General features: G+C 47.8%; 3 protein-coding genes and 1 long non-coding RNA gene across 5 annotated transcripts in view; 3 read left to right on the forward strand and 1 right to left on the reverse strand.

Annotated features, from left to right (window-relative positions):
- The window catches only part of LOC144121702 (degenerin mec-4-like), a 22,069-nt gene extending 20,722 nt beyond the window's left edge, over nt 1-1,347 (forward strand). The window contains exon 12 of the mRNA XM_077655054.1: nt 1,293-1,347. Within this exon, the coding sequence (XP_077511180.1) occupies nt 1,293-1,347 (55 nt within the window). The remainder of the gene's footprint in view (nt 1-1,292) is intronic.
- Nucleotides 1,348-10,488: 9,141 nt separating this feature from the next.
- On the forward strand, nt 10,489-71,181 carry LOC144115584 (uncharacterized). Its single transcript, XM_077650007.1, has 8 exons — nt 10,489-10,719; nt 13,370-13,539; nt 17,865-17,959; nt 22,757-22,819; nt 26,363-26,464; nt 67,259-67,616; nt 69,569-69,710; nt 70,698-71,181. The coding sequence occupies exons 1-8, from the start codon at nt 10,685-10,687 to the stop codon at nt 71,005-71,007; spliced, it is 1,275 nt and encodes a 424-aa protein (XP_077506133.1). The 5' UTR covers nt 10,489-10,684; the 3' UTR covers nt 71,008-71,181.
- Nucleotides 38,548-44,018, reverse strand: LOC144115585 (uncharacterized). 2 transcript variants are annotated; one of them, XR_013311463.1, is made up of 4 exons: nt 42,988-44,018; nt 42,509-42,579; nt 38,852-38,958; nt 38,548-38,722 (listed from the first exon to the last, which is right to left on the reverse strand). It is a non-coding gene; the product is annotated as an uncharacterized LOC144115585 (long non-coding RNA). The 2 variants fall into 2 exon arrangements; XR_013311462.1 differs by lacking the exon at nt 42,988-44,018 and having other exon boundaries at nt 42,509-42,726.
- Nucleotides 71,182-76,332: 5,151 nt separating the features above from the next.
- On the forward strand, nt 76,333-85,725 carry LOC144100534 (uncharacterized). The gene is made up of 3 exons (XM_077633460.1): nt 76,333-77,009; nt 84,113-84,254; nt 85,242-85,725. The coding sequence occupies exons 1-3, from the start codon at nt 76,700-76,702 to the stop codon at nt 85,594-85,596; spliced, it is 807 nt and encodes a 268-aa protein (XP_077489586.1). The 5' UTR covers nt 76,333-76,699; the 3' UTR covers nt 85,597-85,725.
- The last annotated feature ends 58,454 nt before the right edge of the window (nt 85,726-144,179 follow it).

The following is a 144,179-nucleotide window of genomic DNA, read 5'->3' on the forward strand; positions in this document are numbered from 1 at the left end:
TGATCTGGATATTCCCAGCAGACTTAGTGCACCTTGCTTGTGTGGCCAGAGCCAATACAGTAAAAATATTGTCTTAGTGCGATAGCAGCGGTAGTGTCGCTTCCAAAAAAATGCCGGCGAGTGTCTTGGCTCGAGCGTGAAGCTTCCACCCTCGAGAAGCATCACCACCAGCCACTCCCCTCCCACCCCCGATCCACATCCCTATCCAGTAAAAGCATTCATTAGAGTAAAAGCATCAAATTAATCATCGAGTGTAATTCCAACTGTAGCTTTCTTGCGTCAGGTTCCATGGTCGTCTTGTCAATGTTTTTCTTTGATTCCATTCCACTCTTGTCGACCGCCGCGGTAACTGGCACATAGCGGAGGCGTGGCGTGGCGTCTCTGTGGGAAGCGAAGAAGAGCGGAAGCATTAGAACGAAATTGCAATGGAATCCCTGTACTATTTCGGCCATTGAAATACCGCAGTTCCATTGCAGGCTACCTTGGAACGTGTGGTGGCGTAGCAGCCGGTAGAATGAAGGATGCTGCGACGGTAATGCGAATAATAGTTTAACGAACACTTTACGCCATTCCATGCAAATCAGCCAGTCCTTGACTGTCAGCCCTGTGGTAAACAATTAAGAGACTTTGCTGAATGCTCGCTTTACCAACGAGACTAATTTGAGCGCGATCTTGTTTTGGGAATCTTTTTTTTGCTTTCATTTTACACGGGGCGGCTGGCGCGTTTCACAGACCTTTTCATCGGGCGAAGAGGATCTCGAAACGCCTCCTCTCCGGGCTGTCGCACACCGGCTCCGCTGCCGTTTCCACCGCACTAACGCGGGGTGCACACAACAGCCCGGAGATCAATGTGGCGACGCCCAGGAAGCCCTCATTGGAAAAGTCTACATCCACATGTATGCATCCTAGTATTGTTCTGGGCAATGCAGCAAATCTTCAAAGCTCCAGATTAATATTGTCCACCAGGATGGTTCTTAAACTTCAGAACACGTACGTGATGAAGCAGTTGCCCATTATCTTGCTGCATATCCCGCAAAAAAAAAATGCTGTTTACTTTAGACCATTATTTTCCTTCCTATGTGTGCAGTATGTGATGCCACTTGTTAAAGCACCGTTAGTTGCCACTTAGTGCTTTAATTTAAAACGCGGTAAAATTTTAAACTCAGTAATAGCGGATGGAAAGGGAGACTGAAGCAGGCAGAAAAACACCACGTGGAGCCTCTGCGACCCCGCGGCAGCTTCAAGTGCGCTCTGCCCGCAGGTGCGATTATTTGCCCGTCTTCCTGTCGCAGAGTCAAGACAGCCGATGAAGCCGTGGTGGTGTTCCGGCTGAAGCAGCGGTTCTGAGGCCTTCGTCCCGCGCTGACGCGAGGCGGCTGCGTGGACTGCTGCTCGCGAGGCTGTTTTCTCGGTGCAGCGAAACAGTACACCTACGGATGCATCGATCCCGCCCCGCGCTCAGAAACTTGGCCTCCAAAGGCGGCAGCCGTTTCGTCGCGGATTGTGAACGGATGATTGATTCACACACCACTACGTGTCGATGTTAGATAAGTAGCGAAAGGAAACCCGACTCCAATTTGAAAGAAAGAAAGAAAGGAAGAAAGAAGGAAAGAAAGAAAGAAAGAAAGAGAGAGAGAAAGAAAGAAAGAAAGAAAGAAAGAAAGAAAGAAAGAAAGAAAGAAAGAAAGAAAGAAAGAAAGAAAGAAAGAAAGAAAGAAAGAAAGAAAGAAAGAAAGAAAGAAGCGCACATTACTTCCGTCTCCATTGCATGACGTAGCCTTAGCCCGACGTAGACGTAGTCTTTATAGCACTGGAATGTCTGAAGCGCCCACCGAGAGGAGGAAATGAGCGAGGTGGCGCGCTGCGCCCGATTCGAGGCGAGGTTTGCTTTCAACGAGTATTGCTTCCGCGCCCGGCTGTATGCGCAATCTCTCCGAGTATTTCTTGGTTATTTTTTCTCATCTCGTTGTTTTATTTCTGTCTCCCGTCGGATGCGCTGTAGAGAAGATAAATCACCGCCTGTGCGTCTTACACAGCGCCACTGGATTTTATTTCCCCCGCTTGCTGTCGCAGCACGAAGCGCCCAGCGCAAGCGCAGCGAACAAACTCGAGTGATCCGGATTACAATAGCAAAAAAAGCCTGATGTATGTCCTCTCATTTTTTTTTTGTTTCCTGCGTCGCATAATGCGCGTATCCTCACTGGCCGCTGCAAGTGGGCAAACACCACGAGCAGCAGGAACTGCTGAAGAGCCGGCACAATTTCCTCGAGCACTGCCCTGCGGTGGTAGAGTGCTGACTTGTCCCGCTTTCAGTTTATGCTGCGCGTGCCCACTACCTACATTGACTGCCGCCTTTGCACGGATAGTGATGCGTGGCATATTATATTAACACAAAAGCTGGCCATGTGCACATGCGCTCTAATGCGGTGTTCTGGAACCCATCCGTGTTCGCTAACGACAATAGCTAATAAGCGCACTGCTCCACATTCAGTACTTAAAGTCTGACTCCACGAAAGGCGGTCTCTAGTTATTCAAGCGCAGGTGGAGAGGGAAATGGAGACAGAGAGAGAGAGAGAAAGCGGCTTGCGGCCTGTTTTACACATATAGCTTTATACAAAGGGGAGAAATCATTTTTAAAGGTTGTTGTTTCCTCATTTTATGACACAGACCTGAAACAAACGATCCCCACGCTCTGCCATCACTCTTAAAAAAACAATGGTTGTAAGAAGGAGCAAGTGCAGCAGTTACTAACTCTCACAGCATTTTACTACTTTTATTACTAAATATTTACTATTTCTTCTAGGTAGTTTAAAAGCGTGCTCGTTGTTGTTGTGTGTTGTTGCGCACAGCATTAGAGATGAGTGGCTTGCTCTGGACTGAGTCGCGATGTGAGGGCATGGGTTTCCTTTCTATTCCAGGGTTTGTATAGTGCTGCAGACCTTTTCTTTTTCTCCGTTTCAGGTTTTAGAAAACATGTTACTGGTTCTTATTAAAAATCACAGGAAAATTTTCGAAACGATAGAGAAGAAATTTTCCGACCATCACTGAAAGAATAAAAAATGCTTGCCTGCTTCGGATTCATGCAGTCGCTATACATTCTAACACGGGGATTTCAGATCTCTTGTCAATACTGGTGGGGGGTGGGGGGGAGTCCGATACCCTCGAGACCCCCTGCCTTTAAGCCCTGATCATATGTTGCTAATAAGAATTCAAAAGTTTTAACGTTAGTCAGGGACCTTTATGAACAAGGATTTATTTCTGTCCTGGTCACTATGGAATTCGGTTTTTACCACGCGCAGGTAAGGCTTCTACCATTGCTTATGCGTTATCACGTTAATATAGTCACGTTCAGGACTTGGAACGGCGAAAAGCTTCTCGGAAGATGTTTCACGAACACGATGTATAGGTGAACGCAGGGCAAAAGGAGGCGGGACGAAACACACGCGAGCGGAGAGGCGGTGAAATTCTGGCTAAACCTTCATTGAATGAGCGACGAAACTTACATGCCAACTGTACGGGTGCAGAATCGCGACCATGGTAAGGGACAGCGCACTGATTATTGAGACAAATGGATCGGTGAAAGGGGAAAAAAATACAATGTATACACAACACAGCAACAAGCATTAATACCGAGACGACGTCGAAAAAAAAAAAGATAAACGGCTGTTACACCTGCAACAGCAGAAAAAAAGTTAGAAATACGAGGCGAAACTAGCAATTATAATCAAATAAAACAACAAGCCACTGATCAGAAAAGTAGGCAGCGGGAAACAAGGTGATTACAAACATTTATCCGCAAACAAAGCTGCTTGGCTTTAAGTTTTGTTGGAATCCTAATTTTTCTTTTGCTTAATTGTATATGCTTGTTATTTTCTAACTCTCTTCCAGGTAAAAACGCAGTCTGATATCCATATGCAGATGTGTGTGCTTCGTAGTGTCTCTTCTGCGCCGCGTTTACTTGTTCAACAGAAACAGCCTAGCCCCCCAAAAATGTTGATCCACTTAGGCCTCTGATCTTACGCGCCTGCACTGCACTGTGGACAAGCCTTGCGATATGATACTGCCGGCACCATCGCTTTGGAAATGTGAAGCACGAGCCGTTTGCTGAAGCTCACGAATGTTAATGCACATGCGTTTGATGCAGACGAAGCCTATTTAATAGTGCATAAGCGGTCATGAGCACCGATCACAATCGCAGCGCGGTCCATCCAGTCTCGCGCTGTCCCCGAGCTGGTGACCCACGCTGTCGAAAAATAAATTCGCTTTCTCTGTTTGCGTTCTGTCCACTCAGTGATATCGAACACAGCATAGCCGCTTTCATCCCCCCGAGAAAGGGCAAAAGCATCAAAAGCAAGAAGCGTTTTCGCCTTCGCGTATACAACAAAACGGTAATGTGCCCGGCAGTGCTGCAATATTTTAATCCGGTTTTTAACGGGGAGTGCCCGCATTGTGTTTGCGCGTTATCGGACACGTGCCGCATGGTGTGGGCATGTCCCCCTAACCCTGCTTGCCCCCGTTTACCCTCACCTACTCGAGAGATCTGGGAGGCTGCCCTGCTCGGCAGCTCTACGTTATGCAACCAAAGAGCTCTCGTCGCTAGGGCCCGAGCTGCCGCAGAAGCCACAGTGGTCCCGGACTAGGGACCCCTCCTATTATTTGTAAGTGGCTGGCCCTTAAGGCCAGTTACCACTCTCTCTTGTAAACAATCATCAATAAATGTTTTTCACCACCACCACTGGTGGGCTTTACGCTTCCCGCTTCCTCTGCGGCTGAGATCACAGATGTGGCGCCGAAGATCTGTGGGTACACTCGAAACATAAATGTAGCCGCCGCACTGGCTCAGCGGTTATGGCGCTCGGCTGCTGACCCGAAAGACGCGGGTACGATCCCGGCCGCTGCGGTCGCATTTTGATGGAGGCGAAATGCTAGAGGTCCGTGTACTGTGCGATATCAGTGCGCGTTGAAGAACACCAGCTGGTCGAAATTATCCGGAGTCCTCCCCAGGCATCCCTCATAGCATGAGTCGCTTTGGGGCGGCAGACACCCTTAAAACAAACCTAGACATAAATGAGTAAAAAGAGACTAAACTGTCCTCTACAGCACACCTTTTTTTTTTTTAAGTGAGTGCGCTATAGGGCAGCTTACTCCCTGTTTACTTCCACATATAGGCCTACTAGAGCTCGTGTTCAGAGTGTAGCGCTGCTGCTTCACGGTGTTCCAGTCTACAGCGACTAGACGTGCAGGGTCCTTAGAGATACTGTTACGGACACTTTAGCATCATGCACGAAGGCCGAGGGCCCTGCTCTGCGTTTCTATGCGAAGCATGCTTCGCGCATTGGCGAAAAATAAAATAGCTTACAGTTTGAAATAATTTTTGATAAGCTCTCTACCGAGGTCCTCTGAAAGCATGACTGAAAGACTATTTTGCAGGTCACGAAATTTCACTCCAAGTTTTATATATGGACAGAACCAGCCACGAGAGGCGTTAGCGTCGACTAGGATCGAAGTCGAAGCTGCGTGGCGCCTCTCCCGAAAGGAATTCAAGTAAAGGAGCGGCTTCCCGCACACTAAAGTTATTTTATAGAGCAGGAAGCCGTCGCAGAACCTTGGCATATGGAGAGGAATTGCTGCTTAAGTGCACCAGGAAAACCTGAATAAGGCCTCTTAATTACTGCGACACCACGATTTTTTTTGTTCATTTTTTTGCGGTTCATTAAACAGTAAGAAACGTGTTCAACAGCACTGACCAGCAAGCGACTCGCTGGGGAGGAAGCAGTGTAAGGAGAACCTGCACCACGTATGTATATATCGCCATTGGCGTTAGGGTAGGCGAATAAATAGCAAGATAGTAAAAAAAATGCAGAAGCTGGCTGCGTTTCGTCATGACGGAATCCAAGTTTCCACTTCGAACTTGTGAGAGGCCGGTCTTTATAAGGCAGTGTTTCTGACCGGCTGCACAATACTGGCCTGTGTTACGTTACAACAGCATCGAAACGGCCCTAGCTGAATTGGAAATGTTAGGGTCACCGGAAAATATGCCCTCTCTGCGCTCCCCTTGTTCGGTCCCGCATGCTTGAGCTACAGAGATGTGTTTTGGAAGTGAAAACCGCGTTCCTGCTGGAGCGCGCAGCGGCACATTGCCTGCGCCGCTTCTGACGTACGTAGTTCGCGAAAATAAGCATTGCTATTTCCGACTCCCACCGCTGCAGATAAAACTTAGTGCTGAGCTGGTTGGTGACGTCTTCGAAAGTGAAGGTAGCGCTATTAGGAAGACCACGGGGCAAAAGGACGACACAACAAAGCAGAACTCTTCTTCACTCCGCAGTAGACGTTTAAATTATTGCATTTTGTTTTAAGGTGGACATATCCGTTTGGAAGAAGTAGATTTTCAGGCGAACGATATTGTACGGCACTTGCTACCAGTTCTGGCGAGCATGCCGCGTCCAATGCACAGATTTTTTTTTCAAGCAGAAATTTTTTTTTGAACTGTTATCCCATGAGCGAACAAAATCGGAATAGTCTCTATTTCGAGAGAGATATATGAGACTGTTATGAACCACCCGCTGCAGTGGCTCGATGGCTTTAGCGTTCGGCTGATAAGGCGAAGGCAGAGGGATCGAATCATGGTCGTGGCGGCCGCACTTTGATGGAGGCTAAATGCAAAAACGCCCGTGTGCTGTTCGACGTCAGGCGCATAAAATCCACAGGAAGTAGAAATTAATCCTGAACCATCCATTAAGGCGTTCCTCACAGCATATATATCATCGGAACGTTAAATTCCCGGCCCATGCCATACCATACCATACCATGCCATACCATACCACACAAGGTTGTTGTAAACGGGAGGGACTCAATGATTAGCAAGTTGAAGAATCGAGAAGCGAGGTTATGGGAGAGAGAAAGTACGTGAAAGGCACTCTAGTATGTTTTGGTGTCTGATACGTTGTTACTGGTTGCAAGAATGAAATAAACAAAGGCGTGAGAAAATGACAGAAAGCACACAAGACGGAAAGAAAGGAGCACCGACAATGGCAGCTTGCACTAAGCGGGGCCAGCTTGCGCAGCTTGGAAGCAAAAGATGCATTTTTATCGCAGGCAGTTTCATCAGTGCATTTCCATGTACTAAAACAACTTCGGGGGCGCCGTGCACGTAATGATATATCATTATAAGCTCATAAGCTCCAGATTAATTTCGACCACCTCGGGTTATTTAACGTGCACTGGGATCTAAGTACGGTTTTCAGTTTGCCTCCACTGAAATACAGCCGACGAGCTGACCAACCCATGAACTCGTTCTCAACAGCCGAACCCCACGGTGGCTCGCAGGCAATTTCTTAAACAAGGTTTCGCCCTGTATTTTTTTTAAATGCATTATAGCATTAGTATTGCCATCTTCGCAAAAAGTGACCGTCGATATTGGTGTCAGTTTGAAGCCTCGGGATCAGAGTGGTGAGAAGGAAAGGAAAGGAGCAGTGACTGTCCCCCTTCTGGGTGGACGCCTAAACTGCGCCATTAGGGAAGGGATAAAAGAGGGAATGACGTACGGAAGAGAAAATGAAAATCGGTTTTTAGCAAAGGAAAGGAACGATGGTGATCTCATTTCTCGGTGGAGACATCAAGCGCGCCGTGGAGAGGAGGGTACAGCTTTAACGCGCTGGCATTACTAGGTTCATAACGGTCAAAACCCGGTGTCGTTGGTGGTTTGTAGACCCGATGTAAGAGTGTGAAAAGCTCAAAACCACCACCGAGGAGGAAAATTAATGGCTAGGGATATCTGATCTGAGCTCCAATCGAACCTGGATATATCTAGCTCGAAAAAGATCGCGAAACAGTATGATACATCAGTACATAAAAATGGCAATAGATAAGCCTCTCTGTAGCCTAGAAGCAAGAATACTCTGCACCCACACTAGTGCATCGAAGCCGCAGCGGCCTGTTCTTTGCAACAATAGCCACTGCCCATCACAAAATGTTTACTCCTGCTACCAGTATGCCGTAATTACAATAATAATTCACATGAATTAAGGTGCAGTTGGTTTTTGCAACTTCTTCGTCAGCGAAACACGTCCGGTAAACGCCGCCGCTATATACCGGCTTTATAGTTAGGTTGGCTTCACCGCATGACAGCTCTGTGGCGTGGGTGCAAGAGATCGACGACCACCCTTCAAGCACACCCCACGTTACCTCGACACAAGGTGTCACAGCGCTAGCGCTGACAGCAGATGACCAAGGCCGCGCAGCCGACCCGTCTCGATCTGCGCGCGTATAGTGATCGAAGAGGGCCGTAAGGAAAAGCGCCATTGCAGGAGCGCGGATACTGCGCTACAATCAGGGTTCGATATATCCGGGCTCGACTAAATAATGAATTGTAAGATCAAAACTTTAATTGTCGTTGGAGTGAGGTAATTCAGTTCGTCAACATAAATCGGTCACACAATCGGAGTCGCAATGCAAATGCCCCTTGGCATTAATCACATTGCAATTGGTCGTCTGTTAATTACTTACTTTTTCTAAGTACCGCTAATCAGTTCGACCGTAATGAGTACATTACGGTTATGTTCTTGCCGTAGCACGCAGGCCGAGGCGTTCTGTTGGGAAGAGAGCTCGATCGGAGCAAACACCAGCTGCTTTCTCATATGAAAAAAAAAACAAAAAAATTGCTGGTGGTTTAGCTCTGGTTAACCCTGGTCGAAAGCGAAAAGCTGCATCTCCCTGGCTACGTTTGTGGTCGAGCGACTGGCGGTTTCCATAGATAGCCATACTGACACACACCCATTGGTAGGGATTTTTTTATTTGTTAAACATCTTGCTTTCTTCGAAACGACATTAAAGGCGCTCACACAAGACATATATTGTTGGACACCTCAACCGCGCCGTAAGGAAAGATATAGAGGGAGTGAGAGAAGAAAGGAACAGAGAGGTGCCGTAGTGGAGGGCTCCGGAATAATTTCGACCACGTGGGGATCTTTAACGTGCACTGACATCGTACAGCACACGGGCGCCTTGGCGTTTTTCCTCCATAAAAACGCAGCCTCCGCGGTCGGGTTCGAACCCGTCAACTCCGGATCATCTCGGCGGACACCTGAACCACTCCGTAAAGGAAGGGATAAAGAAGGGGGTGAAAGAAAAAAAGGAAGAAAGAGGCGCCGTAGTGGAGGGCACCGGAATAATTTCGACCACCTGTGAGACAGGCGTCATTTCCTTTCCTCAATTTCCTACCCTTTTTTAATTGGTTTTTGGGGAAAGGAAATGGCGCAGTATCTGTCTCATATATCGTTGGACACCTGAACCGCGCCGTAAGGGAAGGGATAAAGGAGGGAGTGAAAGAAGAAAGGAAGAAAGAGGTGCCGTAGTGGAGGGCTCCGGAATAATTTCGACCACGTGGGGATCTTTAAAGTGCATTGACATCGCACAGCACACGGGCGCCTTAGCGTTTTGCCTCCATCAAAACGCAGCCGCCGCCGCAGACAGCGCGATGCGGTTTTCCACCGAGATGTGTGAGACGGGCTTAATTTCCTTTCCTTAAAATCAATTTTCATTTCATTTTTCTTCCCTTACGGGCGCGGTTCGGGTGTTAACAGAGATATGCGAGACAGGCGTCACCCCCGCCGCGGTGGCTCAGTGGTTAGGGCGCTCGACTACTGATCCGGAGTTCCCGGGTTCGAACCCGACCGCGGCGGCTGCGTTTTTATGGAGGAAAAACGCTAAGGCGCCCGTGTGCTGTGCGATGTCAGTGCACGTTAAAGATCCCCAGGTGGTCGAAATTATTTCGGAGCCCTCCACTACGGCACCTCTTCCTTTCTCCTTTCACTCCCTCCTTCATCCCTTCCCTTACGGCGCGGTTCAGGTGTCCAACGATATATGAGACAGATACTGCGCCATTTCCTTTCCCCCAAAACCAATTATTATTATTATTATTAGACAGGCGTCATTTCTCATGGTTTGACCTCTACCTACATTCAAGGTGAAACTTGCGGCCACACTGACCTCTACTTACATTCAAAGTCAAACTTGCGGCCCGCTGACGGCTCGAAAAGCTGGCGTAGTGAAGCTTTTCGCTTCAATACAAAACAGAGCGGTTGCCATCGGCTGCGGCAGAGCTTTGGCGACCCGCCGCGGTGGCTCAATGGTTAGGGCGGCTGGCTACTGATCCGGAGTTCCCGTGTTTGAACCCGACCGCGCGACTGCGTTTTGATGGAGGCGAAACCCTAAGGCGTCCGTTGGCTTTGTGATGTCAGTGCGCGTTAAAGATCTCCTGGTGGTCGAAATTATTCCGGATTCCTTCACAACGGCATCCCTTTCTGGCTTTCTTCTTGCACTCCATCGTTTATCCCTTCCCTTGCGGTGCGGTTGAGATGTCGCGAAAATGCGAGACAGATACTGCGCCATTTCTTATTTTCAGAGCTTTAGTGCTTTTGCAACGTTTAGAGGATTGAACTAGCAACAATGCCTTAGCGACGGTAGGCAACACTGCGATTCGCGTCATATGATTTGTTTTTTGCTTCAGCGCGGACGTCATAGCGTTCATCGCGTATTGCCGAGGAATCTGAGCTGGAGGTTGATAACTGCGTGCGCCGCTCCCACGGTGCGGTATCTGTTGTTCTTTCGATAGCACCGAGCTTGTCACAAGAGCCCCACATGCCACTACGGACGCCACGACTGTTATGAGTGGATCGCAAAGGCCATGAGTCTTGAGGATCCATTTTTTGTCGTTAAAGAGTAAGTTCCCTGTATGCTCACTACCTCTAACATTTTGCCGATTGAATTTGATGTGACTTTCATGTTTCATGTATTATGAAGAGAGGTTAGCCGGCCAGCTGTATTTCGATCACATTTATTTTTGATTTCTAGCCACCTTGCGTGTGAACCGGACGATTAGGATTGGGAAGTAATCCGACAGCAAATTTTCGGTGCAAAGGAATTCCGTTCCGTACATCTGCTGCGCAGGCTGTTTTATGTTTCTTGTCGTCTAGCGATGCTTTATTCTTGATTCATCGCGGAGCGCTGCAGCTGCTATGATTCGCATTGTGTGCCGCGAGCAAGGATGTCTCAGTACGTGATATGGACTCGAGAAAGCAAAAAATCAAAAGCAGGAAGCATTTGATTTCAGCACTGAAAATTGTCTGCTACAGGTCTGAACTTTCAGTGCCGCTATTTTTGCGGGTAGGGAGGCCTGTTCACTGCCATGTTTCAACGTGGAAATAAGCTAGGAGGAGTCTATACTGTTATCGTTCAGCTTTTGTTTTCGAGCACCTGTGTTTCAAGAAGGTGCGATAACTGGGAAAGGCCCACAAAGGCATTCTATGGGGCGTGAGATTAGGCAGCGCTTGTCCCCACTGCTGTAACCGTGCGCCCTGCTTTCGTCAGGCGTTGTCCGACTTTTGCTTGTTGGACGAATACAAATGCCACTTGAAGGTTTGAATGTTTGTCTAATAGAGGAAACTAAACATTTGTTGCAGCTGGCCACTTGTGTATGGTGAACTAGTATTGTTAGCGTTACTTAAGTGGCTTTCATTAGCAATATGGATAAGATAGTTAACGTAGCCGAAGAGTTCTACACAGACCTGTACAGTAGCCAATGTAATCAGAACGCTAATGAGAAAGACAGCAGTGCACAGCAATGCGTCATCCCGCCAGTAACGAAAGATGAAGTAAAGAAAGCCTTAGAAGCAATGAAAAGGGGAAAAACAGCTGGGGAGGATCAGGTAACAGCAGATCTGTTGAAGGATGGAGGGGACATCGTGCTAGAAAAACTAGCCACCCTGTATACGCAATGCCTTATGACCTCGACTGTACCAGAAGCTTGGAAGAATGCAAACATTATCTTAATTCATAAGAAGGGAGACGCCAAGGACTTGAAAAATTACAGGCCGATCAGCTTACTGTCCGTTGCCTACAAAGTATTTACTAAGGTAATCGCTAATAGAGTCAGGGCAACGTTAGACTTTAATCAACCAAATGATCAGGCAGGCTTTCGTAAAGGATATTCTACAATAGATCATATTCACACCATCAATCAGGTGATAGAGAAATGCGCAGAATATAACCAACCTCTATATATAGCTTTCATTGATTACGAGAAAGCATTCGACTCAGTGGAAACCTCAGCAGTCATACAGGCATTGCGTAATCAGGGGGTAGAAGAGCCTTATGTCAAAATACTGGAAGATATATATAGCAACTGCACAGCTACTATAGTCCTCCATAAAGTCAGCAATAAAATTCCAATAAGGAAGGGCGTCAGGCAAGGAGACACGATCTCGCCAATGCTGTTCACCGCATGTTTGCAGGAGGTATTTCGAGGCCTGAATTGGGAACAGTTGGGAATAAGAATAAATGGAGAATACCTAAATAATCTGAGATTTGCTGATGACATTGCCTTGCTGAGTCACTCAGGAGGTGAACTGCAAATCATGATCAACGAGTTAGACAGGCAGAGCAGATCGTTGGGTCTAAAAATTAACATGCAGAAAACCAAGGTAATGTTCAACAGCCTAGCAAGGGAACAACAGTTCACAATTGGCAGCGAGAGCCTAGAAATTGTGCCAGAATACGTCTACTTAGGGCAGGTAGTGACAGCTGATCCGGATCATGAGAGGGAGATAACTAGAAGGATAAGAATGGGGTGGAGCGCATATGGCAAATTCTCGCAGATCATGAGTGGCAGTTTACCAATTTCCCTCAAGAGGAAAGTGTACAACAGCATAATCTTACCGGTACTCACCTATGGGGCAGAAACGTGGAGGCTAACGAAAAGAGTTCAGCTTAAGTTAAGGACAACGCAGCGAGCCATGGAAAGAAGAATGATAGGTGTAACGTTAAGAGATCGGAAGCGGGCAGAGTGGGTGAGGGAACAAACACGGGTTAATGACATCCTAGTCGAAATCAAGAGAAAGAAATGGGCTTGGGCAGGGCATGTAATGCGAAGGCAAGATAACCGCTGGTCTTTAAGGGTAACGGAGTGGGTTCCAAGAGAAAGTAAACGTAGCAGGGGGCGGCAGAAGGTTAGATGGGCGGATGAGATTAAGAAGTTTGCAGGCAAAGGGTGGATGCAGCTGGCAAAGGATAGGGTTAATTGGAGAGACATGGGAGAGGCCTTTGCCCTGCAGTGGGTGTAGTAGGGCTGATGATGATGATGAAGTGGCTTTCAGGCTGAGGATAGTTTTACTGCTATTTTGATTGACTTTTGTAAGTATATCGATGTAGGAGCTATACATGTGTCACCTTACTACCCTCTCATGCTTGATTCCTGAAGTGTATGTATGACTATATTTTCAGTTTTTGTTTTTTTAGGCAACAGCAAAATGCATTGCAAATCTTAAGTGTGGTTGGGGTACTTGCTCTGATGCATGTTACACCTTGTCTTCAGTGAAATCGTCAAGGCCATAGCCAACAACAAAACACTGTTTGAGAGGTGGAACCAATACCAAGACCCATCGAGCTTACCAAGTAAAGAAGATATTGACTGGACCACAAGTGAGCTCCGGAAAGGACTACGCAGCATAGAATGGGACCTAGAAGATCTTGAGGAGACTGTTGGTATCCTTTTATTTTATTATGGCATTCCTCATGATGTGCTAAAGCAAAGTAGTCATTTAGGTTACTGTTGGCTTCCCTTATTTGTGTGTTGTTCATGTTTTGTGTACACATGCCTGTATTAAAGTATTGTGTATGTTTATGGCATGTGCTTTTATTTTAATGTAATGCTTAAAAGCTGAAAAAGCATTGTCAGGTGGGCTGAGTTTGCATATATTAGTCATAGATTGCATGGCTCATGCCAGGCATGTTTTGCAAATTTGTTGTGATGCACTTATTTATGCTAGTTACAAAATTTGTAATCTCTGCAGGCCAGAAGGTACACCCGAATTGTGAGGCATGATGTAGCATTGGGATCTGAATTGATATTGGCTATCTGGGGCTCTTTAAGGTGCACCAAAATCTTGTTACCAGGTGGCTTTGCGTTCTGCTTTTATTGTAGCATGGCTTCCATTGCCAGGATGAAACCTGTAATAAGAGCTTTGCTTTAGAGCACCTTAGTTGCCGAAGTGGGTTTTGTTCCCACAACTGAAACATAGCTCCAAACATAGGCTGCCTTGTTCTGCACTGATTTTTATGGCATTGCTTGGTATGCTTATTTTATTAGTGATGTTGATGTAGATTTTCCTGTAACTTGTCATAGTTGGTAGGAAGTTGTAGGAATTGTCAATGAATAATTGCATATTCTGGAGCATTCAGTGCTGCAGTGTCTTAATTTTATTATTTACAAATACTGCCAATTTTTTAACATGTGCTTGCAAGAAGGGCTTTACAGTAAATAGCTCTTGACAATGCAGCACCAATAGTGCCAGTTTGGGTTTTGTTATGAGCTCTTTGTGAGAGGTGCAGAAAGGGTGCAATGCATTGCATGTATTTGTCTCAGCCACTTATTAGCATTGCAACATACATGACTGAGCATTTCCTGGGAGTGGCAAGTTCACATTTCTGTGACATGTTATTTGAGATGTTAAATCTGTCAAAATGAACTGTTTGAATATCTCGCTTTCTTCAAAACTTACAGGCAATAATGCCAATCATGGAGTCATTATTATGAGCAGTCAGATTAGCTATCTTCTTAAGTCATATAATGTGCCGACTTTTATTTTAAAATTACTGCAAGTTAAAAGTTGCTAAATTAGTTTTAAAACAATTTGTGAGCATCTGATTATGCTGTCAACTTTTAAAATATGGCACCAAGAAAATAGCATGAAATTGTGAGAAGTTTCTCAGTCTTCAATTTTAATGCATGATCCCTTGGAAATTACCATTGCAACTAATAGGATGAAACATATAGGCACTGTTGTCTTCACTTCTGTTTTGTCATGTCTTCTACGCTCTTCCAGCCCTGATATGTACCATGGTTCCCTGTGTTTCTATGTAATATTGTTATTGATCACTTGACGCTGGCAAATTCTTTTTGCAATTTCCACTGGTGGCAACACTGTTAACTGCTCATTAAGTTTAAGTAGGTGAGCAGTAGCATTAATTGTGAGTATTCAAGCAGTTTTGTTGATTTCATACTTGATTCTAATGACAAGATTACGGCTGAATGATGCGAAGAAAGAATGCTTATAATTGTTTATGGCACTTTTTGCTTTGCAAAGGTGCACTAATACCTTGCAGCATTCTGAAAGCTGATGCTGGTATTGGCTAGTTTGGAGCATGGTATATGATGCCGCTTGCAGTTCAGAACAGCTGTTGAATGACTGGTGCAGGGGGAACTGGTCTATTATTGGGCAGTGGTGCAATATTCAGAAGTGAATGCCAATGACAAGTTGTTTCTTTGGTCATTTAGCTTTGTTTGCTCTGTCCATAATTAATTACCACAGGCTCTACCTTTCTGAACTCTTCATGGTCTAAGTCAGACGGAGTATGGTCATTTGTCTGTTGGGGAGGCTAAAGTTGATTGCTCGTTTATTCTCGGTTATTTACCCACCGTGATGACTCGGTTGCTTTGGCATTCAGATCCTGATCCCAAGGTCTCTGGATTGAACCCTGCCCCAGTGGTCGCACTTTAATGGAGGCGAAATGCAACACGCCTATGTGCTGTGTGATGTCAGCGCACATTAAAGAACGCCATGTGGTCTGAAATGAGTCCAGAGCCCTCCGGTACGGTGTCCCTCATAGCATACATGTGTCACTTCGTGACATTAAACCCTGCATACTAATACCAACTGCCATATACACTTGACTAAGGGCTGCGCTCGTGCGTGGGCTGCTCCCCCAACTTGGGAGCCAATAATTTGAAAATATGAATGGCAAAGAGCTGCTGCATTTCACATGTATACATTTCCTTGTGTGGCAGCCAAGGAGGTGTTAAATGACAAGAGCTGCCCACTGATATCATTGTCATCTAGCATGCACTGCCGTGCAGGTTTGTGCTATTTAAAGCAAAATTCAGGCACCTGTACTCAGGAGTGGATGGTAACGGTCAACCTAGAAGTGATGCTGACTGAGTCTCTAAGAAAAGCACCACTTAAGCTCGTCTGCACATGGATTTTGAATGCGTAAATTTATGGAGTGTGATGTGCATGGACATAGTTGTTAAATGTTATAAGTGGATGTAATTGATGTAACCGACCATGACTTCATTTACATGAAGGTTGAAGAGCTGTGTCTGTGCAGTGGAGACAGCAATAACAAAGAAGAAACTTAAAGGTATCTGCAGCTAGGTGCCAGATATAGTATCAGACTATATGGTACAATAAAGTAGTTTTCTTGGAATAAAGTTGCAAAATTGAACTGAAATGTGTCGCTTTTGTGCAAGGCGCACAGCTCGCCCAAATCGCGAAGGATGAACATGAGAGAAAGCACACAGGATAGTGCTGGTTCTGGATTTCTCCTGCTTTCTTGCTTGTGCTTTTTGCTTTCCTTCATTCATGTGCAGATTTTCCTGCTTCTTGATTTTATGCAAGCAGCCCATGGTTTAGGTGTTCGGGAGCACTAGATGCTTTGTATGCCTTTGCAATGCATGCAGTGTGTGAGCTCACTGGAAGGGCTGTAGAGAACTCCGAAGTGGCTGGGGCTAGTTGGCGATGACCGTCATGCATCTGCTGTTCTTCCTTCAACTGAGTATTCTGAGCATTGGTGTGTTGTGCTCACTTTGTATTGCAAGCTGCACTTCCTAGTGCAACCCCACTGTGTGAAAGAGTCATGCTTTACCAAAGAGCTGCGTTCTGCATGCCATTTTCACATCAGTTGGCATACTAATGAGCTAGGTGTCAATAATTATTTAAATATTTGCTAAAGCAAGATCATGACATGGAAGTACAGTGGTGCCTCATTAAAATGGACATGGTGTCTGACTAAAATTTGCTGTAAGACAAGAGGAACGAATTATTTATTAGGAAAAAAATTTGTCATTAAGTCTGCTTCTTTGCACAGCTGTATTCAATGAAGTTAAAAATTGGGCAAAATCCTGAGAACTTGAAGTCCATTATCCTGGTTACCTTTATTTTTAAAAAATGCACTTTGAAGCACCTTGCTGGCCATGACACATGTGACGGAGTCTCTGTTACTAAGACTGTGTACTACTTACAAATGACTAGCACATATCTCTTCCCAGACAGACTGGAGGTGTTGGATGCATTGAAGTAGCAGAAGGTGATGAATGACCTCTCTTCACCGGCGTTCATACAATACCTCAGCAAATGAAAAGGGTTTTTGACTGGGCAGATGAAGGGTAAAGAATGAACTCACAAAAAAAAAGCCACCACTAAGGCTTTTCAGCTCTTACCTGTCTTGGCACTTGTTCATTGCAAAAAAAAAACAAAAAAAACAGGAAAAGAAATATCTGATTGAGAAGTCGAGGTCTTGTTCACATAGCCGTCGGTATTAGCACTACAAAAATACATAGGCCTCTGTATGCACTGTGCGTTCTCACCGTGCCGATTTTCTATACGGTAAAAAAAGCTTCAATATCAACAAGGCGCAAGTGTATTGAAAAAGTTACATGTCCAGAAAAATTTCAGGTCATCTGTATTATTGGGGCACGATTGTATATGGTTCTTGATACCAAATCTTTTTCAGCTAGTGGGTGGAATGTAGGGCAGTGTTTTTCTGCTCATGACGTCAGTGGGGGCAGTTACTTCTGTATGTGTAAATGTGGTTATTTTTATTTTCCTGTAGTTTTTCACAGTACTTCAGGCATATTGTGTTAGGTAGCATGGACACACAGCTGCTTCAGCATTGCTGCTACAGTCAGTCTGTTAAAAGAAGATTCAGGGCTGGCAGCTGCTGCACAATAAAAAAACAGTGAGGATTTGAAGCTGGGTGCTCACTTTTTTTTTCTACCTTTTGCCATACATCCTTAACTGCTGTGCTTCCAGCTATTGTTGAAAAAAATCCAAAGAAGTTCAAGATTGATGAAAAGGAAATCAAAAGCCGGAAAGCATTCATTGAGCAATCCAGGAATGAAGTAAAGGTTGGTTGTGCAGTTCTGTTTCATTGATCATGACACCTTTTCTGCATGCACGGATCCAGGAATCTGGATGGATCCAACGTTGGATCCATGTTGATTCCAGGTATCTGGCAACCCAGCTTGGTATGATGCATGGTTAAACCAACAAGCTGTAAACAAAATTACATAGTATTTACGAACGTTCATTTCTGAAATCCTGCTTTCTTTTGTGAGAAGGTTAACCTAGAAGTTCCACATTCCACAATAGACCTAAGTGCTTTTCTCTGTACATCTTTACCCTTAAAAACGACACAGTAGTACTGGGCAGTGGAAGTGAAAATGCCGAAAATAATACCTTTAACAGCTGTGTGGTGGCATGGAGTTTTGATGCAGCGTTTCAGTTTTGCTTTATGCATTTATTCCTGCTGTCGTTATCAATTGCAGATTGCATGTAAAGGCCTTACATTATCATGACATTTTGTAATCTGCTTGAGATTAGATTCATATTGCCCTCTTGAGCAGTGTAGCAAAGCGCATGGCACTCTTTGAATGCACAGTTATGAAAGTGAGTCATTTTGTAGGCAGTCACGTGAAATGCACTTGTTAAGGGCATTTTTAAATGCACTGGAGGAATGCACTCTGCTAAAGTGTGCACTTGTAATGGGGCAGAGAGAAGTTACGTATAAGAGACCCCCCTCACCCTTTTTTGGTAAAATGTAATTTTTTTTTTCATATCGAAAAGAAGAATTTCTATGAAAATTAGCCAATCTCTCCCTGCAATGTCACCTTCCTGAAAATGCAGTAATCAAGTACCAGAGTTGCAAATGTCAGTGGAAATCTGATGCTGTACCAAAACCATTTCAGGACGCCCTTGTGATTGCGAACTTCTGTTCACATTCAGAACTCTAAGCATGGCTTCTCATCTCTTTAAGCTTGATCGGCAAATGTTAGTAGTGAGCTTAGCGCACATACCAGTGTCGCAGGTAACTTTGGCCAAAGATTAAAAATATACCAGGGCACAATAGGTGAATGCAACTTCTACCATTTTGTTGACTACTGTATATGGCGAGTGTTTTAATATTTTGTTCAGATGAGTAATGAAATAAATTGGCAAAACTAACTTTTTAGCTATTGCTTTTCAGTCGAAAATTTCAGTACTGAATTGTGGAGTATCCTAGAAATACCTCTATTTCATCAGCTTTTATTTTTATATATGCTTCAGATCAGTTTTTTTTTTACATTGAAAAGGAAGCCCATCAAATAAGGGAAAAAAAACCGACGGGACATTCGGCTTGTGTGCCATTATACCAGTGCTTTCAAACGTGGAAGCCATCAGCTTAGCTGCGCATAGTGGTGCTACGAATAAAACAAAAGCAACGACAGTGCTTTGCAAAATTGAAAGTGACACCTGCTACCTACCTGGCGGTGTTCGTGCCGAAAACAGCAGGTGCAGTGGTTTGTGGTACCAATATGTGGGCCAATATACTAGGTAGTGTTCCTAGCCATTGGCCGGGCATCTCTCCTGTTGGAATTGCATGGAAATCACCAACTTCTTTAGCAAAGCATGACCTCTAGATGTAAATATGCCAGATGCGAAATGCTGGCCGATGGCTAGGAATGTGGCTTAGTGCTTCGGCCGCTAACGTAAAGCACCGCTAAGTAAACCACCGTGCCGGCTATTTTTCACACTGAACACGGCCAGGTTGCGGCTTTTACTTTCAATTTGGCCACCAGTGCTCACGTCAGTTTTTGCCCTGTCATATTTGCAGCACCATCTCACACGGCTACATTCACGAGTCCCACGTTTGAGAGCACTCTGGTGGCACTTTGCAAGCAGATTGCCGCATGCTTTTTTTCTTTTCTTCATATTTCGAGGACTTTCTCTTGGACGTGGAAAAAAACTAATCTAAAGAAGCGCATATCAAAATAAAAACTGATAAATTGGAGGTTTTCTGGGGATCCTCTACAATTTGGCATTAGAAATTTTGCCTCCCGGGATCTTAATATCTTAAAAGTTAATTTTTTTCAATTTATTAAATTGCTCAATTCAACAAAATTTAAATATATGTACTCTGACTTATTATTATATATAATGGTCAACAACATGGCTGAAGTTGCGTCCACCTATTGCACTGCGTTATATTTCTAGACCTTAGCTTAAGTTAGCTGGAATACCTGGGATATTGGCCCAATGTTATCTTGGCTTAATTGTGCCACACACTACTATGCACTAGACAGAGGCTGCCTTGTTGCTGTTGTGCATTCCGTGTTGCATTTGTAATGCAAGAATGTTCTCTGAGTTTACTGTGCAAAGGCCTGGCAGGTTTAGTATGTATGTGGCAGTGCTTCGAATGCAGATGGTAATATACGACATGTCAGGAAGAACTGAGAAAAAAACGCACATAGATGCTCTAGAAGGGGTGAGTGTTTCTTTTTAACTGCTTTGGTTGGTGAAATTAAAGATACCTTAGTGTTGAAATGTTCCAATGAAAACTTGATTTCTTTCTAGCCAGCAGCTCAAAAGAAAGAACACTAAATTTTTGCTCCCAAAATTTTAAATATCTTGAACCTAAAGAGCCCAACTTGTGCATGCACTTGACAGTCCCTAAGTGTGGTATGTGCAAGTCTGCAGTTTTCGTGCCTTGTAATCGTATTGTGGCTTTTTGTGCAGCTCTGAAATCTCCGATGATCTTTGTGTGGGTGGTTTGTTGGGCGACAGGTTTAGGTTTAATCTGATCACATCATAAAGGCCCTGTTCACATTTTTGGCTTGTGATAGTTCTGGTGAATTATTTTTTTTAATGGTTGTGTGCTCAATTTTTCCTTTGTTCAGGCAGCAATGGTAACTAATCTGAGGCTTTGGCACGTGTTGTTCCGTAGCGCTTTGTATCTACCGTAAAAACCAGGATATAGGTCGGACTTTTTTCGAAAAACCATGGTGGAAAGTTGACCCCTGTCTTATATACTGGTCATTTGCGGAAGAACTACGGAAGTCTTGCAACAATGGGCAGCTGAACTCAACAGTGTGCCTCTATCACCATCGCCATCAGCAGCAGTGCCGCCATTTTGCGTTTCCTTAGTTGCAAAGCTGTTTTGGTTAAAGGCTGCTTTTTCACATTTTGTTTCAAAATGAGCGGAAGCTGACGGTAATTCACCGTCGCCTTCAAGAAAAACGCGATTGAGTATGCAGAAGCTCATGGCAACCTGGCGGCACAGCGCGAATTCGGTGTATCCGAAAAGAGCATTCAGTACTAGCGGAGGGAGAAGCTGCGTATTACAACTTGCAGCAACCAGAAAAAAACATCAATTTGTGGGCGGACCGCAGCGTGTCCAGAATTGGAAGGAAAGGTCGTGCTGCATGCAAGATGGCTGCCTGTGACTGCTGAATGCATCCGCGTGAAAGCGGTAGAGATGCGGACCGCAGCGTATCCAGAATTGGAAGGGCTTTGCTCTACGGCGCTGTACTTCTGTGTGCCAAAAACAAACACGCGGGTCGATGGGCGTGCGATACTGTTAAAAAATTGGTTGGTTGTACATACGGGCAGCATTTAAATGAAAATAATTTAATAAATACTGTCACCATTGTGCAACCTGTTGAGTCGCACTTGTTTCAAGGTAAGGGTGTCTTTCGGTACTTTTTTCATTGAAAAAGATTTTTGTTCATTTTTAGAATTGGTTAGTTGGGGGGTCAACCTATATTCGGGTTTTTACGGTAACTCGGTGAAGTTCAGACAAATCAAACATTGGTGGAACCAGTATGACTTGCTAGTTTGTTTTGAATTGTAGCCAGAGCCAGTGGCTAATGCATGTGTGTCTTGGAATTAGCCAGAGGCTTCTTGCACAGCTCTGCTGTCTCATGAAAGCACTTGCAGGTTTTGAGATGCACATACTCTTCGCTTCTGTGGTGGGCGAAGAGGGTCAGAAGCAAGCCGAGCTGTCACTTTGATCCTCATTTGGTTTGCAAAGGAAATTCTTTTCTATTCCTTCAGTCTCATTTCTTTTTTGTGTCTGCGTGCATGTGCAAGAGAGGGATAGCCACATGCATCGTTAGAAAGGCAAGCTTAACATACTTTTATGCGTGGTCAGGTAGGCAATATGAAGTGACTGCTACATAGAGTGCATTTTACTGTGATTTTAAGGGAATATATTGGCATATTTATAATGCAAACTGGAAACTGTGGGATGCCAAATAAAGGTTACTAAATACTGAGCCTGTCGACACTAAACCTGGGCACAGGCTCTTGTGTGTTGTGGACTTGTTCTACCAGTTGCCTTGAAAGCAGGAGAGTTGCATCTTTTGCTGAGCTCGTATGTGCAGAAAATCGTGAAGCTATTTGTTTGGCAGGTTATTTGAGAATGAGGTGAAAGCTTCCATTGGAATTATTTGTTCAATGATGCATTAGTTAACAGTTCTATAATCTGAGGCAGTTTTTGGCTGCAAGCAGCTGGCTTTTGCTTTAGGGGGTGGTGCCATGCTTTCTCCAAGCGTAAGCCACTTAGCATGCCTTGCAAAGAATATAGTCTCTGCCCCCACACAATACCTATGCCGAAATTACAGCTGAAATATCTGAAGTTACTGCTTTGGGGGCCAAACGATGCTGTTAGCTTTCATGGTTCTGACCTCGCCATGCAAGTTACAGCAAGTCTTGTGCTTATTGTGGTACGCAGATGACTGTGTATGAAGCTTGTATCCTGCTTTGTGCATCGTTTGCCATTAAAAAGTAATGCAGAAATAAAACTTAAACTAAAAATTAAGCATTGCAATTAAGTTAAGAATTTATTATTTGAGATTGGAGCTCACCTGTTATTTTCATTTGTGCAGTGTATGAAAGAAGCAATCCTTGAAAGCAAGGCAAAAAATAAGAGGATGAGACCATCCAGTATGGTAAGAAACCTTTCTTATCACTTCGCGTTTGCATCCTGCAAAGGCTTTTATGATGTTGTGTGCCTTAACAAGCCATGTAATAACTTTTTCTTTCACCTCATTTTGCTTATTGTACATATGGAGAGTTAGGGGAGGAGTTGCTTGGAGCAGCTTGATGTATCCAGCGCCATGAGTGAGCAAAAGCAGTAGATATTCTGTGGGGTTGGTTTGAGTCGTTCCCCCTCCTTTTTTCTTTTTTTTTTCTCGATATTCACTCAGCATTTTGTGCAGCATGGCCGACAGCCTTAATAAAGGGGTTGTGAAGAAGCTTTGACACCATGAGTGAACAAGTTCGAATTGTGATCTGCACATGACCATTTTCATTGGAATGAAGTTTTACAGCTCTGTGCTTTGCAGGAAATTGAACTGTTTTCGTAAAATATTGTGGGCTCATTTGGTGTTTATTTTCCTTTCTGCTGCCTGTAACAACATGGATTTGCTGCGATACAATTCTTGAAAGTGCTCTGTTACTGGCTGTGAGGGACTGAGAAAGCTATTTATTCCTATGAGTACCGTATTTTCTGGTGTTTAAGTCGTGCTTTTCTTTCTGAATTTTTCGTCGTGTGTGTCTTATTCAGTGTTGCAGCTTATATATGACAAAAATGACGCACCACTGCGCAATTTCTTTTGCTGCGCCCAGTAACTATGTTTTAAAGAAAATCAATGCGTGAAAGAGAAAAAAATGAAGTTACTTTTTAAATGTTGTCTTGTGAATAGAATTGCATAATCTCACAACCAAATTGATTGTGGCGGTGCACTCTGCATGCTGTCGCCATCGCATCAAGTTTAGCTGGTCCAGCCATATTCTTGATTGACAGTTACGATTTCAGCTGCGTATCCGTTTGGCTATGGTTTGGCTTAGTGCACATAGTGTGTTCTTGCTCAACGTGACACCACTTGCGAGGCGAAGGAGCTATGATTCAAAATTCAGATTGCATGCCATTGAATATGTACTGGAGATTGGGAACCAGGCAGCAAGTAGACAGTTCAATGTGAGTGAAAAAATTATCTGGAACTTGTGCAAAGCCACAAAAGCACTCCAGTCGATGAAGCCAACAAAAAAGGCAGGCCACAGAAAGATGGTATGGTGGTCAGAGCTTGTGAGTCATCTATGCTCAGCAGCTGCCACAACTGAGTATTTTCGTCTTCTATCTGACATAGAGATCCTCACCGGGTTTTTATAGTGCTTGCTGAATGGTGCGATTTATAGACCGGAAAACATGGTACGTACGGAATAAAACATTGGCTGCTGATAGTGTAGGTTTGCTGCAAAGTAGAACAAAAAAACAGTGAGGTGCTACCATGACATGGTGCTTCAATACAGCCTGAAACCACTCAAATGCCTGCAGAAGCAAAGTGTGTGGGCAAGGGTGACTGTCAGGGAAGGGGCCACGGCAGTGAGCAGGAAACAAAGTTAACTTCCTCAAAGGTCTGTGAGTAATGACTTAATTTGTTAAAAAATTCAGGTATGGGAATTCATTTTACAGTGCAGTAGAACAGCCAGGCAACAAATTTAAGAACTTGATGTTGTGCATAGGCCTGCCAGTACATCTGTCACACAGGTGCTCTCAATTCTGCTTGAGGCGATGCAGGTTGATCAGATATTGCGTGGTGTGCATTGCTACAAAGACATTTTCTAGCATGCTCAGCTCTTATCTATAATAAGGGATTAATTACTCATTGGCATACACCCAAGCACAGCCATACGGCTACAAGGAAAGCTTTACAGCTTCCTCAGAAACTTTGTAGTTAAAGAAAAATTCGTCCTGGTCGGGGTTTGAACCCGGGACCAGCGCTTTACCAGAGCAGTCGCTCTACTAACTGAGCTAGCCGGGACGGCAAGCTTATGGTAGGGCGAGAGCGAATCGATCAAAAACTCGAAGCGGGAACAGTGTTGGTCAAACATTGGGTGGATGCCACCCAACATTTGGCTTGGGTGGATGCCAGTGAGTAATCACTCCCTTATTACAAATCTACTCCACCTTGGTGGTTCCCCTAAACATTTTACCAACTCTTATCTGTGGAACACCTTAGCAGTAATTGATGGAAACAGTCTGTGTGGTGCTGTGTTGCACTGCTTGCATAGTTAGTGCGTGGAAAGCCATGAAAGTGGGGTCGTTGCCGGTGCGTACTCATGTGCAGTTCAAAATGGCTAACATGGGAGCAGCAATTACAGCAATATGATGAGGTGTGACATGGCAGGAAAATGCTGTTGCGAGCAGTATCCCTGTTGCTGAGGGAGCCACTTCCATGTTGGCAATGCTACTAGGGTAGCAGACATGACACCAGGTCGACAGCAAGGTGTACTGTTCATTGTTGCCATTCAGCGCTTCAGTGCTCTGAAAAAGTGAACAGCCTTTTATAATGGAAGTTGCTACATAGAGTCACTGATAAATGAGCAAGCTAATGCTGTGACCAACTTTGCATCAACTGTTTAAATGCAGCATTATATTATGGATTGAGCAGCCATGCACTGTACAATAAGCATTGGTGAACAGGATGTTGGTTGTATTTCTTAGTTTTCCTGTAATGTATAGATACAGAATGTGGGCTGTGAAATACTGCCTGCGTTATCAGTGAACGAAGGCACTATAAGTCAGTGTGCCTTGATTTCTCTGTATTGTATGTCCAGGGGAGAGCCCTAAAATGTTGTCTCATTTCAGAAAGAGTGAAAAGTGTGATATTAGCAGCAATTCACTCCCTTTTTCTATCTCCTTGTCATTGAGAGGTCTAGGGTTCTGACAAGGCAGTCACATTGTGGACATGGGTAACTTTTCATGTTGCTCGCCTGACTTTCATTGTTAGTCATTATTTGTATTTGGGTCTTCATTCTGTTTCCAAAGTAGTTTCATCGTGTACCCGTATCAAACATCCAGCTGCCAGTGAGCACCTTTAGTCGTTCTCTCTGCCTAGCTTTTTCTTTCTGCCTGGACTCTGGTATCACGTCTTGCATGATGCACCCTTTGTCATCAGCTACACTGCCATCTGTTGTCTTTCTCGTGAATCCCAGCTGGTGGGAGCACAGGCATATGCGAAAGGCAGATTGCGATTTATACTTTCAAGCCTGATTGAGGGCTGCTGTTAGATGCCTTGGGCCCATTGAGCGACTAAGTACCTTTATGCACTCCACTTCCTGTCCCATTTGCACCTTTTTTTTAATGTACATGCCCATGTACACGGGTTGAACCCACCATAAGAAAATGTAAAGAACTCTGGCCCGCCCAGACCCTCCCTAGTTCTGCTTCCTTTCTTGTCTGTACAAAAATATATCTGTAAGCTGCGGCATACTGCTTTGAATACGGGTTGCACTACATGGCTGGGTAAGTAGTAAACACGTCTGTTAGCATAGAATTGAACATGTATGGTGGCAGCTTGCTTCATTTGCACTTGAAGAGTTTGATGCAGGGGAAGTTCATTGTGAATTGAAGGTTCCTGTGTGACAAGGGTACAATATTTTGCATGTCTGTGGCAGTGTTTAACTGATAGTATGCTATGTGCCTGCAGGAACTGTTCAACTCATCACGGACAGCCAAGTACACAAGTCTAAGAAATGAGGTTGAGAGCCCTGTGCATCGACTTCTGGATCATACCCAGCAGCAGCAGCAGGTTTGTAAATGGTGGTGTATTTCACATTTTTAGAAAGCTGTGATGTGCTGCTTGTCTAGGGGCCATGAAAGTTTGTTGTACTTGTTGCACACAAGCACTGGCAATAAACACTCATGATCCTGCTCTAGCCAACCCTTTTTCTGTTTGGTTTTAAATTTAGTTTTTGTTCTTAGTACGGAATGGCTTTTGTACTGAAGTTCCGTAATGTTCGTTTTTTTTTTCTTCAAAGGGGCCATGAAATGGTATTTACTAAGTTAGGAATAGCGCATGAGGAATTGGTGTTCCATCGCTCATCAGCGCACCATAAAAAGTTTTAAGCTAGCTTCTTTAACACCGAAGATATTGGTGATTAGAAATGGGGCTCCTCCTCTCCCCCTGAAATCATACATGATGATGTGCCAGAAAAAAAAAGATAAAGAACAGGTCGGGACTGCACCCAGCCAAGCACCATTTGGGCACATCCTATGAGAAGGCTTGGCCAGATTGACCATTCACGTCATTGGGGTTGGGGCAGCTAAGCAAGCACAGTGTTGTGTTGCCCTAATCAATTATGAGCAGCTTTTAAATTTGACTTGAATGTTCACAAAGACCACCTGTAAAATTTGTTGCTTTAGAATATGGCCATCAAAATCATTTCAGAGTCCCTTTAATTTCACACAGAGTTGTGTGTGTGCGTGCGCACACGCGTGCTCGGAAAGCTGTTAAAATGAGATGTTGCGGCAGCCTGTTATTTTTTCTGGACATGGGCCATATTGATAGGTTGAAAGAACTAGTTGCTATGATTAGTAAGCTGGTGTGAGTGGCATAACCAGATAATAGTGCAGTTACCGTATTTACTTGTGTAATGAATCCACTCGCATAATAAGCTCACCCACCAATTTTGTCGTTGAGAATTTTCTTTTTTCTTTAAGCGTCACCTTTTCCTAGTGCAATCCACGATTTCATGCCATCCGTAGTGCAGACCTTGACAGCGCTCCAGGTGATGCGCGCCAATAACATCAGAGCGTGTTTATCTTTTGATGACAGCTCCTGTGGAGATGACCCACTTGGATAACATGGCAGAGCGCCAAGACGCTGTGTGCTCTTGTCAGGAGCGCCAGTGGTGGTGGCTTGCTCGGCGCACTATTGTGCTCCTGGCTGCTCCGGTGTATGGTTAGAAAGTCGGCTAATGCTCGAGCATTAGAGGGAACATAGCGGTTTAAGCCATAATGCTATAAAACATCCTCTACACTGAAATGCTATGGAGGAAGCAGAACCTTCAGACCCTGAAGCGATTTGGCAAGCTCGAAATCATGAGCGAAAATGTCTAACTCCTCTCACACTACAGCTAACACTTATACATTTGCATTACACTCTCGTAACCGTCCCGCAAGTTTTTTAACCTTGTGTAAAAAACGCACATCTGACCTTCAGGGCCAGTGTTCAGTATGTGCACTTTTTATTTCACTGCGCCGACTATCACAAAATCGTTGCATCGCGTCATGATGCAGCAAACAGCTTTCTAAGTGAACAGTGCTTAACACCGGCAACATGAGCATGGCCTACTGCGTGCTTTGTTCATGATTGCTGGATGGACAGATGGGTGAGCTGGTGGGTGGCCGGGCAGGCAGGTGTATGATGTGAAATTTCTACTCTTGCAAAAATATCTGTCAAATTCTTTCCTCACGTATTGAACCCTCCCCCCAAAGTGATGTCAACTTTTCTGGAAAAAAAGTGGGTTAGTAATGCAAGGAAATATGGTAGTAACTGGATATTTGGTTGGATTGAAATGGGAAAGTTCACACTGCATTTTCACTGATGCCAACCTGGAAGCTGCAGGACAAGATTAGGGCTAGCATTTCTTGCTGGGGAGCAGTTCAAGAAACAATGCTTGGTTATGAAACAAAGGGGATAATAAATCGATAGTCAACGCCTTTTCTTCTTTTTTTCTTTACTTTTCAATTTCCACATCTAACTGCTCCATACAAAGAGGTGTGACTGTGCCTAACTGCTGAAAGCTTGTACAGATGGCTTATTTGCTGTGTGCGAATGCCAAACGCTTACCGTGGGCTAAACACTGTGAACATTGAATAGTTTAACCCTGACACACCTTAATACAAATTATTTGAGTGCTTGAATTAGGAAATGGCTGCATGATGTTGGTGGTTAGGGCTTCTTATGCCAATGAATGGTAGGAAATATACGGTTTACGGTGCCTTCTTCAGGGACAAGGAATGCAGGTACCTTCGGTTTGTCATTGCTGCAAATGTGTAATGCTTTCATGGTTCCTCCTCGGGGAAGAGTACTCACTTGAGCCCAGATATACCGAGCCTGCATACTATTTCGAATTATCGCCTGTATTGAACACACAGACTATCCCCTTAAAAATCCTGTGTAAAAGTATAGGAAACTCTGGTAGTATGATGTCACGTAGTGGTGATGGCAGTCGAAGCAGCGATCAAGACGGGCGAAAGGGTCTTCTAAAAGAAAACTGTTTATTGGGCTGACTTGCACCCAAAATGGACTGAATCACTCGGCGGTGGCGAAGCGACAAGCGTGCTCGGCGGTCATCGAACAGAATGCCCGCCGCTGTCGGCCGTGCTCAATTTAAAGCTGATAGCGAACTTTCGAGATAAAGAGTGCAAAGTTACTAGAACATTCCGGAACAACGTAGAATCAGCTCTGCCTGGCTGCGATCAATCGAGATAAATCTAGTCGCGTCTTGCGTCGCAAACGAAGCGATAAAGCGATGTGGCGGCAGATTTGAAAAACGAACACACTGCAAATATTCGCGGCATTACTCCTCTTTCAAAGAAGCATCGACCGGATGCATTAAAACAAATAATGCGACTAGTAAGGAAAACAAACGGATCTTGCGAAAATAGACCATGGAAATGCAGTGGCCTTTAGCGCTCATAATACGGCTTCAGACGGACTACATGGACAACTTCTGGTCGTACGCGGCGTCGCTGGGATGCATTCATTGCGTCAGGGATGACTTCATAATCCAGTTCACCCAGCCGACGAAGAACCTTGTACGGGCCGAAATAGCGGCGCAAAAGCTTTTCACTCAATCCACGGCGGCAAATGGGCATCCACACCCAGATTTGGTCTCCTGGCTTGTATTCCGCGTTGCGTCTTCGTAGGTTGTAGCGTCTGGAGTCGGTCCGCTGCTGATCTTTGATCCGTAATCGGGCAAGCCTTCGAGCTTCTTCTGCGCGTTGAAGGTAGGCGGCAATGTCGACGTTCTCTTCTTCTGTAACGTTGGGCAGCATGGCGTCTAGCGTGGTCGTGGCCTCCCTGCCATGGACGAGCCTAAAAGGCGTCATCTGGGTGGTCTCCTGCACTGCGGTGTTGTAGGCGAAGACGACGTAAGGCAGGATGACATCCCAGGTTTTATATTCGGCATCGACATACATAGCGAGCATATTGGCGATGGTTTTGTTCAGGCGCTCGTTCAGTCCGTTGGTCTGCGGATGGTATGCAGTTGTCTTCCGGTGGCTGGTTTGGCTGTAGCGCAGGATGGCTTGCGTTAGTTCCGCCGTAAATGCTGTTCCTCTGTCCGTGATGAGCACATCGGGGGCACCGTGTCGAAGAAGAACGCACTCCACGAAAAATTTGGCGACTTCTGCTGCTGTTCCGTTCGGTAGGGCGTTCGCCTCGGCGTAGCGGGTCAGGTAGTCGGTCGCTATGATGATCCACTTATTTCCAGATGTTGACGTTGGAAAAGGGCAAAGCAAGTCCATGCCAATCTGCTGAAAGGGCCTTGAGGGAGGTTCAATGGGGTTCAGAAATCCTGCTGGTCGTGTGGGAGGAGTCTTTCGTCGCTGACAATCTCGGCATGTTTTCACATAGTGTGCGACATCGGCAGACAGTCGGGGCCAGTAATACTTGTCTTGAATGCGGCGGAAGGTGCGAGTAAACCCGAGATGTCCAGCTGTCAGCTCGTCGTGTGAAGCCTGTAGAACTTCTTCGCGGAGACAAGTAGGTACAACAAGGAGGTAGGCTGTTTTGTTCGCTGTAAAGTTCTTCTTCACAAGGACCTCATTCTGCACACAGAAGGAAGACGGTCCTCGCTTGAATGAAGCGGGGGGTGAAGAAACTTTGCCTTCCAGGTACTCGATGAGGCCTTTTAGGTTGGGGTCCGAGCGTTGCTGCTGAGCAAAAGAGCTTGCGCTGATGGGTCCCAGGAAGGCGTCCTCATCGTCGTCCGGCGGCGTTGCATCTACAGGGGCTCGTGAGAGGCAATCGGCGTCAGAGTGCTTGCGTCCGGACTTGTAAACGACGGTGACGTCAAAATACTGGAGACGCAGACTCCATCGAGCGAGTCGGCCAGAGGGATCCTTCAAATTGGCAAGCCAGCAGAGCACGTGGTGGTCAGCGAACGGCCGTCCATAGAGGTAGGGGCGGAATTTCGACGTAGCCCAGATGATGGCAAGGCACTCCTTCTCAGTTGTCGAATAGTTAGCCTCGGCCTTGGAAAGGGAACGGCTAGCGTATGCAATGACCTCCAGCCTGTCACTTTTTTGAACGAGAACGGCACCTAGGCCCACGCTGCTTGCGTCGGTATGAACTTCAGTATCGGCGTTTTCATCAAAATGCGCGAGGATCGGTGGGGACTGTAAACAACGCTGAAGTTCCTTGAAGGCTTCTGCCTGCGGCGCTTCCCATTTAAATGGCACGTCTGTTTTCGTCAGTTGGGTCAGGGGCTCGGCGATGCGCGAAAAGTTTTTCACAAATCGTCGGTAATATGCGCACAGTCCGAGAAATCTGCGCACTGCTTTCTTATCGGCCGGCGGTGGAAACTGTTCAATAGCAGCTGTTTTCTGCGGGTCCGGGCGTACTCCCTCCTTGCTAACGATGTGGCCTAGAAACAGTAGCTCTTCGTAGGCAAAGTGGCACTTCTCTGCCTTCAAGGTTAGGCCAGACGACTTGATGGCGTCTAGTACTGTTCGAAGTCTTTTGAGGTGCTCTTCAAAGTTCGAGGCGAAAACAACGACATCATCTAAATATACCAGACAAATTTGCCACTTCAGGCCTGCCAGCACTGTATCCATTACTCGCTGAAACGTCGCCGGTGCAGAACAGAGACCTAATGGCATCACCTTGAACTCAAACAGCCCATCCGGAGTTATGAATGCTGTCTTCTCGCGATCTCTTTCGTCGACTTCAATTTGCCAGTAGCCACTCTTGAGGTCCATCGATGAGAAATATTTGGCGTTGCAGAGGCGGTCCAGTGTGTCGTCGATGCGGGGGAGGGGGTAGACGTCCATCTTTGTTATGTTGTTCAAGCGGCGGTAATCCACGCAGAATCGAAGTGCGCCGTCTTTCTTTCTCACTAGAATAACCGGTGCCGCCCATGGGCTGTTTGAAGGCTGGATGACGTCGTCGCGAAGCATTTCTTCGACTTGGTCCCGGATGGCTTTTCGTTCTCGTTGTGACACACGGTAGGGGCTTTGACGGAGAGGTCGGACGTGTTGATCCGTTATAATGCAATGCTTGGCAATTGGCGTCTGTCGCACCTTCGGCGATGTCGAAAAACACTCACTGTAGCTTTGAAGCAGATTGCGGATCTGGTCTTGTCTGTTCTGGTGCAGGGCTGGGTTGATGTCGAAAGTGGGCGAGTTCTCCTGGTCAGGTGAATCTTCTGCGGAGGGGTCGGAGAGGGCGAAGGAGTCTCGTACGTCAGATATTTCGTCGAAGAAAGCAATCGTCGTTCCTCTGTTAATATGCCGGTATTCTTCGCTGAAGTTAGTCAGCAGTACTTCGGCCTGGCCATTGCGGAAATGTGCGATGCCTCTTGCGATGCTGATTCCTCGGTCTAGAAGCAACTGCATGTTCCCCTCGATGATGGCTTCAGCGTTAATGGCTTTCGTGGCGCCTATGGTCACGATAACACTTGAACGGGGTGGGACGCTCACTTCTTCCTCCAGGACACTTAGGGCAACGAGATTTTCCCGAGTTTTCATCGAAGCGATGGCTTCTTCCGTCGAAAGCGTGATCAGCTTGGATCGCAGGTCGATGATCGCTTGATGCTCATCAAGGAAATCCATACCCAAGATCACTTCTCGGGAGCATTGCGGTAGCACAACAAAGGTCGCAGGATAGGTATGTCCTTTGACAGTCACTTGCACTGTACATCGTCCTGATGGCGTAATGAGGTGGCCATCTGCGTTGCGAATTTGTGGGCCGTCCCAAGCCGTTGTGACTTTTTTCAGATGCGCAGCGAATGTTCCAGTCATCACGGAGTAATCGGCTCCTGTGTCGACTAGAGCGGTAACTTTCCGGCCGTCGATAGTCACTTCTAGGTCGGAGGTCCTGGCTCTTGCATTGCATGTCGCTCTCGGCGTCGGGTCACGGCTTCGTCGCGTATGCGAGTCACGGGTTGGGCGTGTGGTCGAAGCTCCTCTGGGTGGTGGCGTCGATTTCAAGGTAGCTTGCGTCGTGGTCGAGGTTCTCATTGTGTGCGGCGTCGGTGCAGCGAGTGTCAGTTCTTCATGCGGCGTCGCGGGTGCAGCGTCTTCGTGGGGCGTGGTCGGTGGAGGATCTTCGGCGTTTAGCTCGTGAGCAACCTCACCTCCAGAGGTTGCTGCCTTTAGTTTCCCCTACGGGGGCTGGGAGACCTTCCTCGTACCGCTGCTGCGTAGCTGCGGCGTGGCGACGCAAAGCACGAGGTTGACGGCGATGGTGAGCGCGAAAAGCGGTACGGCGTGGGCTCTTCTCGACGCAGGTACTCGTCGATTTCCTGCGGACGTTGTCCGAAGCGTGGTCGTGGGGCATTAACGGAAAATCCTCGAAGACCAATACGTCGGTACGGGCAGTGACGAAGAATATGGCCGGCCTCACCGCAATGGAAGCACAATGGCCGGTTGTCGGAAGTCCTCCAGGCGTCGCATTTCCTGGGGCTTGAGCGTCGGTCATAGGCTGGGCGGGCGGGGGCTGGGAGGCGGCGTTGTGGAACAATTGGCTCACCTCGGGGAGGACGTGGGGGTTGTCGCTGGGGCTGAGCAGTCCTTACTGCAGCGGCGTAGGTCATGGCCTGGGGTTCTGTGGCCGTCGTGGTGTCAAGTGCCTGTTGCACTTCTTCCCGTACCACATCCATCAGAGTCGCTGCTTGTGGCTGTGGGGAAGATGGCAGTAATCGGCGTAGCTCCTCTCGGACGATTTCGCGGATAACTTCCCGCAAGCTGTCGCTGGTGGTGGCCGGCGTGTCCGAACGGATTGCACAGGCAGAGGAAGGACGATTGTACTGCCGAGCTCGGACGTCGAGGGTCTTCTCAATCGTGCAGGCTTCTTGCATGAACTCCTCGACTGTTTTTGGCGGCTGGCGGACGAGGCTTGCAAAGAGTTGTTCTTTTACGCCGCGCATTAAAAACTGAACTTTCTTTTCCTCGGTCATCCCGGGATCGGTGCGGCGAAATAGGCGCTTCATCTCCTCGACGTAACTGCGGACGGGCTCATTCGGAATCTGGATCCTGGACTCGAGAAAATGGATCTGGCCAGGGCATACAATGCAGAAAATGAATCACCAATGGTATCTTAGGGCAACAGAATGAATTTGATGGATTTTAATGGCACAAGGGCATCTGTGGCCAAAAAGTGCCTTAGAACAAGTTAATTTCGTCTACTCAAGGTGAAATCAGAGACCCATTTCCCAAGCATTTCATTCCAGATAAGCTGAGCACCACGCCAGGAAACAGCTTGTGCATTGCAAGAAAATGAATTTCACGATAAGGAAAATATAGCAGGAGATAGCTGATTATAAGCTCACTAGATAAGATTAGGTGATTTCTGATAGTGTGGCATGTAGCTGATGCAAGACACAGATAATTAAACTGGAAAAGGCCATTGTCCTGAGGTGAATGTAAACTAAGCAATGAGGATAATGAAATTCGCTACACTACAGCTGTTAAGAATCAGCTCAAGTTCCATGCTTCAAGATGATGCAAGTTTGCTCAGTGAAAAAAAAATCATAAGTTCACCCAAGAATTGGTATCTTGGCGGTATCAGGCTGCAGGTGCAGATGAATTAATCCTGCCTCAGAGAAGAGCTACATAGAGCACAAAACATTTTAGGCCAGTCCTACACTGACAGCTGTTAATAACTATTTTAAAACTGTTTTTCATTGCAAAAACAATAATACCGAGTTTGTGTTGGTCATGTGATTATGTTACTGAGGCTCTCTTAAAAATTCTAGCCATAGCTAAAATACAAGCTGTCTCAACTAAGTTTTTATATCAACAATGAGAACATAAACACATGCAGAATATTCAAGTAGAAGTTTTATTCTTCATGACGTGCCCTACAAATTTTAAATTATACTGAAAAGTAATAGAGTGGAGTGCTTGTGCCAAAAATACTAAACCTCAACAACAAAGAGAACACAAGATAAAGGCAACAACATATTGCCCAAAATTTAAATGTTTGACAGAACAAATATGAAAAGAAAACCTCTCCACAACTGGAACAAAACAGCGTGATACCGAGCACACATTTGAAAATTGTTTCATCCAAATCCCCAGTCTGGTGCTCCAGCACTCTTCAGCCCGCATGTCATGAAATGCACCATAGTTCTGGTAGCTGTAAAGAGTATACAGCTGATCCGGTATTTTGATATGTGAACAGTAACCCTCAATGACCACCAGGCTGAATACTTTCAAGAGGCTGTTCTAGTAACAAGACTGCAGTGAAACACTTAGCAAGTTATGCTGGCGTAATAATGCAAACCGTTAATCTTAGAGTTCGCTACCACGCAACTCTGTAGTAACTCCTAAAGTGATGCAATCGAATGAAAAAAAGGACTGCCTATTATATAAACAAAAGTCGAGGCTGCAATGCAAGGCCACTACAGAAGTGCTGCAATACAGCAATAGCGATACAATGTACACTTTAAGCAACACAATGAAACATGATCTTTTATCCTTAATTATCAGAATTTAAATATTTCATTTTCCTTGCTCTCTTGCAAAATTAAGTTTAGATCGTGAAAGCGCTCAAAAAGACAAGGATACAGAAAGAGATTTCCACGCAGTGCACTTACTTCCAGTGTCTTTTTGAGCACATCCGCTATCTAAACATGGTAACCCAACTAGCCTAAACGCTGTCGTTATTCCAAAATTAAGGGCACAGGGTAAGGTAAAATTAGAAAAAAAATCGTTTTTTTTTTCTTTTGGAATTTTAGAAGTTCAATTCTTTCTACACATGTTCCATGATCGCACTTTCCTCAGAAAGCCATATTTACGGCTGAAAAACGCTTTTTCCGAAACCAAGTAGTGAGCGGCCACGCCCCCTTTCAGGATTAACGTCAATTTTTTCAACCAAAAAGTCCACCACCTGATTTCAAAACTTGTCTAAAATCAGCTACATATAAAAATTGTCTGGCAACTATTGTACAGCTCCTCTTTTTTAGCCAAGACTGTCCTGAGACGCTTTGCACGTTTTTTCCACGTTTCTGCAACCTTCATGCAGCTGCGTCCGAGTGCTATCCCTTTCGATCAGTATTGTAAATTGTGCCGGTGTTGGTTGCTGCTGATAAGTTGAGATGCCCAGGGCAAAGAAGGCCTTCGTCAGGCGTGAATTTCACGGCAACCGCTACGCTCATCGTGAAAAAGCAAAAGGATGTCCACGACCGAATGAGATCCCGAACGCCGAACGCGTCAGCTCCTCGACATCGAAGCTTTCAAGATTTTCTCTGTGCTTCCAGGAAGAGGATGTGCTACAGAGCAGCAGCCAATATGCCTTAATGGACATGGACGGCATTTGTGCCGCAATTACACAAATTTGTGTGTGCAGAGAGTGCGGTGGAAGTGTTGAGCTCATCGAAATATTGACAAAACGGGTAGGCGTTGCAAGCGTTTACAGTTTGAACTGTGAAGTGTGTAGTGCCGCACAACGATTTGAGACGCAGAAGAAAACTACTTCTGGCCTCTATGAAGCCAACCTCAGGTTAGTGTATGGCTTGAGGTTCATTGGTAAGGGAATGGCTGCAGGAAATATACTCTGTGCTATGCTAAACCTTCCTAAGCCGCCGACAAAGTTTGCGAAATACAATCAAGAGCTTCTAGGTCACATCGAAGCTGCTGCTCAGGAGTCGATAAAAAGGGCAGCTGACGAAGCTGTGCAGCTGAATGAGGGGGATAAAGACATCGCAGTTGCTCTTGATGGAAGCTGGCAGAAGCGAGGCCATACTTCCAATAACGGCATAGTCTCTGCGACCAGTGTAGACTCTGGGAAAGTGCTGGATGTGGAGGTTTTGTCTAAACGTTGTCCAAAGTGCAGCATCAAGGGTACAAACAGTGACCCCCTTCATAGAGAGGTGTGCCAAAGCAACTACCAAGGCACCAGCGGTGAAATGGAAGTCGCAGGAGCACTGAAAATTTTCGGCAGGAGTGAGGAGCTTCACGGCGTTCGATACGTCAAATACCTTGGGGATGGTGACAGCAAGGCTTTTATGGCTGTGAAGGCACAAATGCCATATGGTGATTCCGTTGAAATATCCAAGGTTGAGTGCATAGGGCACGTGCAAAAAAGGATGGGCACAAGGTTACGAAGGCTAAAAAAAGGAAACAAAGCAGGAAAACTCTCTGATGGAAAGAGCCTCTCGGGCCGAGGCCGACTGACTGATGCAGTAATAGACAAGCTCCAGACGTACTATGGTTTGGCCATCAGAAGAAATGTAGGAAACCTGGATGAAATGCGAAAGGCCGTTTGGGCAACCTTCTTCCACTTATCGGCCACAGACGATGACCCATGCCATGGACTTTGCCCAAAGGGACCTGATACGTGGTGTGCCTTCAAAAGAAGTCAGTCAGAGGGCAAGCCATTTTTCCACAAGGAGAGTCTGCCTGCATCTGTCTTGGAGGCTATCAAACCCATTTATAGGGAGCTATCGAAGGCTGAGCTCCTAGAGAAGTGCCTGCATGGGCGAACTCAAAATGCAAATGAGTCGTTCAACCATGTTGTTTGGGAACGCGCGCCAAAGAAAGTGTTTGTTAGGCTTCGGACCCTACGGATGGCAACACTGGATGCTGTTCTTTCATTTAATAATGGTAGCATCGCACGGGCCAACGTTTTGAAGGCGTGTGGATTGAACCCAGGGAGCAACACCATCAAGTGGCTGAGGGAAGCTGACCATAAGCGCATGTACTTTGCGGGCCGAGCAACACGACAGCTTACAAAAGAGGCCCGACAGTCAGAACGACAAGCCGAAAAGCGAAAAAATGACGGCGACAGTGACTACGAAGCAGGGGGCTATTAAACCAATTACTATGAAGGCGTTTCTGCGAATAAAAAATGGTTTTTCACATCTTTTTTCTCTTTACGCTCTATTATCTCAAAACAGTGTTTTTTCTTACAAAGGTACCATTATTTCCAATGCCTTTCAAGACAGACGGCTGATTTTTTTTTGCAATCATCTACATAAGTGTTGCCAACTACTGAACTAGAATTAAGCAATTTCACTGAGCAGTTATTCTGTTATGAATTTTGAAATGCGCAAAGAAAGGCCAGGTTTGTGTACTACCGGAAAAAATTTTATTAAAAATCGAATTTTCAACACAATTCAAATATTCTACTTCAGTAAAAAGAGCACAAAATTTGGCAAACAATGATATATGCATTATTAGGCTATTGTTATTAGTTAGTGAGAAACATGTACCTCAACATGGCCTAAAATGCATGGGAAGTATAGGGCTTACCCTGTGCCCTTAAGCCTTTCACAAAGTGGGAGCCCCTTTCCCCATACAATGTGCACCATAACTAATCCAACACATTTTTCATGATGTTTTCTCAGAGAATAAACACTGTTTGAAGATTTTGCAATAGTACTTGTCTTTTCGATTCTACGAATGTATCATGCAAATGTTCAATGAAATGACCATGTGCCTATCTTGATCATTGCTCAAAATCAGGGTATAATGCACCATGAAGGGCAGGCTCTGCTTGATTTTTATGTTTTCCTAACGAAGCATGTACGTGCAACCCTTCTGCTGGCTTGTATGCAGCAGGTTTGTCTAGCTAGACGAACTGTGGTTTTGCTATAAAAATGAAATGGTACTTTGGAAGTGAATGGTTTTCTAAAATGCATTTAACATACATACCGGGGCTTTAACAGCACCTGGTGTAAGCAACATCAGTGGGGGGACCGCAGGAGTGGCCTAGTGGTCCGAGCATCTGCCTCGCAAGCAGGAGGTGCGGAGTTCGATCCCTAGTGCCACCGGGTAACCAGCGGTGATACAATGGGTCGTTTCAATGGCCAGTTTAAAACTTGAAATAACCATGCTGCAATATATACAAAAAATGATTTGTGTGCTCTCTCTTGCATGACATTGTTAATCATATCATAGTGTTGGTAGTACACAAAATGCATGTATGGAACATATACGTGCACTGTTTTTGTTCACATCTTACCTGCTATGTGCTGTTATGGCATGTTATGTGCTGGGAAAGCAACAGGTGGTGAGCAATGTTGTGCTGCAGCCTTTCTTCTGGTGGAATTTGAATCATGTGAGGTGCAGCTGAAAGAAATTGTTTCATACAAAAGTATATTTCATGTAACACAACAAAAAGTGCACAGCCCAATCATGAGTTGTGGTTTAAACTAACAGCGAGCTTTTTACTACTCTATTTAACATATGATGCAAGTCAGTGATGCTGGAGGCACAAAACTAAATACTGTGAGGTAACAAGAGCTAATATGGACAATCGTGCCTTTAAGAGATATTGTCAATATATATTTTCCTGAATGAACTAAAGTTATCCTTAGAAGCATTCAGAGGAAGATAATTTTGCTAAATGCCTTTTGCCAGAATAGGTCTTTAAGGAACCAGTTGCAAATGAAAAGAATAACTTTAAGACCATGCTATGCATGCTCTAACGCCAAAGTAGTTCCATACAAGCAGTATACTATGCCCCTAGTTTTATGGTGGGCCTGTACTGCACAATTTTCATGCAAGGTAGTGGAAAGTATGTGCCATGAAACAGACCTCTGCTTGCTGAAACTGGCAAATAAGTACTGGGTTTTTAAGGCAGGAAAGAAGTTACATAGTTCCTTCTGCAGGTTTTGAACTTCAGGTTAGTTATTTGAAAAATATCAATCCCTGAACTGCAATGATTGAAGTTTTTAGCAAATAACATTTCCATTGTAACAGTGGAAACGCTCTTTTATTTGAGGAACGACTTTTCAAAAGCCTGCGTTTCATGGTGGCTGTCAAGTAGCCCTGATAAAGAGAAACCAGTCACGACACACAACCAAGCCCCCGTAGCACATTTTCAACTATACCCTCATGATATAGCTTTAAAGTAAGTGTTAAGCAATACAAATACAAATCCCTTGATTTCCTTCATGATTTATCACTGGTGTATACATACAAAGATAACCGTACAAGATGTGGAGTGCATGGTACAGAGACAGTAGGCAGATGGTTTCTTGACACTCAAAAAGCGAACAAGGGAAGGAAAAATCTCAGGGTGCTTGCCGTTTCGACAAGATAACTTGTTTTCGTCTGGGGTCAACATATACAGAGGAAACTTAGAATCAAGTACAGGGTTGTCCACTCTTAGTGCGAACACGCGAGCACATGGCTGTGCTCTTTGGGCCACTGTGTCTGACATTGCCACACATCGAAGTGTAACATGACACGAAGCACCACATCCAGGTGCATCTCCTCTTGCGCCATTTTGCAGCGATGAGTGGCTGCGCCGCACACAGTGGACCTCTAAAAAGTGCGGCCATGCGCTCACATGTTTGCAATAAATGTGGCCAGCTCTGTACATTCCGGAATTGGCATAATTATTTGAAAAGGCCTTGCACATGGTCAGAGGTGTCCCAACCCATAATTTCGACCTCCTTTCCTGCTTTCTTTAATTTATCGTTATACTTTAACCTTACGCCCTGCACCTCCTGACATCACTTCTCGGAACCTTGGCTGCCATACTCCTCCCCCTCCCCCTTCTTTTTGCCTTTTCTCCGAACCTGCCCTCATTTTCTCTTTTTCCTTCAAATTATTTTGCCCCCCCCCCCTGGTATTTTATTCTGCCATGCTGCTTAATTCCTTTATCCTAGTTTTTCAGGAAAAGGCATCCAGCCATATCAAGCCACCTGTTGCGGCTGGACATAAAGCCATTCAAGCCCACTCTGCACACTCCATACCCCGAGATTCGTTTCTACTGAATTGGGCTTTTTTGTTTTCACAGTTTTGCAGGTCAACCGGTTAATCTTCTTTAGCAGCTATCATGCCTGGTCAAGGTTCACGCTACCCATCGTAACGCCCTTCCCATATCGCACCCTCGTTCCGCACAACAGGCCTTTCGCCTCGAAGTGAAAACCTTATTTAAACCCCACCAATGATGAACACTTTGCCAGACAAAGACAAGTACTCTTGTCGAAACGTCGGCAAGCACCCTGAGGCTTTTCCCTTCCTTATTCAGTTTGTGAGATACCAGGGACAGGTGTTCAAGCAGCCATACCACACTAATACCCTGTCACACGGGCACCGCAAAGGCCTTGGAGAATCATATCCAAAGGCGTAAGGAGTGCAGCTACCCGGTACAAATGTTGCGCCTTTGTCGCTAAGGGCCTTGGAGGCGAAGGCGCTCAACCGAGACCTTCGGAGCCCGAAGACACAGCATTCGAGAAGCTGTGATCGCAGTACCATCCAAAGTCAAAAAGTAAAAGCAATAAAAAAAATAGATAAGCTAATAATGTTTGAAAACATTTTTTTCAAATACGAAAGGTGTGTCTGGCTTTGGTTTTTGTACGGGTGTTTATGTTTTATGTTCAAATTTCAAGACAGTGAAAGTGTTGCGGCAACACCGAGCGCCCATGGTGGCCAAGGCAATACACGTACAAAACCTGCTCCTGCTGATGAGAGTAGCTGTTGCAGTACTTTTAAGGAAGCAATCAGAATAAAAAAATTCTCAAAGCTCAACGAATGAACAGAATACACCACTTTAATTTTAGAACACTCACTTCAGCCACCTCGAGTATAGCAGCGGGTGCTCAGCCTGAACGACTTTCACCTTTGGGCTGCACCGTGTAGCTGCATCGCTGCTCCTTTAAGCTTTCGCTTCTTTGGTGAAAAATGGTGCCTTTGCTGGAAAGGCCTTCGAGGAATGCCATGTGACAGGGGTATAAAGCACATTTTTTACTGACACGAAAGACTCAGTGCCTTTAGTTCTGACAACATTCTGAATCATGCTTTGGTGGCTTAGCATATCAAAATACTGGACATGACAAAATCAGCTAATTAGTGAGGGCTATTATTTGATATAGGTAAAATTATAACATTCTCTTAAAATAATGAAAAGAAACCACCAGCACTGACATCAATGTACAATTTGGCTGTAACATACTGACATGACAATATAGTTACACGTAAATTCCCTTTTCGCACTTCAAAACTGCATGCATTATTTCTAGAAAGTGCGAGAACAGAAGCTCATACATAGTGCCAAAGAAAAGAGTGCATAATAGTACCACTTACGAGGTGTTTATCGGCAACTGCAATGAGCAAGGCTATGTTAATGGCAATCCAGAGTTATGTGTCTTACGAGCGCATGCACTTGGGAGGTGATAGCAGCTGTGGACGCAGCTGTCCATCGCAGTTTTGAGTCTGTCGAGATAACACATGGGGTAAGGTATTCCCTGTTTTGCTGCCGAAGGCAAAACCGTCAGCGAGTGGAGTTGCCTTGCTATTCACTGTCAATATCTACTGCTCAAAGTAAAGGAAACTAGGGCATAGAACATACAGCATTTCATATTATGCTTTGGCCAAATACAGTGAGGATGAAACAGACTAGACTTGTCTTATGACGTTTGCACTCTTTACTTTGCACCAGAGGAAAATAAATTTTTGTACAGTTGACCTACTGCTTGCCACAGTCCTAGAAGAAATTATTCCAGGTCTCAGAAATTCTACCGAGAGAATACTGATGCTGCATGTGCATTTCTCTGAACTGTTCTGAAATATGCAGAAGTTACCAATTTTTTTACTACCTGATTACATACTGTAATCTTTGCAAGGAATATGAGGTTAACGGACTGGGAAAAAATGTCAGGAATGGTACCTTTGGTACTGGGCACTTGGACAAACAAATGACCCACTGGGCGTCCCCAGGAGCTCTGCTACCAGGCACCCCTAGCAACAGTAGTCAATTTTCCAGATCCAAAGGAGCCATGCGAATGATTGCCGAAAAGTCAAGTTTAAGGACAGCAGATGCATGAACACAAAACAGTTTTCCAACTTTGTTTCAGTGTGATAAATGGTTTCAAATCTCTAGACTATATCTGGTAGTACACAAATTCTCAGAACACCATCTCCCGCTCAGAATCATCTCAAAGCACATTCGACACGCAGTACCAACATGGACAGTTCGTGCTTAATCGAATCCAAAAGTTTACGGTGATCGACCAATGTTACTCTAAATAGAGACAGAAAGCGCATGCACGTTGTACTGATGTTATCGTGAACATAACATGCGACGAGACGCAAGGTTACAATACAAACAAAAAAACCGCTTTCAAAATTTGAGAACAAAAGGCTCACCTTCTCACAAGTTCGCCAAACCGGAGACGTTGCCGAGTGGCTGCCGCCAAAGTCACTCGCAATGCACAGAAACAATAAAAATGCAGTGCCGCTTACTTTCCTTGAGCAATTCCAGTCGATTGAACTTCCACCTGTTCTCACCGACTACCTCTGCAAGCATGTCTAAAAGTTAGCGGCGCAGCCACGCCATTTGCAATTTACGGAGTTACACGGGAAATTCATAGCGCCATTCGCGTATTCGCGCTCAAGCTCACGTCGCTGATGTCGCAAAGGCGCAGAACGGCAAAAACATATAAGATGTATTTAATTTTAGGGCAGCTTATTTAGCTGACAACCTGAATCGTTTGATATATTGTTTTTTCTATTCGTTGCATGAACGTTATTACCACCTGGGGCAGTGCAGCTTGGCCATGGCTAGCCATGGCGAAGTCGAAGCGCTATAGCCGAGCCCGCAGTCGGAAACATGTGCGCAGTTAGCGCAGTGTGGAGTTGAATGAACAGGCGCTTTGGAATGGGTTTTTGTTCTTCCGTGTTCGCTGCGTGCGTCCTGCGCGTTGTGATGACCCCCATAATGCGCAGGTCCACACGGGACGGAGAGGCAAAGAGACACCGTATGGCTCAGTTTAAACAAACAGGTATATTCAATAATTACACATGATTAAGATTATACATCAGAGGCTGGGGCGTCCGAGCTTACTTGCCGACGACTTCATGGGGGCGATGGAGTGGCTCCGGAGTTGGGCTCGAGCGGTTGCTGGCAGAAGCTGCACGCCGTCGGGCTTCGGCGCTGAAGGCCCTCTTGGCGAACGATGTCGTCCTGAGCGTCTATGCAGTAGAATTTCAATAGTCGTCCGTTTCTTCGAGGATGGTTCACAAACCCTTCCTCTAGTGTCGTTCGGCTTGGAAGATGAACAGGAGGCGAGCTTGTAGATGATGACAGCAGAGCATATTTTACAACATACATATGCAGAGAGTTAAACTGGAAAAAGCAGAACTGAATTTACAAAAGAACAAACTTTGCACTACTTTACTCATCGACCGGGCAGGTTAGTGCCTAAGTAGCATCACATTACATGCTAAGCATGGAGCCCCAGCTCAGACTGGACTGCATCCGTTTACATGCGCTTTTAAGCACTTGATTAACAAAGGACTAAGGGCGGTCATTTCCAGTGGCCCGCCCAAAGCATCAATTCTCCAATCCAAAATAACATGCGAGATGGGGACCACTCCTTGGGTTGGGCTTAGCCTCGAACCCAGAGTCTGTTAACAATACAAACTAAATAAACAACAAAAACGCCACCACTCTCTCTCAAGTGAGAGTATACACAGGCTCTCTCTTCGGAGCTAATTCACTAGCGCCTTTCCACATTCTTGGCGAGTACTGCCTGTCCGCCATGACAGGTGTCCGTCACGGCCCTTCTGGGAATGCGCTTTTGTTCACGAGGCACGGCGGGAAGCTGTGGGTGCCTTCCCGGCGATAGCCCACGTCGAAAGGGGAAGGAGGGAAAGAATGTTGTCTTCGCGGTAGCGCATAGCGTCGGCTGTGGTACGGCGCGCTCTGGCCCGCTGACAGCTCCCTTGTCCTGGAATGTGCCCGGAAATTGGGGAGGATAAAGCCTGTTTCCCCGGGGCGGCGGCGGGTCCGGTTGTTCTGGTCGTCACTCAAAGAGCATGGCTGGGTAATTGATGATGCCGCTGTCACGGGTCTCCGTCTACGCCGCGCCGTCGAACGTGGATCCTCGTAGCACACACGGAATGTCACAGCGTTGTGTGTCTTTAGTATGTGTGTGGCCGGAACGCTGCATTGGAGTGTACATACAACAGCTCGCTGTCCCGTGCGGCATCGGTGCGTAGTAAAACGATCATGCAGAATGTGCGTTACAATGCCAGTGGCCCTGCACGAAAGAGGGGACTTGAAGTCAACGGAAAAGCTGCTCTCCCTCGTGGGACTGCAAGAATCTGGCGAGTAACAGTCGACGCGCGTTTCGGTGGATGATTCCGTTTACCACGCCAAAAAATTCAGCACTGGCCAACAGCAATGAACTGCTGCTGCATCATCACCTGTGTGATGTTTGTGACAAGCTTGTTGGATGTGAACGTGGCCATGAATGGTATTCGCCGAGCAGTGGTCCTCAGGGCGTGGCACCAGTGGATACCCGAAGACGATTACTGTTTGCCTGCGCCCTGGCGCCTCGCATTCAACCGAATGCTTTGGCGTTAATTATTTATATCGGAATTTCACACGTAGTTGGACTCGCAAATATTACAGCGTACAAACGTGCCGTTGGAAGAGCACCCTTTTTCATTTTTTTAGGGAGGGGGTGGGGGAATTACCGTCTGCTCAAATTTAATGTCACTAATATTTTGAGCTTATTTTCTAAACAGGTGCCGTGGTGGCACTGTAAGCAATGCATTTACTGGGCAGAAGTTTATTTTATGTTGTGTTGGCACAAGGTTAATGATTGTCATTGTACTGTGGTGCCATGTTCAAACAAAACACATAATTGTACACTCTCTTTGAAGAATGTCTAATGAGGTAATAAATTACTGAGCAGCGAGTATGCACTGTGGTAAATGCGATGAACGTTACTGAATTACTTCACACTTGTCATGTTCTGTTGTCGTTAGTGATTACGTATGCCTTGGTGTCTGCTGCTTTCCAGTGTAGGGGTCGAGAGGCATGTCGAGCTCCACTTAGCAGCTTTTTTTCCTTCCACTCTCTACTGGCCAACGTGGTAAAATAAACTCAACATAATGCGTGATTGCTCACTCCTAGATTAGACTACCATTTCACTTATTTACTCTCAGGGCCAATTGGCATCGAAAAGAGGAGAGCGACTAACATAAATACATGTGTAGGCAAATTAATTAAAATGATTATACACAGCAGACTTGAAGACATTGGATGCAGTGGTGGACATGACGAAGGCAGAGAAGATGTGACAGCTGGAAACGTAGAAAAGTGGAGATCTGCGTGAGTTTGTACGCGACTTAAGGTGAACGCTAGCAAAAAATTAAGAAGGCGCAGAAGACTGAGGCCAGAGTTAAAACTGTAGTTTAACAGAGGAAAGCACCTCTCAGCAAGCCAAAATGTGCAAATGCAAGCAGTTATGTGAACACAGAACATAGAAAATGAAACTCTTTTTTGGACAGAAGGAAAGCTAAGGCACATTGCTTATTGTGATGTTGCTTAAAAAGTTGGTGTCTAGTTGTTGCCCTTCATATCTGGTCCTTCCACACCCAGCAACTGAAATGCCATCAAAAAGGAGCATTTCCAACCACTCTATTACATGGGAGGTACACATCGCCAGATGTCAGAGGCTTGGCGTCTCATCTTGCAGACTAGCTAGTTTGGCAGATTTAAACTTTACCCCATGTAAGAGGCATGCGGTAGCCTTGAAGGGGAGTATTTCATAAGTGTTACAGCATATTGTACAGTGCTGGCATGCTTCATTATTTACATCACAGTAATATGCTAGCACAGGCTGGAAAGTTTGTAAGTGAACAGAAAAAAACAATGTTCATGCCATATCTTAGCCACATTCTTAGTATTGTATAAAAAGGGCAAATAAGGAATTCCTCATTTTTTTGTCAGCTTTTTCTTTCTGTGCATTGATTTTTTGCAAGTTAGCAAGGTTCTACAGTCTTGTGTGCCTATCGGCTGGCCCCTTGTTTGTCAAAGGTACCGAGTACACAATGGGTCGTGTCAGTGGAAGCTAAGTAAACGATGGATAGAAAATTCGTGCTTTCAGAGTATTTCCAGAAAAAACTGCTATTATTTCCTACTCAGGATGGGGGAACAGCATCGATGGTGCACATCCTCCTTGTCACTGCAGCAATTATGGCTGCTCGCTGCTTTTCGGTGGCGTTTCATTTATCTGCAGGAAGAGCAGGCATGAATGGGCGGCAATAGGTACCTACTAAATTAAACATTGCATTGAGCAATATGTTGTTGTGTTGGTGCTTTTGTTATCCATGAAGGAGTTGGTGTTTTTGATTAATGGTTGTGTAGCAAAGATGTAACTGCTACATTGCACTGCATTCACAGATTTGTTTGCCCATGCTTTTGGTTTACTCAGTTTTTTATTTCCTTACCAAATGCCAGATGGAAATTCAGCTTTCAACTTGTGCACTTTCATCATGTTTGCAATGTACTTTCAGCTGGTGTTCAGTTTCACTTTGGAGAAGTTGTCCAACCATTGTCTGTGTCTAAATGTTTTCTAACAGTTGACCTCATTACGCAGCATTTCTCACAGGAAGCAAATGTTGCAGTAACATTTTTATTAAATGTTACTCTATCATGTGGCTAGCAATGTAGCAAAAAATATTTTCATCAAGTCAGCTTTTAACATTATAGCAAATTAAGACCTTTGTTATTTAACGTTGCTAACAATTTGTACCAATCACTCAACCTTGAAGCAACGTAATGCGTTATCACCCTTCCTCGGCTCTTCATTGTGTTAATCACATTAGACATGCTCACGGTCGTTCGCCATGCTAGTTTGCGGACATTGTTGGCTAAGAGTAAACCAGACAAATAAAAAATCGGACGTCATGTGATGCCTATAGTCCGCGGGCCAGCAGTTCATCGTGTAAAAGTGGCGGCACATCATAAGCATCTTCTGTTTTTGCTGCCTTTAAGCAAGTTATTAGTGCGGTTGGTGCAGCACATAGTCGATGGGGTCAACCGTCCTGTCGTGTTAAGTTTTGATCCCTTAAATTGAATGTTTAGTATTTTTCCCTGCAACGACTACAGAGGAACACGGACGTTTCCTTCAATACTGGACTGAATATACGGTCATTCCCTACGTTTCATTGAAAGCAGAAGTGGTTCTGTATTTAAAACGTACATAGTCTACGTTATAGGTACGGAATTTTTTTACAGTGTGGATCCCGTCCGCCGCCGTAATAAAAATCAACTTAAGATTGTTTTTGACGTAAGCAATAAACGCTGAGACAGAGAAATGTGCCAAATGTATCATTCCTGAGGATCGTTGATCAACACCGAGTTGCTGGTAAAAGCAACAACTCTGATACGAGCAAAATTTCTCGCCAGAATCACCTCGCAAGCTGCCGCTGGCCCGCCGTTGCGGTCCGGCTCGCCTGTCGCCCGCAGCGGTCCGCCGGCTCCGCAGCCGAAGGTGTCGCGGAAATTGACCATAATTTTAGTTTATGGTAAGATTATACTGTTAACAGCAAAGCGATATTAAGAGATATTAGAGCGCAAGCTACTCGCGAAGCGTCGTGTGCTGCGCCAGGCAGCAGCGCAGTTCGTCGCCTGGCGCGACCGCAGGCGGTGCCGTTGCCGAAATGTCGCTACTAGCGCAAGCATGCTTTGTCGCTGCTCGTATATAGCAGGCGGTCTTTCTGATAATATTTCTATTTTGTCTTTTATGGTGAGAACTTCAAACACCAAGCCAAGCAGTAATCATACCGCTGCGAGTGAGTGGCAAAGCGTACGCTTTGAGCTCGAGTGCTTGAGTCGAGCGGCGCAGCGATGGTTGCTGCTCTGTGTGTCCCTGCTTGCAGTGGGGCTGCAATTCGCAAGCAGCGACTGGTGCAGCGCGCCGGCCGAGTTTTCGCTCATGGGTCGCCTGCTTTTTACGTCTGTCGCGTCACACTGCTCAGTGTTTCTTATCAGCACCTCTGAAAACAACGAAGTGCTCTGTTCTCCATGGTGTCGTGGGTATAGCAGTAGCTTGGCATTGCAGAGGTTTCTAGTTCGAATCCGCGTGGTCGCGAATTTTTCTTTTTCTTATTTTAGTTTTAAATAAACTCTCCCGTCTTGTTTACCCGCGAGCGACTGGATTTATTTTTTGAGCCATGCCTTTCTGACCCAGCAATAAGTGCCGCTCAGTACTGGGCTGCACTCAATATAGGTTCATATAATCATGAGTGTTAATAGTTTGTTTTACTATGGTGGGATTTATTTAATAGAGTTAAAAATGAAGCGACCCGGCCCATGAATTTCGCATAGCAGGAAATGACAAAAGAAGAGTGAGGACGAGAAAGGGCCAAGTCGGCGGGAGGTCTCACACGTCTCGCTAGTGTGACATGGGGGTTGGCGAACCATCGGAAACTGCCGCCTTGTGGGAGACGTGGCGCCGACGCCGGCAGTCGGCCGACTGTTTTCGTCGACGCAGTGTGACATAGAGCCAGACATCACGATGACATGGTTTTGGCAGACCGAATCGGCCGACTGTTGGCCTGTCTTTTGCACAGTTGTTGTCATTTTAATATGTAACCCCCACCCCCACCCCCAACTACCTACAGCCAGCTGACTGCTAATGCAAAAGACATGCTTATCTACTCAATATATAAGTTGTGTGTGTGTCTGAATTGTGTATGCATTAAAAATTCACATTTTAGCACACAGCTGTCAAACACAAATGCAAATGCACATGAGAAATTATTACTTTTCCAGTTGTTTGGAACAGGTAAAATCAGTTCTAATTAAAGCAGTTCTACATTTTAGAGAACAGTGGCAATGTAACAATAGTGACTTATTTTTGTTGTTTATCAGTCCATTATTAAAGCCAAAATAGGAATAGCACTGTGCGGCTGCAAAGGGGCTTAGACATGCATCACTTGGTTGTAGTGCAAGGCGCTTTGTTCTCCACAGAGACAGCGGGCCATCAGGTAGTCCTTTAGCATACCTTCATGAGGTGATATTGCCGTTGCACAAGTCAGACTACAGCATTCAAAACAAGTATGGGAAGTTCTGCTGAAGGCCATGTCATTGTTGCCATGTACAAAATAAGCTGGCATATACTCTGTTCAACTCCAAAGCATTCTCAAATGTCGCTGTGAGTGGAGAACAATGTGGGTGCCTTTGTATTGCATAAAAGTCTACACATGTCTTTCTATTACTATAAACATAATGAGATGTGGGAGCCAGTAAAGTGGATTACAGGTAGAGGAAATGCAAGAACCAATTTGGAGGGTTACAATGCAATGGCTCCTGGCTTAGGCTGGGAAAGAATACTTTGTACAGTCAGGGAAACAGGATACAATGACCCTATAATCTGCTTATCTCGAGCAAACACCAACATCTCAAGAAGAATTTGTAAACTTGGGTTTCCAGTATGAGGTCTATGATGTTGCACAATAAAATGAAATAAAAATTGAGCCATTTAAGTATGTGACAGGCATATATGCGTATGTTCTCTGATACAACTTTAAAGCAATGTTTAAGAGTTATTTTCACTCATTAGTAAAATGTAGACTGATTGAATGTAAAGGTGATCAGTTCACAATCTAGCTAGCAAAAGTGAGCATTGCTTACTGTTAACTGATGCTTATACAACTCAACATGTGTTGAATTTTAAAAAGAGTGTGCTATTAGTTGCCGACTGTCAACATTTTCAGCAAAATATACCTATTTCACTGCCAGTCTGGTTTTCAAAGAAAAAAATTAATTGAGGCATGGATAGGCATCAGAAACTTGGAAAAGACCAATTTGAAGCTAGGCCGAAGAAAGCCGAAAAAAAAACAGAAAAGCAGTGATGACTTCTGTCTTTACTGGTGTTTCCTTGCTGCAAATTGAAGTTGACGGCTTTTGTGTTCAAGATGAACCAACAGCCTTGTTAACAATATCCTGAATATATAAAAGTCACATGCATAAACATGCATTCGTAGCATTCTCACTGAGCCATGTTATGAAGGCGGTGTGTTGCTTAGCTGAAGAGACGATAAGAGAGAAAACAAGAGAAATCTGACACAGATAGGCACAATAATGCATGCTTAGCTTTTGAGTGCACAGGTTCAGTTGGCTAGAACTATAGCTTGTGCACAGTGTGCAAGTTAGCGTAAATGCAACTGTATGCCATCCGACAAAAGTATTGTGTAAATGTGCCCCAATATTACTTGAAATAGATTGTGAGGAAAATTCTTACACGTAAGAGAACATTGCATTGGCTTGCCAAGCTGAGCAAGCGACTAAGCACTTCATTAGAACAATTTATTTTAGCATTTATTATACCTAAATAGTACTAAATGACAATACATGAGTGGTCAGCTGTGTGTAGAAGTAATCAACCATTAGCATCCAAGCACAGCCATACAGCTACAAAGAAAAGCTTTGTACCTCTTCTTTGTGACCTTATGACTGCACTTGGGTGGACATTAATGAGTATTTACTCCCTTATTGCAAATATTCTCTACCTTGGGGAAATCACTTTGATCAGTGGAAGAACATCATCATTTACTGGGTGGATTTCTGCAGTGACCAGCTAAAAGGACAAGAGGCTAGTAAGCCTTGTGAGGTGGAAGGCCATTCCAGCCTTTACTGGCAAAAACAAAAATCAATCTTGAAATGCAGTGGCATGAGCTAACTGAGGCACAACAGTACTTGTGCGGCTAGTGCAGAAGGAAAGATGAGTCAGAACAGATTAGTTGGTTATGTGACGGTAAAGAGTTAAAAAGAACCGGCAGTTTCTGCACGACATGAAGAAATTTGAAGATTCGCCTTTGGTGCTGTGAAACTGGAGCTTCAACAATAGTCTGAGCAAATGAAACAAGGGCTCACATCCCCAGGATTCTGGACCATGCGCCTCGTAAAACCGGTCGCGCCATCTCGCGACAGCCGGCGGCGCGGCGGCGCGTAACTCAATGGCGACGAAAAATAAAAATTGATATTTCATCGCGCATAACAGTTAGAAATTAGCTCTCTCGCCTAGATGTTAAATGCATCTTAAAGTTTCATTTAGTCGAGTTTCATCGATGTAGCTTACATATTGCGTTTGCCATGAGCAATGATCTATGACAGCATGGAGCCTATGGCGAGGTCCTGAAAAATACCCCACTTGACTTCAATTTATCGCTCACTACAGCCCTATTTTAAAATATATCGACAAGCTCTAGCAGCTTCACGTAGGGTAATGTCCTACCTTTAAGGAAGTATAAGGTATTTTACATTTCAATGGCGTAAAAGTCTTCCTGCGCTATTTCACTATTGATCATGCATCATCAGCTTTTTCATGAAACGTGTGGCGCCCTCGGTGCGTTGGAAAGGCACACGTCCCTGCTCGCGGCCGGGCTCGAGTAGCGGAGGCGGCTCGATTCCGGCCGTGCCCTGCTACAGTGTCCCTGCTTTGGTAGGTTGCTTTGGGAGGTTGAGCCTGCCGTACGAATGCGCAGTTTTATCAAAAGTGCCCCCATCGGAGGGAGGCTATGGCCATGGGCTGCTACATAAAATGCTACAAGAAAGCGTGTGCCTTCTATGAGGTATATAGATGAAATTATAAGAAGACTCTTTTGTTTGACAGGTACATTTTTCATTAAGCGCGTACAGTGACCACACCGGCATAGGTGATAGTGGAATTGCGTACGCAATAACAGTGCAAAGCAATGAAGCTTCTAGGTACTTTCGTTCAAGCAGTGAAATTTGTAATTCCCGGACGCTCATACTTAGAGCTCACTCACCGATACTTGTATATGGTTCTTGCACTGTGCATTCAAAATTGTAAAATCGTGTCTTAATGTCTACATTTCAACACTCATGTTATTAGCCTCAATAGCAGAAAGCTGTTCCAATCTTTTGTCGATGTGGTGCAAGTGTAGCAAGGATGCGTTGAAGTGAATGTTGCATGTGTTGCACATAAGAGGCGGCAAACCTGATGCTGCGTTTTATGCCAGTAGGTTATTTGTCCAATGTAACAATTAGTAGTGTGGTAGTTCACATTTTTGTCTAGGTTGGTAAAGTGCTTCTCACGATTCGATCGTTCGCCGTCGAGAAGGGGTTTACCATTGCTGTAATCGATGCTAGTTTCGGCAATTCTGTCAAAGATGTACGTGAAGGATGAACCGCTAACGAAGACTTCATAGAGTGGCATGCTGGGAACTATTCTGAAGAGTGTGCCATCAGTTCGGCAAGCCAGTAACTACGCCGTTACCCAGAGCAGCAATCAAGAGTCAAACTCTAGTTAAATGTTCTTGATTATAATTTAAATCTGCTAAGAAATGAGCAGAAGTTATTGTCGGATAACACGATGTTTAAAAGATTACTGGTTTTCTCCAATACGGTGACTCGGCGCTCCACCCAAACCGTTTGTGCAATGCGCCGCTAGCGCGATTCATTAGCGACAGGACGCTGCATGCTCGCGGCCCTGAATATGCAGTGAATTTACCGTGTTGCGAATATGTGCAACAATACCCATAAGCACTTTCGCACGAGTGGCGCGAACATATATTTTTTTTTTTGCATAAGTTCCAACCTACCCTCGTTTTTTTTTTCTGCCACTCTCCTATCTACTTTTCGCTATCCTCTCTCTTTGCTTTTAATTCCACCGGTTGCAGTTCCAGTGCTTGAGTGATTAGATAGCAATCGCTGGGCCGGCAACCTTTTTAGCTTCCTTTTTGTATTCTCGTCAGTTGTTGTTGCCTCTGAAGCTGTTGGCAAACTACTACTTCTTGGATGTGTGACTCCCGGGGAGTTAGCGCGGCTTTTTAAGCGCACAAACCGCGGGAGTCAGAAGAGGGAGCCGTCTCCACGGAACGATCCCGCGACTTTTAAATGTGCCATGCATCTCCATGTTCCTGGTGCTGGCTCCCTTCCCCTGTCGAGCGGATGGAGAGAATTTCAAGCCGTGGAGAGAAGGGGTTGGGGGGCGATGAAAGAACAACTTAAACGCGAAGAAAAGTTCGGGGAACCTGAAATAGCTTCAAGCCATGAAGAAAAGAGCCACCGAGAGCCCGGCGATCCTTCCATTGTTATAAACCGGACCCCCCTTCCAACGCGTACACGAGCGCCCGCGCGCTGATGCCGACATCTAGCACGGACGCCTCACCTAGGCTTGCTGGCGTCTCCTGCAGTGCGCATGCGCAGACCGGTTTCGGCTTACGCTAAGAGCGCGGACGCTGAGCGCGTACGCCCAGGAAGGGCCATTCGAGTTGGCGCCTCTAGGCCTTTTTTGGGGTGGGATGACTGTCTTTGAAGTGGCACAGGAGGCCTCCGATAATGATGTCCGGCTTGTGTGTAGTTTGCATCCCTTCCTTTCTGAGAACACTGGCCAAGGTTTCGCAGACACCCTTTATGTACTAACTGCATATGCGTTTTTGCCACCAGCGTGTCCTTAGCATAAGCATATCGAGTTGTTTTCGTTGCATCCTTTTCAGTTTTAGATGATACATCGAGTGAAGAATCTTGGGTATCCATTGCCTAGAAATGTTTTCTTTTGCTGATGATGAGTTTTAATGGCGCACAGGCAACCTCGCACCAAGCGCAATGGGTTGAAGTGTTTTCTTCAACACAATGTTAGGTGGAAGACCATTTTCCGAGCACTTCAACCCAAAGAAACCAAGCGCTAGGCTTCGAGAAAATTTCTACCCATTGGAAATCAGTGGGTACACGGCGACACTGCGGAACGAATCACACACCGTCCTCGAGCCGCATGCTCAAAGCGATGTGTCATTGCTATTGTCGCTGATTTTAAAAGAAATATGCAAGAATTGGGAATCGTCTTAACCAAAACTTGCTTGAATTCCACCCTACCCTTAGGGCACAATTTTCAGCACTGTTCCTCCCAAAAAGGCTACGGGAACAAGACGCACAACACGCAGCATCAAACGGATGAAGAACGTGGAGAGGTGGTAACGGAAAGGGCCAAGGATGATTTGAGCAGGTGCATAGGTACGGAGAAATTCTTTTTCAAGAGCTACACGTGCAGCCGGTAGCAGGGTGGTAACAGGGTGGAAGAAAACTACAGTGGGGAGGGATCTCCTGCTGTGCCTTTGCCTGCCTTTCTTGTTTTTTCTCCTTTTACTTTTCCTCGAATCGTGGAGCGCAGTCCATGGTTGCTTTTTGGATGCGCTATGTTTCTGTTCCCTATGGTGCGAAGCACGAGCTGCACGACATAGTCGGCGCCTCTGCGAAAACGGCCCGGAAAGGTCATGGACGCACTCTTGCCTCCAGGCTGTCACAAAAAAAAACTTACAACCGCTAATGTGTCAGTCATGGCAAAGGGTTTCTCCTCTCGCTGACAAAAATTTCCCCAAAAAGACATCAGAATTTCTGCAGAAGATTCTTTACTGCCTTCCGCCAAACTAAGGAATTCCACCAGCCTGGTTAAAAGCACAGCGCATGGCACAGGTAGACAGTGCCACCAAAATCAATTTCGGACGAGTTAGCCTGGTTACGCCAGTTGCAACTAGGAGTGCTAGCACTTCGGTTTTCAGTGCTGTTTCAGTGTTCGGTTCCGTTGCGCATAGATGCAGCTGATGAAGACGACGATATCCAAAATACAGCGCAAGAGACTGGTATTTTATGACGCAGAATGTTCGGCTGCGGCGGTGTGGCAGTCGACGGCGGCAAAAAAGCGCTCCGCTGCCGCCGACGCCAGCGAATCGCCCGGAAAAACGCTCCATGCGGGCCACGCTTAACGCAGTAACCAGCAAAACGTATGCGTTCTCGCCGCCTCGGGTTCGGAACTCACTCGCGGCCGTAAAACATTTTCGATTATTTTATTTCAGGTCAAGTAAATTTCAGACATACAAAGAGGCCACGTCGAAATCCAAAATTGAAGCCTCAGTGCTGCAATAAAAAATGCCTTTGTTCGCGTCTCCGCGGGTTCGACTCCCATTCGTGGATATTTGTGATTGCCATTTCTGCCTCTTTTTTTCTATGCTCGGGACGGAGTGGACATACATAGGCAAGAGATGATTTTTCTAGGCTCTCAACCTCCGGATTAGTGCTTGCGCACTTATAGCTGCCGATGGAATAATTTTAGACAGCCCGAAGGACAGCTCAAAGAAAGCATTTGTAGAAATTCGCGTACCGGGCATGGCTACGACTTGAGGTGAGAACGTATCTATAGCATGAATGATTAGAGCTGCATTGATAGAGCATGCTGCTGGCGGTGGTGAAAAAAAAGAAGCGGATGGTCTGAGCGGCCATCGCCCCTCACGCTCTCCTAACAACGTACCTTAATTCCCTGATCCTTATGAACGATAGATATATATGCTGTATTCCTAGTTGTAACGAGGCTAGGTGTAACGAGGCTTGTTCTAAATCTAGTTTTGACGAGGCTGAAAACGAAGCAAGCGAAGTTAGTTTCTTTTCGAGCTGAACGATTCGCGGATGAGTTGTCACGTATGATGCTATCGAAATGAACTGCTGACGTAGCGGTGACATTTTTCTTATTTTAAAGTTCTATAATTTACCTATTACTGAGCGTAGTTCATTAGGACGTGGTTGCATCTGAGCCCTGACAACCTGAATGTGTTCAGCGGAAAAATGGAAAAACAAATTATTAGAGCTTTAAGTATATTTGAGTTTCTTGCAGGAATGTTTCGACTAAGAGAGTCAAGGAAAACTATGTTATCATGACGTGAATTTTATTTGATCAAGAGCCGACTAAAATTACCTGTTGCAGTTGAAATGATTTCATCTGTAAGAGTGAAGACTCGGAGCGGGTGGTAGGCCCTTGGGGAAGAATTACATCTCCAGTTAGCATCAGCAAGCAAGCCATTTAAATATATTGAAATAGTTCATAGTAACCGTTTTGATCACAGGGGGGTACTGGGAAGGAAACCAATAAAAGAAAGCGTTTTTCGCTTCTTTCAGATTTAGTAGGAATGTACGCGTATACTAAACCGTAAGCACCGACCAGAAAGACATGTAACCAGTAACGTTTTTTGGTTCTTACGTTTTCCGCTTCGGTTCTATTTTATGCATTATTTGGGCTTGGTATTTGTTATTGCGCGTTTCTCTTAGTCTTATGGCACGGCTGTGCCTTGAAGCTTCTACTTTATCACCGCGCTTTTCTTTGGCGCGCCGGGCATCTTCCCGGGCGTTTGCTAGGAGCATGCTTTGTTTGAGTCGTTTATTGTTCGTAACTATTTCTTTTTGTCTTATTAATGCTGCATATTCACAGGCTAAGTGTACTTAGCTGTGACGGTTACGGGTCTTCTCATGTGTGCATAACTTTAACCGAAAGTTTGTCTTTATGTTGATTTGTATCTGCTGAGCAGTTGATTTTCTGTTAATCGTCCATGACTCCCATGATTTTTATGGAAAAGCCTAATGTCTATACGGCACTCTTGTAATAAAAGGAAGTTGGTGCTGCATGTGTGTGGTGTAGTCTTCGCTGCAGCATGTCTCTCCACGATGGCGATGCTGTAGGACTGGAAGATATATTTCCAGCATGTGTAGAATTATTTGGTGATCCTAAACATCTTCACAAAAACAGCGCGTACGAAAGTGCGGATGGCAAGGGCACGCTGCATGCTATGATCCCGTCAATATAGTTGTTTGAAAATACACAGACATACTATCGGTTAGCAAAAGACAAAAACCAACGCAAATTTGGCTGCGGCACAATGAAAGACATTTAAAACTAAAAAAAACCTCTCATTTACGGCAAACGTTATCACGACTGCGGCTTTCAAAACCACTGAAGGATTTCTGTGCTAGGACAGGCTTAGGCTTTTTTCTGGGCGCTGTACAAAGTGACACTGAAAGGCACGCACTAACGGTGTTACTGTTCCCTAGTCAAAGGTGATTCGGCCAAGTCCGGGAAATCAGCTTCGAAGGCGCAGCAAAGGTGTCTGCATTGGTGGAAGGGGTGGGTGGACAATTTTCAATTCTCAGAAAATAAGAATGGTTTAGCCGGGGCGAACACATGTGCATGTGCATGGAAGAAACACACGCCAGAAGTGGAAACGTTTTGCATTCCATACGTGAAAGGCGTGAGCGAGACGCTGGCACGCATTCTCGGTAAAGAAGGGTGCTAACAACGCACAGTCTATTGAGTGGCTTTACGACTACCACCATCGGACGCCTTCTCCCCCCCCCCCCCAAACGGCCGTCACCCAAAAGAAAGGGCCCAAGAGGTTGTATACCAAATGTCCTGCTCGGTCTTCCCGGAATCGTACATAGGGGAAACGAAGAACTTCGCCGAAATAATGAGGCAACACAAAGCGGACGTCCGACAAATGAACCGTGACCGCAGCGCTGCGGCCGAACACTGCGAGGCATGCGACCACCGAATGGACGTTGACGGCACTAATGTACTGGAAACCGAAGCTAACCCGCACAGGAGGCTTCTACTTGAGTCGTGGCACATCAAACAGACAGGTAAGAATGTTAATCGCTCCCTGGGGACACTTCCCGCTTCTTACATCCATGGTTTGCAGCCACTGACCCGGATGTCTTCAACACGAGGGCTTAAAAAGCCGAGGTTCGAACCATCCGAGGGTTTGTCGACAACCCGGCGCCGAGATGCGGCGATTTCCCTGTTAATCCCCGTCAGCAGGAAGCGTGCATGGCGAGGCAAGCGGGCGTAGACCGGCGAAGGCAAAGACCGAGCCAGAGGAAAGGAGCCAAGACGTTTTCCCGAAACCGCCCGCCCCCCTTCGCCCGTCTAAGGAAACCACCGCAGTGATAGCGTAGCATAGCGCATGGTCAGCGCGGACGCGGCAAGCAGACCCCGCGTCCAAGCCGCGATGGCGTCGAAGTCAGAGGATGGGGCATACCAACGGGTCCCGAGAAGCGGGCCTGCTTAACGAAACGCTGAAGCGTGTTCAGAGGCAGCAACGACAGGCTGGCGCCTCTTTCCAGATTTTGCGGGGACGCCTGTCAACAGTCGTCCCGAAGACGAGTAGTCTACTACTCGCAGCGGTAGCGATCGGTTGAATATCGGTAATTGGCGTAAAGCTGGGAGCCGCATGGGAATGTTTTGATGTTTTTTCATGTTTCTCTTTTTACCTTTTAAGGGAGAGAGTTTGAGTAATACTGTGGAAGAATTGGGCGTGGCACGTAAACCTGTTGGCCCAAGCATTTCGAGGGTTCATTCCCGGAATTACATTTTCTTATAGCAATTTAGATGTGCTGTGTATTTCAGGGAGAGGGTTTGAACCTTGCCGAAATTGGAGGGCGTGCCATGAAGTTTGTAAACCAATGATGGGTTAGTTTGCTGTTGATTGGGCAATGCAAGAGGTGGGCCGGGTTTCTAGGTCTTTAAAACCAGGGTCCGGAGCCATGGGAGATCGTTCTGAGCTAGATTTAGATCCCTTGCATCTTCGGCGGTGCCAATGAAGGAAGATTTTCCCTTAGCCAGTTCCATGTAACCGCCATCGCCCCCCATACACCTTGCCCTCGTCTCCCGCATCCTTTAAGCTCCTCAGGACCTGGCTGTCTCGCTACTGTCTGTCATCAGCTGCATCTGGTTAGCCAGTTCCCTGCGTCCATTGACTTTCTTCTGCTGAAGTTTTGATGTACCACCTGCTCGAGAGAGTCATTGCCAAAACGGTAAGCAACAACCTTCCCAAGCCATTTCTTTAAGCACCTCGGTCCATGTTACGTTTAGTGTTTGTTTGCATGTCCTGATTACACAATTCAGGGCGGTCTGTAGAGCTTGTTGGTAACTTTTTTTTAATTCCTACAGCATGACAAGCGTAGAGCTTACATGCGTGTGCAATCACTGTGAATTTGGTTTGTGTGGAAGGATTGTCACGGAAATTCAGTGTGGGGTCATCGTTTCGATTAAAGAAGATAAGAGGCTTAGGCAGAATTCGACACAACCACTAGGTTGCGAACCAAACGCGCTCGAGGCCACAAGCACGCTTTGCTGTTTTGGGGAAAGGAAATGGCGCAGTATCTGTCTCGCATATCGGCGGACACCTGAACCGCGCCGTAAGGGAAGGGATAAAGGGGGGAGTGAAAGAAGAAAGGAAGAAAGAGGTGCCGTAGGGGAGGGCTCCGGAATAATTTCGACCAGCTGAGGTTCTTTAACATGCACTGAAATCGAACAGTACACGGACCACTAGCATTTCGCCTACATCAAAATCCAAGCGCTCCATAACGATCGCAAAGTACAACATTGATGACTTGACTACACAACTCCTCATTGCGGCAGCACTATGAGCAGTACTTTTGAACAAAGAAAAGAAATCGCGCTGAAATTAAGAAATTTGGGGAACACTTAGCTCCGCCTTGTTGGTATGATGCTATAGCATTAACAGGTCTTTTCTGCGGCTTGGTGTCCTCTGCATATTTTGTATTCGAAATTTCAGGCTATTTCGCATGGTCTCATGACGTAACATTTAGCCCGGCGAGCAATGAGCACTCGACCGTATAACCAGCCAACAGCCACCCGCTAGTGCACCTCCCATCTCGGACATGTGACGGCGCTTGGTCATGTCACCAGGTATCGTAATCTAGTATCTTAACCCCGCTCAGCCACAGCGTTTAATGCCGGGATGCATGAGGCGTTTTTACGGCGTGAGGCCGGCGATTTTCACCCGATGGTGAGCGCCTTTACCAATGTGGACCTACCAGATAATTTTCGCACGTCATCCGGCGACGGTTGATGAGGCGGCGGCTGACGCGAGCGAATAGGTGCGCAGAAAGCCCGCTCTTTTCCGATATGACTGCTTGCGCACGTCGCCGTCGACGAGGCCGCCATGGCCGACGAGCACGTGGCGACTTGGGGGGCGGGCATGGAAACGTGACTGTCTTGAAGATAAACGATTCATCAAGCATAGCATGTCTTTTTTTTATGGGGACATGAATTACTGTCGTATGAAAATGGGCGCGCGCGTTTCCTCAAGGCCGGTGGAAGAAAACCACGCGCGCAAAGAGCCTGTGTTGTCTCGAGCGTGTGGTTCTCGATATCTGGACATGTTCAAGCGGAGTAATGTGATGAAAAAAAAAACCCGAGGGATCTGGTTGCATGTTACATTCTCGAATTTCCTGTTTACATTATTCCTACGTCATAAGACAGGCCGGTGATCAGCCATGGAACTTAAAAGCTTCACATCCTGAGCCGGCCCTCGCCCTCCTAACCAAGCCAAACTTGCGACAAGCCAAGTGGGAGCTCCGCGTTTTTGCGCCACTGCATGCAATGGACTCTACCGTGGCGCGCGCGCGCACACCCACACACTCAGCCCAACACACACACACACACACATGCAGAAAAAGGCAGTGAACTAGGGCGCCAGAAAGTCACGTGCATGCAGGTACAATTCCTATACAAGCGCATCCCGGAAATGGTTACACGTTTAAATGGTATTATTCAATAATTTGTACGCTGAGCAACCTGTCACCATACTTGTGTATAAATAAATGCAGGAAACACATGTTGTGTGCAAGCAGCCTAGGTAAAATGATCAGCGCCGTTCGTATGTAGAAGGCAGCATATTTTCATTTTTGCGAAAGCATAGCAGCTCATAAGGAGGAAAATCAGGCGTTGTCCTCCCCAGAGGTTTGGAAAAACCACGTGACTTAATCAGAAAAAGAAAAATTAAGTTTCGTAAATAAAATACTTTCCGAAGTGGGTTCCGCACCCACGAAGGGAACCCGCCGCATTGGCTCAGTGGATAGGGCGCGATGTCAGTGCACGCTAAACATCCCCAGGTGGTCTAAATTATTCCAGAACCCTCCACTACGGCACCTTTTTCTTCTTTTTTTTCACTCCCTCCATTTTCCCTTTACGGCGCGGTTCAGGTGTCAGCCGATATGAAAGACAGATATTGCGCCATTTCCTTTCTCAAAAAACCAAATTTCAATTTTTACTTTCAAGGTTAGTTTCTAAAATTGGTTTTGAGGAAAGGAAATGGCGCAGCAACTGTCTCACATATATCGGTGGACGCTCGAACCACGCCGTGAGAGGACTGACCTCTGGCCCACTTGAAGGTCAAAACCGTAAGCACCGCGAAATCGTTACGAGGTAGCATAGTGAAGCTTTCGCATCAAAAGTGAAGGAAAATAATGTTGCCGGCCGTGGCAATTGCTATCTAATATCTTAACCACCCGAGCTGCAGCCGGCGGAGGAGAAAGGGAAATGATATCGAGGAGAAATATAAAGGGGAGCGATAGCAAGGAAGCACAGGATTGAGTATTCGGGTGTGGCTCAATCCCCGGTCCGCTTTCGAAGGGGGATGCCATTCACATACCTGGCTTAATATCTCATATGGGCCCTTGAGGCTTGGGTGTTACGCATATTTTTGAAAGTATGGCGGAGTGCTTGGCGTAACGCACTCTGGCACAGGTCAGCCCGGTATTGCACTGCCTCCGGGATTGGCCCGTGGCCTACGGGCTATTGCGCGCGCTTTTCTTCTGTCTCTTTGCTCCCATCTTTCACCTCCTACTATCAGCACGCAGGCAGCTGGGCGTGGCTCCGCGTTGAGCCAGTAAGCAAGCCCGTGCTTTTCCTTTCGTCCTTCTGTCGACAACTCAACTCAACTCGAAAAAAGGAAGCACAGGGGCTCGAGCTGGGTTTGGGTATCGTCGCCTTCATCAACTTCCATTCGGGCGGCGTGAACTGATCAGCTTGGCTGGCCATTGCATTAGAGCAGCACGCCATCGCCGCAGCCGAACACCACGCTGCAAGCTTTCTCCTTCACAGCTCGTCAGTAGACTTAATTGTTGTCCGTAATTTTTTTCCCCGTTGCGAAAAAACTTGACAATTATGGTGAGTCAGGTTATAACTGCAACCTCTTTCGAAAAAATAAAAACACTGACGTGTAAACAAATGCGCAACACAAGGTTCTTACTGATGCTTATACGGCCGCTCGTTCTGTTCTGTCACCAGTCATCAGATTTTCTGTACAGCAAAACACCATTTACCATGAAGACACAGACCGTCCCACGGGGAAAAGTTGGGTGCAGCGCTAAAAAAATTCTATTCCACGCATTATGCTCTGGACTCACTGAGTGATAGCTGGGCCTTGGCACAATTCTGGAACGTTTAGCCATATCTTGTGTGATGTGCATATATACCGCCAGTAGTTTTTGACAAATGGCCCCTCAAAGTCGGACAAAGACGGGGCGTGTACACCGCTTCAACGCCAACCCGACTTCTTTCTTTTCTTGCACCGCAGTAAAGGAACAGACTAGGGGAGCCGCACAGTCAGCCCGTTTCGAACACGCTGGGTGGAAAAAAAAACAGAAACGCGAAGGGTGCCCCCCTCCCGAGGAGCTTGGCTTGAGGGGAGGACACACAAAGCGGACAATGGGCGAAGCTTACTAGCGTCTCTCTCTCAAACCGGGAGGAAGAATGTAAGAGAAGGAGGAGGAGCTCAACTTCATACGGCCCGTGGTGGCGGCGTTGTGAACTAGGAGCGGATGAACCAGAATCTGGCCATGCAAGGAAAGGAAATTACGCCAGTATCTCGGAGTACTGTATTACTTCACAAGCCAGGCACAAAAGTAAACGAAAACAGATTTTTAATGTTTGGCTTCATCAAAGCCAGGTAGGAAAATTCTAAAGGTTATAACTTTTTTTTCGCGTGATTAGCTTCTCGCTTACGCGACAAGAGAAGTGTTAACAACGGACTACGTTTTTGTCGTGGAGGAATTCTGTGCACCGGTTGTAAATGTGGGCGGAGCTTCACTGCGGAGAAGTTTGATGAGACTATACATACCGCTCACGACGATGCACTGTCATTTATACTTATACCAAGAGTGACGACGCGCTGGAAGAGCGGTTTCTGTTGTCACAAAAGGGATGTACTAACCGTGGGGTGCCCCTAACCGCGACAAAGGCACGGTTGTTTTGACCGCAAACCGTGCGTTCCCTGGCGCTGTGGAGGAGTGCCAGACCCGGTGGCGCACCATCCGGGACGCTTACCTCAAGCGCAAGAAGCGCCGACGCATCGACCCCAAGGGGCAGTGGAGCGTACTGGACCGGGAGCTCGGCTTCCTCGATCACTTCCTGAGGCCGCGAACGTGGGTGTTGTGTACAGGGCGTCAAAGAAAAAGGAGAAAATAGGTGCCGTAGTGGAAGGCTCCGGTCGAAATTATTACGGAGCCCTTCACTACGGCACCTCTTCCTTTCTTCTTTCACTCCCTCCTTTATCCCTTGCCTTACGGCGCGGTTCAGGCGTGCAGCGATATATGAGACAGATACTGATTCATTTCCTTTCCGCCAAAACCTATTATTATTATTATTATTATTATTACTATTAATAATATTATTAAATAATAATAATAATAATAAGACAGGACGACACCTGCCCGCCTTCGCGTCACAAGCACAACCTCGCGCGACTGCGACGTGTCTCAGCGGCCATTTAAGCGAGCGCCCGGTTTTACCAGGCTTTACTGTCCGCACAAAGCTGCACGAAGCGCGACTCGCTCAGACTCGCACTAGATCGCCGCGTTGCTGGGTGGCACACAAGCGACTGCGTACGCCATGTCCATTTCGCGGACCGAGGGCGTCTGCGTCTGGGAGCAGTCGCGCTGCTTTCCTTTCGCCTGGTCCGAAAAGCGATGCTGACGAAGAGTAGTCGACAAGCCAGCCTGCACCACACCGTCCGTCTATTCTGCTAAGGCTTCACAAAGAGCGTATACCATCACATAAGTAACGTTTCGTGCTTCGGGATCAAGGGCAACCATTCTTTGCACCACAAATGGACGCATCATGTGCGGTGTCGACACCAGTGTCTCGAGGTGACGCAGTACCAATGCCCACTTGAGCCGGCGCTGGCGTGCGGTGGACACTTGTGTACACGATAGTACACGTCGTCATTAGCTCCCTTTCATTTCCAACCAGCAATGTCTTGCGTCTCTCGCGACCATCGTATATGGCAGCACATTTTGAGGTGGAATATTTTTTATCCTTTCTTTTGACGCTAAGTGGGCCACATGCTAAATGGAAACGGCTTATAATAAAGTCTGCACATCTTCAACCAAAAACTAATTTGAAACCCAACATTTCGAAGCCGGCTCGGCTCCTTCATTGGGGGTGGCTGGGGGCACTAGCTGGCGTCTTTAAGGATGAATGGAGGGGAGGAGATCAAAAGAACGAAAGCTGTGATGTGAAAGGCGTGGAGGAGGAAGGAGGTTAAGGCTGTGAGTCATGTTATTGCACTGTGGGCAGGCGGCCATTGGAGACTTTTCTTCTTTGAGTTGCAGAGCGAAGTCCCTGTGCATCATACTGGGGGGATGTTTCCTGTTGTGCGGTTGATGTTCGGGGTAGCTTGGATGTACTATAGGATTCGAATGGGAGCCTTTTTTATGGAAACGACACTGTGAGAGGGTTTCCTCTGAGATTCCGCTAACATCAGGCCGCGAACTGTCAGCTCCCGCTCGCGCACCACCGCTGTGTGAATAAATGCAGTCCTCCGTCATTCTTGCAAGAGAACTGGACGTGTTCACGATGTAACGGGGAGCACAGACAACAGAGTTGATTACGGGAGGAAGTAAACAAGGGGCGGCGAGGAGTAGTCGGGTGGGCAGACGAGGTCAGGAACTGTAGGGGACATAGCGGGGCTGCACGGTTGATTGCAGATGAATGGAAGACGTCTTTACCTTGCAGTGGACAGGTCTGCGCCGATTAAGGTGGTGGTGACGACGAAGTGGAGGAGTCATTACCATCGGCGCGTAAAATCGAAAAACGAAAACCATAACTAAAGAAAAAAAAACATTCGCTCGCCATGCGGCCAACGAGCATACAGAAGGCCATAAGGGATCTCGGGAGTTCACTTTTTTCCAAACCATTCTGAATAATAATAATAATAATTGGTTTTTTTGGGGGGAAAGGAAATGGCGCAGTATCTGTCTCATATATCGTTGGACACCTGAACCGCGCCGTAAGAGAAGGGATAAAGGAGGGAGTGAAAGATGAAAGGAAGAAGAGGTGCCGTAGTGGAGGGCTCCGCAATAATTTCGACCACCTGGGGATCTTTAACGTGCACTGACATCGCACAGCACATGGGCGCCTTAGCGTTTTTCCTCCATAAAAACGCAGCCGCCGCGGTCGGGTTCTGAACGTGGACTGCTTTTCACGAGCCGTCTTAGCACAGTGCGCAGAACCGCCGTAAATGCGCATGGGCGGCGAGCTAGTAGCGGAAGAAGTTAGATCGGCCAGCGGGCGAACTCGGAAGGTAGCAGTTAAGGGGTAAAAGCCGCTTTAACACCGCACTCTGCCAGCCCGAGTTTGAGTGCCTGCTACATCCTCTCTGCCACGTCTCTTCCTCGCAGGAGGCGCTGGGCGCTGAACGGGGCGGCCCGGGCGGTTTCTCCGGCCGAGGTCGCAGTCGAACGCGAGCAGCCTGACGAAGACGACGAAATGCGTGAGGCTGCGGCGGCTGAGGCAGCGGCTGTGGCGGTGGCGCCAGCAGCACCAGCTCAACCCTGCCCTGTGGCCATGCGGCCGGCTGCCGTTCTGCCGCACCACCTGGCGGCGGGGGGCGCGGCGGCGCAGGAGTGCTCTTCGGACCCCGAGGAACTCTTTTGCCTCAGCCTAGCGGCGGACCTCAAGCGACTCCTGCCCCGCGAACGACACATGGCCAGGATGAAGATGCAGCAGACACTTCACGACTTGGAGTTTGGCGAGAACATCGGAGAGGCCGCGCTCGGAGAACCGTAGACGGTGCACGGTTTTGCGGAGGACAAGAAAGAAGGTGGCTTCAGCGAGCACCCCCATCATCAGCCGGCAGAAACTTGTAGCTTTCTTTTTGTTTTTTTTACTAGGAATGAAAATACATTGTCTGTTGGGTGGCACGCGCATGTCTCATCAATATAGCATTTGCTTTCAACACACTCTAAGCCAGTAACGACTGAAGTGTGCTACACCTTTCCTAACCTACACAAGTACCACATCATCTTTCCAGACAGATATGACAGCATCTGCCCCTGGTGTGGCGAAATTCCAACAACATATGTAACATGGGGCTGCTCCGATCCCAAGCCCCCGAACTAGACAAACATCACTCCGAGGAACAGTGGGAGTCTGCCCTGCTCAGCTCTGACTTGGCGACGCAGCGAAAGCTGATATCCCAAGCAAGAGCAACTGCGGTGGACATTGGGGTCCTGAAATAAGGACTCCACCCAAAATCTGTATTTTCGCCTGTCTATCCTACCTTTTTGGAATAAATGTTTTCTACTACTACTACTACTTGGTGACTTACAGGACTGATAGTCGAGTGCAACCGAGCGTGCACAGTCAGTTTCCCTTAGCAAGGAGCAATAATAATAAATTGTTTTTTGGAAAGGAAAGGGCGCAGTGTCATCTATCGTTGGACATCTGAACCACGCCGTAAGTGACGGGATAAAGGAGGGAGTGAACGAAGTAAGGAAAAATGAGGTGCAGCAGTGGAGGGCTCCGGAATAATTTCGACCACCTGCGGATCTTTAACGTGCACTGACATCGCACAGCACATGGGCGCCTTAGCTTTTTGCCTCCATAAAAACGCAGCCGCCGCGGTCGGGCTCGAACCCGGGAACTCGACCGGGAACTCTAGTTAAACTCCTATAAACGATAATTTACATGTCCGCAGTACAGAGAAAAAAACAAACAAACTTGGATTGGGCCTTCCGCACGACCCGCAGCAACGAACATCGCAGAGAAAGAAGTCAGCATGGCGGCGCTGCGAGCGCATGCTGGCGGTGCCTGTGCACGTGCGGTTCCCGCGGCAGCTCGTGGTGGCGCTGTGGTGGGCAGAGCGCTCTGTCAGTCACCGCCGGAAAGACGAGGAAGACGGTGGCACGCGGCTCCGAAGCCCGATCCCGACGACGACGATCAGTGCTCCGTTCCATCGGGTCCGCGCAATGGCCTCCTTCAACGAGAAGCTCGTCCAGGAGGTGAACAAGCACACGCAGCTCTGGGACCAGCAGTCCAAGCTGCACAAGGAGGCCGGCTACCGGGAGGCCGCCTGGATGGAAATCGCCGCCGCACTGGATGTGACCGGTGAGACGCGGCCTCTTTGCACGTTGCGTTGCCCGCACACACCGCCGGCCTCGCGCTCCGGTCTCGAACGCGTACGTCTCCGCGGAGGTGCACTGCAACCTCGCAGCTGGCTTCGTCGCAGACACTTGGTGTGGACCGCGTCTTATACGGAGTCGCTGGCACCGTACGATGCGGAATCGGCCTCCTTTTACGTATTGCCGTGAGCCTTTTTCAGCTTCCCTAGGCTCCTTTGGCGTGCTGATGGCACAGCTGATGGTGCCTATAGAAGGACGTGTCTTTTGGATGAGCGCGCGTTTCACCTGTTCTCGTCAATGAGAATGCTGTGCCGGGAACGAGTGTCGTACCGATGATTGCGGGCTCATAGCCGGAGTGTCTTCGCGACAAGCTGCCGCGTGGAATTGCATGGTCTCTGGTCCGTTGTCGACAGGCGTCCTAGTTGACGGTGCCTTAGATCCACGATCTGCTGTATCTGGTCTAAACCTTCTGCTGCCACGTCAGGTCTGTACCTCGAAGACTGCTGGCTCTCTCGAAGCGATATTAGTATTTTGCTGCCGCGTCCAGTACTGTGCCGGAAGCCTTTCCTCTCACGACTGCCCGTCGTCGCAATTAATCAGCCGACGGTGGCTGGGGTACTAAAAGGCCTAGGCCAGGCACGTGTCCGTGGGGGTTGGGGGGCCCGAGCAACTCCTCAATGTCAAGCACCTCCACCCCCTCCTTTCCGTTCTTGAGGCAGGGCCCTGTAAGGAGTCCCTTGGGCCCTCCCGAAAAAATTACTGGCTACGTGCCGGGCCTAGGCTACTTACTCTCAGGATAACGTAACGTTCGTTATTTTCTTTCATTTGCGTTCGATTTTCTTACAGCTATAGATATGTGAGGCAGCACCCTCTTAAAAGGCACCGATTTCGCCGTCGGCCTCCCAATATGCCATAACCAAATACCCGGTTACGGCGTTAGTGTGCTTAACACCAGAACGCAGGATCGAACCTCGGTGCGGCGGCCGCGTTTCTCTGAATATGGTAGAAATTATTTCCGAGCCCTCAACTACGGAAGCTTTTTTCCTTCATTCTCTTAGTCCCTCCTTTATCCTTTCCCTTACGGCGGTTTAGGGGTCCGCCAATATGTGAGAGATACTGTATCATTTCCTTTTCCAAAAAAATAATTACCCAATTTTCTCACCCGCCGCGGTGGCTCAGTGGTTAGAACGCTCATCTCCTGATCCGGAGTCCCCGAATTTGGACCCGACCGCGGTGGCTTCGTTTTTATGGAGGCAGAAGGCTAAGACGCCCGTGTGCTGTGCGTTGTCAGTGCACATTAAAGACCCCCAGGTGGTCGAAATTATTCCGGAGCCCTCCAATACGGCACCTCTTTCTTCCAGATACTGCGCCATATACTTTCCACAAAATCTAAATATTATTATTATCAGTAGTAGTAGTAGTACTATTAATAATTTTCTCACATATCTCGGTGGACACCCGAACGGCGCCCGTAAGCGAAAGAAAATGAAATGAAATAAAAATGGTTTCAAGGAAAGGAAATTACGCCTGTATCACATATCTCGGAGTACCACTTGCCAGCCACAAAAGTAAACGAATCAGTTTTTTTTATGTTTGACTTTATTAAACCAGCCAGGTATGAAAATTCTAGAGCTTACAACTTTTTTGCGATTAGCTTCTTGTTTATGTGAGAAGTGTTAACAACTGACTACGGTTTTGTCGTGGAGGAATTTTGCGCATCGGTTGTAAATGTGGGCGGAGCTGCACTGCAGACAAGTTGCATGAGACTATACATACCCCTCACGACGATGCACTGTCATTTATACTTATACCAAGAGTGACGGGGCGCTGGAAGAGCGGTTTCTGTTTTAACGAAAGCTATATACTAATCGTGGGGTGCCCCTGAAGGCGACAAAGGCATGGTTGTTTTCCCCCCAAACCGCGCGTTCCCTGGCGCAGTGGAGGAGTGCCAGACCCGGTGGCGCACCCTCCGGGACACGTACCTCAAGCGCAAGAAGCGCCGGCGCGCCGGCGCCAACGGGCAGTGGAGCGTGCTGGAGCGTGATCTCGGCTTCCTCGATGACTTCCTGAGGCCGCGAACGTGAGTGTGGTGTACAGAGCGTGAAAGAAGAAAGGAGGAAATAGGTGCCGTAGTGGAGGGCTCCGGTCGAAATTATTCCGGAGCCCTTCACTACGGCACCTCTTTCTTCCTTTCTTCCTTCACTCCGTGTCTGTCTGTTGTTGCCAGTTAGAGAGAAAAGGAAAGTGCACAGGCCTGCTCAATGACTCTAGCCGAGCCACAATCGCTACCTCGTGCAGATAGTAGGGGAGTTGAAAGATGGGATAGAAAGACAGGATAGTAAAGACGCGCTAAAGACAAGGCCGATCCCGGAGGTAGTGGAATACCGGGCCAACCGATGGCGGGAGTGAAGCATCCTTCAAACTCTCCGCCACATTTCCAAAAATAAGTCCAATTGGACCCGTAACAGATACTCTACTGGGGCCGGACTTTCACTCCCTCCTTTATCCCTTCCCTTACGGCGCGGTTCAGGCGTGCAGCGATATATGAGACAGATACTGATTCATTTCTTTTCTGCCAAAACCATTTATTATCATTATTATTATTACAGGAAGACACCTGCCCGCCTTCGCGTCACAAGCACAACCTCGCGTGACTGCGACGTGGCCCAGCGGCTACTTAAGCGAGCGCCCGGTTTTGCCATGCTTTACCGTCCGCACAAAGCTGCGCGACTCGCACTAGATCGCCGCGATGCTGGGTGGCACGCAACCCACTGCGTACGGCATGTCCATTTCGCGGACCCAGGGGGTCTGTGTCTGGGAAAATTAATAATAATAATTCACGAGGCGTCTCAGGCTTTTCACGAGGCGTCTCAGCACAGTGCACAGAACCGCCGTAAATGAGCATAAGCTGTGGGCGGCTGGCGGAAGGAAATTAGATTGGCCAACGGGCGAACTCGGAAGTTAGCGGTTACGGGGTAAAAGCCACTATAACACCGCACTCTGTCAGCCCGAGTTTGAGTGCCTCATACACCCTCGCTGCCACGCCTCTTTCCCTTTTCCCTCGCAGGAGGCGCTCGACGCTGAACGCGGCGGCCCCGGCCGATGTGGAAGTCAAACAGGAGCAGCCCGGCGAAGACGCCGAAACGCGCGAGGCAGCGGTGGCTGCGGCAGCAGCACCACCTCAGCCCTGGCCTCTGGCCATGCGGCCGGCTGCCGTGATGCCGGATCGCCTGGCGGCAGGGGGCGCGGCGGCGCAGGAGCTCTCCTCGGACCCCGAGGAGTTCTTCTGCCTCAGCTTGGCGGCGCACCTCAAGAGACTTGTGCCCCGCGAACGAAGCATCGCCAGGATGAAGATGCTGGAGACACTGCACAACTAGGAGTTTGGCGACAACATCGGAGAGGCCGCGCTCGGAGAACCCTAAGCAATGCACATTACGGAGGACGAGAAAGAAGCCGGCTTCAGCGAGCACCCACTCATCAGCCGGCAGAAACCTGCACCTTTTTTGTTTTTGTTTGACTAGGAATGAAAATACATTGGCTGTTGAGTTGCACGCGTATGTCTCATCACTACAGCATTTGCTTTCAACACATTACAAACCAGAATGGAGTGAAGTGAGCTACTTGGTGAGATTCGAGGACTGACAGCTGAGTGCAACCGAGAGTGCACAGTCAGTTGCCCTCAGCGAGGAATAAACAAGCTCGATACTTCGAAAGCAAGCGATTGTAAAGTATAAGTAAAGCCGAAAGTTGGGCGAGTTGGTGAACGTTCATGATTAAAATGCAGCGCAAATAAAACACGACAGACAGAAATGACGACGCAGACAAGCGCTAGTCTGCGTCAAGCTGTCTTTCGTGTTTATTTGCGCTATATTCTACGTCATGTCGAACTCTAGCTTTCGTCAGCGTGCCAAGGTAGCTCATCTCATCAGTTTTATGGCGCATCACGTCTGTTCAGACAAAGATCATGCGCTACTAAAGGTCACTGCATTAATGCGCTCAGCACGGTTAGCTGATGAAGGTCAAGCCTGTGGAAACCTGTTTCCCCCCTCCATTTCGATGCGGCCCATCTTCATCGTCGGCCGTCGGGGACGGGCAGCACGGGTTGGGCAAGGAGGGAAGTCTCCCTCATGGGGGAAAGGGAACGGCGACGGGAGCGCCACCTCGTAGGTGGCGCTCTTCGGGATCTTCGGGATCCGGCCAGCGTTACGAGCGGTTGGAGCCGCACGCTCTAGTCACCGTCCGCGGCAGGCGCACGGGGATCCGTCGTGCCTTGCCGCTGGACTTCTGGTTCCAGGCAGCGAAGCGAGTGCATCAAACGCGTGCTCTGGTCGCATTCCCCAGCAAATGCTAGGGAATTGTTTTGCCTCAAGCATGCGGCGCGCACGGGAAATCCCGGCCGCCATTGTCGGCGCATACAAATGTTCGCTGCTGATGCCTCCGAAGTCGCACCCCTGCCCCAGCCGGTAAGTCGGAAGTCCTTCTTACGTTGCCTTCTACTTCCGAGGATGCCTCGATGTTTTGTAGCTAGCTGGCCCGCTCTGTGTATTAATTGCAAGTGTAATAAATAGCATATGAGTGTTCACGCTTTGTCGTCCCTTCCCTTTGTTTCTCTCGAGCACGAAGCCCTCCGCGGTTAGCGAGCGGGAATGCTGCATCCGCGGAGTGGGAGTGCGGGGCGGGGCGGAAGGCTGTTCCCCCCAGATATTTCCACAAGCCAGCCCGCGTAGTATTGCACGCTGGCGGGTATAGCCGTGCATCAAAGGAAGCAAAGGGAGAGCGCGACAAAGCAGCGGAAACTGGCTGTTTGGTGCGTACGAAAACAACGGCATAAAAAGATGCTGGCAGACAACGCAGGCGCTGCTACACAACTAAGAGTATGTGTAGGCACGTGCAAGTACAGAAAAAGGGGGAAACAAAAGAAGGATGTTTAAAAAGTCACCTAGAAGAAGAAGGAAAAGGCAGATCACGGAGCGGGGCACATATTAGAATAGGTACCAGCCAGCATGCGCCTGTATTGGCACCTGGAGCCGAAAATCTAATAATTTTTTGGGGGGGAAAGGAAATGGCGCAGTATCTGTCATATACCGTTGGACACCTGAACCACGCCGTATACTGGAAGGCATAAAGGAGGGAGTGAAAGAAGAAACGAAGAAAGCGGTGCCGTAGTGGAGGGATCCGGAATAAATTCGACCACCTGGGGATCTTTAACGCGCACTGACATCACAGAGCAGATGGGCGCCTTAGCGTTTTTCCTCCATAAAAACGCAGCCGCAGAAAAATTTAAAATTCGATTTTTGTGGTCATGCTGGCAGTAAAATTTTATTGAATGCCCTGGGGTGGGTTTTAGAGAAGAGTGGAGGATTTCACCACTCCCTTGCCTGGGTGGTAGTCCTCATTCCGGGACAACATTGGTGGTAGCAGCTGCCCGCTCTCTTTCGACCAGAGCCTTCTGGGACTCCAGGTCCAAGAAGCCGGACAAGGTCGCCTTCCAGACCTGCCTCGTTGGCTGATTTACTCTCTTTATCTGCGGATTTTCCAGGCAGGCCCATACCATATGATATGCGTCTCCCCACATCTCACAAAACTTACAGTACACCGAAAAAGTTGGGTCTAAGCGTTTTAGAATCGCACGGCTCAGAAACGACCCCGTTTGCAGCTATCTGCGGTGTCGTTCCTCAGCTCTATCCAGGCCCTGGCGGGCTCTGGGAACGTCTGCCTACTGAGGCGCAGATGTGTTGTAATGCCCGCATATGTGGTAAGCGGATTCGGTACAGGAGTCCCGACAGAGTCTGGGAATGGCGCAGTGTGTCTCACATATCGGCGGACACTTTAACAGCGCCGTAAGGGAACGGATAAAGGAGGAACTGAGAGAAGGAAAGGAAGAGGGTGCTGCCGTAGTGGAGGACATCGGAATAATTTCGACCAGCTGGTGATCTTTAACGTGCGCTGACACCACGATGCAATGTCAGATTTCGAAGGGCGGAAAAATGTCTTACAACAATATTACGAATTTCTATTTTTATCGAAATAACTCGTGGCTGCTCTACACATCATTAAATCTGGCTTTAACTGTGTAATTCCTTCGCAATAAATTTAACTAGCAATCTATATGTAAAAACTGGAGCGTCCACATCGCGCTACGGATGTATACGGTTGTTCGCTTACGCGAGCATCACTGAGCATAATAATAATAATTGGTTTTTTGGGGAAAGGAAATGGCGCAGTATCTGTCTCATATATCGTTGGACACCTGAACCGCGCCGTTAGGGAAGGGACAAGGGAGGGAGTGAAAGAAGAAAAGAAGAAGGAAGTGCCGTAGTGGAGGGCTCCGGAATAATTTCGACCACCTGGGGATCTTTAACGTGCACTGACATCGCACAGCACACGGGCGCCTTAGCGTTTTTCCTCCATAAAAACGCAGCCGCCGCGGTCGGGCTCGAACCCGGGAACTCCGGATCAGTAGTCGAGCGCCCTAACCACTGAGCCACCGCGGCGGGTCATCACTGAGCAGCGAGAATGAAACCATCAACCACGGAAGAGCGCGCAGGTACGGACAGACGTTGCAACGACGCGTTCAAAATAGCGCTTCCCAGTACGTCCCCTAAGCCCACTTTCCACTAGCTGTTTGTGATGGCTCAGTGGTTATCGTGTTCGGTTGCTGCCCCGAAAGACGCGGGTTCGATCCCGGCCGCGGCGGTCGTATTTAGATGGAGGCAAACTTTTCGAGGCCGGTGTACTGTGCGTTGTCAGTGCACGTTAAAGGACCCCAGGTGGTCGAAATTTCCGGAGCCCTTCACTACGGCGTCCCTCGAAGCCTGAGTCGCTTTGTAACGTTAAACTCACATAAACGATTAAGTACAGCCGCGGTCAAAAATACGCGGCCCACGGCTACGGCGCAAGGAGCGGCTGCGGGGCCGCACCACGACGCTGCTACCTGCGTCCGGCGCTCACAGCGAGGGTCCAGAGTGACGACAAAGCTTCGCCCTCACTCTCCCCTGAGCACGCCACACGGCTGATGAATGTCAAGTGCAGCGTTCAGCCGTTTCGCGGCTGACGGTTAGTACGAAAGAGGGCTCTGCAAAGCGTGCTGCGTGTGACTTTCAGCGCCTACTCGAATATCTCGTCTTCGTTATGCACAGATCGGCTACGGCAGGCGTGCGTTCGGCAGTTCGACTAAGTGCGTCTGCCTGCGAAGCGTCCGAGTTCGATTCGCATTCCATAGTTACGCGCGCCTCGCGTCCGTATACGCCGCGCTCCAGTGCCCGGCGCTTGGTCGAGTTAACCCTAATTACTAGCTGGAGCTCGCTGCTTTAAAATCATAAATTTAAAGCTAAAAAAATCAAAGCACGTTCCTGCTGCAATGAAATTACGAGTAACAAACTACCAGAAACAAAACAGGGCTTCACTGAGTTCACAGACCTGGGTCCTGACGCAAAAATAGCTTGTTCTGCCCTATTTCTTGAGCACCGTAATGCCCGTGCTCCAAGGCTCACCACGCATGGGCGCGCGGGGCATACGAGAGCGAAGCAGTATCGATGTGGCAACGGCGAACCGCGCGCAATCCCCTTCATTACGCGTCTGGCAAACGGCGCAAAGCGGAGACGCGCCCCTTCGTGGTGACAGTCAGCCGCGAAACAGCTGAACGCCGCACTTGACATTTATCAGCCGTGTGGCGGGCTCAGGGTAGAGTGAGGGCGAAGCTTTGTCGTCACAGTGGCTGCATTCCAATACTCTAGACGTCTAACAAGACGTCTAGTGTGACGTCTAAGAACCCGTCTACATGTCCATGTGTTGGAACTTGTCTACTGCACACGCCGCCTCGTGGTATAATAATGTAACTAAAGCTTATAAACAGTTGTACTATAATTTTTCTCAAACTGAGCAATAACGATCATTAAAAACGTGTTTTCAACAAGTTTGCACATTTTTTCTGCAATCACTTTGCGCGTAAACCGGACTGGTGGATGCGCCTATCGGTCAGTCTACTTGTAGCAGACGGGGCTGCTCTCCGAAGACGACGCTAAAGAGAGATACGGTTAATCTTTTATTATTGATGCTAAACTGTACATGCTCCTCGAACGTGCTCGTCCAGACGGTCCTGTAAACATAAGAAAGGATACGAGAGACTGTAATCAATATACGCGAAATGCGATACGGCTAATATACACCGCAACAGACAAACGCACGCGTGCCATTAAACCTGCTGTCTGCCGTGCGTGGCACTCGGAGACCGCGAGAAACCTATAGACAGCAGCGAGCTTTAATCCTGCAAAGACTGAAATCAATTCGCAACATGCCGATGGGTTTTTTCTGAGACTATAGAGATAAAAAAGTATGTACGCAAAAGAGTTGATGCAACTAACTAATACAGCAACAGAACATATTTTTTTAACCGTCACGCTAGCCGTCTTAACGCCCGTCGAGGAACCCAACGACAGCGACGAGTATTAATCTCTAAAATAAAGGTGCTAATTAAGATCCGGCATCGTCAGATGCCCAATCACGTAAACAGACCTACAGCGTCCGCTGCTGTGGCAAAGCTCTCAACTGCACGATTTTCTCCTGCGTGATTCACTGCTAGGAATCGCACGTCCACGGAGATTAATTAGCCACTAGTTTGCGTACCAAATAACATAATGGAATGACTCACATTTTTCCTTTCCTATACTCCGGGTACAGTCCGACGCCTGCAAGAGCACGACTCGCTCATCAGCGTACATCAGCCATCTTTAGACAGCAAGTTAGCCTGCATCGATGTAGACTTCGACGAAGCAGTCATCTTAGACGGCTTCGTGAGAAATGGAACGCGTCCCAAGATGGCGGCTGTCCGGCTGGACGTCTAAGTAGCCATCTACTTGGGAGTATTGGAACGCAGCCTCTGAGCAGCTTCGCAGCGAGCGCCGTACGGAGGTAGCAGCGCCGCGGTGCGGCCCGCAGCCGCTCCTTGTACCGGAGCCGTGGGCCGCGTATTTTTGATCGCGGCTTTACGTGTCCACAGACTCCACACGAAGGCTTGGATTGGACTTTCCGCACGACCGGCAGCAACGAACGCCGCAGAGAAAAGTCAGCATGGCGGCGCTGCATGCGCACGTGCGGTATCCCGCGGGAGCTCGTGGTGGCGCTGTGGTGGGCACCGCTGTCTCAGTCACCACTGCAAGAGACGAGGAAGACGCTGGCACGCGGCTCCGAAGCCCGAGCCCGACGACAACGATCAGTGTTCCGTTCCATCGGGTCCGCGCAATGGCCTCATTCAACGAGAAGCTCGTCCAGGAGGTGAAGAAGCACACGCAGCTCTGGGACCAGCACTCCAGGCTGCACAAGGAGGCCGGCTACCGGGAGGCCGCCTGGATGGAAATCGCCGCCGCGCTGGCCGTGACCGGTGAGCCGCTGCATGCTGCGTTCACCGCACACACAGCCGGCCTCGCGCTCCGGTCTCGAACGCGTACGTGTCCGACGAGGTGCACTGCAACCTCGCAGCTGGCTTCGTCGCAGACACTTGGTGTGGACCGCGTCTTATACGGTGTAGCTGGCACCGTACGATGCGGAATCGGCCTCCTTTTACGTATTGCCGTGAGCCTTGAGCTTCCGTAGGCTCCTTTGGCGTGCTGATGGCACAGCTGATGGTGCCTATAGAAGGACGTGTCTTTTGGATGAGCGCGCGTTTCAGCTGTTCGCGTCATTGAGGATGCTTTGCCGGGAACGAGTGTCGTACCGATGATTGCGGGCTCATAGCCAGAGTGTCTTCGCGACTAGCTGCCGCGTAGAATTGCGTGGTCTCTGGTCCGTTGTCGACAGGCGTCCTAGTTGACGGTGCCTTAGATCCACGAGCTGCTGCATCTGGTCTGAACCTTCTGCTGCCACGTCAGGTCTGTACCTCGAAGACTGCTGGCTCTCTCGAAGCGATATTAGTATTTTGCTGCCGCGTCCAGTACTGTGCCGGAAGCCTTTCCTCTCACGACTGCCCGTCGTCGCAATTAATCAGCCGTCGGTGGCTGGGGTACTAAAAGGCCTAGGCCAGGCACGTGTCCGTGGGGGTTGGGGGGCCCGAGCAACTCCTCAATGTCAAGCACCTCCACCCTCTCCTTTCCGTTCTTGAGGCAGGGCCCTGTAAGAAGTCCCTTGGGCCCTCCCGAAAAAATTACTGGCTACGTGCCGGGCCTAGGCTACTTACTGTCAGGATAACGTAACGTTCGTTATTTTCTTTCATTTGCGTTCGGTTTTCTTACAGCTATAGATATGTGAGGCAGCACCATCTTAAAAGGCACCGATTTCGCCGTCGGCCTCCCAATATGCCATAACCAAATACCCGGTTACGGCGTTAGTGTGCTTAACACCAGAACGCAGGATCGAACCTCGGTGCGGCGGCCGCGTTTCGTTGAATATGGCAGAAATTCCCGAGCCCTCCACTACGGAACCTTTTTTCCTTCATTCTCTTAGTCCCTCCTTTAGCCTTTCCCTTACGGTGCGGTTTAGGGGTCCGCCAATATGTGAGAGAGATACTGTATCATTTCCTTTTCCCAAAAAATAATTACCCAATTTTCTCACCCGCCGCAGTGGCTCAGTGGTTAGAACGCTCATCTCCTGATCCGGAGTCCCCGAATTCGGACCCGACCGCGGCGGCTGCGTTTTTATGGAGGCAGAAGGCTAAGACGCCCGTGTGCTGTGCGTTGTCAGTGCACATTAAAGATCCCCAGGTGGTCGAAATTATTCCGAAGCCCTCCAATACGGCACCTCTTTCTTCCAGATATTGCGCCATATACTTTCCCCAAAATCTAAATATTATTATTATCAGTAGCAGTAGTAGTACTATTAATAATTTTCTCACATATCTCGGCAGCGGCGGCATCAACCCTCGTGCACGGCATCTGAGCCTCTCCTCTGTGTATTTACAGTTTTCCCCGACCCGGTGTTCTGGAACCTGAAGGACAGCAATTTGCGGCAACGCACTGATTCCACCGACTTCACACTTTCACACGCGGCCACATCGGCCTGAAATTGCTGTGGACATATTCGAGACGGCTCGGCAAACCCGGGAAAACCCATCGCCATTGCACCAGCGCCGACAGCGACAACCGGCAACAAGTCCCGCGAGGGGCGTCGTTCGTCATTTGGCAGCGGCGGCATCAACCCTCGTGCACGGCATCTGAGCCTCTCCTCTGTGTATTTACAGTTTTCCCCGACCCGGTGTTCTGGAACCTGAAGGACAGCAATTTGCGGCAACGCACTGATTCCACCGACTTCACACTTTCACACGCGGCCACATCGGCCTGAAATTGCTGTGGACATATTCGAGACGGCTCGGCAAACCCGGGAAAACCCATCGCCATTGCACCAGCGCCGACAGCGACAACCGGCAACAAGTCCCGCGAGGGGCGTCGTTCGTCATTTGGCAGCGGCGGCATCAACCCTCGTGCACGGCATCTGAGCCTCTCCTCTGTGTATTTACAGTTTTCCCCGACCCGGTGTTCTGGAACCTGAAGGACAGCAATTTGCGGCAACGCACTGATTCCACCGACTTCACACTTTCACACGCGGCCACATCGGCCTGAAATTGCTGTGGACATATTCGAGACGGCTCGGCAAACCCGGGAAAACCCATCGCCATTGCACCAGCGCCGACAGCGACAACCGGCAACAAGTCCCGCGAGGGGCGTCGTTCGTCATTTGGCAGCGGCGGCATCAACCCTCGTGCACGGCATCTGAGCCTCTCCTCTGTGTATTTACAGGTTGGTTGATATTATTCTGTACTGCTTTTTTCTTTTTGTTGTTTTATCACCGCCTATGCCGCTGCTGCCAAAGACCTCTTGTTATTTTTTTCTGCTTTGCCACGGTTTTAACCATGTTGCGTTGTTGTGCGTGCCGATCGCGGGTTCCCGACAATGGGCCGCATATGACCTGTTCAGAATGCCAATTTACTTTTCATCTGGGTGCATGTTCTGGTATAAGTGACGAAACATGGAATTCCAAACGCGGTTCTTTCAAGAAATCTTGGAAGTGTGACCGGTGTAGCAAGGGTTCACGAAGCGATGACTCGGAGAGCCCCAACTTAGACAGCGACTTAGCAGCGCACTTGCTAGCAATTCAGACCAAACTCGATACTCTTCTAGCTCTCCCTAAACTGGTAGACGCACTTGACTCCAGCGTGAAGTTCCTGTCAGACAAGTTCGATGAATTTCAGGATCGTCTTCAAATTCAAGAGCAAGCGACAAAAAAACTAGCCGAACGCATGGATCAGATAGAAAAGGCCGACTCTTCCAGTGAACTGCAACAGATAATGCAAGATGTAGATAACCTGGAGTGGCGTAGCCGTCGCAACAACATTGAATTTCACGGCATTCCTGAAACTGAAAACGAGAACTTGCTCGAAAAAATAAATGAATTAGCCCCTAGACTGGATATTCAGCCACTAACTAAGCAAGATATCACCGCACTACATCGGCTTCCTGCGAAACAAGGCAAAACACGGGGCATCATTGCTCGCTTCGTCAGTCATGAACATCGTGACGCCTGGCTGGCAAAGCGACAGACACTAAGGAATGAACCTGGTGAGATGTTTATGTGCGAAAACATGACAAGGCTTTCCCGTAGTCTTCTGACAAAAACGAAGGAGTGGGCGAAGAACGCAGGCTACGCTTTCGTATGGCACACGAACGGAAAAGTGCTAGTCCGGAAGAAGAGCGGAGATAATGCTGTGGTGATTCGCACGGTTCAGGATCTTGATGATCTGCAGTGATTATTCTTGGCAAGTTTGTTTTTCTTTGAAATTTTCTTCCACAATGAAAAACCTGCCCACACTTTCAGTTTTTCATCTTAATGCCAGGAGTTTACGCAACAAGTATGATGAAGTAATTTCTTTTTTGTCGGAACCTAATCATTCCTATGACATCATTTGTTTTACAGAGACTTGGTTCTCATGTGATGACGAGTGTTTTTCACTTTCCGGATATGATGTTGTATCTGCATGTCGCTGTAGGAGGCGTGGTGGTGGTATCGCTGTATATATCCGATCAAAGCTTAATTATAAGGTACTTCCGGAGTTCAAGATAATTGGCGATAATTATGAATGCATAGTTATACAGTGTCGTGGTATGATTTTCTCTGTCATGTACCGTCCTCCATCAGGCGTTCTCCGTGACTTTATGCAGTTTACTGAAAAGATACTTGAACTCAGTGTTCAGCTGAAGTCTGAAAGCGTTCTTGTGGGTGATTTCAACCTGAATGCTTCCCTTGACAATCAAGCCTACTTACAATTCAAAGAGTTATACGAGTCTTATGGTTGCTCCAACGTAATCACCACACCGACAAGAATTACACCAAGTTCCCAAAGTATTCTTGATCTGTGCGTTACAAGTTTCCCTCGTGAGAATGTAAAATCAGGCACCCTGGTCTGCAGTTTAAGCGATCATTTGCCAATATATTGTGTGTTACCCTGCAAACACACAGTCGCCCCCGAACACAAAGTATTAATTAGAGATTACTCCGAGTACAATGTTAACAAGTTTAGGGACATGCTGACAAATGTTGACTGGAACATAATTTTGGAGCTCTCGAACCCCGATGCCGCTTACGACGCTTTCCTTTCATGCTTTGTATCTGCTTATAACACATGTTTTCCCCTCAAGCCCCGAAAAAAGAACAAAAAAGTACGAAAGCCCTGGATTTCTCGTGAATTGTTTCAAAGAATCAAACAGAAAAACCGACTTTTCCAAACATTCTTGCAAACAAAAGATGAAAGTGACTTTCATGCATTCAAGAAAGTACGAAATCTGCTAAATTCAGACTTAAAAAAAGCAAAGCTCAAATACTACACACATAAATTTACACAGGTGAACGGTAATACACGACTGGTATGGCAAACCATGAGAGAGTTAATCTATAAGAATGCAGAAACAAAAAAAGTGAAATTTCGGAATGCCGATCTGTCTGAAGCAGAGGTATCAAACCTGTTTAATGAGCATTTTCTCGCTGCTGGTGCTCCTTTAGCCGACGCAACAAATGTCCCTTCTTCTACACCTTGGGAAAATTATGTCACTGCAAGTAATCCGAATACAATATTTTTGTCCCCCACTGATTTCAGCGAGGTGCAAGATATAATTATGTCTCTAAAAGACGGTTGTGCATCTGGCACTGATGAGATCAGACCAAAACCACTGAAGGCTGTGAGTCAAATAGTTAGTACTCCTATTGCACACATCTGCAATCTTATAATGGAAAAGGGAGTTTTCCCAGCCAAAATGAAACTTGCTCGTGTGACGGCTATACACAAGGGAGGCTCTTTCGATGACGTGAACAATTACAGGCCGATCTCTGTGCTTTCTGTATTTTCGAAAATAGCTGAGCATATTATAAACAAAAGGCTTGTTGGATTTCTAACCTCGCAAAATATTATCGTAAGGCAACAGTTCGGCTTCCAGAAAAACAAATCTCCAGAAACAGCACTACTTGGAATAAAAGATGAAATTCTGCACAATATCGAAAACAAGGCATTAACTCTGGGTATATTCCTCGATTTTAGAAAAGCGTTCGACAGTGTCCAACATGATATACTTATAAAAAAGCTTCAGCATTACGGTGTCAGGGGTATAGCTGGTACTCTCCTCATGAGTTATTTAACTTCACGTGAGCAGTATACTGTCATCAATGGTGAATGTTCAGAGACAAACACTCTGTTGTATGGTGTACCACAAGGGTCCATCCTAGGGCCAGTCTTATTTCTCATCTATATTAATGATATTGTAAATATACCGGGTGCCTCGAATTTGGTTTTATATGCGGACGACACCAATGTGTTCTTTTCGGGTAGGGATTTAGATGCGCTGTTCAGAAAGGCGAACAATTGGATGTTGGGCTTAACCTCATGGCTGGGAAGTAACCGGCTCGCATTAAACATAAACAAAACAAAGTATGTACTCTTTCGTTCCAAAGGTACAGAAATGTATACAATTCCGTGTTTAAAATTTAATGGCCTGGACATACAACAGTCTTCTACTACCAGATTTCTAGGTGTGACATTCCACGAAAATCTCTTATGGAATGCTCACATCCACACACTTAGAACTGATCTCTCTCGTGCCTTAGGCATCTTAAACAGACTGAGGTGTTACCTGCCAGCTTCTATCAAACGACTAGTGTACTACTCCCTTATACATTCACGTTTTAGCTATTGTTCTCTTGTGTGGCAAACCACAACGAAAACAAATTTAGATTCCTTACTATCAATACAAAAAAGAGCAATACGCGCTATCAGTAACTTAGAGCTGTCCTCTAGTTGTGCGCCCTACTATAGATCGCATAGAATACTCCAAATGCCTCAGTTCTACAAATACAGACTAAGCCTGGAAGTTTACCGCCAATACCGGTTGGATAAATCTACCTTTGAAACAAAATACCAAGAAAAAAGAAGTGTGTACGATTTAAGAAAAAGCATCATAGTCAAGCCCCGAGCTCGAACAAACTATGGACATCAAAGATTAAGCTGTCAGATAGCAGATTTACTAAACAACTATCCCGTCATTCACGACCTATTAACTGAAAATCTTTCATTAAGCAGGTTTAAGAAAACACTCAAGGGATTATTCTTAACGGAAGACTAGTGTGTTATGTTTTCATGTTTTTCTTCTTGTTTTCAATTTTATGTTCCATGTGCTTCAAGTTCGATAGTTTACATGTATTTTATGTTTGGAAGTGTTTTGCTAACATGTATTGCTAGCAGAAGTTGCTGCACTTATTCTTGTACTCTGTTTCCTGTACATATTCTTGCACTGTAAAAAAAAATATATATAATAAGGGGGTTGGGGGATACAGTTTCATCTAAGACATTTCTCTGCATGTAAACTCTGTTGAAACTCTGCATGAGTGTCAAACCGCTGCTTGCCACAGGGTGGCGTGACCTCGTCAGGCACTTTTCCGCCTTTTGTCACGTCCCCCAAGACAATAGTCTTGTATTATTGTCTTGAATAAAAAATGATTGATTGATTGATTGATTGATTGATTGATTGACACCCGAACGGCGCCCGTAAGCGAAAGAAAATGAAATGAAATAAAAATGGTTTCAAGGAAAGGAAATTACGCCTGTATCACATATCTCGGAGTACCACTTGCCAGCCACAAAAGTAAACGAATCAGTTTTTTTTACGTTTGACTTTATTAAACCAGCCAGGTATGAAAATTCTAGAGCTTACAACTTTTTTGCGATTAGCTTCTTGTTTATGTGAGAAGTGTTAACAACTGACTACGGTTTTGTCGTGGAGGAATTTTGCGCATCGGTTGTAAATGTGTGCGGAGCTTCACTGCAGACAAGTTGCATGAGACTATACATACCCCTCACGACGATGCACTGTCATTTATACTTATACCAAGATTGACGGGGCGCTGGAAGAGCGGTTTCTGTTTTAACGAAAGCTATATACTAATCGTGGGGTGCCCCTGAACGCGACAAAGGCATGGTTGTTTTCCCCCCAAACCGCGCGTTCCCTGGCGCAGTGGAGGAGTGCCAGACCCGGTGGCGCACCCTCCGGGACACGTACCTCAAGCGCAAGAAGCGCCGGCGCGCCGGCGCCAACGGGCAGTGGAGCGTGCTGGAGCGTGATCTCGGCTTCCTCGATGACTTCCTGAGGCCGCGAACGTGAGTGTTGTGTACAGAGCGTGAAAGAAGAAAGGAGGAAATAGGTGCCGTAGTGGAGGGCTCCGGTCGAAATTATTCCGGAGCCCTTCACTACGGCACCTCTTTCTTCCTTTCTTCCTTCACTCCGTGTCTGTCTGTTGTTGCCAGTTAGAGAGAAAAGGAAAGTGCACAGGCCTGCTCAATGACTCTAGCCGAGCCACAATCGCTACCTCGTGCAGATAGTAGGGGAGTTGAAAGATGGGATAGAAAGACAGGATAGTAAAGACGCGCTAAAGACAAGGCCGATCCCGGAGGTAGTGGAATACCGGGCCAACCGATGGCGGGAGTGAAGCATCCTTCAAACTCTCCGCCACATTTCCAAAAATAAGTCCAATTGGACCCGTAACAGATACTCTACTGGGGCCGGACTTTCACTCCCTCCTTTATCCCTTCCCTTACGGCGCGGTTCAGGCGTGCAGCGATATATGAGACAGATACTGATTCATTTCTTTTCTGCCAAAACCATTTATTATCATTATTATTAATACAGGAAGACACCTGCCCGCCTTCGCGTCACAAGCACAACCTCGCGTGACTGCGACGTGGCCCAGCGGCTACTTAAGCGAGCGCCCGGTTTTGCCATGCTTTACCGTCCGCACAAAGCTGCGCGACTCGCACTAGATCGCCGCGATGCTGGGTGGCACGCAACCCACTGCGTACGGCATGTCCATTTCGCGGACCCAGGGGGTCTGTGTCTGGGAAAATTAATAATAATAATTCACGAGGCGTCTCAGGCTTTTCACGAGGCGTCTCAGCACAGTGCACAGAACCGCCGTAAATGAGCATAAGCTGTGGGCGGCTGGCGGAAGGAAATTAGATTGGCCAACGGGCGAACTCGGAAGTTAGCGGTTACGGGGTAAAAGCCACTATAACACCGCACTCTGTCAGCCCGAGTTTGAGTGCCTCATACACCCTCGCTGCCACGCCTCTTTCCCTTTTCCCTCGCAGGAGGCGCTCGACGCTGAACGCGGCGGCCCCGGCCGATGTGGAAGTCAAACAGGAGCAGCCCGGCGAAGACGCCGAAACGCGCGAGGCAGCGGTGGCTGCGGCAGCAGCACCACCTCAGCCCTGGCCTCTGGCCATGCGGCCGGCTGCCGTGATGCCGGATCGCCTGGCGGCAGGGGGCGCGGCGGCGCAGGAGCTCTCCTCGGACCCCGAGGAGTTCTTCTGCCTCAGCTTGGCGGCGCACCTCAAGAGACTTGTGCCCCGCGAACGAAGCATCGCCAGGATGAAGATGCTGGAGACACTGCACAACTTGGAGTTTGGCGACAACATCGGAGAGGCCGCGCTCGGAGAACCCTAAGCAATGCACATTACGGAGGACGAGAAAGAAGCCGGCTTCAGCGAGCACCCACTCATCAGCCGGCAGAAACCTGCACCTTTTTTGTTTTTGTTTGACTAGGAATGAAAATACATTGGCTGTTGAGTTGCACGCGTATGTCTCATCACTACAGCATTTGCTTTCAACACATTACAAACCAGAATGGAGTGAAGTGAGCTACTTGGTGAGATTCGAGGACTGACAGCTGAGTGCAACCGAGAGTGCACAGTCAGTTGCCCTCAGCGAGGAATAAACAAGCTCGATACTTCGAAAGCAAGCGATTGTAAAGTATAAGTAAAGCCGAAAGTTGGGCGAGTTGGTGAACGTTCATGATTAAAATGCAGCGCAAATAAAACACGACAGACAGAAATGACGACGCAGACAAGCGCTAGTCTGCGTCAAGCTGTCTTTCGTGTTTATTTGCGCTATATTCTACGTCATGTCGAACTCTAGCTTTCGTCAGCGTGCCAAGGTAGCTCATCTCATCAGTTTTATGGCGCATCACGTCTGTTCAGACAAAGATCATGCGCTACTAAAGGTCACTGCATTAATGCGCTCAGCACGGTTAGCTGACGAAGGTCAAGCCTGTGGAAACCTGTTTCCCCCCTCCATTTCGATGCGGCCCATCTTCATCGTCGGCCGTCGGGGACGGGCAGCACGGGTTGGGCGAGGAGGGAAGTCTCCCTCATGGGGGAAAGGGAACGGGGACGGGAGCGCCACCTCGTAGGTGGCGCTCTTCGGGATCTTCGGGATCCGGCCAGCGTTACGAGCGGTTGGAGCCGCACGCTCTAGTCACCGTCCGCGGCAGGCGCACGGGGATCCGTCGTGCCTTGCCGCTGGACTTCTGGTTCCAGGCAGCGAAGCGAGTGCATCAAACGCGCGCTCTGGTCGCATTCCCTAGCAATAAATTCAACTAGCAATCTATATGTCAAAACTGGCGCGTCCACATCCCGCTACGGACGTTACGGTTGTTCGTTTACGCGAGCATTACTGAGCAGCGAGAATGAAACCATCAACCACGGAAGAGCGCGCAGGGACGGACAGACGTTGCAACGACGCGTTCAAAGTACCGCTTCCCAGTACGTCCCCTAAGCCCACTGTCCCCTAGCTGTTGCGGTGGCTTAGTGGTCATCGTGTTCGGTTGCTGCCCCGAAAGACGCGGGTTCGATCCCGGCCGCGGCGGTCGTTTTTAGATGGAGGCAAACTTTTCGAGGCCCGTGTACTGTGCATTGTCAGTGCACGTTAAAGGACCCCAGGTGGTCGAAATCTCCGGAGCCCTTCACTACGGCGTCTCTCAAAGCCTGAGTCATTTTGGAACGTTAAACGCACGTAAACGATAAAGTATAGCTGCGGTCAAAAATACGCGGCCCGCGGCTACGGCGCAAGGAGCGGCTGCGGGGCCGCACCGCGGCGCTGCTACCTGCGTCGGGCGCTCGCAGCGAGGGTCCACAGAGTGACGACAAAGCTTCGCCCTCACTCTCCCCTCAGCACGCCACACGGCTCATGAATGTCAAGTGCAGCGTTCAGCCGTTTCGCGGCTGACGGTCAGTACGAAAGAGGGCTCTGCAATGCGTGCTGCGTGTGACTTTCAGCGCCTACTCGAATATCTCGTCTTCGTTATGCACAGATCGGCTACGGCAGGCGTGCGTTCGGCAGTTCGACTAAGTGCGTCTGCCTGCGAAGCGTCCGAGTTCGGTTCGCATTCCATAGTTACGCGCGCCTCGCGTCCGTATACGCCGCGCTCCAGTGCCCGGCGCTTGGTCAAGTTAACCCTAATTACTAGCTGGAGCTCTCTGCTTTAAAATCATTGATTTAAAGCTAAAAAAAATCAAAGCACGTTTCTGCTGCAACGAAATTACGAGTAACAAACTACCAGAAACAAAACAGGGCTTCACCGAGTTCACAGACCTGGGTCCTGACGCAAAAATAGCTTGTTCTGCCCTATTTCTTGAGCACCGTAATGCCCGTGCTCCAAGGCTCACCACGCATGGGCGCGCGGGACATACGAGAGCGAAGCAGTATCGAGGTGGCAGCGGCGAACCGCGCGCAATCCCCTTCATTACGCGTCTGGCAAACGGCGCAAAGCGGAGACGCGCCCCTTTATACTGACAGTCAGCCGCGAAACAGCCGAACGCCGCACTTGACATTTATCAGCCGTGTGGCGTGCTCAGGGGAGAGTGAGGGCGAAGCTTTGTCGTCACAGTGGCTGCGTTCCAATACTCTGGACGCCTAACAAGACGTCTAGTGTGACGTCTAAGAATCCGTCTGCATGCCCATGTATTGGAACTTGTCTACTGCTCACGCCGCCTCGCGGCATAATAATAGAACTAAAGCTTATAAACAGCTGTACTATATTTTTTTTCAAACTGAGCAATAACGATCATTAAAAACGTGTTTTCAACAAGTTTGCACATTTTTTCTGCAATCACTTTGCGCGTAAACCGGACTGGTGGATGCGCCTATCGGTCAGTCTACTTGTAGCAGACGGGACCGCTCTCCGAAGACGAGGCTAAAGAGAAATACGATTATTCTTTCATTATTGATGCTAAACTGGCAAGCTCAGCAATCTTTCAGATGCCGTAAATGCAACTTTCACGTGTGACTGCTGGCCGACGTTCTATTTACAGCATCTCACATACACGTTCTTATAATTCTTTCAGGGACCTGTCAATCAGTTCATTCAAATTCGCCGCTTGGTTATAGTCAAATTTAAATCAGGCGGTTGCAGACGGCTTGCGCCTCTACTATTTCTATCTCACCTTCCTCCCGTTATGTGATACAGATAATGTATCGGACGCACGCGCTAATCGAAGATCCGCCCCCCCCCTCCCCCGGTACATTCCCCGTGAAAAATATACAGTCCAAGGAGTACGCTTCAAAGCTGTTTAGGGGACTCCCTCCTCATACACCAAATGTTTCAGGGAGGGTTTAAAAAATGTTCAAAAATAGGCTTTTTGGTTGGTAAAGGTATGGCTTCTGCGGCCTAGTATTGTGATGCTGCGTAGGACGACATCTCGATGAAGACTCGTGCCTCGCACCCCCCCCCCCCCCCCAGGCCATCGCCAAGCTGCAAAAAAGTGTATATATATATATATATATATATATAGAGAGAGAGAGACTCTGAGTACTTGACCCGAACAGAATCACCTGGCATAAAAAGCTGACGGGCAGCATGCCTGTGATCATAGTTTTGCCGCTATACTCCCTGAAAGCTGCGTCTTTGTCCTGCGCTTCTTTCAGATTGGGCGTCTTGGCTGTCTACTCCTTTGGTTGTAGAGGCAAGGTAGTGCGGAGCCGCCGCCTCTTGAGTAGCTCTGCTGTCGTTTTGCGTAGGGGTCCTGGCGTGTCTCTGTACTCTAGCAAAGCGAGATGTAGGTCACCAGAATTTTGCAACAGCTCTTTGACGGTTTTCACCATTCTTTGTACCTACCCGTTTGCCTGCTGGTACCTAGGGCCACACGTCACACTTATGAATCCATCAACCTGCGCGAACTGTTTGAACTCCTGGCCTCCAAATAGACCTACGTTATCTGATACCAGCGTTTCCGGTATGCCGTGCGCAGAAAACACTGCTTTTATATGATAAATACCTTCAGTGCTGCTAGGAGGTCAGCGGACACAATACCGGAAATGAAGAAAAGTAATCCACCATGAGCAAGTAGTCACAGAATTTCACATGGCAGATATCCGCTACCCGCCGCGGTGGCTCAGTGGTTAGGGCGCTCGACTACTGATCCGGAGTTCCCGGGTTCGAACCCGACCGCAGCGGCTGCGTTTTTATGGAGGATAAACACTAAGGCGTTCGTGTGCTGTGCGATGTCAGTGCACGTTAAAGATCCCCAGGTGGTCGAAATTATTCCGGAGCCCTCCACTACGGCACCTCCTTCTTCATTTCTTAACTCCCTCCCTTACCCCTTCCCTTACGGCGCAGTTCAGTTGTCCAACGATATATGGGACAGATACTGCGCCATTTTCCTTTCCACAAAAACCAATTATTATTATTATTAGATATCCGCTGCAACCCTTTAGCATTGCCGAAAAGGCGTCTCGGTCGGAATCATCGGCTCGCAAGGCTGGAGGCGAAATTGGGAACACGCGTGGCAGTTGGCATTGAATACCGCAAGTTGAGAGCTTAGGTCTGGTCTGGAGAGTGCATCAGCTATTTACAGATTTTTGCCCGGGACATATTGCACCTCGAAACTAATCTCCATTAGCCGCATTCTGAACCTTGGAATGAGAGGTGGATCCAGATAAAGTGGAGTCTTTCCTAGCAAAGAAACCAACGGTTCGTGATGCGCTTCTAGAGTAATGTGCAGTCCACGCACATAGCTTTCGAGGCGTTTTGCGGATCATGTTATAGCTAACGTCACCTTTTCAGTTTGCGCATAGCGCATCTCAGTTTCTCTCATTGACCTTGACATAAAAACATCCGGCCGATTTTTTTTTACTCGGCTGAAGCGCTGCGCAGACCCACTCAGTGCCCTCTTGCTGCAGTTGACCCAAAGGTGTCGTTTGTTCAGCCAACTCTGAAATGAATGGTGAGTAATGATTAACAAGATCTAAAAACCTGCTCATTTCTGCAAACGTTCGATGGCGGCTTTAAATGTTTAGTTGCGCGAAACTTCGTTGTATCCGGGCGTATGCAATATTGGCTCACGCGGCACACCAGCACAAAGCTCTTTTACACTAAACTTGATATTTTTTTTCGTTTAGGGTCATGCCGCTTAAGGCCAAGCGTTCCAAGACGCGAAACAACCGTTCGTCGTGTTCCTTATGAGTACTGCCAAAGATTACCATTTGAAAATTTGTGTATGGGAGCCGACTGGTTTGTACTGGTTCTGCTGGAACCAGCAGGAAACCTCCTGGTTTCCTGTTTGTTGTTCCGGTTTCAGCCCGGTGCTTATACTTGTTTTCTGCTGGTCGTTCTGATTCCAGTATAAGGATTTTATGTTGTTCTGTTCGGCGAGCTGTTTTTTTTTGTTAATAATATATCCTTCACCTAACAGAACTTTACAGCTATAGTAGAATACAACTTAAAAAAAAACAGCAGGTGCGAACACTGGGCCATGATCCGCAGCGTACTGTATTACTCCGCTGGCCCATCGCTATAGTAAACGAAATAAACATTTTAATGTTTGACTATATTAAACAAGCAAGGCATTAAAATTGTAACTCCAATATTTTTTTTCTTGCAATTAGTTTGTTGCTTAGGGAACAAGAAAAGTTTTAACAACGGTCTACTTTTTTGTCGTGGAGGAAATCTGTGCGGCGGTGGTGAATTTGGGCGGCACTTCACTGCAGACTTAAGTAATATCAGAATATAAACCTATTCGACTAGGAGCGTGAGAAATTGAATAAAAAGTCAGAAATTTAATGAGATAACTTTGCCTATTAACTATTCACCACTAACACCTGTGGGACACCCATCTTGGCGGTATATATAAGCAAGAACCCATGTGGTATTAGAATGTGAGCACAAGTCACACATGGAAGTTGTATGTATATTTTAGGGCTTTAGTGTTGCTAGTTGCTGCTTTTCAAGACGGGGTTTGAAGCTGTACTTGAGTTCCTACTACGGGCAGGTTTGCATGGTCCTGCAGGATGAGTTTACCAATTTACTGCAGGTTTCAAGTGTTTTTTTTTTGCGTGCTTAGTGTTTAGGAAGTTAAAATTTGTTTATAATGGTTCAGAAATGTTCAAAAATTAAAAGATATATCCTACGAATGATTTATCTAAACTGAATTAAATGTAATGTTTCGATGCTATATGGACGGTAATGTCTCCAACACCTACTGATTCCATAGCCTACTGGTTCCATCAGCTGCTTGTTCCAGTAGCTGCTGGGAATGTGCTAATAAACCAGTACTACTGGAACCAGTAGGATTTTAGCAGCAAACCAGCAGAAAATTTTCACTTGGGTAAGGACATCGTTTGTGAAAGGGAAGATAAAATGGTTTTCTGAGAATTGCCGGCTATTCAAGAATTCGAATTATGAAGCTTCTAGGTAAAGCCACGGCCGGTCTCGAGGGGGGCGCGCGCGCTCTTTCATACGGCCTTCGCATTCGCCGCGGAAGCAATGCGAATTTTTCTCCGAGAGTTACGCCGCCCGCCGCCGCTAGAGGCGCGACGGCCCTACCGCTGGCTCCACGCCTGCATCTGCGGCGGCGAATGGTTTTTGCCTGGTTTCGCGCTGCAGCCCGTTGGTTCACGGTGGGCGCAGCACCGAAATAAAAGAAAGCAAAATGCAGGTGCTTAAGCTGCGTATCTTCAATACAGTCCACTTGTGCACAGATTCTTCGTCACAAACTTTGCTCGATGAAAACATTTAAAATAAGGAATCACTCTCACATTTCCCACAACTATGTCAGGCATTTGTGGTTTTAAATACAGAAGGAAATACTCTGATCACTTCCTCGTGTATATCTCATGGTCCCTGATTAAATTACAAGTTAATGCTAAGGGGAAAAGAATGAAATCTTGGAGAAGGGAAGTGTTGCGCTCGTCCCATAAAAATGTACTATATCGAGGAAAATATTCTCTACGACGCGTGAGTCGTAAATCCGAGAGCGCCGTAGCTGGTGGCTTGAGACGATACTTGTGAAGTTGAAAGTCAGGCTCATGTACACCAACGTTGAGCTGTCAGATAAACTGATTGCTGGGAGATGTATATAGTACTCGATTTGGCCGATATCGCTTTTCGCACGTCCTGAATGTACTTATTTTCACCCTCATATACGTCACAACTTCCTTGAACGAGAGGCCTGTATCGATAGCTCAAAAGAATGCTAATTACTAATGTGCGAGCAAGTCTCAAGAAGAACTGTATTGCACTGTTCCGTGCTCGAAGCCAATGGCACGCGGCGTTTTGGCTTTTGTTGTAAAACGAGAGGCCACAAGATTTCTTTGGAATGACTGTAGCTGCGCACAAGTCTCTCTTTATGTTCAAAATTGTAAGCGCATTAGGCGTCTAATGTTTCAAGTTCCTTGTCACCTTTAAATTTTGTTTTATCGCCGCGCCGCCTGTTTGAGGACACGAGTTCGCCCAATAACCAATTTTCGACTTGAACGCAAGATTCCTTGTCGTCATTCTGGCCTGACTAACGCTACCAGAACGTAGCAGAAGCAACCAGTACAAGCTGCGTATGCTGCCACAGATATTGACACGTACTGAGTATATCAATTTCAGAGAGTATGTATGTCCAGTGATTGACTTCATTTACCATAAAGAGCGCCATTTTTTGTTGCCCACGTATATTGAAACTGCGGCGTGTCCTTAAGCTGCCTAAAAAAATTGGTTTAAATATCTTTGCGAAAGATCTCAGATTATGCAGTTGAATGCCCAGTGCACTTTATTCTCTTATTTTCGGGGACTTTTATTAAGATGTAAGCATCGCAAATGTTAATTTTTATTTCCTTACATTGTAAGCTAAGTAACCTGGTATAAAGCGCATTGCTGTGAGTTTTAGTGGAGCTCCGTTAGGTTGCTGAAAACTTCTTTTTGGGGTGCTACTTTGTTTCCTGAATGACGTGAGGAAAGTTCGTGCACTCGGGAGTTTTATCGAAAGCGATGACGAGGCTACAAAAATGCCGGAGAATATGCAAATCTTTTATAATCATCGCCTCTCAGATAAGTCTGTTCACTCGTAAAGGCCGATTTTATTGACAGAACGCAGTTCCGAACTAATTTTGCTTTGCTGGCAGTTAGTTCATTCTTGCAGTTACTGTCAACTACTGACTTAATTTTTGCGCCAAACTTCAAAATGCTGTTCCAAGAGGAGGTCTTGGACATCGCGTGTGTGCAACGTGCTCTGCTCCTGCGGCCCAGGGTTGGGTTCCGTCTATACCCGTTCCTTTCGCAAATGGCATGATGCGCTTTCCTGGGGAGCACCATGAATTCTTGCTAACGCCGCTGTTGTGCAAAATTAAAGCAGCTGCACTTGAAATTTCAGGAGCTATCAGTACGCTGCAGAATCTTTTACTCTTTGAAACTTGCCATCCAAGTATTACATGCCGCAAATCATACTACACGCTCATAAAGAACCTGCAGGAAGACGAACTATGTAAGCCGATAGCCTTGCTTTTTAGCCAAATATAAGGGTAGAACGTGTTGACGTCCGTGCTCGAAGCAATGCGTTCGACCATACACAGTCGGGCTAAAGGAGAGAGCGCGCAATCGTTAATCCGTTGTTTCAAATTTCTCCCGTGGCAAAGGGGCTGACTACGCGGCCTTTGCGTAAAGAGGTAAAAATATAAAGGCTTGACGGTTACCACTGACGCAGGCCGAACTGGGAGCTAGCGCGCGTTATTCTCCTTCCTTGTGAACGGCAGTCGCAGTGGCGGAGCGGTGGGGCAGTGGCGACCCCACCGAGGTGCGGCGGGAGGCGGAAACAGACCCCATTGCGAAGGCCGTAAGGAGAAGCGCGCGCTCCCCTCGAGACCGGCCGTGGTAAAGCATACGAAGTAGTTTTGCGCTAGCATTTAAAATTGTGACGTACTGACCAATTAAAGCCTCAACTACGGTGAACTATCATCTAGTTCATTCTAACCTAGATGGTGCTCAGGCTTCTCCTTTGTGCGATGAAGGCGCGCGGGGAAACTCATGGTGACGTCATTGCTGGAGAAACCAGATGTGCGCTGCATTTGTCTGCATGATGCCCTGCGTCTTCCCATGCACAACGCTTCGTGAGCTTCACCTTCGACGGCATTCGTTTTCTTCCTTGAAACAACCGTTTCTTCGCTGGGAACATATTGCCGCTATACGTGACGTGACCACTGCGGCCTCTGCCTGTCGCTGTGCACGGCAGAGAAGTCTGAACACTGACGCCACTTTAGTCGGCGGTTACGCTCCGTTTCAAATGCTGGCGGAAAAAGATTTCGCATGCTTTACCTACAAGTTCCAAACATTCAGCTGGTTAAAACTCATCGAATTCTTAAACCTCTTCACTTGCCCTTTAAGTTCATGACCCCCGGAATTCCATCAAGAATATCACACATTTGTCTTTGAAAATACTCCGGAGCCAAAGTTACGCCAAATGGCAGCCTCTCACAGCAATAACGGCCAAAAAGAGTATTGAATGTTGTGAGCAGTTCACAGTTCCTTGCTAACCTCACTTGGTTGAAACCAGAGTTCGCGTCGAGTTCGGAAAAATAAACTGACTGCACCAGTGAGCAACCAGCCTGTCCCAGCATCGCATCCATTCGATAAGCTTCGGGCAACTTTGCGTCTCGAAGTCCAACTACGAAACGGTCGATAAAGAATAATCCGCTTTTTTATCTCCCCGTAGTCACATCTATCGGCCAGCGTATGTAATAACATGTTCGCCTGGATCTTGGTGGCGGCGATGGAAGCACCCGCTTTCGTAGGCCAAGTTTCGTGTGGCGACAAAATCGGTATCGAACTGTTTCTTCACAACGTCGTATTTCTTCGAGTCTTCCTCTCACAAGCTGAAAGTCTTGAAAATGGTGCGTGCCTGTCGTCCCATCGTATACAGCAACGTACGCACCTGAGCCTCTTGAGCTCGCTCATAAAGTCCTGAGGCAAATCGGTAGTAATCGAATTCTTGTATCCACGCCGGCCATTCGGACGTCTTGTTAAAGATGAAGCTCGCTGGTGGCTGCAATAAAAAAGCTTTGAAGAAACATTCGTTTCCTGTGACATTTTTCATTGCTGCTATCCGGCTGGTATACAATGATGCTGGCGGCCGGCAACAGGCAGCGATATCTACAGTGGGTACACTATATTTTGGACAGCGACTTCCGACACAATGTGGTTTCTTGCTGGATGACACCTCGATAATGACTCCTGCGTCCCTCTCCCTCCTGGCGAACGCCAAATGATAAAACACCCCGCTTTATTTTCACGACAAGTATATACGCAGACACGGAGTACGTCACGCACCTGCCGAGCACCACATGAGTACACGTGCACATGAGGAGCGGTATTGCCACAAGTATTACGAGGGTTGGCGGACAACAAAAAACCATTGAATCGTTTTAAGTACTAAGCTGCTTAACTAAGGTAAATAATTTTCTTTTTAACTAGTAGAGATATGCACCTAGTTAGGATTAGAGATATGTAGCTGCTCGTTAGTCTAGCCATTCATTTTTTTTAGAATTTCGAAAACGCGATTATTCTCTGCGCTATGGCTCAACAAAATTTGGCTACATCCTGCCAAAGTACATGCGCTTTCTGAAAGCATGCAGGCAAAGCCACCTTTCCTTTGCAGGTGATGGGTTAAAAACGCCAAATGTTTCCTGCAACAGCGCCAAGGATAATTGCGTTTTTGAAATTCTAAAAACTGGCATGGCTATACTAACGAACTGCTACAAGTCTCTAATCGAAACTAGGCGCGTAACTCTATAACTTAAAAAGATAATTATTAAAAATTATTTAGACACCTTACTACTTAAGATGTTTCACCGGTTTTCTGATATCCTGCAACATTGGGAATAGTACGCCGGAAAACCCAATTTTTACTCCAAAATGCCTATTTTTGGAAATTTTTGTCTTCCCTGAAATACCTGGTAGAAGTATAAAGTTTGGGAGAATTGTGGACGCAAAGCCATTCCTAGGTTACGGTCGCTGAGGATTCATAACGAAGCATAATGCAGGCCTCACAAGCAAACTCCTTGCGAGTGTAGCTCAAAGCGCGATTGAGTGTTCACTAACCCAAGAACCAACTGCGGTTTTAGAGGGAATATAGCACAGTTATTTAACAGTTATCTCACCAACCGCGAACAGCAGGTTGTAATGAATAACTTGATCTCTAAACCGCAGGCCGTGCTGGCTTGGGTGCCACAGGGCTCAGTACTGGGACCGAACTTTTTTCGCTATACGTAAATGACTTTCCGTCAACCTTAAAATATTCCCAACCATTATTGTACGCTGATGACACAGCGTTAGTATTTATAGGAGACTCAATAGGAGAACTAAACAGCATAGTAAACAAAGACCTAGTTACGGTCTTAAAGTGGTTTACTACCAACCAGCTAACTGTTAATACCCAGAAAACAAAATACACTGTCCTCAGCTCAAGGGGAAAAAAATTTAAACTACAACGAAATCACCTGGCATGTAAACAATTAGCCGATACAAAATGTAACAAGTTTTAAGTACCTTGGTGCGCATTTTGATTCTGACATGCACTGGAGAAATCACACAAAAAAAGTTTGTTGAAAACTTGCATATGGATGTCACATTCTCTTGAAAGCGCGAGGATGTTTTGATTACTTGATTCTACGCATACTATCTTTTGCTTTTATACATAGTTAAGTTACTACATAGAATCTTGGAGCAACACATACCCCACATATCTGGAACCCACAGTCCAACTACAAAAGAGAGCCCTAAGAATCATCACATATTTCAAAAACAGTTGCCCTAGCAAGCCACTTTTTCAGAGAGCCCATATTTTACCTCTACAATCAAATTGTACGTTAAAAACTGCACAGAAAATAGATAAAATACTGCAATCCAATAAGTCGTGTCACCAAAGTATTTTTATAACTACCAACAAGGACACTAGAGCGGCAAGTTCAAATCCGTTTAACTTGTAAATATGTCGCAATACATATGAGAAAAGGATGATTGAGTTCAACGGTGTACTAATATAGAATGGCGAACTTGTCACTCCGTGTTTTACTTGACACCTGAGCAGAAACGGAGAGCTGCTCAGCTATTACGACGCAGGCTATTTCCAGTGCCAATTTCCACGCAGCCAACAAGATGATAAACATTCTGTCGCAGGGGAATCCTTGTGTCACACGGAATGCGCGTGAAGGGTATATGTACGCGTAGTGCACATCGCCCAGTGGCCTGTCCCAAAGGGCGCGGCTGCTTGCGCTCCGCGGAGATAAAGTCTCGGATTAGCCGCCATACTTTATCAGTACATTCACTTGAACGCGAGGCTTCAGGAAAGCCACATCTTACCGTTTGAAGTGGCGGGCATGTGTTGTTTGACACATCAGTTGATTTCATACTCTTCCATTGTAGAGCCAGTCTTTTTTTCTCCTCTGAAAAAATTTCATGCTCCGCCTGGTTTTATTGACATGGTCGTGTTGTTTTCGAAAATTCCGTGGATGTGGGATCAATGTATTGATTTGTACAAGAATAAAGCAGGTCGCAAAAAAGAAAACACACACAGAATAGAGTTTCTTATGACACCTGATTTAGTTAGTGATAACAGCTTAAACATCACACATATACGAATAAGACGCAGCCATGAACTTTTCGTTGCCAGGGCAGCATGTGAGACGCAAAAATGCAAAACTGTTTATGGAAAGTAGTTTATAGCTTCCGACTTGATGCTCGGTGAAGTTTGACGAAAGTAAGGGACTGCAGATATCGGTAGTTTTCCTTTCGAAGTGAGGCTACGGACGACGGAAAGAACGGAATGAACTGGAGCGACAGGTCAACAATACGAAGATCCGATTTAGACTACGGTATTAAATGAAGTGCGATAACGGGACCACGACAACTTCGCCTGGTCATAAAAAAATTTCACGACTACAGGAGTGACGAATCAAATCTTTGTTATTTTATTCTTTGGATTCCTAAAGTGAATCCACACCCCACACCAATCATATGTCGAATTATACGTGTTTTTCCTAGAAACACCTAAAAACAATTAACCTACGTTAAATTTCACGCAGCTGTGCTGACCATGCACATCACCGTGGCGCAGCTCGTCGACGGACAGTGCCGAGTGGTCCTGCACCTGTACAGCACCATGCAACACCAGAAGAGCTACGCGCCGACCGCTGCCTGGCATGTCATGAAGAGCCGAAAGACTGCGGCTGGAAGTTCAGGTGTAGCTCGGGAGGTGCTTTCGCGGACCCCAGCGTCGGCGTCGCAGGTCCGGATGACGAGGGCACGACGAGCTGCGCAAACGAAGAGAGCTCTTGAGCATCAGCTGGCTAACGTGGACTGACGCACTGGACAGGGGTCTCTTCATTTTGCGTATTCGACAGTATACATGCGTCGACGTGCTATCTTGCGAGCTGATATACTCGGCGACTTGGTGACTGCTGATAGGGGTTTTATTCGTTCCCTTCGTTGTTTATGTTGAGGTTATATGCATGGCATTCCTGCAATCAATCCAGGGCATGTTTTAGAGAAATGACAAGTGAACGTGGTGTGTGCGAATAGTTCTTTCAAAATATAATCGAATACGAATCATATAGGAATTCAAATAGAATACGAATGAAATCTTTCACGAATGTCCGGTACTTGCGTGAAAACTCGTGCGAAACCAATTATTGTGTGTCAAAGCGAAGCGCTAGCGGTGGCGCTGCCGTAGCGCGCTGTAACTTTAGAGTTTTATAAATATACCTGTCAAAGTACGCGGCACTCATCTCTACAAAGGAGTACGTGTCATGAAGTCAGCGTAATAGATATGTGACCATCACCGTCCTGTGTATGAAAAAATTCAGTTTGCTACTGTTTACGACAGGGAATAAACAAATGCCACATCTCACTGCATGAGAAGGGCGAGAACGACGTGTTAGTCATGGAATGCCAGACCTAAGGCAGGGCTTACAAACTCTGCCCGCGACATGCCGCATCGCTCAACCTTCGAGGCCACGTATGAATTGTCATGAACGAAGCCCACCTGAAGAGACCGCGTCGAGCCGCCAAAACTTCCCACCCCGAGCATATCGACTGCGGCAGCATGCTGTGCAGCGCCGGAGTGCACCCTGTTGTGGAAACAATCCACGTCCAGCCTTCACCGACGTTAGCGTCTGTTATTAGACAAGTATTCAAAACTTGAAAACATACTTGATTCATTTCGAGTATTTTTCTGAATGCACTATTTGATCCGTTCAGCGGATCGAGCAGGAACATATGCAAACGGCGGATGCAAACATTCCAACAGATGCTTACTTCTTTTTCTTTTGAGTGTAGCAGAAATTACAGCCCAATCCAAACCCGAAACGAAGCCACGACAGTCAGACGAGACCTAATGTCAAGAAGTATCGCATCACCACGTGGCGGCACAGCCGTCAGCCTCGTGACGCCTTTGTATACCTCTCCTTCTTTCCTAGATTAGTGATGCCAGAATCGTACCGCTCACATCGATACATCACACATACTCACGCATCAAACTGTTCAAGTACAATAAAGCATCTCAAAAATCGAATTAATGTGGTTGAATTACCTAATAGAAAATAATCTTACTCATAATTACCTATACATACATGAGTACATGTCCTTATGACACCACATAAAGTCAAAGACCACAACGAATTCATCAGGCCCACCTCTATCCCGCTTAAACCGTCGAGCGTTTGCGGCCCGGTAGGGGTAGCCTGCTCGTCTCGCATTCCAAGCTAGGTAGAGGTTCAAATCCCACCTTATTCATATCAATTCATTTTTCCCCGAAGTTACTTTACTTTGAATACATAAACGTGCACGCTTCAGACGTTTGCGACCAATAAGATCACGCTAGCAACAATTGAACTCCTTCACAGCTTGCAGGTTCTGCGCGTAGACGAAGCAGCGTGAATTTTATACGGGAAGAAAGAGTGTGGTTGCACTGCCGTGTTCGAATTACCCGTGGGAGGTAATATTGCTGCGGCGTCACAACTCCGTCCATTAAGCCTTTCTCGACCACGGCAACGACGGCATCGCTTTTTCTGCGACATAGGACCTTCAATGCTGGCGCATTAATGAAGATGCCCCAGCCAACCCGTGCCGATGCATTCCAAAATGAATGCTAGTGCAGCCTGATGAAGCCATCCTGGTGTCGAGGCTGGCGCACCGGCTGGCGTCGATCACGAGCACAGAGATGCAGCGAGCGGGCTGCGTGGATCTTGACAACAGGAGTGCTTCGTCAGGCCACGCCCGCATGCAGTTTGGCGTGGATTGGCACGCGTCGGACAGGGGTCTCTTCATTTAGCGTATACGACAATATATATGCGTCAACCTGCCATCTTGCGAGCTGAAATACTCGGCGACTTGGTGACTGCTAATAGTGGTTTAATTCATTCCTTCCGTTGTTTATGTTGAGGCCTATGTATGGCATTCCTGCAATCAATCCAGGTGTTGATAGTCAGCACCCGTGTCATGCCCCTTCTCTCCTTCATCGTATTTCTGGGCTGCTTCTTCATTATGCATCAGAATCAACTCCACCAGCTGAACAATCTGGTGTAATTAATTCTTTGCGTTTTTTTTCTGGAGCTTAAACATTGTAAATGGTTGGGTTGAGAAGTGTTCATTCAATACACCTGTCGTTCATGTGCCGGGCCTTGTTTTGGGACATTGTATGAAGTTTTTTTACACCATTGGATCCCGCCTCATTTTAAGAAGTACATCATTTTTCAAACCGTATGTATTGCTGCTGCCAAAACGTAGAGCGTTTTTGTCTAAATATCTGGTTATAAAGCAGTGTTAGGTGACTCTTTTCTTGCAAACGACTGCGTTACTTCTGGTCCCTCACATTTTGTATGTGTAACCTTTCTGTGAGTGTTTTTTTCGATAGCTAGAGCTAAAACGTCGAGAAAGACACCGGCGAGCTGCAACGCAGCAGCTCTTAGCAGTTCTCGTTTGCTGTGTGGGGATCTGCCCTGCAGTCCCCTGTGTAGACTTTCCCGTGATGCACCGTGCAGCAGCATCCTCGCCTCGGGAAGGAGCACGCTCCCTTGTTAGTTACCTTAATTAAGGAGGGACTGCGCCAGCCTCGGAGCGCGAGAGCCTGCTCGCACGCGGGAAAGGGCAGAAGGCGGTTCAGCTAGGATCGTCGGCGCGAGTGGACGTGTCGCTCGCGGCTCCGCTCTTCGCCAGCCGGTGAGGAAGCGACGGGAAGACTGGCTCCCGTATATCGTCCCATCCGGCCTCGGAGTATATACCTTGCCCTAGCTCAGGCGATCATTCCCGCGGAACCTTGCTGGTGAGTCGGACGACCTCGATTCATTAGCGTATCTTGTTGCTAGCTGGCATTACTGTTGCTGTAGCAATAAATACCTCTTTTTGTCATCCAGAGTGTCGTTTATTTGTTCCCTCGGAGCAAGGCCCGCCGTGGTCCGCGTGCGTTCGCAGCGTACGCGACCACCGGGTGGGGTCCAGGCGGTTTGAACTGTGTCCGCCGCGATTAAGTGCGAAGAACGTATTTATCTCTCCCCAATCAACCCCACATCTGGCGCCCAACGTGGGGCCTGGTCTGTGAACTTTGCATGGCTGTCGGTTCGGTTCGAAGAACGCTCTTTCTCCCGACATGGAAACTGCTAAACCTAGAGTGAATTTTGAGCGCTACGCCCTGCGGCATGCTTTCTTGAGAGCGAGGTGTATTGCGCTGCAGTATGTTGGAAGTTTTCAACATGCTCAGCACGTTTTTCATCAAGTTTTCCTGGAATTTTTTCGGAAGAATCGCTTGGTCCACATCGAGGAAGCGCGAGGCCTAGTACCCGCGGAGTTGCCGAGCCCGAAGCGAGTGAGTACGGAAGCGGTTGGTCCGAGTTTCTGTATATATTTTCTCTGCTGTCTCTTTTTTCGACTCTGGGAGTAGCGGCTCTGGGAACCGGGTGGCCTGGGGCCGCGGGTGCCGCTACGAGCTCGTTGGTATTTAAGCTCGGCACCGGGCGCCTCGACTCCGTCCGATAGGGTGGGCGCCGACCCCTCAGAAGCTGCTTTGTGCAGTGAGCGGGGTAGGACTACCCCACAGGCTGACGTCTTCTCGCGGCTGCGCGCTCGTAATCCGTTTCGGGTCTTTGTTGTGGTCACGGTCGTTGTCAGCGGTAGTCAGGCCTGATGCTTTTCGGAGCTGCTTGCACCACATCAGAAGAGGAACGACCACCGGACCGTGGTGTTGAGAGGGGGCACACTTTGCTGCCCGCCCGTTTTTTTGTAACCTCGCACGAACTGAGCAGTCTCGTTCAATTCAAGAAAGGGCTTTGTTCACTCGAACTTTGCGTTTGCACAGCCACCCGACACGTTTTGCTAGCGAGTTAGACAGTGTGCCACAAGGCCTTTGTAGATACCGTTTCCCCTCCCGTAACCTACGTTAATGGCAAGCCGAGAGCGTTTTCTGTAATTTTGCAGATCCGGTGGAGCCACCCAGGCTTGCTGTCCGGTGCACGTCGTCTCGTTGTCACCTGCTGCGACGGAGCGGCCTGTATCCTGTTCGCCGGATCCATCCGGGGCAGCTGTGGCGAGACCAGTCAGCAGTCACATCCGGCTGCTGCTGCTCTGGCGACTACTGCAGAATCCTGGCCTGCAGTTTTCCCACCGGCCTTCTATTCGCGGGCCTGCGGACACGGTAGTCCGCGGGCCATACCACTCGTCCCAGCGGAGACCATCACGCCGCCTTCGGAACACCGCGGATGTCTGCGTGGACGCTGACAGCGTGACCTCCGCTGCAAAACCTGCCTCAACTGCATGAAGACCAGGAGACTCCTCCATATCATGTCCTTTCAGGCGCGTGGGTCTGTTTCAGGTTGGGGGATGAGGTGATCTGCCCTGCAGTCCCCTGTGTAGACTTTCCAGCGATGCAGCAGCCTCGCCTCGAGGAGGAGCACATTCTCTTGTTGCCATAACTAACGAGAGAGGGCGAGTGAGTCGCAGCGCGAGGGCCTGCTCGCATGCGGGAGAGGGCAGAAGACAGTTCGGCTGGGATCGTCTGCGCGAGCGGACGTGTCGCTCGCGGCTCCGCTCTTCTCCAGCGCGGTGGGGAAGCGGTGGGAACACTGGCTCCCGTATCTCGTCCCGCCCAGCCTCGGAGCATATCCCTTGCAATAGCGCGGGCGAACATTCGCTCGGAACCTCGCTGGTGAGTCGGACGAGCTCTATTCGTTATCGTATCTTGTTGCTAGCTGGCGTTATTGTTGCCGTAGCAATAAATACCTGTTTGTGTCAGGCAGAGCGTCGTTCCTTTGTTCCCTCAGAGCAAGGCTCGCCGTGGTCGGCGTGCTTTCTGTAGTGTACGCGACCACCGGGTGGGGTCCGGGCGGCTTTGAACTACGTCAGTCGCGATTAAGTGCGAATAACGTATTTATCCCTCCCCAATCAACCCCACAGCTGTCACAATTAATATGGAGGAAGAAGATCCCACAGAATGCCCAGAGCACTAACCAAGTCTCGGAGAGTGGCCGGTGTCGGGAGTCGGATGGCACGCACGCGGGCACTTTGGCCCACGCCAGAGCTTGTTCCCGGTCCCGTTGCGACGCCAATGCCAGGTCGCGAGTGCGGCTGCGTGCCAGCGCCACGAGTGGCCGAGCCCGCGCAGTAGCTCTCTTCTGCCGAAGCACAGCTCGTTGTTCGGCCGACCGGTCCACGACGGCTTGCTCCGAGGACACGCCCTATAAAGTAGGTCGGAATGTTGAAGGTGAAAGTTTAGTGAAAAATTAAGAACAATTAAGTTACACAAGAAATACATTTCAAAAAGGCCCCATGGTGCAAGACCGCAGGTGGGACCTCGCATTCTATTATATGCCCCCTTGCCCCTCACGTTGATCAGACCATACACACCACTCTCCAGTTGCCTGCACGAAGCGCCGTCGTCTACGACCAGTCCTAAACTTAAATTATTAAAAAAATAACCCAATACATAAACGTTGTCTGTTTCATTACCTCCATTTGTTAAATTGATTTCATTTTTGTAACCACTCCCCTCTGTAATGACGTACTGGAACTGAGGGTATAATAAATTTTCTTTATTTCGGCAAAACTAAATACAACGTTTTGCATTGGACCCCAGTGGCTGTGCCAAAGGTGTTTTGCAACTATTTCAATCTTTTGCATACCGGTGCAGTGACTTGAAACCGCGTATCAGCGATTATGTTGCAGTTTTCTTATGCCTCACAGGACATAAACTACCTGTCACGTCAAAGACCTTGCTAACTTAATGAAACCAAAATAAAAACAGCATCAAGAAACTCAAAAGTAATTTATATAGCCATCGAAAGAAAATACCACATAAACCGAGTGAACAGAAGCGTGGCTTTTTGATTGGGTATTCGCGTCGCGTTCGGGAGGTGCTGGGTTCGATACCTTGTGCTGCCGGGTACCCGCCGGTTTTCTATTGCGTATAAGATTTCCCCCATCTTGGTGCTTGGCTGTCCTGGAGTGAGGTGCTTGGGAAAAGGGTCTGTTCGATCAAACCGTTGCGTTGACGGGCCAGTGGTTCGTTCCGCCGTCAAGTAACCCTACACGCGCCTCATGCCGAAAAAATTCGTCTGTGGCCCCTAATGTAAGTTATTATAAGGGTATTAATGTACATTACATTAATGTACATTACATTACCATGTACATTAATGTCTCAGCAATAATTTCACAGAAGAAAATACGCAAGCAACAATTATGGCGTCTATACTCTTTTAATTAAGCGTACAGTGCGGGTACCACAAGCGGTTGAAACTGTCAACGCAAACCCACTGATGCACCCAACGACGATTCCCAATGAGCCAACAAAAAAGTGAATGATGACCTACAATGGAAGACAGACAGCAGATCTTCAATAATTCTGATGAATAATAATGTTACAGTCCAGCCTACTGATCAAGATTGTTACCATCTGATGGTGAATTTGTCTTCATTAAACAGTATATATCCAACATTCCGCGTTTCATTGGGTCCAGTTTCCTATGCACACAGAAAAAAGTGTAACAACGCATAATAACAATCATCACAAAGTGCTGGCATAGTGTATAAGAAAAAAAAACATCGCCTTTTGTGTGAAGCCTCATTATAACGCTCAGAAGTCACGTTTAAATATGCTATGAACAGCCATAAAAGTTACGGTAAATATAAATTGTCCTTGTATGATCCATTAAGAGAAATGAAAGCAAGCAGCCCTAGGTGTGCAACCCATTTCGAGAATGTCCACTTACCGGGAGAAGGAGAGCAGGAACGTCTACGCAAATCAGCGGCCCTAGACGCGACCCAGTTGGAGCCAGGTGCCGCCACATCACGTCCGTCCGTTGTACCCACTGGAGCCGCAGCCGCAGAGCGGGGTGTCGTGTGCCGCGCTAGCAGCGGCAATGCACGGTTCAGCTTCCTTGTCGAACGTGTGTACCTGCAGCAAGAAATGTGTGTTGCTGCAGACGCCGCAGCGCTTTGGCCCCGTCTGTAAGGTGCCAGAAAGAGTTCTGCTTTCGAAACGGACGATGCTTTGCTCCTTAATTACATCTGGCTGAAAAAGGGCCTGCAAGCCGTGAGTGTAGAACCTTTCAGCAGCTGCCAGATGTTGGGGCTCTGCCGATTGCCCGAGGCCGGCAGCGCGTGTACTGTACGTTCTCACTTGAGATCCATTAAGAAACTCAACGTGGCATGAGCGGCTAAAAATGCCTGTTAAAGGTGCACCGTAGAATATATTAAATGCGATCCTGAGGATTCCGCTCCCCCTGGAAAAATGTTGGCGGGGGGAGAGGCTGCCCCCCCTGATCCGGGGTCCCTGAACACACCTTAAAAAGTGCGTTAGCCACGCTCGAAGAGAGAAGTACAGACTGAACGAGAGCTATTCGTTGCTGCGCCGTTATGTGTGTTTGCAATAATGGGCAGTTTGAACAGGTTCAGGACTTCTTCCTTGCCTAGTTCACTCTGCAAACTTTTTCTGCATATTTGGTTCTTTTATTACTGGTTTCCAAGGACGAGAATTCACACTCACTATGCAATCTGGCAATGATTGGCAGCTGGCTATTTTGCGTAACTAGACCTTATGTATGGACAGCAGTTTTCTTTGTGGAAAATTTTTGAAATAAGTTGTGAGAAGCCACCCATTATTTACGAATTGCAAGCAGCCTGGATACCTTGATGAACGACACTATCAAGCCAGTTGAAATCCAGTTCTAACGCGATCAATTCACGTACAATGCTCCCAGAACAACGCCAAGTAAAAGGGACACGCGAACCCCGGTATATATAACCAATTTTGCAGGCGTTACTGAAAAAATGTAACTAAATACGTAAATCGCTAATCTAAAATAAAAGGAACGCGCTACCACTACCTGAAAAAAGCACCGCACGTTACTTTGCCGTTACTTCATGGCCACTAACTTTAATTAGACTTCGCCTTGTGAACCGATAAGAATTTTATAAAGCTCACATTTCACATAAAGCGTCTAGCTCAAAACAACGATTTCACGCGAAATTTTGATTTAACTATTATTTTGCACAAATCTGCCGGAGCTTAGCAATGTTATAGTGGCGCATGGTGAAGCCATTTTTTGAATGTGACATTATGCACAAAATAACACATCGATATTTCTATCTTCACAAAGAAAATCTCGCTGCACTATGAACCATTTTAAGGTAATTCTGAAAAATGTGATATTCCAAATGCTCCGCATGCTTCCACTCTTTAGAGAGTTGTGTGCGTGTGAGTGGTTTGGGAAGCGGAGGTTGTTGAAGGCAATTGTGTGAATGAATGTTCATGCACGTGTTGCGTGCTTGATGGGTATTCTGTCCTTTTAAAGCGAAAACTTTACTGGCCGCGAACTTGCGATTTCGCCATCGCGGTGCTCCCAGAAAGCACATGACATCACAACGCGCGCCTCGCCGCGGAGCCGAACCGGGGTGGCAGCAGCTTGCGCACTCGGCGCGAAATAAAGACGCTCCAAGTCTCCGCCATTGCGGTCAAAATGCGCCAAAGCCGCCGAACGCGTCGGCAGTCAAGCGCAGTTGGATATAGAGGGTCTCGCTTTTGCCGACGTGACGTCGCCGTGCAGCGTGCGCGCGCGCGTTACGCCGGAGTATAAACGCAACAGAGCCTGCGCTTAAACGCTAACCAACGTATCCAGGTGGCGGGATCTATGGGAGCCACTGAAAACCCCGCACACTCACTGAATAAAAGAAAAGCAAGCCTGTGCCGATGCCCCGAATCGAACCAGGGCATTTGGCGTTTGAGATGGAGACGCCCTTTTTTTAGTTGCTGCGTCGTCAAGGGCAGGTGTTTTCTGGCATGCATTCGAGCCGCAACAAGGGTCGTCGAGAGCACCTATACGTGTCGTTTATTTACAACATTATTTTTCGTGCTCTGCGCTTTTAAAGAAAAAAAGGGGGGGTGGAGTGGGTGACAATTGGAGCAAACAGTAACTGGTAACGTGACACCTCACGTTACCAAAATATGTTAACGGAAGGACGTTACCCGTTAGAGTTACGAAGTGGTAACGAGTACGTTACTAAGTTGCCGGAAACAGTAACACGTTACCGGTAACTCCGTTACTTGTAACGCTTTACCGGCAACATTGTATATATCCAGCACCGCATAGAGATGCTTTGCACGACTATAGCAAATGCCGAAATCACAGTGGCGCACTTTCCAAGTGAAACCAGCGCTAAGCTAAATAGTTCAGAGCACGCCATCCCAAAGCATCAAATTCGCAAATACCCGCTCACTCTAAGACCTGCGTTTCTTCAGCTGTCAACAGGACAGAACCATGGCTGGCTGTACTGCGTTATTTACGAGATGTGACAAAATCCGGGAGTCGGGTTCCACAGCACGCCCTCGTCGAGAATGTCAAGTCGCTTAAATTCCGCCTGCATTTAAAAGGTCGATAGGCAATACCAGATTCGTCGCCGTTTTTGCGTCTGAACTTCCTGGCAAGTCGTTAAGGAATGCAGTGCACGCTGGGCTCCTCAAGCCATGTCGCCTCCGCCGACTCACAACGGGTAGAACCTATGATCTGGAGGCGACCATGCACCTCCAGACTATGTACACTGTGGTTGGCTCATGAGCACGTGAGAATAGCTCACTTGTGGTAGCCGTCGCGTGCGCTGGCTACTGCAGGAAATAGTCAGATGAAGTGTGGATTCCAGTAAGCTATCCTTCCTGTGCGCTGTGCTCTGGCCGCCGACGTGTCTCAAATCAAGGAAGCCCACGTTGTCCTTACGTTATCACAATAGCTCGGCGGTTGGACCCTGCAGGCACACCGAGATTAAATGGGTGCTGAAAGGGGTACAGAGTTGCGGTGGCATCCGCATTTTCCCTTTGATAAAGGTCTTTGGGCCCAGTTATCATGAAAATTAGTTTTAAACATAAGCGAAGCATTAATAATTACGAACGATTTTGCTCCGGCAGTGTCGGACTTGGTCGGCGCCAGCGCTGAAATGAACATTGACGTGACGGTCGACCGGCCAACACCGTCGACGGCAAGCGCTGCTCATTCCAGCGAACAACCACTGGGTTTGGTTACGTCACAATAATTGGGGGCAAGTGGACCATGACTTCACTTCATTCAGGTCCATATGCCGAGCGGCTCCTCAGACAACGTTTAATATCGTAATAAATTATGTTCGACTCAATGCCTTCGACAGGAACTTGTTAGAAGGAATTCGCCATGAAACAAAAAATATCGTTTGTGTGCGTACTAAATTTTGTGTCTGTACCCCTTAAAGCTTCCTAAGAGTAGACCGAGATTCTTGCCTCTGAATGGATCCCGAAGACAGCTTGCTGCCTGGTCTGCTGGCATTCGCCAAGGACACCGTGGCTGGCGCTTGGGACAAAAGGGGCTGTGCCAGCTTACTACTCTGCATCTTGCTGGTGATGACTCGATGACTGGTGATAGAGCGGGTGGTCCCGCGTGTGGCTTCTTTCTTGGGAATGTCTCGCCGGAGGTGACGGCGGTTCATGCGCACCAAGCTTTCCAGAAACGAACAAAAACGACCTGGAAATTTGAAGAAGCCGACATGAGTGCACTGTAACAATTGGGCTGATCTGCTGGCAGATATAAATAGATTTCTTTAATTTAAAGGACAGTTGCAGGCAAACATGATTTACAGGTAGACTGGGGGAATAGCGTTCCAAAATTTACGAGTATATCACAACAAAAAACAAGGATTTGTTAAGCTAGGAGTGACGTCGAAGTCAAGAACGAACAGTGACATACATGTTTATGTTACACATATTCGTGTGAGCGCTGTACCAAGTACAAAAACAAAGAATGAAGTGCGCTCTGTAGTGCGGTGGAAGGGACGTATAAAATGCTATGCTATATCAGTATGAATGTGTATTGTACTATGTAAATGGAGCCAAAAACGGACACGGGCGGATTGAGGCACACTGCCTGCGCGGCGGGCTGCATGCACATGAGTGCGAGGTCGAGGGATCGCTTGGTCCTTCGAGTGGTCAGAACGGAAAGAACGCAAGGATGGCGGAGCAAAGAAAAATGTCTCCGGCTCACTGCCAGAACTGCAGAGCGCATTGCCAAATGTGAAACGTGCAGTGTGCGACGAGCCGTGGAGTCAGAACAGCGGCAGGTAGACTGAGCGAGTATAATGGCACGTGTGGCAAACGCCAAAGGCGCAAGGGCTGCAGCAGCGAGGAGGCGACATGTACAAGGCCTGACAAAAGTCTACCGGCTACAGTGTTTGCTTAAAGCCATTTAGGGGAGGAGTTTAGGCACCCGTAGAGCTTTAACATTCGGTTAGGCGAGAAGAGCTTTTTAGTCCAGCACATATTTTTATTTTTCATTGTATAAGCCACGATTCACGCCACCAGACCCGAACCCGAGGCACGTGAGTTCACGCCGCGGCCGCCTAGGTATGACGCGTGGAGGGGTGTCGCGCGTCCGATACGGGCGGCCATGTATCGCGCTCTGCCCAAGGCACACTGAGCCTACACGTCAGTTTGACCAGATCAAGTCGAACTCACGCAGGTTGGTTAGGTAAAACCTTTTCATGCTCACCAAAACGAGAAAGTCAATCAGGCAAGCGGGTCTATATAGTCTCGCTTTTGTCACGTCAGAAATGGATTTGGCGATATATTTTCGGTTTCATTCTGCCGTGGAATAACCCCAGCACCACCCAGACAGGGCAGGTGTTTTAGCACAGAGTTTCAGCGTAGTGCTATTTAGTTGAGCAAAGGAAACCGTCAAGAAAACCAACGTTGTTGAAAATTTTACCAAGCGCCATCGCCTCCCATGTCGCATTGCATGCCTAGCGTCTTCTGCACACCAACGCATGTCAGAAGCCATGCGTGCCATCTGCCTGCACACTCCTCATCCCCTCGCCCTTTTTCTTTTCTGCGGTAGCAGTAACGTAACTTTGGGAAAATTCCGGCGTCTGTATGAAGCCTCCATGCTCCAGAAGCACGAACTACCAGCAACCTCCTCGCCCCACCACTCCCCACTCGTGAACAACTTCGTGTGCCTATGCAATGAAGGAGGAGGAAAGAACATATATTGAGCTCTCAAATTCATTTTTGATGGCTTCAGACGGTGTCTTCCTTCTTCGGTTGACACTCCATCTTGTTACAGGATTGAGGCCCTAGTCCAAGGCTCCACTGAGTATGGCTGCGCCTCGCACTCTGTTTATCAGACCCTTTTGAGTCTCCAGGTGTGTGCTGGTCAGCATACCCTCCCACTGTTCCATATTCGGGTTATTGACTATCGTAATGGTCGGGGGCTCTATCTTTTGACAGGCCCATGACTTTATCATCACCTCACCATGGGCGTCTTGCCTCGTACTGTTCAGGAAACATTTTCCTTAAGATATTTAGGTTGGGAAGTTGTTTGTTTGGATTATTTTCCATCCAGCTGCATCTTCAGTGCATAGTCTTGCGTTGGGTGGTGGATATCTTCTTACAGCTTTGTAGTAATTCAGTATGTCTGAATATTTAGGGTTACTGGTTCGGGTTGCTCATGGCTGTATGCATAGGGTGCTCGGCTTGTAGGCCCTCGAGCCACTCTATCAGCCACTTGGTTTCCCTTTACCGCTGTATGCCCTGGTATCCAGACAATCGCGTGTTTAATGTTTTTTTTTGCCGGCTGGGTGGGTGTCTATAATGCGTAGCGCTCTGCTCCCTATTCTGCCATTCATGTAATTTCGACTTGCCGTTTGCGAGTCTGTTACGATTGTCGGGGATCTGAACGGTACGGTTGACTTCAGAGATTGCTAGAGCTATCGCCGTCTCTTCCGCCTCCACAACCGTGCAGTCCTTTAATGACGCGCTTGTAACTTCTTGTAGGTTTTCGTTTACAACTGTGGCCAGTGCGCCGTTGTGGTGGTCGTATCTCGCAGCGTCGGTGTATGCAACGTTGCTTTTCTAATCTAACCTTTTTTACATGTGTTCGGCCCTAGCTTCTCTTCTTGCCTTATGTAGATTTCGATCCATATTTTTTGTATTGGCGCGACATATATTGTTCTCCGATACTCTTCAGGTATCTCTTTTGTGGCCTCGAGTTCCTTTACTAATCCTTCGCTGCAGTATCTCCTTAAGAGTGCCCTTCCTGCTTTAGTTTTTTTAGTCTTTGGATTTGGTTGCTCATGATTACCTCCTTTAGTTCGGGAAAGGTATTATGTATCCCTAGCGCTAATAGTTTTTCGGTTGATGTGCGTTGTGGCAGGTGCAATGCTGTTTTGTATGCCTGCCTTTAATAGCCTCAATTCTTTGCTCTTCCTGCTTGGTGTAGTTGTGGTAGGGGAGGCTGTATGTTACGCTGCTGATTACGAGGCTCGTACAAGCTGGAGCGTGTCTTCATCCCTCATCGCGTCTTATGTTTATCACGCGCGCTACTTGCGTCGTGGTGTGCTTGAGTAGGGCCAGAGTTTGGTTGCACCTTTGATTGGACTGGAGCCACATTCCTAGTATTCTTACGGTTGTCTTCTCTGGTATCGGCAGCGCTTCCAGATAAATCCTTAGCTTATACACTTCTTGCGCCACCGTCTCGTTCATCTTGCCTCTCCAGACTCTTAGCAGTTCTAATTTCTCTGTAGAGCAAGCGAGGCCTCTTGCTTTTACGTATTCCTCTATGCATGTGGCCGCTTCTTGCAGCTTCTCTTCTTTTTCTCCGAGTGCGCCTCGATTTATCCAGACTGTGATGTCGTCGGCGTACATCGCGTGTCTGATTCCTTCTATCTTTTCTAGTTGCTTGGCCAGCCCGATCATTGCAATATTGAAAAGTAGGGGTGAAATTACTGATCCGTAGTTTGCAATGAAACCTACGAGCACGAGGCACAAAGCTTGCTCAAGGGCGCTCTTCGCACGCGCTCAGGAGTGAAAGACATTCGATACGCGTGTAAGCTGCCGTCGTGCGCGCGTAGCTTCCAATCTATAGCCACAGAAAGCTGACCCCTAGTACTGCTACAGGGCTGCCCATGCGCCAACCGCCTCTTTCGATCCGCCTGTCCATCCCAACACCGCCCACCTTTAGCTTCCAGAAACGCGATCCACCACACCGAAGAAGCACATGCATCAGAGGAGCAAAAAAAAAAAACGTGGGAGCCTTCTTAACCACGCCTTTAAACACGAAAACCCTGTAGCGTTTCAGTTGCCTGCTATAGTGTCTACAATGAGTGTCTAATGTTGTTCTTTATACACACAAAGTGAACAATGGTAGATAGAGGTTGGTGAGATGGTTCTTGATAATTACAAAGTGAACAAGCGAGGGAAAAAGACTTGTCTTCGTAATGTCTTCATGCAATTTTCCCCCACCGGTTCCATTGCCCTTACATGGTATGCATGAGTTATCACCTTCTAAAATTTTGGAGTAACATCCGCTGTATTATCGTACAAGATCATACTAATCTGACCCACCAATCCACCCTAATCCATATTTTGGGCTAGGCAAACTTCCAAATTTAGAGGACCTCAGGTTTCAATACTTGGCGGTGTATTAGATAGGTTCAACGGAGGTCATGTGTTGTTGATGATGTCACGACCATATGAAACGCATTCATGGATCGCGGGTAGTCATACCACTACTGGTGAAGTGGTGCATTAGGCGATGCGCCCCTGCCCCGGCAGGTGGCTGCTTAAAACACAGCCACCGGTGGGGCTTTTGAGACCCAAGTTGCTCTTCCCGAGTTGCGGTAAGGCTCATGCGCAGCGCCATGGCGGGCAGGTGGCAACTGTATTGGTTTTGGTAGCGGTGGGCAGTCGACTGCTCAAAATCAGGAGGGCAAGTTGCCACCTGCCACGGTGGGCAAGTTGTGATGACGGCACAAGGTCACGTGACCAGAATTTACCAATTAAAGAATTTCGTTACGGGTGGAACCGGAAGCTGCATGCACTGTAAACATGAATACGGCTATATAAGAGTAAAAAGGGAGTAAGATTTCCCCTAGCGTACACCCTTGTTTAAAAGGGGCTGCGCCAGAGGAAAGCTTACTAATTTTCTTCTCCTTTATGTTTAGAGTGCGACGACAACCTAAATGATACCGTATTAAAACCGTATTAAAAGCCCGCTATCTTCCAGAAGCACCACCCACCAGCCACTCTCGACCGATCTCCGCCCACCTTCATCGTCCAGAAAAATTCTGTCGCGTGTGTGAAGCCTCAGCTTAGAGCAAAAATATTCATTAGACCGAAAGAATCAAATCAATCACCAAAGTTAAATGCAACTGCTATCGCAGCTTTCTCATGCCAGGTGTCACGATCGTCCTGCCAATTTTTATCATCCCCTTCGCTCCTTCCCTAATAACGCGGTTGAACCGTTCACCCAGACAAACATTTATTGCGCCTCACTTTTATTAACCTATCTAAACCTATAACTGGGCGAACATGACATTCCCATGGCTCTGGTCGTATACTTTGGTACTAATCGTAGGTCCAGTGGCTCTGTGTCAGTTAGTAAAGTTTCGTTTAACCGATCTTTCAGTAAGTCATATACACAACCGTTTGTAAGGCACTCATTGTAGATACAGCAACGGTCTGCATTGCGCAATTTGCATTGCAGTCGTTCCATTGTTACCCTAAAGGTGTCACCAGAGCAGCTTGTCGGGAAACCAAGACTAGACAGCATGGTACACGTTACTACAAAAACCAGTACGCCACGTAAGGCCTGCCCAGAGCACGGGTGTCCGAGCCTCGAGCTATGCGACTTCAATTGGTGTCGAGAAACTGCTGCGCATTGCCCTCGACGCTTCATCTTCGGCTCGCTAGGAAAAGCTTCACGGCGTTGTTACCCAAAGCAGGAATTTCAATCATGCCTTACACATGACGAAGGGCATTCACCAGGGTTAACGGTGAAAAACTGAAGTTCAGATGGTTAAAATTTTGTTCGACTGATCGCTTTGATCGTCTGAACCAGAGCGCACAGATCGTGTAGGAAACCAATTCAGACTAGCTTGCGAGCGCTAGATGTTGTGCCACCGTTCTGGTAGAAAAGTCACAGCTGCAAAGTGTACACGCACAGATCGTGTACGATCTCTGAATCACTGTCGCAGCATGCGCCGCCAGGCCGAATATTCCAGGCGCTTGCAGAACGGTTGCGTGACCGATACGGAACCTGAAAGCCTTCTGGCTTCCACCGACCGTTAGAAGTGGTCGGTGTATTTTATTTATTCCACATCATACATTTATGCAAAAGTACATGCACGTTACATCATCAGCCAATTCGCGAGACAACACCTGCTTGATCGGCACCGAAACATGCCTTTAGAGCTTGACTAGCGTAGTTCCCAGCCAGTAAGTCTCCAGCTGACACTGCCGCTATGATTCACGAATACATTGCACTATCGCCGTGCACACGCAGTTTTTCTTTTTCATTGTTTCCACTGATTAACACCAGCGCTGCATTTGCAGAGCACAAAATCAGAGCGGCAATGATCAACCGTCAAAAATTTGCAAATGCAAGTGCAGTCACCGCCGCAAAGATATCAGTGCTCAGTGCTGCTTACGCATCATAACTACGTGGTCAGCGCTGCTTACGTACCGCAAAGGAAAGGTCCGAAACTCCTAGTCATACTCCTTAACTTCGTCGGCTTGAACCTTTTGCAGAACTCGTGCGCACGAAGCTCATAGCACTGCCACTTCGCTACTTCATCGTCGGGAATCGGGCGACTGCGACCGGCGGCGCAGCGCTGAGATGGGTAAGCTTTTGGCGACGTGCTTCTAACGGCAGCAAAAGGGATCATGTAAAAAATTATCTGCTAGCTATTGCTTGCCTGTCCAGTGTGCCCTACGAGCTGTTCCATCGCAGTCGCCGTGCATAATGGCTTTGTCTATTCACTGTATTTTTTTTTTCGTGCGTCGTCGTCGATGCGTGTATACTGCCCCATAGCAGGACCAGAGCATGCTGCGTATGTGCATGACTTGAGCGCAAACATTGATAGTCGCCAAAGGTTAGCCTGTGCTGGTATGGTTAATACGTCGCCGTAGACTGGCTACTGCGCGTAATCACTGCAGCTACTTTAACGTGCGTTTAAACGATTTTAACGGACCATTGTTTCTTTTGCCGCAGCGACCGTGAAACGCTGAAACCTGTCACATCAGTAGACGGTGTATGCATATTTCCTAACAGCGTGCAGATGCTGTCAATGGGGATAGCACTCGACCATATTGTGCCACTGCGCGCAATGCGCGTCTCAACACATCGCATATGTCGTGATCATAGAAAGCCTTGTCCTAATTTTATTATTTTGGTTGCACTGCAGCTGACATTTGGTGTGAGAACACACCACGAAGCAAAGTCGAATCGAGGTTCTGTCGGCTTTGCTATAATGCATGCATAATCAGCGATATTGCTAAAAATAATTAGTATAAAGAACGATATCGACATAGCGACTACAATGATACAGGCGAGCAGGGGGAGAAAGTAGTAACCGCAAGTAGCGACAGCAGACAATTTTTTCATCAATATTTGGTTCAACATTGAAAACGCACCTCTTCCAATGGTGGGACGTACCCCACGTGATCAAGAGCACCCGCATAAGAGCTCGTCTTCGCGCGACCACTCTGACTTACTTTAAGCATGAAATTCTTTTAGCTCTAATCTCGGCAAACTCCAGCGAAGATCGTCAAAAGCTGAAGGAGAACACGAAGCCGAACCAGAACAACGTTAGCCCACGCCTGAAGAGCAGGAACTCGAACGTATCCGAAACACGTATCTTGTCTGTCCGAAAGGGAGGAGGCAGAAAAAAATTATCAGGGTTTGAACTTGGTTAAACCTGTTATATTGCGAAAGCATTCCCAAATCACCAAGCAGCCGCCGCGGTGGATCCGTGGTTATGGCGCTCGGCTGCTGACCCGAAAGACGCGGTTTCGATCCCGGCCGCGGCAGATGAATTTCGATGAAGGCGAAATTCTAGAGGCCTGTGTACTGTGCGATGTCAGTGCACGTTAAAGAACCCCAGGTCGAAATTTCCGGAGCCCTTCACTACGGTGTCCCTCATAGCCTGAGTCGCTTTGGGACGTTAAAACCCCATAAACCAAAAAAAATCACCAAGGTCAAATTTTGGCAATTGTCCGGGACTAGTTCGGGGGTTCCCAAATCTACCAAGGTCAAAACTCGAAGGTGGGTGGTTCATATTTCGGGACCAGCCCGGGCCATATTTCTAAGTGATCACCATCGTGTTGGGCGTGGTCAATTATCGCTAGACATTGATATTGGCCAAATCTGCCAAAGTCAAATTTTGGGCGTGGGTGGGCCATGCTTTGAGGCTGGCCCAGGGTGGTCAAGGTTCACCATGTCCACCGGCCCGATTCTCGATATTCGCCGATCACCCCCAGAGCGGGGCGTACCCGTGACTTGTATATCGAGGCGGCGCCACACGAAATTGGAAAATAAAGAAGTATGAAATTATAAATACTGTCGTCTGCTACCTGGTGCCAAGTACTAAAAACACAGATGCTCTAAAGTCATGCCTGAAGCCGAGCAGCTGCGGCGTGTACGTACATGCGTACGCGTCGCTCAGTATTGCCGAAGAGAGGGAAGTGAAACGCGTTGCGGCGGCGGTCCTCGCGTAACCGCCACACACTTTCGCTGGGTCATGGTGCTGAACGGGACGTGCTGATGGTGATGGGTGATGGCGCTGAACGCATGCGAAGACCTTACAAGCCGGTCGTCACGGAAAAAAAATGAGCTGCGGTTCAACTACTGCTAAATCTGGTTAGAGAGCGAAAGCTGAGGTATATCGGGCAAGTAGACGCGGCTTGGGGTCTGTAACGTTGTGTTCCGCACACTGGATAGGGAGTGCGCCCACCGTGCCACCCTGGCAGGTGGCAGTTAAATTAATCGCTGATCGCGAGAGGTTGCTCACCGAATGAACGCTGCGGCCTATAGCTGCAGTGCCGCGTGTCTGCCGCAAAAGTTGCCCGCCCACATCTCTCTCTCTCTCACCACCGCCACGTACCTCAAAGCGCGATTGAGGTGTCCGTACTGTCCCAGAGGGCTAGTCACGTGCCTTCCTCTCCTAAAAATCATCAGAGTCTAGAACGTTGTCAACGCTAACTGTAATGAACACAATGATCGGGCCATTGCACTCATAAGCGTTCGTTTCGGTCCCAAAGAAGGATGCGTTCGTTTCACATTTAGCAGGCAGTGCGCAATGTCAGTTTGTGGAGGATCACCGGGCGGCAGCGCCAGATGGCGCCACGTTCCCGTCAACAGCGCGCGCTCCTTGTTCGCAGTGACCAACCAGCGCGCTAGGAGCGACGGTCGATGGTAGGCGGTAAGCAGTAGCAACATGCGCTATGCTGAATGTGTCTGATATCTTGCGCAGTAGGACACACCGTCGCAGTATCTCGCGCTCGAGTTCGCATCCAAAAGTAAGGGAACGTCACTGATCAGTGTTCCTATCTGCGCCGTTGACGTGACGACGCATCGCTGGGTCAGCTGGGCGTTCACATGGTTGTTGTAACCATGCAAACGGCGCTGCCAGCCTTGGTACGAAAGAGTTACAGAGAACAGGCAACCATGGAGTGCAAAATTGCGCCACGTGCTCAGATAGGCTGTTTTTATTGGTCGGACTAAGTGTCGTCATTGGGAGAGTGAAATGGGAATGGGAAGCTGCGCGAAAATCGAGTTGGGGGCCGCATTTTGTTCGCGTATATTTTAAAATTTCTTCAATGAATAACTCCCGTCCATATGCATCGATTCTCGTAATTCTTTTTGAGTCAGTATCTGTGACAAAGAATCCAGCTGATGTGTAACCGACATCCTTTCAAGCAGTGTTTTGCAAACCTTTTAATGATACCCGGGGAAATAATATTTTTGATCTATTCCTGAGCGAAGTATTTTATGGCCGACCGACAATAGCCGATTGTGGTGTATATGGGACCACAAGCTTATATCATTTTCCGGGAAAGTCACTGCGGATAACTACCAAAATCGTAGAGCCGAAAAAAAATGAGAGATTTTAATAAGGTAGATGATGTTGTGATCACAGATTATTTAGATACACACCTTCAAATAATTCAAAATAACTTTGAACTTTCATGGCAACGTTTTCTGGAGACTGTAAGGTACGGTACAGAGCACTCTGTCTCTTTAAAAGCAGTTCGAAAACAACACCTGAGTCCTTGGATAAATCAAGATATTATTTAGGCCCAGAGCAAAATAAAGACTGAGAAAGACGGACGAAACGACGAACCCACAAATTGCGGAGCTGAATCAAGAATTACTGACAAAGGTAAATTCGGCCAGAGATAAGTTCTATAGCTCGAACATTTAAGAATTTGTTTCTAGCGATCCTAAAAAGTTTTCACTACACCTATACACCCAAGAAACCAACAAATAGAAAGCATTAAAATCAATAGAAATTGAAACAGAGGATGCGCACAGCATTGCCGAATACTTCAATGTTTATTTTCGAAGTGTGTTTGCAGAGCTTGATCAGACTGAACTTTCCAGTTAAAGTAGCCCGTCGGTAGATCCTATTTTAATTGCTCGCGGAGGTGTTCTGGCATTGCTTCTAAATATAAATATTAAAAAGCCGGCTGGGCCAGATAACAGTCCCAATGCTTTCTTGAGGCGACATTCTGAACAAATATCTGAATTAATTTCTATTTTTTTAGTTATCTTTAAAATCAGGAGCAATACCATCACATTGGCGAAAAGCGCGCGTTGTACTGGTACACAAGAAAGGAGACCGCCAAACTGTTTCAAATTGCCATACTGTATCTATTACTAGCACTTGTTGCAAGCTATTGCAACACATTGTCCCTGGTTTCATACAAGAGTTCTTGAAAGGTCATAGCATATTTTCACCTTTTCAGTATGGGTTCAGGAAAGAACTCTCCACTGTGAATCAACTCGTAACAATTATACATGAGCTATTCCAGATACTTGATTAATCTGGACAAATAGATGTGATTTTTCTCGACATTAACAATGCTTTTGATTAGGTTCTCCAAGTAAAGCAACTATATAAATTAGAAAGAATAGGACCTCCTTTTCTTTCCATACAGTGGATACCAGCTTCTCAAAAACAGAGGACAGTTTGTTGAAATTCAAAATTGTACTTCCAGTACTCATCACGTCACCTCAAGAGTCCCTCAAGGCAGTGTACTAGAGCTATTGTTACTTTTAATTTATATTAATGAAATGATTGATCTTATTCCTGGTAAAGAGCCCATTTGGTGATATGCAGATGATTGTCTCGTCTTCATGGAAATTGTGTCCTTTGACGATCACGATGTGTTGCAGCGATACCTTGCAGAAATTACTGACTAGTGTTCCAAATGGAGAATGGAGCTCAACGCAGAAAAAACTTTCTTTACACGTAACAAGAAAAAATCTAGATTTTCATACGAGCTTGGAAACAGAACTGCCCACAAGTCTAAAATATAACTACCTTGGTGTTACTCTTAACAATAAGCTTACATGGCCAACACATATCTCAGTAGTTTGCTCAGCTTCGCTAAAGAAATTGTGGTTCATAAAGAGGAAGCTTAAACACGCACCTGTAAGAACCTAAATGTTAGCCCACAATGCAATGGTGCTATCTAAGCTAGAATATGCTTGTGAACTCTAAGAGCCATATACTTTTTTAAAAAGGACACCATGAAACTCGAGCGAGTCCAAAAAAAGCTGCGAGGTTCATATACGGAAAATATTCCACGAAAGATAAGCCGCTCCCATTAATATTACAAAACAGAATATAGACACTACAAACACAGAAAATTTAATAACGCTGTACTACTTAACAATACTCTTTTTGGAGAAAGAATCAGGCTAACAGCTTTCGTAAGTCGGCCTACTACCAGGAGAACATGACACAGTCATGAGAATTTGCTTGTGCCAATTTTCGCAAAAACGAACACCCACAAGTACAGTTTACTCCCTCAAATGGTGAGCGAGTGGAATTCAGTTCCCAGTGGTGTATTTCAGTCGAACGATTTCATGGCTACATTGCAAAATCTCCTTTGTGAAATTTAGCGACGTTGACGCAAGATTCGTGTTTCTTTTTGTGCATTATGTTGATTTCATGTCACAGGATACATGCTAGTCTGTGCTTTCTTCTTGTTTGTGAAATGCCTCCTGATTGGGCCAACATATTGGTCTGCAGTATTACTAAATAAATAAAATCTACAGCAGCGCCAGGCAGCTTTTTCCAATGAAGCAAGACTCCTTGGAAAAGGGAAAGGTCCAATGTCCAAAAGGGTGAAGTCGGCTAGTTAAAAATGTATTCACATAAGCTACTCAACAATGTGGAAGGGAAAAAACGTAGAGGCAGAGAGTGAAGATGGAAGGTGAAGACATATTATAATAGCTTTCACTTTTTCCTGCTCAAAGAAACTTTTCATGTCTGCCAGAAGCGTTCAAGAAGAGTTGTGTTTTCGTGACCATGGCTTTGGTGAGCAAAATAAAAACAGTCCAGGAATGAATAACACGAAATAAAGTACTAAGGGCATCTGTGAAAGGCCAGAAAGAAGTCTCCACCAGATCATCTAAAGGACAAGGGAGATAAAATGCAGTTGCGAACAATAAGTGTAGTGCATACAAAAGAATCCAATTAATAAAATATATCCAGCTGCATTTCAGATGGAAACAAGTATTTATAAAATACAGCAGGGCCCATATGTACAGTCAAGCAAGAATGAAAAACGAACCGTGCCTATGAACAAAAATAATTTATCTGCATGCTTTCATCTGTAGAATGCAACAAGCCTGACTCATGTTTCCTAATAAAGGATCAACCGAAGTACACATTTATAAACTCCTTCTTAATGTATAGCTCATAGCAAAGTAGAAAAGTACGCCATATCCATGTTCCTGAGTCATTCCACCCACACTATACACAGCTGTATGACTAAATGCGCAGCATGCGGCCCTTCACAAATAACAGAGACACCTGCAACCACAGAACCCATCAAGCAGATCGACATTACATATCATGAATGCTTGGTAACCTCTTCAGAGAAATTTATCAAGGAACAAATTGAAAGTGTTCTTCAAAAGCCAAATCATTTACAATGTCAGCAGGGTCCTTGAGACAAGAACCCATCACAACTTTCTATTAGAGCCCTCAAATAACACTGAGCTTCGGAGCGTGAAAAGCATAAAAATCTTAAAAATTGTTTCCTCGTGTAGTCTTTACCTGTCGCTTTTAAAGAGTGGCAGCTTCGGGCATGTGGTGTCACTCCGATCTGTGTGCGCATAGTTATGTGCAACCATGGTGAAACGGCACATGTACATACCTTATCACCGCACACCAGTATATAAGGAAGGCACAATTGAACAAAAGGAATTTTTGCCTCTTGGCTGTTAGCCAACATGTCCAAGTGCTCCCTTTGAGACATACCATGCCCTAGACATGACAGTGTATTGCATGTTTCTCTTTGCTTTTGTTTCCAGCAGGTAAAATATTACTGTGTCTACTGAGGTACCGATGATGGCATAAAGCACTTACTGCCAATTACTCAAGCTTACATGCATCCATAATGCTTTCCTTGATTCCAAAGCCTAACCAACAAAAAGGAATCTCTCCATGTTCATCCATAATTGCAGTCACTCAGCCCATTTCAAGTCATTTATTTATTGATTCGTTTAATGATGCCTCAAATTGTCCTTGCTGCGGTACTTAAGTACCGGAAACTGGACAAGTAGGAGCAAAATAACATCAACAGAATGCAAAATGCATAGACAGCAGAGAGAGAATTTTAGACAACATATGCATAGAAGTTTTACGGAAAAGGTGGGTATTTGTGCTACGCGGCTTATTGGCCGTGGCTACGGTAGCTGGTAGACGTCCAATGAATTTACCAATAGCCATCTCCCAACTTATATACGCAGGTGCAAGCGACACAGGAGGGTGCGAGCACGAATACTGTGCGATAGATTTTTTCAGTCAATGTATTAAGTGCACATGATTATAAAGGTTGAACGGCATCGGAACAAAGACAATTGCTGTCCCTTGCTGTAGGAACAAAAAAAATTAAAACGCATAGTGGTTTGTGCACATGGAAGGTAAAGTGCCTTTACAGCATCATTCAGGCAGTGCGAAACACAGGGACCAAGTATGACGCTGAATTTCGAAGTGTTAAAGTTTATAAATAACACAAACAATTAATCTCCAAATAATGGTAGAAAAGGTTGCAAAATATATGATTGTAAGGGCCTTTGAAAAATTAGCTTTTTCTACTCCTGTGATGGCAATTTTATTTTTGACCTAAACCCGAGCATCAAAGCAAAGCAAGTCAGGGTTCTTTCCTTGTACTGTCAGAATAAAGGTTTTTTTTTTGTCATACTACCAGATAATATCAGCAGTGCTGTATGGCATGTGGCATCGGCAATACCTCAAAGGGGTTTTGAAAGCGAGATAATAACGTTGCCTGGGATGTTAAAGCACGCCGCTTTGCAAATATTGTAAAAGAAAAACTATTTAGTGTGCTTTGCAGAAGCTGAGCGATCTGTAGTCAAAACTTGAATTTCCGCATCTGCGGGTGTTTCCCTGTCCTCTAGTCACTTTCTGCACGCTGGAAAGCTGGTGCTCCTCTGCCGGCCCCATCTCCAAGGGCAGAGCTTCCTGACCCGCCGGAGCTGCACGGTTTATTGGCCGTGGCTATTGCAGCTGGTAGATGTCCAATGAATTTAACCAATAGCCATCTCTCAACTTATATACCCAGGTGCAAGCGACGGAGGCGGGTGCGAGCACCCAATGCAGTGATGTATTTCAGAGGCCCTTTAATAATCAACTTGGCCAGATGTGCAACTGGAGAAAAACTGTATGGAAAGCCTGCGCACATCAAAGTAACGGAAAGTTTTTTGGGGGATCAAGACAAGTTGCTATGCCTGAGAGGAGTGAGGTGTGTTTTTCGCCCACAGTCTACACTTTGTGGAGTGAAATATTTTTGTAATGATTTAATTTCACCACTATCCTTCATGCATTCTGGAATACATATTGCAGCCACACTGCAGTTCGTTACCTACTGGAACATCAAATATTGACCAGTATGGCTCACACAAAAGGACAAATTTTTTTCAAGAGAGCTGCCTTCCATCAATGTCAAAGTTGAGACGCCAACAGTCACCTTTGTTAAACTGGAAAATCGCAACATGTTCATCATTGTAGGCGCAGTCACATTAAGAGTGCACAGGGTAAGCAGGTTGTCTGCAATTTTCCTTATAATCACCGAACAGCATCACCAACTTCCACGGAGCAAATTCCAAATGCTCACTCCGGGAAAATAGGATCAAACACAGTGCCAATAAGCACATAGGCGGGCAGTGATCTTGTGTTGCATGCGTACCAGGCGCCCGTGTGCTATGCGATGTCGGTGCACGTTAAATATCCCCAGGTGGTCTAAATAATTCCGAAGCCCTCCACTCCGGCATCTTTTTCTTCATCTCTTATTTCAGTCCCTCCTTTATCCCTTCCCTCACGGCGCGGTTCAGATGTCAGCCGATATGTGAGGCAGATACGGCGCCATTTCCTTTCCCCCAAAACCAATTTTCATTTTCATTTCATTCTGCGCCCCGAATTATTGCGAAGACCGCTGAGCGAAACCGTGGTTTTGAGGAAAGGAAAGGAAAGACGCGGCATCTGTCTCACTGCTCAGTGTACGCCTCAATCGCGGCGTGGCGAATGGCATCAAGAAAGGAGTGAAAGAAGAAAAAGAGAAATTAAGTGCCGTAATGCAGGATTCATGTTTAATTTGAATCAATTGAGGTTTATTGCATAACCGCCACCACTGTTCCGTTCACGGGTTCATCGACGAACCGACGGCGGCGTCCAACCGAGGCGAACGTCCCGGCGTTCTGCGTAGCACGTGCTGGCGCCACCGCCACTTCTTCGGCCCGTGGCGAGCGCTGGTCACGCGCGTCGCCATACACAAAAAGTGGAGGAGGAAGGCGGCGAGCACGCTTGGGCTCGCAAAAGAAGTGCTATGAATGCAAAGGTTGTTAATGACAGAAGCTCTTCAAGAACTCCGTTGCGGCTACCACCGTCTATGAGCAGTTCTACCATGCTAAATGTCTTTACTCCAGGCATTTCGTGCTTACATCTATTCTAGGCGACGAGATAGATTGGATTTCTTTCAGTGAATCTCGCTGCATGCTCGAGGGCGACGCTGCATGCGAACGGATCAGACGTATGTAAAAAGAGCGCCCAGTATCGACCAGCGGAAACCGAGGTCCCTTTTCAAAGCGCTCTGTAGTGCTCGGATTTCTTTTCCTTCGCGCCTCTGAAAAAAAGTATTCAGCTTTTGAAAACTGAGGCACAACGCGCTCAGTGCTAAAGGCTCAAGCAGACTTTCATGCGTAGTGAAACGCGGCACTACGTCACAATGAGATGGTGAGGGTCGTGATCGAACTCACTGTGCGAGAAAGCAAAGACGGTTCTAAAATATGCCTACGGGGAATTGTGCTAACCCGCCGTGTTGGCTCGGTGGTTAGAGCGCTCGGCTACTAATCCGGAGTACCCGGGTAAGAAGCTGACCGCGGCGGCTGCGTTTTTATGGAGGAAAAACGCTAAGGCACCCGTGTGCTGTGCGATGTCAGTGCACGTTAAAGATCTCCCAGGTGGTCGAAATTATTCCGGAGCCCTCCACTACGGCACCTATTCTTCCTTTCTTCTTTCACTCCCTCCTTTATACCTTCCCTTACGGCGCGGTTCAGGTGTCCAGAGATATATGAGACAGATACTGGGCCATTTCCTTTCCCCCAAAAAAACCCAATTATTGTGTAAATAGTTTGTACATATTACTTCTCCCCCTGTCCTCTACTCCTGTCCCCTCACCTCTTTCATTTCATTTCTCCATTCTGCCTGCTGTCCTTTATTTCCGCTGCCCCAGCTCAGGTGCTTCAGTATCGATGGCAGATGCCGGGGCTAGCAAAAATCTTTTCCTTCCTTTTTACTATTATTTTTAATAAAACCACTACCACCACCACCTTTATCCCTTCCCTTATGGCGCGGTTCACGTGTCCACCGAGATGTGAGATAGATACTGCGCCATTTCCTTTCCCCAAAAACTAATTTTCAATTTTCATTGTGCTAAGTCGGCTTGAAGGCTGAGGAGTGCGGAGAATTGAGAAGCGGTGCTCACCTTTTACAGCTGTCTCGCCGCACTCACTGGAGCCACTAACGAAGAGGAATGCTGCTCAGGTACAGAAAAAGTCTTTTCTCAGTCAATATTGTTTCCAGAATGACGGCCTCAGCGCGCGAGTCGCAAGGAACATGCATCGACACACAGTCAGCTCAGGGAGAGCACGCGCTGCGTGGCCTCGCGCAACTCTGCTCGTGCAACTCTGCGCTCGACTGGGGCTCCCTCTATCTATTCCGATCCTACTCTTCTTTGGGGCAAGCGCCTAGGGACATGCCTTGAAACCTGTGTGCGATTTTATTCACGGGTATATAATTGCATCAGGTCGATTCTTATGCTAAAATTGGAATTCAAGGCTTTTCATTTCCTTTTTCTCACCTTTTTTCTCCAAATTTGCGTCTTCTTCACAAAATTATCCAATTACTCCACTAATTACACATGTGTGCTTTTGTATCAACAATGTACCCTGGCCAATCCCCCATCGTGGGTACGTGCCATTCATCCAGAGGCCATCATCATTATCATAAATTCTGCTTCTTATTATCGTCCATTAGATTTCCAAGCTGAGAATGCGTGCAAGCACGTTTTTTTTATTACCATCATTCTCCGTGCAAAATAATTTTGTTTTACCCGTTATTTTTATTTTAAATTTCTTTTGAATGTACCAAGACTTCCAGAACGTTAGTGTGGTATAAGCTGGATTTGCTTTGGTACAAAATAAACAGTGAGCGAAAGAGAGATAAACAAAAATATTTCTTATGCTTTATGATACGCACCAGACTATCTACGTTTCTTGTAGAGCTGGCGAAAAAAAAACGAATTCTTTCGTGCTTAGCGTGAATCTATATCCGGTCTAGCAACGACACCCGTAGTGGCTCAATCTTTTGAAGCTATTTTGAACCCCATGTACGTTCGACAACACCAATAGCACTGTACCAGTAGTTAGCGTCGTGCGTTCCATGTAGAAATTCGGTAAGTAAATGCTGTATTGCCTTTAAAAATCACTAGCGTGTAAATAAGCTCGTTATATTCCTCTTGAGGGATTTTGAGGATGCAAAACCTTTGCAATGCGCCGTGAGGACCACTTTTACACCATGCAGTTAGGGACAAGCTTTGTGGTTCGGAAACGCGTCGGCGCCTTCGCGACAGTAACAAGAATGCGTTGTGGCGCAATAATTCTGATTGATTTGTCAGTGCTGAAACATGAAGCATCCTTTTTTTCAGGCAATGGATGTCGGCACGTTCTGTGGATGGTGACCGAAGCAGCGATAGGGATCTGTCGGACGATGAGAAAGACAAAACCACACGAGAGGAAGCGCGCAGGGCGCCTAGTTCTCATATAGAGTCACTCAACCAAGCAGAGAAGAAGGCACCTCTGGCGCCGCTGCCAACTACTCATGTTCGCCTGGACAAAATGAACCACTTGCCTTATTGGCTTGACAAGCGTGGGCACTGGAGACAGCGTTCTTGCAACCGCCTCAGAAAGCTATCTTGAGAAAAGTACACTGCTGCCTGCTACGAGCATTTTCAGGCTTGGCTGAGAAGCGTACCGGCTAGGAGGTCGCCGTCGACGGCTATACTCTGAAGAAGATGCATGAAGAAGAGGCAGGAAGTATACCGCGTTCCACTTAGCAAAACAACACATTCACTGTTCGATCCGTGATTTCTATTCACATAAGATATATGGCAATACCTCTGGGTGGCGCCACGTGAAACGGCTGAGTGAAAACGAGACTGTGACACTGCCCTTTGTTTCAACAGAGACCGAAACTTTTTTGGATTGTTTGACTGGGAGGGCTGCAAGTCCTTGTCATGCTAATGAGAGACGTCATCACACTGCAAGAGCCCCAGGGATCAATTTTTGGAAGCTACCTCATATTTGTGCATTAAATTGTGTTATCACAGTTCGTTCCTGTTCATTTTTCCAGCCTGCGTCTTGTTTATCTCCATATCCTATGTTTTTCTTCTTGTCAACAAAAATTGGCTAGCTGTAACTGCATTGTGTATCATATATGACAAGCGAAGAAAATGCTGTCGCAAGTCAAAACCGCGTGGTTTCTCTGAAAACTAATTTTGGTTTGGCTGTTTCTGTTACAGAACTAGGCCACTGAATTTTTTGCGCGCAAAAATAAAAATTCATGCATGCAATAAGGAGGTAATGCATATAATAGTTGGGTGGGCGCTCATTCCTGGAGCCTATAGGCTTTTGCCACCGCTCTTGCCCGGTTGTCCAGCAAAATCTGGTCTTCCGAATTTGAGCTTGACAGGGCCGCCGCCCTCTTCCCCCCCCCCCCCCCCCCCCCCAGTCCTGAGTTATTTGGTTATTGATTCTAGTATAGGTGGGCTTTCCTGGCATGGATATACCTTACGGCATAAGTTAGCCGCTTCGGCGCGGAAGGCGGAATACGGATCGTATTAATTTGGATACATATCGCTGTGTTTGACGAGCTTTATCTGAGTGTTCGACTTCAAATTTCTTTAGAATGGCCCCATGCTTCCTGTTTACATTTTCGTGCGGTTCGGCGTAAACTTTCCTCGTTGATCTTATGTGTTAGATTAAAACACTATAGCTTAATAGCGGTTTTGAATAGTTATGTTCCTGCGAATTTTGGGGGACCCGGAGTAATAGCGCGTGGTCATTGGCGTGAGCACCCTCGTTTCCAACATCCGCAGTGTACTAGAATCCAAATGACTATGGGTTTAAAGTCTGCCTTCTTTAGTTCTGAGTATTCTATATGCGTATTTACCAATCCTTCCACTGGTATAGTTGCGACCTGTAATCTAGGAGTCCGCAATTGCACAGGACACCTTCCGGGAAACCATCGCCAAAGCAATTGCCGCCGCTGCCACCTGGGCGATTCCCTGGCACCGAATTGATGCCCCATTAACTAATTCCCGTGGCGCGCCCGTGGATGCTGTGGTTGACATCCTGTTGGCCGGTACTTTTACATGCATGTAAATTGTCTGTTCCAAGCCGCCTCATGTTCTCCTGGGGGCGTTCACGCTAACATTTCTTCTTATGAATTTTGGGGTGCATATTTCTCGCAAAGGTCTGCACATCCATCTTGCTTCTAAGCTGGTCTTCCAACAGACGGCAGGAAAAATAGGGGCGGGAGTACCTGATGAATGTGGCAATATAGGCATGCTCTCGAGAGCAGCATCTTTCATTTTATTTAAAGTTCCGCGGGACTGCGGCTAAGAACCAGTCGGTAGCTGCCTCAGTGTGTTCTTTTTAGAGGGTGACTGAAATAGGCAACCCTGGCTGATGTGTGAAGACGACTGTAAGTTGGCACTGGCCGGTCGTGCCGAAGGCGGTGCGGGGTTGGCAATATTGTTTTTATTTCTTCTTATTTGCGGGCATTGCTTTGTGTTCCTTTATGCCTACTTTATGTAGGCTGGCACTTGTGGCGCCTTTGGGGTGGTGACGTAAAGGTACTCGTATCAGACCCTACTCAACGTGTTGCTGCTGCATCCACCCCGTTTGGAAGCAGCTGTAAAAGGGGAAGGCGGACCGACTGAGCAAAATAATTAAATAGGCATATATAGTTTCCTACTGAAATCTGCTTTAATTAATCACAACCTTTCGGGTCCATGCCAGCTATTTGCACAGTGCGTCTGACAGTGGACAGAAGGGTTTGAAGATTAGATCGATGTGGCAGATAGGATATGGGGTTTCGGAAGGAATTTTCCTGAACGCCCTATCCCCACTTGTTTTCAGCCTTTTTGCTTCCCGGTAATCATAATTTCTATGTTTACAAGAAATGACATCACGCCCTCGACTCTGCGTCACACCCCAGCAACGAAGAGGGGTGGCCGCAGTGCGGCGTTGCTGGAACGGCGGTTCTTTGGGGTCGTTGCTGAGTGCGCTTATCGCTAGTTGCGATTTCTGTCTTCAGCAGATGGGGAATTAGAATTACTAGCACTGCAGCCCCAACGAGAATCGCGTTAGTGAAAATTTAAAGCTGAATGCAGATAGTTATTGCTCCCGCAGCGTCAAATCATAAACTAGAACGAGAACTGTGATATTAAACTGTCTAATATTTTAATTTGACTACTGAATTCAGTTGTTCTCAGTCAGCGCAAGTTGAAATATATGTGGCTCTTTGAGGCAGTGTTGACGCTTGTCCGTCAGCAAAATGCGCGCGTAAGGGGAAAAAATTGCATTTAAAAATCCTCGCGTCAGTCGATTAAAAATCGTGACGAACTGACCGAAAAGGTCGGGAGGCCGCCGTTTTGATGTGAACGGCAGTGTAGCGTATATATAGCCTCTGAGATCGGCGAGGAAGGGTTCTGAGGAACGCATTTCATTTTCGGAATCGTCCGGTGGTGGCGCCACCTGTATTTCTGTCCTTGGTCGTTCGTAGCTTGATAAAGCTGCGTTTTCGGTGAAATTGGTCAATTTACGATTAGAACGTCGTACCCAGTCGATACAGGCCACAGGCCAACTACATCCGCTACTGCTGCACTCTATCTCGAAGAGACCGTTTTTTTTACTCGCAAAAATAACTTTAATCATTAACAAAGATCTTTAATGAATGTTTTTTTTTCACCTTGTTATTGTGTTACCGCGCTGTTTTGTCATCACGCTGGTAGTTTCAACGTACTGTTGTTACGGGCGTTTCATGCAGTGTTTTCTCGGCGTGCAATTTCCCCCTGTGGAGCCGAACGTCATGCTATTTGGACGCATGTTCTTTATTTGCGTGCTGTCACCTCAGATGCTAGAAAATTTCGAGCGAGCTTTCGAGGCAGTTTGTGCAGCAAGCCGAAAAAATTAAGGCCTCCGTTGTACGTCAGATCTATTCGGCTGCATTTCATGAGGTATATAAATATTACGAGTAGTTACCCTCCGCCATTCGCATCACAGGTACAGCGTCTGCATCTTGGCCGGAAGTATCCAATGCCAGGTGGTACACACCGCACCGAATCGTCTCGAAGTGAGCTCCTGCTGCGGTCGTGCAGTGAATGCGGTCGCAGCGCTACCTTCCCGTGAAATACCTGGCGCCTGGCGCACGCGTGTGTAGCTCGCATCCACGCATGTACATTGCTGTGGTACCGCACCAAAGCGAGCGCTTTGATTGACCGTCCGGCAGATTTTATGTTTGGCCTATTGCAACAGCGAGACTCGAAGGTAGCTTCCCTGTTCGCTATTGTAGCACGAATCAGCCACTGCAAGTCCTTGTTCTCGTGGGCAAACCTTGCGGTCGCATTTTTAGGAACAATGCGAAGATGCGACGAGCACTTGCGTGCACACATGCGCGCGTTGTGAAACGCACACGTACGTTGGTCATGAAGCCATCATTTTTCTGCGTTGCATCGAATTTTAAATCTGAATGTAGGCAAATCTCTGCTTCTATCTAACATTGCTACCCTACCGTGGCCAAGTGTTGCTCGAACGCCGACCAACAAAGTCCCGCGATTCGAGAGTTGCACTGCTCGCTCTCCACATGGCACAGCCCCAATGTTCATTTTGGGAAGACTGTTAAACGGATGTTTTCGTCTCCTGGAAATCACCGCAGAAGCATCGTCGCCAATCAATGGCACCTGAGCATGCATATAAGCGCCACGGGATGCGCCCTTCTGAGCTTTAGTTTCGGCGATGTCGGCGTAAAGCGGCATGCGCGTGTTCTGGCTGCCTGGTCGGCTTCCTCTGTCAGACCAGCTCCATGCTGTCGCTCTTCTTCGAGTATCCATTCTCAGTGACACTGGTCGAAGACGTCCGCAAGAACCTACTCTTCCCGGCTGCATCTGTGTGTCCGCTTCGATGGTCTATGAAGTGCATTACCTGAACTTATCAAGGAAATAAATTGCGCACAGTGCTCAAATTATAGCGCCGAAAGTTGAGTGTACTTGCGAGCGGGACCTTTAGCGCAGTAACGAGAGCGCCCTCGCCTTTTGAAATCGTGTGCAAAACAAAATGCAGCCCTTGCATTTCTCCTAAGTCGGGTAATCACTGGCGGCATAGATAAAAACCCGTGCCGTTTTTAGCATTTGTAAACTTTATGATGTGACTGGCCGGTAACTGCATACTCATTTGCAGGATGGACATTTCCTAGCTCTGTCGCCATTACGTCAGCTCGTGTACTGGCGAAGAAGAGGCGAGCATGACGCAAGTCATGCGCAATTCACTTCACGCGAGGGCTAACGCAGTTTCTACCTAGGTGAATACGGGTTTGCGATGTCAAGTGAACCATAATTTCGCCATGCACGTGCGTCAATTTGTTAGCTGTTAATGCGACTTTTTACCTAGTGCAAGCCGCATATCCTGCTATAAATGTGGAACTCCACAGGGAGTATTGTCTTCACGGTGCTGCCGCTGTTGCCAGTGTCAACTTTCGCATAATAACGCTGGGTGTACGCAGGGTTTTGGAAGGAAGAGCTGTGAAATGAAACTATTGCTATACAGAGATCGGTTTGGGGAAGAAAACGAGGCGAAATCTTTGTTTGTTTATGGGGGTTTCACACCCCAAAGCGACACGGGCTATGAGGGATGCCGTAGCGAATGGCTGAAGGAAGTTTCGACCACCTGCGGTTTTTTCGACGTGCACGGACATCGCACAGTATACGCGCCTCTAGCATTTCACCTCCATCCAAAATGCGACCATTGGGGGCCAGGATCTAGCACGCGTCTTTCGGGTCAGCAGTCGAGCGCCATAAGCACCGAGCCACCACGAAGGTTGCCAGGCGAAGTCTTGAAGACATGGTTGAGAAAACGCCGAGGGCTCACTATATACCCTCTAAATTATACGGATGATTCATGGTGGTACCTGGCGTGCAGCCGCTCTCACGTGTCCCTTGTTTTCAGGCACACGTCGAAAGACCGTCCTTTGGCTTCTGGCAGCAGGTCTAACCCGCCACCTGTAGCGCCTCCTGTCTTGGGGCGATTTTTTTTGCGGGCTGGGAAACATTGTTTTTGTTTCTTTTTCTCTGCCCATACTAATATAAGTCTTGCGTCGACTTTGCCGGTAACCTCGCCGCAATCGCGCACTTTTTCAGCAACTGAATTCACCTACAATAGGTAATTGCCTGCAAAGCAACTAGGCAAACCTAAATACGAAGCTTATAGTTAAGGCGTCCAAAGCGCGCCATCCACTCGCGTGAATGGCAGCGGATGCATGCATAACAGAAGTCAGCAAGATTATCCGTCTGCATAAACCCACTTCGGAGAAGATTGCAGCTGCAGTTGAAATTTCAGCTAATATAGCAGTAAAATAACAACTCTGAGAGATCTTGCTTCGGCCTGCACGAACGCTGCTCAACGGCACTGCCGCTCTGGGTATGGACCATTTTCAACAGAGGCCAGCGACCACAAGAACAAATTTCACTTGTGAAAGTCTGCCGTCACGTAAACGAACAACATGCGCACAGCAGTGTGTTGGGCACGCCTGAGCAGGCGAACCACAGCAATCACGTATTGATAACCACTGCGGCGACGCCATGTTGCGCTAACAATGCCAGCAGCCAGTATGGCAGAGGTTCATGATCAAAATAAGCACTCCTCTGGTAAAAATTTCAGACCTGGTGCGCTTTATCTCAAGCACGAAACGCACTGCGTCAAGTACCGCTAAGGTTCTTACTCATTCAGCGGTTTTTTTATATGCTAACTTTGTAATTGAAACTTGTCTCGTATTTCCAATTTTTACAGCGTTGTGTATTTTGCTTGACCTATGCAACGAGATTCATGAGCCTTTGCCTAATCAGGCAGCTGCAGGACAAAGGCCACTTAGCCTTGTTTTCCGCCAGCAACCACCGTATTCCAGCCAAGTACATAACCTTAACACCGTCCTTGATATTTCAGTACTTGTCCGCACTCTTAGTGGATATGTATTTTGTTCAGTGCATTTCCATTATGAGTCACATGAGGACCTATGTCCCTTTTCACCGGGAAGTGGTGTAGAATATTCCACTGTCATGCGGGAAGTTCTACATTGGGCAAACGGGCAGGTGTATAAATGTACGCCTAAAAGAGCAGAAGAAAAAGGTGCGCGTCAGCTGTGACGGCCATTTGGCTATGCATTGCAAAACGTGTGACTATTGCCTACCTTGCCGACCACTTTTTTTCACTGTACAGTTATTCGCCATGATGACAACGACCAACTAACAAGTGAGGTTGTAGATGCCTCCGAGATGGTGCGAACTGGAACCAAGTGTGTCATCAGGAAGTCGTTAATTCATCCAAAACTGTAAATTGAATATATGGCGCGAACAGCTGGTGCAGGCGTGCGTATTTCGCTCTGATGACGTTGTCTTCGTCTTAGTGGTTTTCGGTTCTACGCACATTTCCTGCCCAAAACCATTTGTGCTTACTTTATAAACCTCTTGTTAGCCTCATTAAGCATATTAGGTCTATATTTTTCTCAAAATTAAATAATAGTGCACAAAAAATCAGGACAAACGAGAAGACAAGGACAAGCGTCAAATTTCAACTGAGGATTAGGCCAATCGCATGATGAGGAACATAGATATACAGGTGTCGAAAAAATGCAAAAAGAAATGAAACGAAGACAACGTCATCAGGCGCACAATTATACACCTGCCCGTTTGGCCGATGTAGAACTTTCCGCATGACCTTAGAATTTTGTACACCAATGCCCATCGAGAAGAGATATAGGTCTTACTGTATCTAATACATCAGCCGGGCTTTCGCCTCTTGCCGGGCAACGCATCCTGCACAAGCTCAGCAATCTTTCAGGTGCCGTGAATGCTACTTTGAGTTCGGTTTGAGCGTTCAAAGGGAGCAGACGTGTTTTCTCAGGGCTCTCTCTTCGCAGCGCCTAAGCCTTCCTCGCGTCGACGGGCTCCACCATGGAGCCCAGGTGCCCCGGACAAGTTCGCCGCGAGCCGAGTGCGTTGAGGCCGCTGCCGAGGTCGGTCAGCCTTAACGCTCGCCCTTGTGATGCTGCCACCCTGACCAGACTGCTGGTGGCACTGGAGCGTGTCACTCAGGAGGTACAGCTTGCCAACCTGTCCCCGGCCGAGGCGGTTGCGTCAGTTCAAGCCCTGCAACTCCCTGGACCGAGCCGGGAGCAACCACGTGGGTCGGCTGCTGCACCACCACCAGCGGACTTGGCAACGATGGCGGGCCTCCCCATTACCATCCAGGGGGCCCCAGAGAGTGACTCACCACGTGCAGCCGTGGTCTCGGACGTGGGATACGAGGCCATGGACGAGTCCACTCACCGGAAGCGCCGTCGCTCGCCTTCCCCATCCGCTGGGAACACCGATGGCCGCGGAAGGCAACCACGTGGCGCAACAAGAAGTGGGGCAGGCAGCCTCGCCTCGTCGCCCGGCCGGACCGCATTCCAGGGGACCCGAGCAGCACAATGGCGGGCATTCCGCCTTCGCCCAGACCAGGCCGCCATTGCGAACAGCCCTCCTCCTCTCCGCTCAGCCTCGCCCTACCCAGCGCGAGGGAAGAGGGGCCTCTCTCCCACATCCTCTCCCACGCAAGCTGCCGGGAGGCGAGATACGAGGGAGTCGGCGCCGCCGGGCCGCCGCGAGGAAACAGAGGAAGCGGCTGAGCTGGTGGAGGAAGCGGCCGAGCTGGCGGCGGGCGGTACATTCTCATCCACGCAGCAGCAAGCCGCGCACAGCTCCAGCGGAGTGGAACCGAACTGCTGCCTGGTGCCGTGGAGGCAGCCAACGTCGCGGGCCCAGCGGCGACGCCAGGCTGCCCTGGTCAGGGCTTCCACCGCGGTGCAGGTCCCGGACAACGTCCATGAGACATTCTCTTTCGCCCAGCCCAGCGGGACGCGGCCTACTCGCGCGAACAAGGCTGGGAGCTGGCGGAGGAGCTTGGGCCGCGGCCTGGAGTCCTGGCAGTCCGCGTCAACACTCGGCGTGGTGTTGTGGCTGAGGACGTGGAGACTGCAGCCACCAAGCACGAGTTGCTCGCCACCGCGGTGATCCGCGGAATGGCTGTGAGCGCCAAGGAGCCTGCCCCACGGAACCAATGCGCTGGCCTGGTGTTCGGGGTGGACGGGCGCCGGACGGTTGCTGAGCTGCTCGCCGCTACGGAATCAGCCGTGCCTATAGTGTCGACGTCGCTTTCTGACAGCACGCTGACTGTCAGATTTGCGGCGCCGGTGCCCCCGGCGCATATTTACATTTGCAGGCGGCGGTTGGCTGTACGGGCCTGCAGACCCCGTCCACTGCAGTGCGGAAGGTGCAGCGGACTGGGCCACACCACCGGGGCCTGCCGGGCTCCACATCGCTGTACCCGCTGCGGGGGCCCCCACGTGCAGGAGGGCGCCTGTCCGCGCCGCAAGCCGCGCTGCATTAACTGTGGCGGGCAACATGCGGCCACGGACCCCGCGTGCCCTACTGGCAGCGCGAGCGACATGTGGCTACCGGGCTCGCCACATCACAGGTGCCTCTGTCTCGGCGCGCGGTCCGGGCCATGGTCACCGCGGAAACGGCGCCCTAGGCCTCCCTGCAGCGCCGCACTACACCGCCTGGCACTCTTTCGTACACAGGTGGTGACCGGCGGACGGAGTCAGCGTAGCCAGCAGCTTCCACAGCGGGACCGGCAGAGACCGGGCCCGCGTACATCCCGCCAGGCATCACTCGCACCTGCTGCCAAATTCCCAGGCCAGCCTACGGATGCACGGGACCGGGAGATTGAGATGCTCAAGCTCGCCCTGCGGGCGCTTAGCTCCCTGCTTCCGGAGGTCTCAGAAGGACGCCGGGCATGCTTAGAAGTTGCAGGCTCTCCTCGACTGGATGCCACCCAACATGGCTAGTCGCCGGTCTCCACCACGGATCCCCACAATCCTGCAGTGGAACGTGCGATCTCTTGCAGCGCGGTACTCCGAGCTTTGCGTGCGCATCAACGAAAGCACGCCGGAGGTTATCGCGCTGCAGGAAACATATGTGCGGGTCCACGATGGGGAGCCGCAACGGCGGCTACCCGGCTATGTTGGTTATCATTCGGCAACTACATGTGAGGAGAAGTCCTGTGCTGCAGTTCCCTGTGAGAACCGCTCCATCGGCCTTGGAAATCGCGATGTGCAGTGTATGTGCGGCGGGATGTACAACATAGTCTCGTTGGCTCGGCGGCGGCGACAACCGATGCCCAGGAGTGTGTGGTGGTGACAGTGCGCGTCGGTGGTGTCGACACGTCGTGGCCTGTGTTTTACGTGCGCCCAGCTGTCGCGTGGAACGCGCTGTGTTTTCGTGCAGTGAGTTCGTGTTGTGCCCTACGCCGAATCATCTGTGGGGACTTCAACGCTCACCACAGTGCGTGGGGCAGTGTGCACCACTCCGCGCGAGGAGACGACCTGCACGACACAGCAATGCAGCTGGGACTCACACCAATGAACACCGGCGAGCCCCACCTTCCGACGACGCGGAGCACCGGGCTCCTGCATCGACGTTGCCTTCGCATCCAGAGGCATCGAGGCGATATGGCACCGATCACCATCTCTCTGGGGCTCGGACCACTACTCCATCCTGATTGAACCCACTGCGACGGAGGCGCGCGCCACACGCACATATTCCATTGTCAACTGGAGTGCGTTCAGGCAGGCTGTAGACGAGGCGGCCGCTTCAGGCGCCCCATTTTTCACCAGTCTGGTACGGAGCACCCTCGCACCCACCCGAAGAGCAGAGGTGAGGGCGGGGCAGCCCACACCTCACAACAAACTGCTCGAGCTGCGCGAAAAAAGGGACCACGCAGAGCGAAGGGCGTTACGGACAGACAGGGGCGCCGACTGGATGGTCTACATCCGCCTGGACGCGGCAGCGCGCCGCCACGCGAACTAACTGTACCGCCGGCAGTGGGCTTCGTTATGCCAAAGGATGGATGAAGACGCCAGCTCGCGGAGTCTGTTCGACAACCTGCGGCGCATCACGGAACCAACAGGCAAACCCGCAGCCACTTGCCGCCCTGGCGATATCTAGCGGGCTCAGCGACGAAGAGCTCGCTGAACGGTTTTGCCGACCGGTTCGTGCCGCTAAGCCCCGCAGGTGCAGCTAGCATGGCTGCACTCGAGAGCCCCGGAAGCGGTGCCACTCCCTCTCTCGTCACCTCGGAAGGTCCTTGCGACGCGCCTTTCACCGCGGCGGAACTGAACAACGCGCTGCAGCGCTGCCGCCGCCGATCGGCGCCCGGACCGGACGGGGTGACCTACCAGATGCTGCGAAACCTGGATGCGGAGCAACGACAGATCCTCCTGCAGCAGATCAACCTGGTGTGGGAGCACGGGGAGCTACCGGAGGACTGGCGCACCGCGGTCGTCTGTCCTGTCCGAAAGCCAGGGCGCCCACCTACGGAGCTGACCGGATACCGACCAGTGGAACTAACATCGGCGGCGGATAAGCTCATGGAGCATATAGCGTTGCAGCGTTTGAACGAGCGAGCCGCGGATGCTGATTTGTTTGACGAGCGGCAGATTCGATTTCGGACGTCGTCACGGCGCTGGAGCATGCCAGGGCGGCAAGACAGGTTGCGCTGCAGCTGCTGCTGGACTTCTCGAGCGCTTTTGACAAAGTCCATCGCGCACAAATTCTCGCGGTGCTCGAGGGAGCAGGTGTGAGCGGGCGCCTGTTGCAATATGTTCGCGGCTTCCTGAGCGGACGCACCAAGCGCGTACGAGTAGGTGGCAATTTCTCCGAGCCTCGTCCGGTGAAACTGGGCGTGCCGCAGGGGTCTTTCAGATCCCCGTTTTTGTTTAACGTGGCCATGTCGGTGGTGCCGGCCTGCCTCCCTAAGAGCGGCCGACACCATGTGTACATGTCCATGTATGCGGACGACATTGCTCTGTGGTGCCGGGGGCCACCGGGCGAGGCGCTACGCGTGCGGGAGTGCCTGCAGGGAGCGCTGACAGCAATTGATGCCTGCTTGCGCGGCCCAGGTCTGTCGCCGAGCGCGGAAAAATCGGTAGCCATGGCTTGCGTTTCCCTCTCGCGCGCGCGCCTTGCGCCACTGTTGCTGGACGGGATTCCGATTGTTTGGCGTAAATCAGTGCGGTACCTTGGCCTCGACATCGACTGGCGCCTTTCCTTCCGCCCCGCGGCGACCAAGGCCTGTTTGCAGATGAAGAGGATCACCGCCGCCGTGCACAAGCTCACCGCTCGAGGCCAGGACATCTCACAGCAAGCCGCGCTGCGACTGTACAACGCCGCAGCATTGGGGGCAGCACTCTACGCGTTGGCGCTCGTCTCGGTGCGCAAGCCGCGCTGGAGGAAACTGGAGCTCCAGCACCGCAAGTCCCTGCGCGTGTGCCTCGGCCTGCCTAAGAACTCCCAGTGCGCCGCAACACTGGCCGCGGCAGGAGCGTGGCCTCTCCAGCTCCAAGCAGCGCGCAGGGCATTGCATCATATCGACCGTCTCCATCGCGCACCGGACGGCGGCTCGCTTCTGCAACGAATACGCACGCACCAACGCTCACGAATGGGTGCGGCGTTACAGGAATATGAGCGCCTCACAGAAGCCGCCCCCCCCCCCCTACGGCCCCTGCCCGCCCTGGCCTGCTGCCTCGGAGATACAGCGAGAAATCGTCGGCATTGCGGGAAAGGGGAGCACACCCCTGTGCGCTGTGCAGCTGCTGACCAGAGCCGTCCTACTCGAGGAGCTTCAAGACCATCTCCTCGTGTACAACGACGGCTCAGTGGTCCGCGAAAGCCACTCCCTCGAAGCGGCGGCTACTATACCCGCCCTGCGGCTGCACAGCCAGACACACACCACCTTCCTGGGCTCCTCCACCACGGCGGAGCTGATTGGGATCCAGCTGGGATTGGACCTGCTGCTCTCCATCGTCCCTTCGCCACCCAGGAGTGCTCTGCTGTGCGACTCCCGCGCGCCCTCACCCGACAGTAGTGCAAGGGCGTGGCACTCCATTAGTGCGCGACATCCGCGCAAGCGTCTCGTGCTTAGCGCAGCAAGGATGCGTCGTGCGCTTACAGTGGGTGCCCGGCCACTGCGGCATCACCGGCTACGAGGAGGCTGACGAACTCGCGACCGCCGCACACCAGCTACCGCCACGAGATCTCCCCCTTGCGCTGGAGGTCGTGCGAGCGGTCATTCACGAACATCTCCGACGGCAGCACCCCGACCCACGCATCGCCAGCATCAACGGCTGCCGCGCTCTATCGCGGTCGCAACGCGCAATGATCCTCCGTGCGCGCATCGGCTGCGTGTGGCCCGGGGACCAACGGGTGCGTCACGGAATCGCGACGAGTGAAGAGTGTGATGGATGCGGTGCAGTGGAGACAATGGACCACCTGCTCTTTCGCTGTACCGCGTTCGCTGATGCTCGTCGCAATATGCTCGCGGCCTACAGAGAGCTGGGCCTGCTCCCGGACTCGCTCAAGACAGTACTGTGGCCGCAGGGCAGTGCGCGCACCCGTGAGCGAACAATGTGCGCGTGTTTTTTATTTTCCTTCTCTGACTGTACGCGCGCACGACCTGGACAACTTTATTTGGACTCTGTAAATAGTGTAAATATGACTACTCCCTATGTCCTTTCTTGCTATCCCCTCACCTCTTTCGTTTCTCTTCTTCATACTGCCTTCTAACCTTAATTTCCGCTGCCCCAGCTCAGGTGCCGCCGATACAGTGATGGCAGATGCCGGGGTGAGCAAAAATCTTTTAACTTCCTTTTTATTATATTTTCTTGATTAAACACTTACTACGACTACTACAATGCAACTTTCACGTGTTACTGCTGGCCGATGTTCGATTTACAGCATCTCACATACACGTTCTTATACTTCTTTCAGGGACCTGTCAATCAGTTCATTCAAATTCGCCGCTTGGTTATAGTCAAATTTAAATCAGGCCGTTGCAGACGGCTTGCGCCTCTACTATTTCTATCTCACCTTCCTGCCGTTATGAGATACAGATAATGTATCGGACGCACGCGCTAATGGAAGATCCCCCACGGTGCAGCCCCCGTCAAAAATATACAGTCCAAGGAGTACGCTACAAAGCTGTTTAGCGGGACTCCCTCCTCATACACGAAATGTTTCAGGAAGGCTTTCAAAAATTTTCAAAAATAGGCTTTTTGGTTGTTAAAGACGGCTTCTGTGGCCTAGTATTGTGGTGCTGCGCAGGACGGCATCTCGATGAAGACTCGTTCCTCGCCCCCCCCCCCCAGGCAAACGCCAAAAAGTATGTATATATATATATATATATATATATATATATATATATATATATATATATATATATATATATACATACATACAGACACTGAGTACGTCACACGCACGCGCTGAGCATCACAAGAGTAAAGTACTCAAAAACCATTATAAACAATCGTGGCCGCTTTGCACTCTGAAGAACCACGCCTTTTCGCCTGTAGTCCTTGACCCAAACAGAATCTCCTGGCACAAAAAGGTGAAGGGCAGCATGCCTGCGATCATAATTTTGCCTCTGATTCTCCCTGAAAGCTGCGTCTTTTTCCCGCGCTTCTTTCAGATTGGGCGTCTTAGCTGGCTACTCCTTTGGTTGGAGAGGCAAGGTAGTGCGGAGCCGCCGCCTCTTGAGTAGCTCTGCTGTCCTTTTGTGTAGGGGTCCCGGCGTGTCCCTGTACTCTAACAAAGCCAGATGTAGGTCACAAGAATTTACAAACAGATCTTTCACGGTTTTAACCATTCTTTGTACCTCCCCGTTTGCCTGCTGGTACCTAGGGCCACACGTCACACTTTTGAATCCATCAACCTGCGCGAACTGTTTCAACTCTTGGCCGACAAATAGACCACCGTTATCTGATACCACCGTTTCCGGTATGCCGTGCGTAGAATGCACTATTTTTCTATGATAAATACCTTCAGTGCTGCTAAGAGAGGTCAGCGGACACAATACCGGAAATCAAGAAAAGTAATCCACCATGAGCAAGTAGTCACAGCATTTCACGTGGCAGATATCCGCCGCAACCCTTTGGCATTGCAGAAAAGCCGTCTCGGTCGGAATCATCGGCTTGCACGGCTGGAGGCGAAATTGGGAACAAGCGCGGCAGTCGGCATTGAATACCGCAAGATGAGAGCTTAAGTCTGGCCACCACACGGACTCCCATCCCCCTGTTCTACATCTCACAACACCCTGGTGGCCCTCATTAAGCAGCTTTAACATTCTGCTTCTAATGCAGTGTGGCACAACAAGGCGAGTGCCGTGCATGAGGACACCTTTACATACGCTCAAAACAGCACGATCCTTCCTACAGGGCCTCCAAACGGCCGATAACGAAGGTAGACTAGGTCAGCCCTCACGGACATAGCGACAAAATTAACATACGACAAGTCTAGTCCGTTTGTTCTTCGGCTACTAGCCTGAAGTGCTCCGACTCGATTAACTCCAATACGGCAAAATTACAGTTGACTTCATCGACCGAAAGGAAGTTCTTCGTCTTTTGGCCTCGCATTGGTGCTCTGGAGAGTGCATCAGCTATTTACAGATTTTTGCCCGGGACATATTGCACCTCGAAAGTAAACTCCATTAGCCGCATTCTGAACCTTTGAATGAGAGGCGGATCCAGATAAAGTGGAGTCTTTCCTAGCAAAGAAACCAACGGTTTGTGATCCGCTTCTAGAATAATGTGCAGTCCACACACATAGCTTTCGAGTTGTTTTGCGGATCATGTTACAGCTAACGTCTCGTTTTCAGTTAGCGCATAGCGCATCTCAGTTGCTCTCATTGACCTTGAGACAAAAAACATGCGACCGATTTTTTTATTCGGCTGAAGCGCTGCGCAGACCCACTCAGTGTCCTCTTGCTGCAGTTGACCCAAAGGTGTCGTTTGTTCAGCCAACTCTGAAACCCTGAAATGAATAGTGAGTAATGATTAGCAAGATCTAAAATATGCGCATTTCTGCAACGTTCGATGGCGGCTTGAAATTTTTAGTTGCGCGAAACTTCGTTGTATCCGGGCGTATGCAATATTGGCTCACGCGGCAAACCAGAAGACAAAGCTCCTTTACACTAAACTTTCTATTTTTTTTCGTTTAGGGTCATGCCGCTTAAGGCCAAGCGTTCCAAGGCGCGAAACAACCGTTTGTCGTGTTCCTTCTGAGTAGGGCCAAAGATTACCATTCGAAAATTTGTGTATGGGAGCCGACTGGTTTGTACTGGTTCTGCAGGAACCAGCAGGAAACCTCCTGGCTTCCTGCTTGTTGTTCCGGTTTCAGCCCGGTGCTTATACTGGTTTTCTGCTGGTCGTTCTGATTCCAGCATAAGGATTTTTTGTTGTTCTGTTCGCAGATCTTTTTTGTTAATAATATATCCTTCAGCTAACAGAACTTTGCAGCTATAGTAGAATACAACTTAAAAAAACAGCAGTTGCGAACACTCGGCCATGATCCGCGGCGTACTGTATTACTCCGCTGGCCCATCGCTATAGTAAACGAAATAAACATTTTAATGTTTGACTATATTAAACAAGCAAGGCATTAAAATTGTAACTCCAATAATTTTTTTCTTGCAATCAGTTTGCTGCTTAGGGAACAAGAAAAGTTTTAACAACGGTCTACTGTTTTGTCGTGGAGGAAATCTGTGCGGCGGTCGTTAACTTGGGCGGTACTTCACTGCAGACTTAAGTAGTATCAGACTATAAACCTATCTGACTAGGAGCGCAAGAAATTGAATAAAAAGTCAGAAATTTAATGAGATAACTTTGCTTATTAACTATTCACCACTAACACCTGTGGGACACCCATCAAGGCGGAAAGCTGGGCTAGTTGGTGTTTCATCATGAATTAAAAGACTAGCGCATATAACAAAGACACAGACATAGAAGTAGACAGGACGAGCCCTAATCCTGTCTACTTCTATGTCTGTGTCTTTGTTATATGCGCTAGTCTTTTAATTCATGGGGACACCCATCTTGGGGGTATATATAAGCAAGAACCCATGTGGTATTAGAATGTGAGCACAAGTAACACATGGAAGTTGTATGTATATTTTAGGGCTTTACTGTTGCTAGTTGCTGCTTTTCAAGACGGGGTTTGAAGCTGTACTTGAGTTTCTACTATGGGCAGGTTTGCATGGTCCTGCAGGATGAGTTTACCAATATACCGCAGGTTTCAAGTGTTTTTTTTTCGTGCTTATGTTTAGGAAGTTAAAATTTGTTTTTTATGCTTCAGAAATGTTCAAAAATTAAAGGATATATCCTACGAATGATTTATCTAAACTGAATTTACTGTAATGCTTCGATGATATATGGACGCTAATGTCTCCAACACCTACTGATTGCATAGGCTACAGGTTCCATCAGCTGCTTGTTCCAGTAGCTGCTGGGAATGTGCTAATAAACCAGTACTACTGGAACCAGTAGGATTCCAGCGGCAAACCAGCAGCAAATTTTCACATGGGTAAGACATAGTTTGTTAAAGGCAAGTTAAAATGGTTTCCTGAAAATTGGCGGCTATACAAGAATTCGAATTATGAAGCTTCTAGGTAAAGCATACGAAGTAGTTTTGCGCTAGCATTTAAAATTG

Source organism: Amblyomma americanum, chromosome 1, assembly GCF_052857255.1.
Source record: "Amblyomma americanum isolate KBUSLIRL-KWMA chromosome 1, ASM5285725v1, whole genome shotgun sequence".
Classification (NCBI taxonomy): domain Eukaryota; kingdom Metazoa; phylum Arthropoda; class Arachnida; order Ixodida; family Ixodidae; genus Amblyomma; species Amblyomma americanum.

What these genes read in the sequence shown, in the direction of transcription:
- LOC144115584 (XM_077650007.1), top strand. Translation starts at nt 10,685, where the DNA reads ATGAGTCTTGAGGATCCATTTTTTGTCGTTAAAGA. An exon ending in AATCCAGGAATGAAGTAAAG is followed by an intron (nt 17,960 to 22,756) that starts GTTGGTTGTGCA and finishes TCATTTGTGCAG; the next exon opens with TGTATGAAAGAAGCAATCCT. An exon ending in ATACCCAGCAGCAGCAGCAG is followed by an intron (nt 26,465 to 67,258) that starts GTTTGTAAATGG and finishes CACGACCCGCAG; the next exon opens with CAACGAACATCGCAGAGAAA.
- LOC144100534 (XM_077633460.1), top strand. Translation starts at nt 76,700, where the DNA reads ATGGCGGCGCTGCATGCGCACGTGCGGTATCCCGCGGGAGCTCGTGGT. An exon ending in CGCCGCGCTGGCCGTGACCG is followed by an intron (nt 77,010 to 84,112) that starts GTGAGCCGCTGC and finishes TCCCTGGCGCAG; the next exon opens with TGGAGGAGTGCCAGACCCGG. An exon ending in GACTTCCTGAGGCCGCGAAC is followed by an intron (nt 84,255 to 85,241) that starts GTGAGTGTTGTG and finishes TTTCCCTCGCAG; the next exon opens with GAGGCGCTCGACGCTGAACG.